Genomic DNA, 144,179 nt, shown 5'->3' on the forward strand with positions numbered 1-144,179 from the left:
GAATAACGTGATGTTTGATAGTAAGAAGGGGCGCCATGCTGAGTGGCTCAGACGGTTGGGGCGCTGGCCTTCTGAACCTAACTTGGTATCTTCGATCCTGGCTGAGTCCGGTGCTATTTGAAGGTGCTAAAATACGTCAGCCTGGCACGTGAAAGAACTCATAGGGACAAAATCCCGTTACCTAGGCGTCTCCGAAAACGGTCAAAAGTAGTTAGTGGGACGTAGAAACAGTATTATTACCATAAGAAATGGGGAGGGCAAAGCTCTGTGTCACCATAGCCTACTGCTATCTGAATAGCACTAAGGGCTCTACTCAGGGCTTAGCGTCGCCATCCGACGGACGAATCACCACCAACAGCGTCAATGCCCCCACTCTACATAAACAGGGTAGACAGGTTCGGGATTGAATCCAGGCTTTTGGCAGGCAATCTAGCCATTAGAAATTGTATTCCACCACCTCTCCTACCGTGCAGGCCAACATTCTGATTTTCGACCAACTGGATTCCAACTGTTTCGGACGATGCTTACCCAACGCGTTAACGCCCACAGTCATCACACACTGCTCGGGCCGCAGACGTATTACACCACTTATGTACGAATATTTTTATGCTTCACATTACAGTTTTCATACCACCACCATTATTTTATATAATGTTATAAGGAGACTGCAATTGAAGGTCTGTGGTCCCCGTTATTTTATCGTTTTTCTTTCTTAGGGCCGGTTCTACCACCTACTGGTAAAGTAGCGTGTAATTTGCCCTCCGCGTAAAAGGATGTTTCCGTCCGACCACTCCCAGGTAGCGCTATCGGCAGCATAAATCGTCGTTACCCGGCGCGTAATTTCTCGGCCACTTCGAGGGCCCGATAAGACTTTACCTGCCGGGCAAGTTCTGAGAGCTGAACATTATTAGCTGTATTTCTGGTGATATGCAACTCAAATTAGCTTAGTATACTGAAAAAAGCAGTATACTGTAACAGTGATCGATATTGTATTGCAGGATTTTGAACATTAATGCTTCCCTTTAGTTGCAACGGTCACACCAGCCTCTCGCATCGGTAGCGCAGGGAACACATTTTATACGTCAAGCTTTCGTAAATAAACTCTAAAAGGATGTAAAATCAAAATCTATTTGGAAATCATTTCAAATGGGCTTTAATTTTCTACTTTTTCAATTTTCGGACACGAGATATATATCACTGTATGTATTCTACCTAACCTAAGCGTTTTCGTAGCGTAGTGGTTAATACGTACGCTTCGTAATACGAAGTGTGGAGGTTCGAGTCTTTATTATGACGAATCTTTTTTATTTCCATTATTAGCGTTGTGTTAATCTGTATGCCTCTTTTCATATGTTCTTATCACAATATTATGTCTACTAGGAAAATTGCTTTATATGTATGCTACCTATAGCAAGTGATGTTATGATTAATAGCATATAGGACTGTCGCCCAGGTAGCAGATTCCCTATTAGTTGTTTACATAGGCTTGTAAATTATTTCGAAGAAATTGGAAGCTATTCCATTCCCGAATTCCTCTTCCTATGAATGGATATTTATCCCGATTAGTTCTTTACATTTACAGTACCTTCCAACTTTATCTTCATAAAGTTAAAAATTAAAATGAAATGCTTTATCAATAAATGGAAGCATCTGGAACTATACGAGGTCACAGAACTAGTTGCAAATAGAGCATCGCGGAGATACTTAATTCACAGAAGCCTGCAGATAGAATGCTCAAAGGCAATAAGTCCGTAAAGAAGATGTGTGTGTATCAGGGGCGTATTCTCCTTGAATGCAAGGCATTCATTGCATGCGTTATGATAACACAAAGAACTGTCTGATGTGCGATTTTAGGTTGTTTCAAGTCGAATATTAACGACTTCATCTCTCAGAAGTTCAAAAGGTCCGCGCAACTGTACTGGTTCCGTTGCTTGACTACGTGTGGTGCTGGTGTAGTCTCGCCGTCTACACCACTCTAGGAAGAAAGAGACAGCGAATGGACGAGTTCAGGAAGAAAGGCATTCAATCTTAAAATTGCATTCGGTGGCAGACGTAGTTCTGAAACCCTCCGAACGATGTCGCTGCAATTGGGAACATGCATCATTTTCAAAAATATATTTTTTGAAAAGTACACCAATGAAATAGTACGTAAACGTGTTGCATTGTGGTATGTTGCCTTGTTTTCTACCATTAAAAAAATATTTAATAGTGCCTTTCCGCAAGGCGAGTGAAACGGCCTCTGACGTAAGCGGCGCGCTGTGACGTCACGATCCAGTATCGCATGCAGCTCTACCAGCCGTTGTGCATCAGCCGTTGCTAAAAGCCGATTGTTTATTATATGTGATCGCGAATAACTTCGAAATGACAGAAGAAAGGTTCAAAACAGCACAGTCAGACAATCTACCATGTGTAGGTGTCATCATTCTTGAAAAATGTGACTTTTGTGGCCGCAGAAATTCGCGAATAACAAGCAAGTTTGTAAGTGGCGTCTTTTATGTACGTGCAATGTACTGTAACCCATAGTATTAGGATAACAACGAACCTGGATAGATATCACATCACTTTCAACATTTCCTTCTAGACTGATTCCCCTATTAAAGAATAACATTACATTTTCGGGCTTTCAGCATTAGTAAAGTAAGAAATCGGATTTCAGCACTAACATAAACATATAGGTAGCATTATAGTACTAGTCCGCTTCTGTGGTGTAGTGGTTAATGTGTGCCACTCCCGGAGGCCCGGTTTCGATTCCCGGCTCTGCCATGAAAGTTGAAAACAAATAGTACGAGAGCTGGAACGGGGTCTACTCAGCCTCGGGAGGTCAACTGAGTAGAAGGGTTTCGAATCCCACCTCACCCATCCTCGAAGTGGTTTTTCGTATTTTCCTACTTCTCCTCCAGGCACCTATGGCCACGGCCGTTTCCTTCCCTCTTCCTTGTCTATCCCTTCCGATCCTCCCATCCTCCAACAAGGCCCCTGTTGAGCATAACAGATGAGACCGCCTGGGCGAGGTAATGGTCCTCCTTACCAGTTTCATCTCCATACTCAAAGTCTCACGTTCCAGGACACTGCCCTTGAGGTGGTAGAGGTGAAATCCCTCGCTGAGTCCGAGAGAAAACCAACCCTGAAGGATAAACTGATTAAGAAAGAAAGAAAGAAAGAAAGAAGGAAAGAAAGAAAGAAAGATCATAGTACTATAGGGCTATAATCTATCATTCCCAAAAAATATATATATTTATGGTTGGGACAACTGGCCTACCCACTTCCGGGGCCCATGAAAGAGAATTAAATATCTTTGTGGAGGGAAAAAGTTAAACATGATAAAGTAAATATGACTTCATTTAGTTTTCACAAGTCGGGCTGAGTGGTTCAGACTGTTGAGGTACTGGCCTTCTGACCCCAACTTGGCAGGTTCGATCCTGGTTCAGTCCGGTGGTAGTTGAAGGTGCCTCGTGTCGGTAGATTTACTGGCACGTAAAAGAACTCCTGCAGGACTAAATTCCTGCACATCGGCGTCTCCGAAAATTGTAGAAGTAGTTAGCGGGGCGTGAAGCCAATAACATTAATTACATTTGGCTTTTAACAAGCTGAGCATATCAGGAAAGAAAAGTGTCCTGGTGACATTTTAGTCGCTCAATACAGGAATGTCTTTGGGTGCTGTGACTTTTACTTTTTTTTTTTTTTTTTTGCTGTTTGCTTTACGTCACACCGTCACATATAGGTCTTATGGCGACGATGGGACAGGAAAGGCCTAGGAATGGGAACAAAGCGGCCGTGGCCCTAGGTACAGCCTCAGTATTTGCCTGGTGTGAAAATGGGAAACCACGGAAAATCATCTTCAGGGTTGCCGGGAGTGGGGTTCAAAACCCACTATCTCCCGGATGCGAGCTCACAGCTGCGCGCTCCTAACCGCACGGCCAACTCGCGCGGTATTTTTACCCTTCGGTTTATTGACTTGGCTTGTATGACCTAAAACTTAGGCTAAATTGGATAATATTTTAAACACTTACATCACTATTTTCACCTGTGTGCAATTATGTTATTTATTTCATTAATATTATGATAATTATTATAATTGAGCAAACTTATGTGACCCCAACAGACAAGCATTGGTTTTGTGTAGAGTTATACATTTGTTAAATTCACGTTGTTTCCTTTCATGATGTACACGCCTATCCTTTGTTACATTATAGAGTATTTAGATATAGCCTACATTTCTTTACCAATTAAGCTCTTCAATAAAGACATACATAACTGTCCCATGCCAAGATAGAATTAGAGCTGTCAAAATGGTTCATAACCCCTTTGATTTATTATCTTGACATGGATCACCCAAAACATAGGTTAGGTTTGGAGAATACTTTAATAATCAGCATTATTTAATGCACTGTTTATTACTTTCATATTCCAAGATGTAATTGAAGCATTTAAATAAAGCATCATACATTAAAATTTAAAGTTTTACCACTAGAACAGCTGACATGGAAAAGTGATTTGAAAATTCAAACAAATTCATCTTACGTTAAAATCTTCAAAAAAGTAAACTGTAGACTTTTCCGATATATCACCAGCATTTTTCCGGCTCGCCAAAATCCATTTCTCCCTAGTTTTAGCGTCTTTGGAACATTTATAAACAATTTGTTTGGTACGGTATGCGATGTGCTATTGCACATCGGAAATCTACACCATTTATAAGTTTTCTGCCTCACTGTCTGCGCAGGATTCATTTTAAGTCTAAAATATACCACTCAGATTATTATCCAATGTATAGACCTCGAATTTAACTATACCAGACACTAACGTAAAGTAGAAATACGCGAAGTGTATCCTGCTTCTCACAGCACACTATGTGTTATTTCGTCTGCTAATTCAGTCAACCTGTACGATGACGTACGATGACGTCAGACCAATGAGATCGCGTACTTGCGTGACGTGACATTTTCGTAGATTTTTATCATGTTTGGAGTTATTATTTGTACATTCTGATCACATTTTTGAATTCTGCATGAAATTTTGAATCAGATTAGCATATTTTTAATTAAAACACTGGACCATGCATGTTCCCTATTGAAACTTGGTCAGAATTTGTCACCCTATATCCGTGCCACCCTCTGCCATCTGTTAGCAACTTGGAGAAATTCGGCATCTTTACAGCGAACGGGACCCACAGATTACCCCCCAGCGAGAACCCAACGTGACGAAACTGACCAATGCAACTGGTGTGACTTACCTCCAGTGCTTGAGTTGTGGCTAACTAGTGAGTTAATTCATTGTATTTTCGGTGTTTTATTATATCTTGCGCAGATGTGGTATTAACGATGGATGAGTCTAAAACGGATATAATTGTAAATCAGTTTGAAATCAGTTTACTGGCCGTTCGTTTGATGAAAAGATTCAGATAGTTAAAGCCGGGAGACCTCAACCTTCCCTCGTAAATTTCTTCCTCTTCTTCTTCTTAATAATCTGCTTACCCTCCATGGTTGGCTTTTCCCTCGGACTCAGTGAGGGATCCCTCCTCTACCTCCTCAAGGGCAGTGTACTGGAGCTTCAGACTCTGGGTCGGGGGATGAAACTGGGGAGGATGACCAGTACCTCGCCTCACCTGCTATATTGAACAGGGGCCTTGCGGGGGATGGGAAGATTGGAAGGGATAGACAAGGAAGAGGGAAGGAAGCGGCCATGGCCTGAAGTTAGGTACCATCCCGGCATTTGCCTGGAGGAGAAGTAGGAAACCACGGAAAACCACTTCGAGGATGGCTGAGGTGGGAATCGAACCCACCTCTACTCAGTTGACCTCCCGAGGCTGAGTGGTCTCCGTTCCAGCCCTCGTACCACTTTTCAAATTTCGTGGCAGAGCCGGGAATCGAACCCGGGCCTCCGGGGGTGGCAGCTAATTACACTAACCACTACACCACAGAGGCGAACCCTCGTAAATTTAAAAACAGAAAACAAGAATTGTGTACGCACGTTCAATCCAGAAACTCACAGTAAAACTGTTTGGCTCGAGTTCACCTACATGTAATTAGGGTGAGTAGAATTGAAATTTACTTAATACGTTGTGTTAACTGCATGGTTACTAGTTGCATGCCTCAGTGGAGATTTCAGGATACGCCACTGGTGTGTATGTACATATATGGAAGCGCGTAAAAGAGAGTTAAGAATAACGGCAGGGAACGAAAATACACTTTAAAATGTAAATTAGAAATACGATGAAAACCTACGTACCTTCTATTACGGAGCGAGCGACTTGACCAGTCTACTACGAGAATACCTTTCAAAAACGCTGCCTTGCATGGAAGGTTATAACTGGCGTAAGAAAATGCAATCTCGAGATTTTAATCCCAATTAGGTATTGATATTGAAGATCATAGATTAAAATCACGAAAGCTTGACATGAATCGTTGTCCATAACTCTTAAGACTCCCCTTATTAGGCTTTTTGGTGATAATCAGCAGACGCAAGCACAGGGAAAAAAGACAATCGAAATGGGTTTCATGCATCTGACGATAGATAGCACCACACTCGAAAGCGAGAAATCACTGAAAATCAGTCTAGCCAACTTCGTATATCGGTGTCTAGCTCCGGGTAGCTACCTAGCGCTTGCGCGGAGGTGGTTGGACGCAAGCCAAAGTACCAGCCGATTTACACTTCCAGGTATTTTACCTCCCGGGCAGCTGCCAGCCACTTTACCAGCAGATGGTAGAACCGGCCCTTAATCTACTTACCCTCCAGGATCTGTTTTCCCTCGGACCCAGCGAAGGATCCCACCTCTACCGCCTCAAGGGCAGTGTCCTGGAACTTCAGACTCTGGGTCGGGGGATACAACTGAGGAGGATGACCAGTACGTCACCCAGGAGGCCCCACCTGCTATGCTGAACAGGGGCCTTCCGGGGGGATGGGAAGATTGGAAGGGATAGAGACAAGGAAGAGGGAAGGAAGCAGCCGTTACCTTAAGTTAGGTACCATCCCGGCATTTACCTGGAGGAGAAGTGGGAAACCACGGAAAACCACTTCCAGGATGGCTGAGGTGGAAATCGAACCCACCTCTACTCAGTTGACCTTCCGAGGCTGAGTGGACCCCGTTCCAGCCCTCGTACCACTTTTCAAATTTCGTGGCAGAGCCGGGAATCGAATCCGGGCCTCCGGGGGTGGCAGGTAATCACACTAACCACTACACCACAGAGGCGGGATCCCCGTTGTTAATGAAAAAAATGCCTGCTGCATAATACTTTTAAGCAACCGGAATCATTTCTTCTAGCGAAATACAATTATTTCGTGCAGTTGACGTTTTAAATCAATCTTTCTTTGATACAAGACAACCCTTGCTGTTCGCTTATGAATTAGAAATCCATCAAAAGAACTCCCTTATATCCAGTTTTCCAAAATTGCAAACTTTTGTTGGAATGCGGCTTCTTAACCTCAGTTTCACATCAACTTTTTTCCTATTAAATCAAAGACTTCAACACATTCTTCCATTGCCTCATTGTCTGAAAAGCCTTTCCCGTGGACAGTCGAGATTTTCTTCTGATGATGCAGAGCAAAGTTCTCTGCGAAACGTAAAGAATTTCACCTTATTTTCTTGATGCGGCATAAGCTCAAACGCCTATATCATGTTTATAAGTAGGCAATGGCAACAACACATTTCATGTACATTTGTCTTTAGGGTAGTGGTGGGTACTTATGTGTCTCACTCACCCAACCTCTTTGACGGTTTGAAATGGGTACTAGTTTATCGCACACGTGTATGTGGGACATTGAACGTGCAGAAAGTCGCCGTGTGCTGGTGATAGGACTACGCTGAATCATTTCAACATTGTGTTGCTGTCCCTGCACAGGTTGTTCAACTACACGTTCAGAAGAAAAATGGGAACTTCAATGAATACCTGTTTGACGCAATGTGCTGAAAACTCTGGTAAACACTCTACAATATGGAATTTGACGACACGGAAAGTGCCGACGGAATTCCTCGACAACAGGCAGCAGCAGTACCGTCTCAGAAAGCGTAAACATCCACCATATCTGCATATACTTCATAAGTGTAGATGTGTGGCATTTCACCCAGCGCGTGTACCAACACAGTTGAGCGACGCTTCTCTCTGATACACTCTCAATCCCTCGCACTAATTCACTCACAACACACTACGGACACCTGCGCATTCAACGGGCTAGTTTAGTGGCAGAAAGACATTCCGTGCAAAGAGGTTGAAATCAATCAATCAATCAATCAATCAGTCAATCAGTCAATCAATCAATCAATCAATCAATCAATCAATCAATCAATCAATCAATCAATCAATCAATCAATCAATCACCGACCTGCATTTAGTGTAGTCGACTGGCTGGCATATTCCCTATCTGTTTTTTACCTAGTTTTTTATTAAATAATTGCAAAGAATTTGAAAATTTATTGATCAGCTCCTTTGGTAAGTTATTCCAATCACTAACTCCTCTTCGTATAAACGAATATTTGCCCCAATTTGTCCTCTTGAATTCGAACTTTTTCTTCATACTGTGATCGTTCCTACTTCTAAAACACCACTCAGACTTATTCGTCTACTTATGCCATTCCACGCCATCCCTCCATTGACAGCTCGGAACATACCACTTAGACGAGAAGCTCGTCTCCTTTCTCCCAAGTCTTCCCAGTCGAACTTTGCATCATTTTTGTAACGCTACTCTTTTGTCGGAAATCACCAGAACAAATCGAGCTGCTTTTCTCTTGATTTTTTCCAGTTGTCGAATGAAGTAATCATGGTGAGGGTCCCATACAGTGGAACCATACTGTAGTTGGGGTCTTACCAAAGACTTACATAACCTCTCCTTTACATCCTTACTACAACCCTTGAATACTATCGTAACTAGGACCCGGATGTTTATGATCTAAACCTGTTAGAAATATGTAAGCATTTATGACCTAATAACGTATTAAAATATGGCAATTAATATGACTTCAAACTTTGTTTGGTAACATGTTCGAAATCTTCAAAATGTTGCTGCTATTTAAATTGATATGATATTGAAAAAAAATCTAGCACATTCAACAAAAATAAGTAATAATATTATTTTTATCATTATACCGTATTTTGAATTTATTTAGTTATTCAATCCAGAAATAATTCCTGACTCTACACAGAATAAATGTCACATTTTAATAGGCGATCATAAAGAATTACAATAGCAAATTACATACATTTTAAATGTTTAAAATAGATCTTCTGTTTTCACGCAACATTGACTTGTAAGGGAAAGGAGACCGGTCAACATCGCAGGATGTTCTTCGATCATATTTGAAATGTGTTAAATCGTTACAGTTCAATTGAGGCTCACTATTCCGTCTCTTTCTATAGAGCTTGCCCTCCTAATTCACATAAATATATATTTCTAAGAAAGATAATTGAAATAAACTACAGACAACAGTTAGGAGATGTGAAAAATCCATCTCCAAGTCTGCAAGCAGGTATGCGAAAATGGAATTTAAAAAAAGATAAATATACGACAATAAATACAAAAATTCACTGGTAAATCTGACCAGAATATAAACAATTACCGGACAACGACAAAACGTTAAAATACCCAAAATATCACTTTATATGACCTGTGGAAGTTACGTAATTTTAGTAAAGTCATGCTTAACTTGTATTTTCCATGGAAATAGTATAAAGAAAAATGACATTTCATAAACATCCCGACCCTAGTGATTACCGTGTGCAGAGATCTATACCCTTTATTTACAATGCCGTTCTTATGCTTACCCCAATGAAGATCTTTTCTTATATTAACACGTAGGTATTTACAAGGAACTTTCATCCCATAAACACGGTGATTAAACCTGAGAGGACTTTTCCTATTAGTGAAACTCACAACCTGACTTTTAAGCCCGTTTGTCAGCAAGAGCTATTTCGTGCTGTAGTAAAACATCAAAGGTGTTGGTTAGGTGAGACACATTCGTGGGCGCGACTAGCCCAAAAACAAATGTGTTACATCTCCGAAACCATTCGGAATAGGGCATACGAAGGGGCTTGCTTCAGATGATCGTTCATCCCTGAATATTGACCAGATAAGAAGATATTTCAGTGACTCCTCTGATAAAGTTGATGTCAGGAAGCGCATCCGGTCGTTAAAGCTCGCTACGATACCCTACATTCATAAATAAAAATTGATTTGTGAAAATTCATTTCAGTTTAAATTTGTTAAGAGAAGGGCAAATAAAATGCTCTTATAGATAAATATCACATTGTTTCTTGTCACGATACAACCCGAATTCAACGAAGAGCTCTTTCTCACTGCAGATGCTTTGTGGGGATATTGAGAAGAGAGGATTTATGAAACATTCACAAAGTGATCGTTTCCTGGAAGTTTTCTAACTGGGAAATAACAAGTATCAACATATTCACGTAATCCCTCAGCCTTTCTCTATAAAGCCTCGCACTCAACACAAGGCAGGGATTAAAACGTATACAATACAGAGTTGCCACAATACACTGTATACTTCAAAAGCACCCAGCACCTTAGAGAATATTCTGAAATATCATAGAGTGTGGTTTGTGGGATGAGCACAGCTAAGAACAGAAAGACGTGGACCACAATTGTGTGACTGTCAGAGGAACCTCTAGCCATCAGTTGTATCTTCAAAATTAATCCTAATCTTTTAGCTGCAGTCGCGGGCGGGTGATGATTAAAATTGCATGGTGAGCCAGATGATATTATAATTGTTTCATATTAAACATTCTTTTATATTTAACATTTATTGTTGCAAATATTGCCATTGCCATAATTCCACACAACACAACATCTGAAACAAATTTCAATAAATAGTTCATGCAAAAAAGCTGTACTCACATGGCTCATTTTCTTCTTCTCCTTCTTCTTCTTCTTCTTTGTATATAAAAATAAATGTTTCTTTGTGTGTCCTTCATAGAATCAAAGCTACTGGAAAAATTTCGCTTCAAATTTCAGTTTATTTTTATTACTTACTTCTTAGATGCGATCGGTAGTTTGGCGTAGGTGGTAAAGTGAAATGAAATGGCGTATGGCTTTTCGTGCCGGGAGTGTCCGAGGTCATGTTCGGCTCACCAGGTGCAGGCCTTCTGATTTGACGCAGTAGGCGTCTTGCACGTCGTGATGAGGATGAAATGATGATGAAGACGATATATACATCCAGTCCCCGTGCCAAGGAAATTAACCAATGATGGTTAAAATTCCCGACCTTGCCGGGAATCGAACCCGCGACCCCTGTAACCAAAGGCTAGCACACTAACCATTTAGCCATGGAGCCGAATGGCATAGGTAGTGAGAGGGAGTGAGAAAGAAAAGTAGGAGAAGGGGAGCAAACCGCAAGACAAGTTTGATCAACGTGTTGCCTAACAAACAGGATGTGAAGATTATGATGTGTTTCTTGAATCTTCTGTAATATAATAATGGCATAAGGGTGAAAAAATAAAATGTCGAAAATGACGGAGATTACCGGTGAATGTGTGTATCTCCCAGCATAGCTCTCAACCAAACCTGAGAGACATATAACGTACTATCTGAAAAAAATTACTATAGTGGCAAGAAGCCACTTGCACCTCTAAGGGAACGGGGTGAAATTTAAAAGTCTGGAAATGACCGATATTAATGGTGAATCCATAGTCATCGGGGTATCTGAAACGAACTGTGACACTCTGGATTCCGTTTAAGTCAAAATTCATTCCCAGTCGGTATGGGGGTTAGTAGGGGTGAAAAGGAACCTCGCGTTTACACGATCCCAGTTGAAGAAACAATTGTTGGCGGCACTTTCCTAATTATTGTAGGACAATCGCTGGCCAGCCCAGTTTAACGAGAACCCGTTCACTTGAGGAAGCTATTGCCACGGCGGTAGACGCTACTTAGCAGATCGTTTAAAAATCTCGCAGAGTTAGCGAATAAGGTCTTTTCTATGACCATATTCGAGCTCTTCAAATCAAGTTTGTTTCCTTCGCAACATTAAAGTGAACCGTTGAAAACTATAAGAATATGTCTCGTATCAGTTGTTATGTAACACTCGTATAAGGTGTCCGAAATTAATTTCGCGTCCGATGACCTTCGATGTTAGGCCCCTTTAAACAACAAGCATCATCATCATCATCATCATCAGAAATTAATTTCATGAATGGTGTAATGATTTCAGTATTTGACATGTTAATTTCCTGTCGTCTTACATGTTACCAAGCAAGTGTAGTACCTTCAGCTATCCACGTTAAGAGGAGTCACGTCTCTAATGGTGGCAGGGAGGGAATTATATGACCTGAGATTGAGTGGCTGTAGAAAGTAATACGGAGAACCGGATCGTGTGCTGTGCCGACGACGTGATGAGAGGAATTCAACGTTTGAAGAAAGGTCGTTCGCTTTATTTAGTATGGAGAAGGGTTAATGAGTGCAGTTTACGACGGTCTTGTACTCAAAGCCTCGACAGTTTCTTATAATAAGGTGCTACACGACTATCATAACGTAGATTAGAAGTACATATGAAATACCTGTTTAAAGTCTGGTCGTTTTTTCTTTTTACTGTCTTGAGTTATGTCCAGTAATACAGTGACATAGTAAGACGGGGGAAGGAACAAGTTTTGATACAAGTATCTGTTATAGCTGGGGGTCATTTATTTATTTATTAGGGCCTTGTCAGTGGCGAAGTTATGGCTGTAGGCCCTCTCTTAGAATTGACCACATTTTGATTACAATCTAAAACCCATAACTACTTCTTCTTTGTCGTTTTGGCCTATTAAGAACCAAGGGGCTCGTATCTTATCGTCAATTGATCCTTCTCTTTCCTCTTCTTCTAGTATTCCTGCATTTTCTGGCTGTGAGCCAGTTTTCCTTCCTCCGTCCACACTGGTCTGCTGGTTCCTGTGTTCTTCCTACTTATAAGTGACGTTGAAAAATTCCCCACTGCATGGCTTGCCGAAACTGTGGGCAGGCATGCGGGATACCGAGTTGTTCCAGATCCGACTTGGCGAAGAGATCCGCTTGTTCGTGGATGACTACGCTCTACGTGCCACAGCGAAGATCCTGTTGGTAAGTCTGCAGGGGTTCATGCCCATAGAAGACCACCCGCCTTTTTCTTATACAAGTAACGGTGTCTTTCTGATGTTTATACAGCTCATCGTTGTGCCTAATTAGGTAGATGTCTCCCTCTTATTTTACGGGTCCCAGTATTCTCCTCAGGATATTCCTTTCTTTGAGTTCTAGCTTCTTGAGGGGTCCTTTCCTGGTCATCGCGAAACACTCAGAGTTGTAGAGAACAGATGGTTTTACTACCGCATTGCGGTGCCTGAGTTTGCGGTTCCTAGACAGGTACTTTGATACGCAGATGCTTCTGCAGCAGTGATAGGTCGTCTCAAACTTGGTGCACCTCGTGTCTATGGCAAGGTTATCACTCTTGTCTCTAAGATATTTGGTGACATTCCGGATGTCGTTGAAGTCCATCTTCAGACTCCATCGTTATGAGGGCTGAAAAGGGTTGAAAAGGGATATGTTCATAACGACCGACCTGAATCCACAGTTTTCGGGGTCGCTAGATTAACAGGTAACAGCCCCAGTGACGGGTGGAATCGTGTACACCATATCTATAGCACGACGCGTAAATACATATAGTTATCACTTTATTTTATTATTTGTCTCAAATGATCAACTACTTTCCAGACAATCTGGGCTGCCACAAGGCAGAAGTTTTACGAGAAATGACACAATATGAAATTAAAACTTAAAAATTAAACACATTAAAATAACTCTAAAATTGAAAATAAAAACCAAACCCCATGGCACTACAGCCCTTGAAGGGCCTTGGCCTACCAAGCGACCGCTTCTCAGCCCGGAGGTTTGCAGATTGCGAGGTGTCGTGTGGTCAGCACGACGAATCATCTAGGGCCGCTATTCTTGGCTTTCTTGACCGGGGCGGCTATCTCACCGTCAGATAGCTCCTCAGTCACGTAGGCTGAGTGGACCTCGAACCACCCCTCAGGTCCAAGTAAAAATCCCTGACCTGGCCGGAATCGTACCCGGGGCCTCCGGGTAAGAGGCAGGCACGCTACCCCTACACCACGGGGCCGGCAAAATTGAAAATAGTTCGTAAAATATTAATCAACACCATAATAAAGTCATCTACAAGAATTCACTTCACACATGCTGTTGCTGTTGTTTTGTTATTGTTTGAGTCAACAGTCCATATACTGGTTTGATGCAGCCCTCCATCAACCCTATCATATCCTAACCTTTTCATTTGTACGTTACTAATGCATCCTACATCTGCTCTAACATGCTTTTCATATTCATACCTTGGTCTACTCCTACCGTTTTCACCCCTACACTTCCCTCAAGAACAAAATGCATACGTGCTGGGTATCTTAAGATGTGTCCTATAATTCTATCCCTTCTTCTCGTCAAATCTAGCCCAATCGATTCCCTCTCACCAATTTGATTCGTGATTCGATCTACCCATCTCACCTTCACCATCTTTCTGTAAGACCACATTTCAAAAGATTCTTTTCTCTTTATTCCTGAACTATTTATCATCCATGTTTCACTTCTGTACAGTGCCACGCTCTAAAATATATTTTTTTTTAAATTTCTATATCAATGTTCGAAGTGAGCAAATTTCTCTTGTCAACAAAGGCCTTCTTTGCTTGCGCTAGTTTGCATTTTACGTTCTCCTTACTTCTGTCACAATTAGTTATTTTACTACCCAAGAAACAATACCCATCTACTTCCTTTTGAGGTGTAATTTCCTAATCTAATACTTCCTGCGTCACCTTACTTCGTTCGAGTGCATTTCATTACTTTTATTTTGGAATTATTTATTTGCAACTCTTACTCCTTACCCAAGACAGCCTCCGTGGCTTAGGCGGCAGCACGCCGGCCTCTCACTAATGGGTTCTGTGGTTTAAATCCCGCTCACTCCATTTGAGATTTGTGCTGGACACAGTGGAGGCGGGACACGTTTTTTCTTCGGGTACTCCGCTTTCCCCTGTCCTCTTTCATTCCAGCAACACTCTCCAATATCACTTCATTTCATCTGTCAGTCATTAATCATTGTCCCAGGGGAGTGCGACAGGCTTCCGTAGCCGGCACAATTCCTATCCTCGCCGCTAGATGGGGGCTTCATTCATTTCGTCCCTGACTCGGTCTACAGAACTTCACTTGACACATAATTAACTGGTAATCTATATCCAAAAAGTTACCCGGGCAATACATGCAGCTGTTTCATATCAAGGTGCGTTATCTTACCAACATACAACAAATGCTGTCCGTGTATAGTTTTCATTTTTCACTCCTCACCCAAGACTCCGTCCATACCATTCAGCAATTTCTCCAGATCATCTGCAGTCTTAGATAAAACAACAATACCATCGGCAAATCTCAGTGTTTTGATTTCCTCTCTTTGGATTGTGATTCCCTTTCGAAATTCCTCTTTGATTTCCTTTACTGCCTGTTCTATAAACATTCACACACAGGCATTATTAAATCGTAAAAGTAAAGATTCAAAAACTACACGGGCAACATTTGTTGTATGTTGGTAAGATAACACACCTTGATTATGAAACAGCTGCATGTATTGGCCGAGTAATTTTTTGGATATATATTACCAGTTAATTATCTGTCAAGTGAAGTTCTGTAGATTTCTTTATTTTGACGTTGACTGCTATTTTATGAAGTATATTTTTTTAAATGTTACAGTTAGTATTAAGATAAGTGAAAATAAATTCATGTCCTCATCCTCATCCATTCAGGAAACCTGTTAGGAATGTGCGGGTTTGACGGGGATTTTTCGATGATACGGACCACTATCCCATTTGTAGTGAACTAAGTATCTCTAGGCCTAGGATAGATAAAGTGAAATTTGTCTGTAGACGGATGAGGGTAGAAAATATCCAGGACGAGGAAATTAGACAGGAGTACATGGATATGATTAGTGAAAAGTTCCAAACAATAGACAGTAAGACAGGTACCAGGTTCAGAATGGGTGGCATACAAGGATGCTGTAGTAGAAACAGCAAAGAAACGTCTGCGAATAACTGTGTATAAAGATGGTCTTGTAAACGTACAAGGAAGGCTTATCAGATATGGCTCCAAACAAAGACTGAAGTAGACAGGGATCTGTACGTGTACAGAAATAAAGAAAATCTATAAATGTATGATGAAATGAAGATAAAATGAATGATTAAATACACTTTTAAACTTGACGGCAATTCATTTCAACGCTCTATTATAGTGAATGAGATTATTTGATCCACGAGAGTGGGAGAGGCCCAACGAACGGAGAACGCGAACAACAGTCAGGGCAATTAAAATTGTGCTGTCGTTACAAGCAATCACCGATGCTCCCCATCAGGCGGCAAAACAAATGACGAGCTATAACCGCCCACATGTGTCGATAGTAATTGACAATCGTAATCACGTCACGCGTTAACAGGGCCCATTAGCTTCGTCCGGGCCATTTCACTCGAGTGTTCAACTTCCTGATGACAACGTACTCAGTTGTTTACGCTCCCTTTAAGTATTATTATTATTATTATTATTATTATTATTATTATTATTATTATTATTATTATTATTATTATTATTATTATTATTATTATTATCTATATAATAAAAGAGTTTGCTAAAAACCGCTCTGGCAAATCACTCCGTCCGTTCTACTGGACCGATTTCCTTCATTTTTGTTTTATTCTCTCCGGAGTTACCTGCCGGTGAATAATGAGACATTGATAGGTCTCTAAGCTCAACCAACTTTGTGTAATCATAAAATCAAATCATTAAATGATCACTCCAATAATTGCAGGAGAAGGCTTACCCTAACCCGCAATACATTCTCTACTTAGCAGGTTGCTAAGCGACTAACACTTCCGATATTCTGATATACGTGATTTTGATCCTTACAAACGTTACTGCGTGCAGCCATGTTTTATTACTACCTGTCAAGCCAGAGAGTATACACTTCCTCTGGTCACGGAAGAGTACTATTCCCTGCTGGGTACTCTTTGATTCTTTAATTTTTCCCAGCTTTCAAATATATTCAACAGATGGCAGAGCGTTCTTAATAACTTACGTACAAACAGACCGCATCATCACATTCCCCTTAGACATTATCTGGGAACACCTGTCGAAGGAGATCGTAGCTACACTAGAAATAGTGAAGACCGTAAAATAATTCTCTGCCTGGCAAAACACGCTCCTTCTAGACTAACCTATGATCTCACAAGACATCCGTTCTATATGGAAGAACTGCGATTAAAATACCATTGTCTTCCACGACACAATAACAACCTTTACATCAAGAACTGCAGGATAAAAGTAGCCAATATCTGGATAGATTTTTACCAGACGGTATGATGACGTCAGAATGGATGAATTCTGACTACAAACTGGGCATATCATACAGCATTTCTTATTAAATGTTCACGAAAATTATTGAAAAGGACAAGAAGAAAAATATGACTACAAGAGGCATAGCAAGACCGGTTCCTGACCTGTTTACAACGAATGGTGCGGAGCAGTACGAGTCCTCTAGTTATTATAATACTCTCAGCTTCGTTTCGGTCGTGTGTGGGCCGAGATATTTCTACAGTTTGCACCCTTGATCTTTAATTTCCTTCATATTATTCCCGTATTCGCTTTCTGTGAGCCTCTTTTCTTTCATCAGTCCACTTCTTGCCTGTTTCCAACTTCGGCTTTTCTCGGAATCCCTGGCATGTTCGAACTTTCTTCTGGAGAGGAACACGTTGCTGGATGTCTTCGTGTGTGATCGTCATTTCTTGAAGGTCTTTTTCAACTTCGGTGAACCAGGCTCCCTTTGTTTTCTTGTTTACAAAGTTGAAAAAGTTCCGCTTGGTCAATATCTGCGAGCTCACACGTGTTATGTGGCCATAAAAATTAATCCTCCATTTCCTAATGGTGTTCGTTATCCTTTCCACATACAGCTACAGTTCAATGTTATGCCATATCCTGTACTCACCAATTTCTGTGATTGGTCCTGGGACCTTTCTCAGAATTTTTCTTCCCTTGGATTCAAACTTTGCAATTAGATCCTTCCTGTTCAATTCTGGATACAGATCCTCTGGACGAACTGACCAATAACGCCTTAGCGTTGATGGACACTTACCTTTTGTTGTAGATATTTCTAGTTAGGTGTTATGCCACTTCTGTCTCGTTGATCCTGGACAAATACACTATAGAAAATACGTACCCCTTCGTGAGATATCTCAAGGTATTGACTGCCAGCGCATCTAGCGGGAGGGCCCTTAAACTGAGTGTAGTTAGTACACGATACACTATGAATTATGCCGAAAGTGTCAGGTTCCAAGTCGTCTTTGGTTAAAAAGTGGTTACATTATTCTCCCTCATTGCACATCGTATAGTAAAATTACTCTAAGTATATCATAAATTATGTTCTGTGACGTTCAGCAAAGATGTGAGTGAAAATTATTTAATATTTAGCCGTAACCACTTATTATCAATTTAGCAAAATAAACAAGGTTTTCAATTCATGCCCATTAATATACCTAAAATTTACAGACATACGTACATTATCGTTGTAAACCGTTATACCTTGCAGCGTTTAGTCTGAAAGCTTCTGTCAATTTACTAAATGTCGCCACAATCCTCGATTTTCAACTAGTGCTGTGGCCTCATTTATTTCTATGCCTCTTATCTTTAAATCGTTAGAAACTGAGTCTAACCATCGTCGTTTTGGTCTCCCTCAACTCGTCTCACCCTCCATAGGTTAACAAAGGTGAAAGCAAAGGTGAAAGATTACAGCCTTTTCTAACCCCTGTAAGTACCCTGAACCAAGAACTCATTCTTCCATCAATTCTCACTGCAGCCCGTTTGTCAACATAAAGACCTTCGATTGATTTTAATTATTTACCCTTAATTCCATAGTTCCCAAATATGGCGAACATCTTTTCCCTCGGCACCCTGTCATATACTTTCTCTAGATCTACTAAACATAAACATAACTCTCTATTCCTTTCGTAGCATTTTTCAGTTACCTGGCGCATACTGAAAATCTGATCCTGACAGCCTCTCTATGGTCTGAAACCACACGGATTTTCATCCAACTTCCTCTCAAAGACTGATCGCACCCTCCCTTCCAAGATGCCAGTGAATACTTTGCCTGGTATACTAATCAATAAGATACCTCGATAGTTGTTGCAATCCTTCCTGTTCCCTTGCTTATAGATAAGTGCAATTACTGCTTTTGTCCAATCTGAAGGTACCTTACCAACACTCCATGCTAATCTTACTACTCTATGAAGCCATTTCATCCTTGTCTTCCCACTATACTTCACCATTTCAGGTCTAATTTCATCTATTCCTGCTGCTTTATGACAACGGAGTTTATTCACCATACTTTCCACTTCGTGAAGCGTAATTTCACCAACATCATTTCCCTCCTCTCCATGAGTTTGGTTGTTCGCAACAACACCAGTAAGATTTCCTTTTACGTTAAGAAGATGTTCAAAATATTCCCTCCACCTCTCCAGTTCTTGCCTAGGATCTATTATGAGTTCACCTAAATTACCCAAAACACTGTTCATTTATCCCCCCCCCCCTTCCTAAGATTCTTTATTACTGTCCAGAAAGGTTTCCCTGCTGCTTGACCTAGCCTTTCCTCGTCCTGGTGATTTTCTATCGTTATTCGTTTGCAGACAGATTTTACTTTCTCTACTCTAGGCCTATAGATACTTAGTTAACTACAGATCAGATTATGGCCAGTTCCATCGAAAAATACCTGTAAAACCCGTACATTCCTAACAGATTTCGTGAATCCGAAGTCGGTTAAGATTTAGTCTGTTATGGATCTGGTAACCCTAGCCTCCCATGTGTAGCGGTGAATAGCCTTATGCTTGAGGAAGGTATTCGTAACTGCCAAACCCATACCAGCACAGAATTCCAGCAAACGCTTCTCATTCCCATTAGCTTCCATATCTTCCCCACATTTACCATTCATCCTTTCGTATCCTTCAGTTCTATTTCCAACTCTCGCATAGAAATCGCCCATTAGCACTATCCTATCTTTGTTGTTGACCTTGACTACGATGTCACTCAATGCTTCATAAAACTTGTCAACTTCATCCTCATCTGCCCCCTCACATGGTGAGTACACTGAGACAATTCTCGTCCTAATTCCTTCAACTGTCAAATCTACCCACATCATTCGCTCATTTACATGCTTAACAAAAACTATGTTGCGTCCAATAGTACTTCTGATAAACAGTTTTACCCCATATTCTTCCCTTCCCTTTTTAACACCCGTCAAGTACACTTTAAATTCTCCTATCTCTTCCTCGTTATCTCCCCTTACACGAATATCACTTATTCCTAGTACATCCAGATGCATCCTCTTTGCTGACTCAGCCAGTTCTACTTTCTTTCTTCCATAAGCTCCAATAATATTGATAGCTCCCCATCGAATTCCATTTCGTTCGCCAAGTTGTTTCCAAAGAGTTCCTCGCCTGTGAAATGGGAGTTGGACACCGTTACTCCCATAGGTCCAAGGCTTGCTTAAAATGTCCTAAGCTCGGTAAATGCATGAAGCAGGATGCTACCCTACTTACACATAGTCCAGGTGAGGATCTCTCCTCTAATGGGTTAGGGACCATCGTTGGATTGTATAGTCCTAGCCGCTTGAGCACAAGGAGGGCCACGACTCAGAATATGTCCGAGATGCCCACTCCCATTCCATAGCAAATGGTATCCCGACTCTCAGGACCACTCCTAGGCCACTCAGCCGTTGCCCATGGTTCACGAACTAGGACGTGACTACTGTAACCCATAGCATGAACCATACCTAAAATTTAAGCCGCCAAAGATATTTTAGAACTTATTTGAGAGTCAAATTAGGCAGCTCATATAACATTTTAGCACTTAAAAATCTGAGATATAGTAATCACAATTGCATGTTTCTGTGGCAGTTGGAATTGCAATGTGTTGTCTGAATATGACGAGAAACGTGTTGGTACAAACACAGGCATCCAGTCTCTAAGTCAGAAGAATTAATTTCGAAGTCCCCGATTCAGCAGGGAATCTAATCCGGAACCTTCTGAACAGAAGGCCTCGACGATGACCATTCAGCCAAGGATTCGGACAAAATGAAACCATTATTTAGTTTCATTTATTCTGATGTTTAAGGCCGGGCCGTCAGGTGCGCCACTGCCAACATGTCTCTCAGTTTAGAACAGGGAAATACGGAAATGTCCAGTATTGTCTACGACGTATTTGTCCTAGATCTCAGGGTTAGGTACTATCCACTCATCTATGTACTTAAACTTTTCTGCTCTTTTGATTTTCCCCCATTCTACAATTAACTCTCCAGGAGCCGGCTCGATATTGGTCATAAACTCCGTTTTTTAAAAGACATTTGGAGGCCAGCGTTTGCTGCTTGGGTTTTATGTTGTTTGATTTGTTTGGCAGAAGTATCTAGGGAATCAGAGAATATCGCAAGATCACGTGCAAAAGCTGGGCACTCTATTATAAGGCCCAGTAGGGGCGCTAAGAAGTTCAACCCCTCCCCCACACAATAATTGAAAATGAGCCCCTTGTTTCTTGATAAGGAAAATTTCAAGTTTATTTCGTAGTAGAAGGTAGTATATTATTTGAATGAACAACAACTATATAATAATAATAATAATAATAATAATAATAATAATAATAATAATAATAATAATAATAATAATAATAATAATAATAATAATAATAATAATAATAATAATAATAATAATAATAATAATAATAATAATAATAATAATAATAATAATAATAATAATAATAACGTCCGCCTCTGTGGTGTAGTGGTTAGTGTGATTAGCCACCCCCGGAAGTACGGGTTCAATTCCCGGCTCTGCCACGAAATTTGAAAAGTGGTACGAGGGCTGGAACGGGGTCCACTCAACCTCGTAAGGTCAACTGAGTAGAGGTGTGTTCGATTCCCACCTCAGCCATCCTGGAAGTGGTTTTCCGTGGTTTCCCACTTCTCCTCCAGGCAAATGCCGGGATGGTACCTAACTTAAGGCCACGGCCGCTTCCGCTTCCTTCCCTCTCCCTTGTCTATCCCTTCCAAACTTCCCATTACCCCGCAAGGCCCCTGTTCAGCATAGCAGGTGAGGCCGCCTGGTCGAGGTACTGGTCATCCTCCCCAGTTGTATCCCCAAACCCAGAGTCTGAAGCTCCAGGACACTGCCCTTGAGGCGGTAGAGGTGGGATCCCTCGCTGAGGCCGAGGGAAAAGCCAACCCTGGAGGGTAAACAGATTAATAATAATAATAATAATAATAATAATAATAATAATAATAATAATAATAATAATAATAATAATAATAATAATAATAATTTGTAGGGGGCTTTTATAGGCACTGATTCTCTTATTCGTAGGTTTCCTTTCAGCTCATATTTTGTTAAGAATTCGTTAAAAAAAAAGTCTCGTATGAGTGCCGTTCCCGGTTTCAATACTTCCCTAGCAATGAGAAGGTGAAAGGCATTTGCAAGACAGCTAACGAGGGATTGGAACGGGCAGTCTCTCGAGTGCATTGATAGACCCAGACGGCACCCAAACGCTCTGACGTAAGTGGGTTGAAGCTGCTAATGTTCTTGTTACCACTTAGTCCAGTTTCGGATATGAGCTCGGCAGTTGAGTGTTGGCATGAAATTCACGTAGTAGGCTACAAGTTTTAGGAAAGTATGCCTTTCCTTACAGAGCAGTGGTGAACTGGGTGAAACTAGCTAGTAGTGGAGTGTATGGGCAGAATGAAACCGGAGAACATGCATCGCCTACGCTTTAAATAAAGTTGATATAGCACTAGAGTTTTTAGGCTTATTGTGCTGTTATATGTATTCATTATTGTGTGTATCTGTGATGAATAGGGAGCGGATTTTTATGTGCTAAAAATGTGAAAAATATTTATTTTTTTATGTGCTGAAAAACTTTAAAATATGTGATAAAAATTGAAATTATTTTCCTTTAAATATCACATAACTAGTCGCGCTCAAGAAGTAAATAATTATAATGTTTTGTATTAGAATATGGTGCTACCAAACGTGCTCCTCCTTAAGGCAAAATGATGTCTGTGTATGGAAACGTGCTGTATGGTATATTAATTTTTGATATGCCAGAGTAGATATTATGAATGGTTATTTTTTAAAGGTAATGTTTTGTTTAAATATGGCAAAAGCAACCTATCATCTTTGAAAAAATAGTACCAGTTCGTACTCACCCATCACACGCTGGAATATTAGTTGCTAGAAGTAGTCTCAGAATTGCAGTGAACAACAAAGGTCATCTCCAAATTGTCCATCACAAATGCATTCCGATTATCTCTAAGGAAGCCTTACACTGCGAAAACGATCGCTCCACATCACAGGAAGTCAGACGAGCATATTTAAAGAGAGAAATGTCACCAACAATAACGCCATCAATTTCGCCAACATGAGCACCCTCTAATACATTAGAAATTTGGCACATTGTTTGAAATCCTCTGTTTTTCCTGAACAAATTTTTATATTTGACCTTTAACAGTCCCTGTACCTGCGAAGCCGGAAGTGAATCTAATTTATTTTCAACAGCGCGCACTTCCTTCACTGTTTCGGACAACAGGTTAGTGGATTTTTCAAGTATGTCTATAGTTTTACACAAGAAGCTTAGATTGGCAAATATAAACGCCAAATCATTTTTCAAAGAGCTGTCTTTTAGTATCTCTTGAAGAATCTCAATTGACGACGCGTCGTTTTTATCTAGCACGTTCACAATGGATGCAAAACTTTCGAAATTGTCTGCGTAGTATACCACAGCGCTAAGCCAGGTACCCCACCGCGTAACAATAGGCAGAGGAGGAAGCGCAAGATCCGGGTTTTTCTCTTTAAAGAGATCGATTCTTGAGGATGCTTTTACGAAGACATTTTTGCCATTAGACACTAATTTATCCACTTGAGGATACTGAACCCGCACAGTTTCACATAACCTGTGTAGAGCATGAACAACGCAAGTTACGTGTATCATTTTCGGAAAGCTCACAGAAAGGCCTTCGGCTTCCTTTTTCTTGTAAGCTGCATTGTCAGTAAGGAAAAGCAATACATGGTCGTATTTTATACATTTTGGCCAAAGTAAGTGCATGGCTTCATTGAATAACCTAGCTACAGTGACATGGTTTGCAGCAAGAATTTCTTTACACGCTAGCAAATAAGAATGTTCGCAAACAGTTTTGTCATTCTTCAACACACCAACTACAACATTTCCTACTTTTCTGCCACTTGAATCAGTGGTTTCGTCAATGCTCACCCACTGTTTTTCGCTATCACATACTGCCCGAAATCTCTGTAAAGTTTCTCCGTAACATTTTGGGAGATAGTTTTTCCTTAATGTGGATTCGTCTGGAGGCTCAAAATTAATGTACTTTGTAGGAAATTTCTCAGTCACGAATTATTTATTTTACCAAGAGGAATGTCGGCGCAAACAAATGTTCTGCACACATCTAAATAATACTGGGAATATTTAGATGGGCCTGCATTTGAAGTAGCTGTTTCAGCTATTAGTAATTGTCACGAACGCACACGCGAAGCAGCCGCAGTATGCTTATTTCTAGACAAATGCTGGATTACTTGAGAACGTTGATCTTCACGGACTGTTTTACCACACGGTTGGCAAAATAAATACTTTTCCATCGGTAGTGAAAATGCTTTTAAATTCCACTACATATTGTTGAAGACGCGACCTTGTACTCTACTTCTCTTTTGGCATTATTTTGCAGGTTACGACACACGCATTTATGGTGAATCACTGTTTCAATAAAAAGAATAGCAGCGGACACTGAAGGAAATATTTCTTATAAATCCATACAAAATCACACGACCACGGGAATGATATATGGACCCGAACAGCTAACTTTACTCTTAGGAGTGATGAAATTCCACTACCTAATGGTGGGGCAATATTCTTCCGAGTCTCCCATGTCGTAACGGAATTACTTCACCTTATCAATCCGTGATTGCCTTTCGCTGATATTCTATAAACCAAACCCGAGAGGGCTGACTCATAAAGAGTTGGAATGACATCATGCAAGGAAACATCTTGTGCAGCAAATCAAATTGCTGTCTAAATGTAACGACGTAGCCAGTGACCAGCAAGTTTTAGAACTTATGGAGGGAAGTCCATAAATAGCCGAAACGTTCAGATACATTATGTTAAATACACTGTTAAAAACAATACCCTAATCGTAAAATGAAAATATGAGCATTGTTTTATAACACAGAAGCATTTTAAATTTTATTGATCAACAAATATTGCCGATTTATGTGCTTATTATAGATTTTCTTAAAATATGTATTTACATTTTAAAAATGTGAAAATATGTGTTTTTATGTGAAATAAGATTCAGTTTTTACACTTGGGGATTCACAATAGGAATAATGAACTTCGTAACTTGTGTTAAAACTTACGCAAAAAAATATGTAATTACATAAAAATCCGCTCCCTAGTGATGAATGCAGATGAAGAGGGATGAAGGACGACAGATAGCCTACTAATATCCATTCCCCGAGAAAGGGGAATTTGCCATTCACCGCTTCCCAATTATTTGCAATCATTTAAGAAAAGGCTAGTAAAACAACAGGTAGGGAATCTGCCAGCTGGGCGACTGCCCTTAATGCATATCAATAGTGATTGATTGATTGATTGATTGATTGATTGATTGATTGATTGATTGATTGATTGATTGATTGATTGATTGATTGATTGATTGATTGATTGATTGATTGATTGATTGATTGATTGATTGATTGATTGATTGATTGATTGATTGATTGATTGATTGATTGATTGATTGATTGATTGATTGAACTTCGTTCACTGTCGTCCTGTAGGTTTTCAAACATTACTAAGAGCACCACTTAGCTGCCTTCTTTTGGATTTGGGGGTTTGAAATGCAGCACGGCCAGACCTTGCACTCACCTCCTGCAACACTACTACTACAGAATGGTTTCATTCCTCACCTGAAGTGGGAGGTGGACCACTTAAACGGTGACGCCGCCTCTCAGGCCGAGAGATTTGTTATGGTGAAGGGGATGGCGTTCATGGCCTGTACTAGGAACTGATTGCGGAGATTACGTGCGAATTCGGGTTTCCGAGGTCAACAGTGTCAATATCGCAGAGAGAATGTTACCACCCGCGTAAACCACCGCACGGAAGGACCACAGGTGTTTAACGAACGGACATCACGTCAGCTCCACAGAACCATACCGGGCGCTCGACGGGCTACTTTGGGTCAGATCACCGCCAGACCGTGCGTCCAACCGATTTCAACGAATTTAAATATACCTCTTGGGGCACACTCAATAATAACTTGTGTAGAAGGCCAATACGCTTTCGTTTTCGAAAAGAAAGAGGTCGAATATCATGACGCAGGATCCGTTTCGTACAAAGTAAAGGTGACAGAACACTAAAAGACGAACAAATTTTACTTAAACATGCCGGGTCCGCAAAGTAATAATTTCCGAAAAATTGATGAATCCCCGATTGCAATGCAACTAGGAAGAAATCCAAATAAAATCATTATAGAATGTTTAACTTTCGCAGATGGCATGGCGTTAATTACAGACTAATTAGATAATGCTCAAGAACAAATACGAGAATACAGAAACAAGCGGCCAAAATAGGATTGCAGATATCATTTGAAAAAACATAATTCATGACAAACATCATTAATGCCCCTCAAAATATCTCAATTAACAATGACATAATTTCTCGGACAGATTGCTTTAAATACCTGACAGAATGGATAACAAACAACACAAAAGAAAAGGTAGCTATAGATATAAGAGTAAAGAAAATGGAAAGGATGTTTCATATGACAAAAAATATATACAATAAGAAATCTCTATCCTGAAACTTGAAATTAAGACATTATCAAACTGTGGCCGGGCCAGAAATTTAATATACAGCACTAATTCGTAAACTTACAAGAATTGGGGGTCTTGAAAAATTAGAAAATGTGGAAAAAGAAGAATTTTGATAAAAATACCGGGACCTATAAGAAACAGCATTGCCTAATTTAGACTACGATCAAACAGAGAGCTATATTTAAAAGCTGAAAACTGGACACATTTATAGAATGAATAACAATAGACTGAGTAAACAAATTTTCAACTTATTGAGCAGTTACAAATCGAAGCCAACCTCGTTCGCTGAAATGAAAACGACATGAAAAACGCTGAAATTAAAATAGATACAATAGAAAAAGACATATTTCAGAGAAGTAACACGAAAAGCAGAATTTCAGGAGAAAAAGAAATTAACAACTGGAAGAAAGTGGACTCGAGAGGAAAAGGAAGAACATTCTGAGAAAATGAAGAACGTTTGGAAACGAAGGAGCTAAATCTAAAGAAAAGTAACCAAAGTTGATTTATCGTACCTCCAAAAGGGTTATTAGAGGAAGAAATAAAACATATTCAAGGAATTACACAAAACAAAATAAAAGTACCTAACGTCTAGCTATCCACTCAAGGCTCGGTGCTGTAGCACTGAGAAAGTCCCTCGTATCACTCGTGTACGGTATTTCCACTTAATAGATTAGTGTGCGTGTTTAAAGTACATTTTTCGCGCAAGCTTGAGCGTGACTTTGAACTATGTCGATGACAGGCGTCGAACTCCGCCTGTCTCGTGTCCCGCAACAATAAAACTTACAGTATAATGGAGATAGAAGCTCTAAGTGAACATGTGACAGCTGACAGCTGTGAATCACGTGAAGAGAGTTAATCGGGAATCCTAGGAAAATGAAGGGATTCTGGGTAACATAATACAGAAGTGGATAGTGAAGGCTCGTCAGATAGCTTTGGAGAGAATAATAAGGCACGTTTCAACTCTCTCTCCACATCATTTTTGTAATTTTAACCACGCTTACATGGGGAATTCAACACGATTTGAATACGCTTTCCGTATCGAAAACCTCATGGAAACGGGACTCAGCTCGTATTGAGTCTCAAAGTTACTCCTACTACAAAGTTGGATCGAACCGTACTCAATACGGATATAGCATCAGGGAAACGCGGAACGAATTGAAATCGATTTGAAAATGCTACAGATGCTCCATTGTAATTTATTTATTATGTGCTTCCTGTGACTTCGTTCCTGTTCCGTTGATTTCAGCTTAGTGCTCCTGATATATTTTACCCTGTGTAGTTTTAGCAGAAATCTGTGGACCGGTATAACGTTATTGCAAATAATACGAGAAAAGGAAATACACAAACTCTTCGACGGAAACTGATTTGCAACAATTATATATATTCAGCACATGAAGCTAGTTTGTGCAAAGCTATCACAATTTTTCCTGAACAGACACTGGTTTGCTCACAAATAACTTGTTTGATTTGAGGTGTGGTCCAAGATGCAGACATATGAACTTAAATGTCGAGGAATTCATCCTGAAGTTGTCTGACCAATCATCTTGTGTAGAATAACGTTGTACTACACCCTCCCACCAGGCCTTACTCCTTTCTTTTGCCCAGTATCACCTTTTCTTCATATGCTCTTTTTGCTTTGCTTTGCTTAGACTGCAACTGCTGCAGGAAGAATGCTGTCTCACTCCGTCGCTCCAATCGTTCATCCTTCCATCTCTCAAATGAATGGATTAAATTTACGAAAACCTGATGCACTACTAGAGGGGCTGCCTGACCAAAGCGGTAAAGGCGTACTCGGTTCGCCCGGAAGGACGTGGGTTCGAATCCCCGTCAGGAAATCGTAAAATTTAAGAAACGGGATTTCCACTTCCGGAGGTGCATATGGCCCTGACGTTCACTCAACCTACACCAAAAATGAGTACCAGGTTATTTCCTGGGGGCAAAGTCGGCCGGGCGTAGAGCTAACCACTCTACCCCATCACGTGCCGAGGTTAACAATGCTGGAAGCCTTTACTTTCCACTCCTCCAAGGGCCTTCATGGCCTGTACGGAGGTGACTTTGCTTTTGATGTACTATTAGGCAAAATACCACAATTTTGGAACTTTTATTGTTTTCGGTGATGTACGGGCTAGAGGCTTTGTATCACGGACTTTAAATTCCTTTGGTAATAATGCACGACGACTTCTTTATTTACTCTACCTTGGTTAGGGTTTGCCGCGGCTGTCGAGCGCTACCTGTCGGATAATTCGCGTACGACCTCGCGCGATCTCGTAACGTACGAGTGCCAAGACTATAGTATTCAAATCGATCTGAATACGAACTGAATCTTAAATGGAAACAGGTAACGTACTGAGTACGGAAAGCGTATTCAAATCGATTTCAATCCCCCATGGAAACGTGGTATTTGTGTTGGATCGACATCTTCGATATCGTCTAGCAAGTTTATTATTGTGTGTTTTTATTGCGTTCAACATCATTTATGCTAATCATAGAATCTTATGGCTGGGGTCTCATATGAAAATTAGCGTTACGGATGTGTAACCCTAGTAGTAGTTACTACTAGGATGTGATGTAAGGTGGGGATGGATGGTCAGACAGTGTCACCTAGCAACCGTGCAGGCTGTGATGTAAGGTGTGGATGGATGGTCAGACAATGTTACCTAGCAACCGTGCAGGCTGTGATGTAAGGTTTGGATGGATGGTCAGACAATGTTACTTAGGAATCGTGCAGCTTGGTGGTCATCTGAAATTAACACCCACTGATGAATGGGCTTGACTGAGTGACATATTTATGATCATTTGATTTTCGAGAAGGGAAAAATATTTTTAACGCTAATTTGGTAAGTGCGGGATAATTCTATATTTTCTCCCAAATTCTAACTCTTTGTTTTCATGTTTCATCAATTTAGATCTATTCCCAATCCTATTCCACGCAACACCAATAAAAATAAACATAACTGTGAAGAACTTTGGCCTCATATTTGATAAGTACTTAAACTTGACGGAGCACAACACGAAAATTTCCCAACGAGTATTTCCTTAGCACTCTATTACAAGTTTACATTGTATCCTTCCACTATATACGAGGAAGTAGGCAATATACAACAATCTGAATACCACACTTAACGCTAATCTTCAGGGGGCTTATAATACAAGTGTCCGTTTTGTATTAAATATGCTCACTTTTCTATTATCTATATATCACCCTGTCTTGAGCAGCTGTCGTGGTTATATCTGGCACTCGGTCTCACTTGTCCACAAAATCCTCCGTAAAAACACACACAAAGTTATCTGACAACTTGTCATCTCCAAACGGTATACCTACAAGGTCAGAAAGCTCTTTTCTGTTGAGATTCCCAATTTACCGCGCGTCAGGTTACTGCAACTCGTTCATACCTGCTACCATACGCTCCTGGAATTCATTTCCGGCTGTAATAGTAGAAATGTATTTAAAAATAGATGTTTTAAATGGTACATATACATAAGAAATTAGTATAAAGTGCAATGTTTCTTCATAATAATTCTCAGAAATTCACTTTTCTGTTATCTATATGTTAAATGAGTTTAATAGAAACAGCTTTGGCAAATCCGTCCATCTGTTCTACTAGACCAATTTGCTTCAATTTCATTTTATTCTCTCCGCAATTACCTTCCGCTGAATTATGAGACATTGATAGGTCTCTAAGTTCAGCCAACTATGAGTAATCATAAAATCAAATCATTAAATGATCACTACAATAATTGCAGGCGAAGGCTTGCCATAACCTGGAATATTATATTCTATACTGAACAGGTTGCTTAAGCGACTATCACTTTCATTAATATGGTATTCTGATATATGTGATTTTCCTCCTTTGTAATATCATTGCATGCAACCATGTTTGATTACTACCCGTCAAGCCTTAGAGTATACACTATGGGAGAATATAATTCTGTGCTATATAGGCTACTCTTAGATTCTCTGACCTTCCCTAGCTTCTAAATGTACTCAACAGATGGCAGAATGGGTGTCTACCTACCCGAACCAGTATTCAGTCACGGTCAATTGTACAGTATGTTGCAGTATTTCGGGCAAGATCGTTTGAAGATGTTAAGATCCAGATACGGCAGAATGGTCGAAGCACACGGAATAAGTATCGAAAGAAGTGTTATAAACTACATTATGAATGAATCAGTTATTATGTAACGGTATTAAATGTGGTGTAGTGGTTAGTGTGATTAGCTGCCACCCCCGGAGGTCCGGGTTCGATTCCCGCCTCTGCCACGAAATTTGAAAAGTGGTACGAGGGCTGGAACGGGGTCCACTCAGCCTCGGGAGGTCAACTGAGTAGAGGTGGGTTCGATTCCCACCTCAGCCATCCTGGAAGTGGTTTTCCGTGGTTTCCTACTTCTCCTCCAGGCGAATGCCGGGATGGTACCTAACTTAAGGCCACGGCCGCTTCCTTCCCTCTTCCTTGCCTATCCCTTCCAATCTTCCCATCCCTCCACAAGGCCCCTGTTCAGCATAGCAGGTGAGGCCGCCTGGGCGAGGTACTGGTCATTCTCCCCAGTTGTATCCCCGACCAAGAGTCTGAAGATTTAGGACACTGCGCTTGAGGCGGTAGAGGTGGGATCCCTCGCTGAGTCCGAGGGAAAAGCCGAACCCAGAGGGTAAACAGATGATGATGATGATGATGATGATGATTAAATGTTCATAAAACTATAGCAAAGGGCAGGCAAAACAGTATGACTAAGACAGACATATCAAGACGAGTTATGGGGCAGCACGAGTCCACTATTAACTATTATTTCAATTTAATTTCATAAATTAATAATTATATATAATTAGGATCCTTAAGACTTTGGATTTTGTACAATGTAGCACATATAATATAGTTTGGCATAGCCTGAGCCACGCCATATAATGAAAATGAAAATGAAAACCTACAACCTGTTTTCCAGTCTGAGACCGGGTCAGGAATGTAATGAATGAAACATATATAGGCTAGTATTACAATGGGGTCGCCATTCCCAAGGTGATTATTAATGACTGATAGATGCAATGAAATGATAATGAAGAGTGTTGCTGGAATGAAACTTGACAGAGAAAACCGGAGTACCCGGAGAAAAACCTGTCCCGCCTCCGCTTTGTCCAGCACAAATCTCACATGGAGTGACCGGGATTTGAACCACGGTATCCAGCGGTGAGACCACGCCATATAAAATAAGTTAATAATAATAATAATAATAATAATAATAATAATAATAATAATAATAATAATAATAATAATAATAATAATAATAATAATAATATTTAAAATGATGTCAGTACTTGCGTGTGATCATTTATTGCTCTGAGATCTTGCATTTTCCAAATGAACTTTAAATTCGCGAGTGACTCATTCAGTTGATGTCACATCGCACGGAAACAAAGTTAATCGTCACTTGTTTTAAACTTTGCAACATGTACCGAAAAGCGAAGTAAAAACTAGATGTGGATAAAGTTTGCACCTGGCCGCTCTTTAAAGTGAGTGTTGCTATAGTAGCAGCGTACTGTATTTCAATACCCTCCACACCGCAGGTGAGGTTGGCCACGCAACAAATGAATCACGTCATGGTACGACTTCTCCCTCCCCTAACTTCGACTTTACGGAATAAAGTTCGCTCTCTACACAGTGCCTACGGCGGTTTGGAAATTACCGCAGCTAAACTCCCACAGTCCACACAGAAATAAGAAATTGCCTTTTTCCTTGAGCCTGGATATCCTCCAGGGACTTGGTTAGACGACTTGGAGATCAACATCTGTCTTATAGGTTGCCGCAGAAATACAATGAACAACTACGGGCTACCTTGTGATTGCTAACTACAACACCATGACTCTAACAACTAACAATGGATCGACAGTTATCATACTGCCGTGTTATGTTGCTCCAGTTGTACGAATACTACTATACATAGACGAATACAGCGTCATCAAAAAACGTGTTTTTTTTTAATTGCTGCTACAAGTTGGATGGATACGCTGACGCGATTGAGATTTTGAAGTGAAAAGGATAGAAGCGAGATTTTTAAACCACTGCTGGTAGTCATTCATATGGCCCTGAGGTTCACTCAGCCTACACCAAAAATGAGTACCAGGTTAATTTCTGGGAGCAAAGGCGGCCGGGCGTAGGGCTAAACACTCTACCCCGTCACGTGCCGAGGTTAACAGTGATGGAAGCCTTTACCTTCCACTCCTCCAAGGGCCTTCATGCCCTATACGGAGGTGACTTTGCAATGCTTTGCTGGTAGTCATTGCCTGATCTTGACGGGTGATGTAAATCTCGCTATGAATAGCGCTTCCGAACGTTTTCTGTGTAGCCATGCCAGTACAATGTGGAATACTTAGTTCGTTTCCCTCATATACATCAAATGGAACGAGAAAGTGGCATCCGTGTTATTTTCATGCCCAATACTATAGTTTTTAACATTGTGTTATGACCTACCAGTCGGTCTCGTCTAATCTAAATCTGATGCCAAAATCTTCTGCTCCAGTGATCACATCTTTCGTTACTCGGTTCATCCAGTTTTTCAAACCTTCAAATCTCCTCCTCTCTTCTACTCCCACAGGCCATGTCTAACAGTCATACAAGACAAATCTAAAAACATTTGCCCTTATCAGTCTCTTCCTTATTTCGAAATGGAGGTTATTAGATATAAACAAACTTTGCTTTAAATTGATAGCATTTTTGGCTTGCATTATGGGGCTAATTATCTCTCGTCTTCGACTGTCCCTATTTATTCTTCTCTTTAAGACTATAATCGCCTCAATAATGTTAATCATACTTGAAGCAACATTTTTTTTTAATGTGAGTTTTCTTTTTCGGCGACCTTGTGTTACCGGCTGTACATTTAAGAAAAGCAATAAAACTTCGTTGATCCGGACTAACTGGGACGAAAGGCAATCCGTATAATCAGGTTGATATGGCTAAGAGGCACAACCAAATCCTTAAATAAGCAAACTTACAGTTTATGAACGTTAAAAATCTATGTTTTGTAACAAAAGTATGTGCATACAAGACTTAACAAGTATAAAAGTTTAATCACATAAAATCACATCGTTTCTTAACAAAGAAATGGCCCAGCGTTTTCGGTTTCAAACACGCGTGGCATTTAAATGAAGCACGGTCACACAGAACGCTTTATTATTAACTACCTGATATAGGGAATTCTAAGTTAGGTAGTGCACACGTTGTGAGTATGATTGTATTAACCCTCCGTCTGGCGCAATTTATCCGAGTGCCAAATGTGGCGCATTGTATCAAATTGATACATTTCACATTAACTCATATTTACAGCTAAAACATAATTTTTATTTGCAATTTACGTTTATAATATAATTCTGGGGGTTATAGATCTTCTTTATTTGATGTTCATATTGTTTAAATAATGAGTCCAAGAAATTATAAAATTAAAGAAAAAATATTGTAAAAGCACGAAATAATATGTAACGAGATCGGGCGCATTGTGTCATTTTGTTACAGCGTAATTTAAAATTTATTTCCTTTCGTTTTTTCTGTCGTTGTTTTGGGTATTTTTGTGATTTATTATTTATGTATTTATTTACATTCAGGAATACAAGTAAAACATTATAAAAATACAACACAATACATAAAAAGCATAATTTTACTGTTATAAGATCATAAAGAACATCTATATATATAAAATAAGAGTTTTGTCTGTAGATTGCTTAGAATTTGAAAATAATGGTATTTCTCTATCGGTCATGTCCACAGTAACAAGGAAATCCACTTTTTAGTTTTCCGTAATGTCTGTCTGTCTGTCTGTCTGTCTGTCTGTCTGTCTGTCTGTCTGTCTGTCTGTCTGTCTGTCTGTCTGTCTGTCTGTCTGTCTGTCTGTCTGTCTGTCTGTACACGCATCACGAGAAAACGGTTGAAGATAATTTAATGAAAAATCGGTATGTGAAGTCGGGGGATGAGCCACTACAATCTAGCCTATAAATTATTTTACTCCCGCTGAGTGGAATGGTAGTTTAGGGGAAGGCCTAAAATTGAATTCCCAAATATTTATTTTATTAGTGGTCCTATTGATAAATACTACATAACTAAAGTTATATAGAATTAAATTTCCGATCATTTATGTCACACATTGTCACTGTACCGGCTTTAATAACACAGATATTCATGAATTTGTATTTTTGTTGCCAAGTCCATATCAATGCCGAGCCAGGAGAAAATGGGTTAACAGAATTGAATGAAAGTCGGTATATAGAGTCGGGGAAAATGAAACTACAGTCTAAGTTATAAACAATTTTATTCGTCCTGTATCAATTGTAGTTTAGGGGAAGGCACCTAAAAATATTTTAAATACCTGTGTTATTGGTCCTGTCGAAACATAACATAACAAAAGTTACAGAGAATACAATTTCCGACCATTTACGTTTTATTCAATTTCACCGTACCGACTATGATAAGAGTGGTATTTCAGAGTCGGAAGAAAACTAAATGTATGTGAAGGCCTACAATACTGAAAGCGCATAACATTGATTAACAATAACATTACATTGACCATTGCTTGTGGTGATGTTCTTTGTCTCTTATGCTGCCGCTCTACTCCGATAGATGGGATTGCTGCTGCGTACCGAGTATAACAGCCTGACTGAATACTGGCGGGAAATAGCTGGTGAGTTAGAAAACTTTCTTCTTTAGCACGTCATTCTTCTGGTACATGCATTTTCTGATATCGTACTGCCGGTAAGTATCTCACTGGTTCATCATAGTATCCAGGCTATTCTCTGACGCGCTATTTTGAATGACCAGTGTGCACTCTTAAGGCAGAGGCTCGCTTAGTAGTAGTAGTAGTCGTAGTAGTAGTATGACCTGGTCTAGAATTACAACTTAGGCATATCCCAAATTATAGCACCACAATTCACTAAATAACTCAAAATTCAACCGTGAAAGACCCGTTTCTTAAAAAGAGCTTCTTCCTCTTCACTTTTATTAAAGTCTACATTCATTTTATTCAAAATTAGTAGTGAAGAGGGGGTTTCTCCTGTCGCATAGATTTTTTCGCCGCCGGTGTAGAGAATTGAGATTTTCCGCCTCATCGGGTACTCCTAAGAAATAGATTAGTAAAAGGGCATAGTTTTTGCCCTGGGACTCTCCGCTATTCGACCCCCCCACCCCCTGAAAAAGACTAAGAGTGTTCACGGATGATGGCTGTCTGCGGCCTGGTCATTCCAGCTCTGGAACTTTGGACTGTTAGATCGGCAGCGTAGTACTGTTCGTTAAAAGTGAGAAAATGTGTGGTTTTTCATTTGATCAAGTATTTCATGTGAGAACATTGCTTTTACTCGCGACATTCCTACTGATGTCATTGTAATGACCTATGTTCATTTCAGTTGGGAAAACCACTAAGACAGTCTTCTTTCCGAGGATGTAAAAAGGCAGGTGGAGAGTGTCTGCCATTATAATGCAATTCCCCAACCTGATAGTGACTGGTGGTAGGCAAGTGGGCCTACCATTACAATGGAAATTCCCTAACGCAGTCTTCAGATGAGAAAAGACGTTTGGTGATTTCTCCGTCGCGTTTCTAGGGTAACGTTAAGATCTATGCAATTTAATACAGTCCTGCTCACAACGTGTACACTATCTAACCTACAGTTCTGTACACAATGAAGAATTCCGTAGCGAAGCACGGGTACATCAGCTAGTAATCAATAGATCCAAAATACGAACGAAGTTACATGACAGCAGAATCAGCAATTACAATATTTAATTGTCTAAAAACACAAAAGTAACACATCAAGGCTGAAAGTGAACAACGTGACAAATACCAAAGTTCTTAGTTCTTAGTCATCCCCTCACTGGGAATTTCTTCAACGTCAGGTTGCTGCATTAAAGGGTAATACATACATACACATGCATACAGCCATAGTGTGTTCTGGGCACACTTTGCAGACCGAGACTTCCCTGTATGCACCTTACCCTTTTTGCGAGCATGTCACCACCAGCCTCACACAGTCCTGTAGCACGTGCTACGTCTTCAGGGCTGTACTCCTGTAGGGCAGTGGCAGCCCGACAGTGCTTTGTAGGTAAGTAAGTACGTAGGCTACGTATGCGTGGCTGGTCATTACCTATGTAAATAACCTAAGCATTTATGCCTGTGATTTTCATCATAGCAAAAAACATTACCATTGGCACCGACGAACGTTCCTGGCTACATTGTATGTAGCAATAAGCTTGTCGACAACGTCTACTGCAGATTTTGTCTGGTTATAAAATGTCATCATGTCTGGCTTGCAGGCTTCTCCACTGTCTTCATCGATCTTGTCATCAAAGTGTTGATATGAGATGACCATTGAATTTTTGTTTCTGCTCTGGACATACGATGTCAGTTGATGGGTAGTTGATGTCTCTCCAAATGCAAACATGATTTAAAACAGAGGTCGATCCTTGCCATTTACAAGTTCTTGGGGTATTGGTATTTTCTTTTTCTTTATAGTTTCGACGTATGATAGATTTCAACTCACTGACTAATTCAAAGTCGGTGAACCAGTTAGCAGTGATATTTCCTCCTGTCTTGCACACGGGTGAAGCTAATCTCTTGATAACATCTCTAGGTTTGTTGCTTATTTGATATGGTCCTTGAGGCTGTTTCCTGCAGTATACTTCAATTTCTCTTCTCACGCTGTCAGTGTAAATTATGTAAAGCGTATTTTGAATTCAGTTAAGTCACAAGCTAAATCATCAGGTAACATCCCAATAGGCTTTATAAAATCATTATTGGCGCTGTCCTACCAATCATTACCCACATTGTAAACTACTGTCTAACCACAGGGACATTTCCAACTGCATGGAAGTATGTTATAGTAACCCCAATATTAAAACAAACAACGACAAATGCGCCATCTGATTACAGGCCTATTTCGATTCTTCCCTCTTTCTCGAAAGTTCTTGAACGAGTTGTACACGAGCAACTAGCAGAATTCTTAACCAGTAATTCTCTTTTTGACCCATTCTAATCTGGCTTCAGAAAGGGACACAGTATTACGACTGCCCTTCTTCGGGTAACAGATGACATAAGACTAAAAATGGACAAACGGCAGGTGACGATACTGACACTTTAGTAGTGCGTTTGACACGGTAAATATAGACATACCGGTACTATTATCCAAGCTCCGCTCTCTGCATATCGGCCCTATATTTTTTAAGTCGTACGTTACAAACCGTCGCCATGTACATAAATCTGATCCAGATCAACGAGGGCCATATAAACGATGTTTTACTGTATTTATTATGCTCTTGTCCACTCCCGCCTGATCTACCTTGCCTCTAGACTGGCCCCATCGAAATCTAACGGGTGGATTTTTAAATCTTGTAGAAGTAAACATATATTTGCAATGATGGATAATAGAAATACTGCATGCCAACGTTAAACCTTGTTTACGAATACAGCATCAACAATGAACGAACTCTCTCCCCCAAGAAATCTCGGTCGTTAACCTGAGCGATAAGGCTTCTCTATACGGAGCCTGTGTAAGGTTAGGTTAGCGTTCGTGGTGACAAGGACAGGTTGACGCCCTAACCTCCAAGTGGAGCCTGCGATTTTAGATTTGCCCACGTAGGTAATGTTATGACGTTATTATGACGTCCTAACCTCATCTAGGGGAGCCCCCCTTCCGCCACTATCCAATTCGCTCGGTATTCCCACACTTCGTTTTTTACCCTTTCTTAATTCATATTATTTTCTCTCAATTTTAACTTTATCCTGTTTTTGGACTCCCGTTCAATATCGTAGAGACTGCGAATGTGGTGCGTTCGCTCAGATTGTCCAGCGCCAAGCAGTGGGACTCACTAGCGGAGTTGGACTTAACTACACCAATACCTTCGTTCGACCGACAGGCCTTTAGTATAGTACTCGTCACGTAAGACTATAGGTCTGCAATTAAAGGCAAATATCACCGTCCTATTCTCCATTTTAATGGCTCATTACTGCTGCCAACTTGGCTATTACATATTGAAATCATGAGACATAAACATCAACAAACTCACCTCATTGTATCAATAATGGAGGTTGCCTTACCCCAGTAAATGATAATAAATGCTCAAACAAGATATTCATAATAAAGTCGGTTTTCAAACCTTGAATTAAGGAAATATCCATTCTCTTTCATCCTCACTTAGGTTAGTGTTACATATTTCTGCCTTTATTTTACTATACACATTACTATAACCGTATTCTTCGATGTTTGCCTCGTGTAAATAATTCAGCTCCCTTCTTGAAACAGGCTATTACTTGTCGGACTTACGCGAAACCACGTTGCAGTACATGTAATACACACAAGCAAATATATTACATGTACAATATGCCGTTAAAACAATAATACACAAAGGCTAAGTCTGCAAACCGTACCAAAGTTTTGACAACACAAGGTTAGCTTAAGTTAGGTTGATAACGAAATTTCCTTCCATTTCAACTGGACTGATTTTCATACAGCAGGTAATGTTTCTTTCCTTTTCGGAGGAGTTCTTACGGACTTTTCTTGCTTTTTGGATATCCTATTTGCATTATATACATACCAATATTGGACGAAATAAGACCGTATTATTCAAGTTCTGAGTTCGTCGTGCATTATTCGAACACGCCACAATTCTACTAGTCTAGTATTAGCCAAACAGATTTACAATCCTACAGAAAAAGTAGATATGCTTTACTTATACCCGCAAATGTAACGCTAGTCATACGGCAGTGGCAGTACGTAAATCTCGCGAATCACAAAAACAAGCATGACTACGTGTAAGATTAACAGTAATTGTAAGGCTAGGTTTACACTAGCAAGTAACTTGTGCAAGTTATTGCAAGGCACTTGCTGCTGGGCTTACACTAGCAAGTAACTTGTGCAAGTTATTGCTGCAAATTCTTGCAAGACACTTGCTGCTGGGCTTACACTAGCAAGTAACTTGTGCAAGTTATTGCTGCAAATTCTTGCAAGGCACTTGCTGCTGGGCTTACACTAGCAAGTAACTTGTGCAAGTTATTGCTGCAAATTCTTGCAAGGCACTTGCTGCTGGGCTTACACTAGCAAGTAACTTGTGCAAATTACTGCTGCAAATTCTTGCAAGACACTTGCTGCTGGGCTTACACTAGCAAGTAACTTGTGCAAGTTATTGCAAGGCACTTGCTGCTAGGCTTACACTAGCAAGTAACTTGTGCAAGTTATTGCAAGGCACTTGCGCTGGGCTTACATTAGCAAGTAACTTGTGCAAGTTATTGCAAGGCACTTGCTGCTGGGCTTACACTAGCAAGTAACTTGTGCAAGTTATTGCAAGGCACTAATAATAATAATAATAATCGTATGGCCTCAGCTACCGTTTGCAGACATTTCGATTTGACGCCATCTGGCTGTCTGCTCGTCAATTTCGACGTTCCGGTTTACTCTGTCTGCCATCTAACGGACCTAGAGTAAACCGGATCTCTCTTGGGCGTCTATGGCTGAGATTTAATTAATTTTGTCGGGTAAATACCAAATGTATCACCAGAGATCTTTTACATGCCGACATCGTACGACATGGAGTGTCGAATGGACATTTCTCCGCCCTTCAAAAATCCGACTACCTCTGCCGGGTTTGAACCCGCTATCTTGGGATCCGGAGGCCGACACTCTACCACGGACCCACAGAGGCACTTGCTGCTGGGCTTACACTAGCAAGTAACTTGTGCAAGTTAGCTGCAAATTCTTGCAAGGCACTTGCTGCTGGGCTTACACTAGCAAGTAACTTGTGCAAGTTATTGCTGCAAATTCTTGCAAGGCACTTGCTGCTGGGCTTACACTAGCAAGTAACTTGTGCAAGTTATTGCAAGGCACTTGCTGCTAGGCTTACACTAGCAAGTAACTTGTGCAAGTTATTGCAAGGCACTTGCGCTGGGCTTACACTAGCAAGTAACTTGTGCAAGTTATTGCAAGGCACTTGCTGCTGGGCTTACACTAGCAAGTAACTTGTGCAAGTTATTGCAAGGCACTTGCTGCTGGGCTTACACTAGCAAGTAACTTGTGCAAGTTATTGCAAGGCACTTGCTGCTGGGCTCACACTAGCAAGTAACTTGTGCAAGTTATTGCAAGGCACTTGCTGCTGGGCTTACACTAGCAAGTAACTTGTGCAAGTTATTGCAAGGCACTTGCTGCTGGGCTTACACTAGCAAGTAACTTGTGCAAGTTATTGCAAGGCACTTGCTGCTGGGCTTACACTAGCAAGTAACTTGTGCAAGTTATTGCATGGCACTTGCGCTGGGCTTACACTAGCAAGTAACTTGTGCAAGTTATTGCAAGGCACTTGCTGCTGGGCTTACACTAGCAAGTAACTTGTGCAAGTTATTGCAAGGCACTTGCTGCTGGGCTTACACTAGCAAGTAACTTGTGCAAGTTATTGCAAGGCACTTGCGCTGGGCTTACATTAGCAAGTAACTTGTGCAAGTTATTGCAAGGCACTTGCTGCTGGGCTTACACTAGCAAGTAACTTGTGCAAGTTATTGCTGCAAATTCTTGCAAGACACTTGCTGCTGGGCTTACACTAGCAAGTAACTTGTGCAAGTTATTGCTGCAAATTCTTGCAAGGCACTTGCTGCTGGGCTTACACTAGCAAGTAACTTGTGCAAGTTATTGCTGCAAATTCTTGCAAGGCACTTGCTGCTGGGCTTACACTAGCAAGTAACTTGTGCAAGTTATTGCTGCAAATTCTTGCAAGACACTTGCTGCTGGGCTTACACTAGCAAGTAACTTGTGCAAGTTATTGCAAGGCACTTGCTGCTGGGCTTACACTAGCAAGTAACTTGTGCAAGTTATTGCAAGGCACTTGCTGCTGGGCTCACACTAGCAAGTAACTTGTGCAAGTTATTGCAAGGCACTTGCTGCTGGGCTTACACTAGCAAGTAACTTGTGCAAGTTATTGCAAGGCACTTGCTGCTGGGCTTACACTAGCAAGTAACTTGTGCAAGTTATTGCAAGGCACTTGCTGCTGGTCTTACACTAGCAAGTAACTTGTGCAAGTTATTGCAAGGCACTTGCGCTGGGCATACACTAGCAAGTAACTTGTGCAAGTTATTGCAAGGCACTTGCTGCTGGGCTTACACTAGCAAGTAACTTGTGCAGGTTATTGCAAGGCACTTGCTGCTGGGCTTACACTAGCAAGTAACTTGTGCAAGTTATTGCAAGGCACTTGCGCTGGGCTTACATTAGCAAGTAACTTGTGCAAGTTATTGCAAGGCACTTGCTGCTGGGCTTACACTAGCAAGTAACTTGTGCAAGTTATTGCTGCAAATTCTTGCAAGACACTTGCTGCTGGGCTTACACTAGCAAGTAACTTGTGCAAGTTATTGCTTCAAATTCTTGCAAGGCACTTGCTGCTGGGCTTACACTAGCAAGTAACTTGTGCAAGTTATTGCTGCAAATTCTTGCAAGGCACTTGCTGCTGGGCTTACACTAGCAATTAACTTGTGCAAGTTATTGCTGCAAATTCTTGCAAGACACTTGCTGCTGGGCTTACACTAGCAAGTAACTTGTGCAAGTTATTGCAAGGCACTTGCTGCTGGGCTTACACTAGCAAGTAACTTGTGCAAGTTATTGCTGCAAATTCTTGCAAGACACTTGCTGCTGGGCTTACACTAGGAAGTAACTTGTGCAAGTTATTGCTGCAAATTTTTGCAAGGCACTTGCTGCTGGGCTTACACTAGCAAGTAACTTGTGCAAGTTATTGCAAGGCACTTGCTGCTGGGCTTACATTAGCAAGTAACTTGTGCAAGTTATTGCAAGGCACTTGCTGCTGGGCTTACACTAGCAAGTAACTTGTGCAAGTTATTGCAAGGCACTTGCTGCTGGGCTTACACTAGCAAGTAACTTGTGCAAGTTATTGCTGCAAATTCTTGCAAGACACTTGCTGCTGGGCTTACATTAGCAAGTAACTTGTGCAAGTTATTGCAAGGCACTTGCTGCTGGGCTTACACTAGCAAGTAACTTGTGCAAGTTATTGCAAGGCACTTGCTGCTGGGCTTACACTAGCAAGTAACTTGTGCAAGTTATTGCAAGGCACTTGCTGCTGGGCTTACACTAGCAAGTAACTTGTGCAAGTTATTGCAAGGCACTTGCTGCTGGGCTTACACTAGCAAGTAACTTGTGCAAGTTATTGCAAGGCACTTGCTGCTGGGCAAGGAAAGTAAGCAACTTACTTGTACAAGTTTCTCACAAGTAACTTGCAGATACTGTGTACATGTGCTTGCAGTGCTATTCAACCTAACTGGCTACATAGAGGCAGATGAGATGTGCTGCAGCTCTCTAAATTTTCATGAATACAGATCAAGAACCATAAGAATATAAAAATAATTGCGCAGGTTAAGCCAGCAAATTTACAATGCACTGATGACAAATGGGTAACATTTCTTTAAATTGGTAATTGCGCTATGAATGCGGTAGTAGTTAATATTAAACGTGCATATTTTCATTCGAATAAGGATTCGTGCAATTTTAACATGTGTGAAATCATGAAATTTAGATTGGCGAATGGTATACCTCTCTCCCTAATGATGTTTAGACCATAATACATCAGAAAGAAGTGGAAATGAGCTACGTGACTAAGGTTTTCTATGATTTTCTTCTACAGATCAAACTCACAATAAACTGGCCCGCCCAGTCGTTACCCATAGTAAGCGAGAAAGAGCTATAAATCTGTTTGGTAAAACACTGATAGAAAATATTATTTCATTTTCTAATTCAACTATTTAAATTTTCTACGTTTTGGAAACTTTAAATTACTTGCATGCGGACTCTCCTTTACGCCGTATGATACTAATTCTGTCTAGGCCTAAAATGTTCCATGCCCGGTACCCAGCATTTTCTTCATCCGGAAAGTCAGCTGCTGCTTCGGTATAGCCGCTTGTGAAAAGTCCTGTCAAAGTGCAGCCACGTTACGCGATAGTTGAAACATTAACTTAATTAGGGACCTGCCCTAACAAATTTCACTTCATCTCGTTAATAAGAGAGGCGTACAACTTCATAAAATCACAACCCAAAGTCCAATGCACAGTATTTTAACAACTCAACATGCAACTACAGTTACAAATATTCTGTAATAGGAAATGAAGGACCCACAACCTCCCTCTCAGATGCATAAAAAGAAGAAAATATAAACAAATAGGCTTGCCTTTGGTAAGGAGTATACAATATCCGAAGTCGTTGCTACGACACTCTCTACGAATGTCATCGCTGAGAAATACGGCCACCGAGACTCGGGCGGTATTCCTGAGGAGCCACGTTTTAATTTTGTAAGTCTCTTCACTTCCTTGAAAAAGTTGTGTTTTCTGATTGTGCCATTTTCACAGTATTTCCTTCGGTGACTTATTAAAGTCCTCCGAAATTGTGCTGAAAGCATTGGATTTCTTTATTTTGTCTCTGAATTCATTGCTGTGAACGTCCCAAACTTCTGGGAAGCTGTCGAGTTTTTGTATCAATTCACTAGTGTCCTTCCTGGACCATTCGCGTTTCTCCTCCATTTCTGGAAAGTAAATTTGAGCATATGTGTGGTGATTGCATTAATGTAACTAAATTTGCCAAATTAAATTACAATACACACATAAACGAATGTGTGAAATGTGATCATCTACTTATCAACTTGAGCCTTCTACTTGCACAAAATAGGATTGGATTATATCGGTACAAGTAACTTGCGGAAGCTCACAAAATGCCCTTCACACTGCTTGCACGACACTGGCTGCAAGATGTTTGTCCAAAAAATTGCTAACCACTGCAAGTCAGCTTGCTGGGGGAATTTAGACTTGCAAGTGGTGCAGTAAGTTGCTCTGTGCAAGTAAATTGCTGGAAAAAATTACTGGGTGGGTGATTGTAGACTGGAATAGGGGAGGGAATCTAAATTGATATTTATGTGCTGTTAAGACATTATGTGTTAATAAATTATAAGAAGTGGGCAATTGAGGCAACTGGACATGAAATTGTACTTATCTCCTGTTAAAGAGGAGCGAAAAAGACAATTGGACATGAATTTAAATGGAATTGTATTGTGTAAAATCTTATAAGTCATGAGTTACGTTCAAAGGAAGGCTGATCAAGGCAGGCACGAGACTCAGCAAAGTAAAGAAATGATAAGGGTGTATCAGCAAGTCCTGTACTGTGAGGTAGGTCGCGGGCAGCCTTGTCGAGATGACTCAGGTCAAGAGCTGCTGTGCTCGTGCACTTGGAACGGAATGTAAATAGATCAAGACTTGTTGATTCTACCAGGGTAGGAGAGGTAGCATTTTATTCGTTGTTCATTCTTTGTTTTGCCGTGTTGTCAGTATCATGCATTGTACATCTTACCTTCGGATAGGAGAATGGTCTTTGTATTTGGTCTGATTGTATTTATTGTTTTAGTTTTTATGAACAGTAGCTTGAAATTTTCCCTAGTTTTGCTTGGGTTTGGAAATGTAATTTTTCTCTGTTGTGGTTGAATAGGTTTGAATACTGTAAGATGTGGAGGAAAATAAATATACTTAAAAAGTAAATTGTTGTAGCTTAAGACGTCTTATCGGCAAGTAGGAACGCTACACTGTATGGTTGGCAACACTGAATCGAACCCATCATCATCATTAGTCGTTGTGCTCATTACTGAGCGTCGTGACCTCATAACTCCATCATTTCCTTGTTGCAACCTTGACAAGATGTCTCCATCCAGAGCGGTTTTCACATTTCGTTAGTATGACCTGAAGTGGTAGCCCAGTGATCTTCTTCGCCTGATCTATCCATCTGCTTGCTGTTCTTCCTCGTGGTCTACTGCCTTCAATTTTGCCTTGTAAAATTACCTTTTCCAAGTTCTCTCCGTCTCGTCTCAAAATGTGGCCAAGGAACTGGAGGTAACGTTCACTCACACGGGAAGATAGACGTTTCTTGATGCAGAGTTCTTCCAGAATGGAAACATTAGTTCTTTTGAATCGAACCCAACAGATAGAAAATAATTATAAATCACTACCTTCAGTACTAACAAGGGAGAAAGAGTAAGATTGTACACTTAGTGTATAAGCTTACTTGCCAGGGAGTATAGTTACACTCCCGTTTGAGTGTTTAGAGATAACTTGTATGGTTTGTTCCGAATAAGTGTTTTCCTGTTCCTGTAAAATTCTGTTCTGTGGACATAACACGGTTTGAAGTAATAACTATATACAGGTTGTCTCTAAGGATTTGTAACAAACGCCCGGTAGTGGTTCCTGGCATCAAAACATGAAAAATTGTCGCTATGAACTTATGTCCCGCAATACTGAGGTACAGGCCTTGTGCATGGCCATTGTCATACTGAGGATTTTGTCGTCCGTTTTGTTCACCTACGGGGTCGCATTAGCAAGAGATTGCATCATGAACCTGCAAAAACCACACACGTGGGCAGTCGAAAATCCCCATGGTACTATTGTCGCTGATCATGAACAGCACTTTGGACGCGATGTGTGGTGTGATATTATCCATTATCAACCCTAGGTTCTTTCCAATACCGTCCCTGTACCAGTACATGGACGCTTTGCTCATGCGCAACACGAAAAGTCCTTTCTAACAGAATCAAAACTCCGTTCATGAATTCGTCCGTGAACTACAGTCAGTGATGGTGGTGGTGACTTTTGTTTTAAGAGGAAGTACAACCAGGTAATCATCCTCTCTGAACAAATTAAGTGGAAAGGAAATTTAAAACAAAATTATTTATTCAACATAGGAATTTCGAAACGAAGTACAAAATAAAACAAAAAAGTGTTGTATTAAGCTGACAAGTTCATTAACGAATCAAAGGGGAACGTAAGTTCCCTGAGTAACTGAACACTTACAGTTTACATGCCCTTGATTAATCCACTGTCTCACATAAAGCGGATGACGAGATCAGCAGTAGTCGCGTCATCAGCTAGTATGCGTTCGAGTGTTTCCTGCAGGCCGAGGCTCCGTCTTAGGCCAGAGAGATCGGAGCACTCTGTGAGGATGTGGGCCACGGTGAAGACGGCACCACAAGAACAAACTGGAGGGTCTTCCCTCTTTAGGAAATAAGAGTGAGTACATCGTCCATAACCTACCCTCAGCCTACAAGATACTACGCGAAGGTCGGAAAGAGAACCGCCACAGGGTAGTTGTCTTCCTAGTTGCTCTCAGCTTGTTGAGAGTTCGGATAGCTAGCCACTCCGATCCCCAAGAGGTTCAATCTAGCTGAGAACAAACGTATTTAGCAGGTACATTCATAGCCCTTGGAGGTAAAACTGCTGCTTCCTTTGCAGCTTCATCCGCAAGTTCGTTTTCCGCAATCCTAACCTGGCTTGGAAGCTACGCAAAAGTGATTCTGGTGACAGCTTCACTTAACTTGGCTAGAATGTTATGAATTAGCTGCACCTGTGAGTTTTTCGAGAAACAGATTTCAATAGACTGCAGAGAACTTAACGAGTCTGTACACATAAGAAAATTGTTTCTTTCGTCACCCAGTGCAAACTGCAGAGCTTCTAAGATGGCATAAAGCTCCGCAGTATACACGCTAAAAACACTATGAAGCGACATCTTCATGCTTATATTATTAGTGATGAAAGAGCAACCAACCTTTTCTCCGGTATTAGAACGGTCCGTGAAGATATGTCTTGCGGCCGGATACTGGTGAACGAAGTCCTGGAAATACCTCCGATAAACGGAGGAATCCGTGTTCATCTTGGGTCCACGGAGTAGATCTAGCTGCATATCCGGTCGCAGAACTAACCATGGAGGTACTTCGTTGAAAGTCCGTTCAAAACAACCACCGATATCCATGTTTCTCAAGACATAAGCTATCAATTCGAAACCCGACCAGCCGTGTGGCATTCGACTGGTCTCAGGCTTTGCAACTAACTCTTCGCATCGATCTCTAAAGGTCGAAAATAGTCCGCGGACTAGACCGTGTACTGAACCGTACTGTACCAGGAAAAGTTGTGGGCAAAGGGCATGAGTAGGACCTCAGGGAGTGGAACTGGGTTTTGGAGCCGATACAGAGAAGGATAGTCTCGCAGAGCGAATAATAGATGGTAAATAATTTTTTTTTCAAAACAATTTATTAATTTCTCACCCTGCGGTATTATTGTTGACTCAAAATTTATATTGAAATTAAATGTTGAAAATAATCTTCTTGAAAAAAAAATGGCATAAATATCATTGGTTTCAAAGTCTTTCATATGTGTGAATTTCCACCTAAAGTCTTTTTAAACCTAAGCACACTTTTATAATGGTAAATGGATATGAGAAATTATTAAAAGTTTTCAGTTCTCAGTTCGTCAATCTCGTTATACAGCACACTTGAAATCCTACAGTCTTTCTACGAGAAATGAAATTGAAATTAAATTTATCACTTTTGAGAAATTATGGAAATTTTCGTTCACACGCGACACTGAAGTTTCACTGTTCAAAATAAATGAAAAAGTTTAGTCAGTTTGTTACTCACTTATGACAAGAACTGTTGTTACCAAATGTCGAAAGATGGACATCTGGAACGTTCCATGTAGAATCAGGATCGGCGATGTTGACGTTCCCGATGAGGTGATGACAGCTGGAACTGTTGAGTTTCGCACACGAAAATTCATTTAGTGCGACGGGTTATCACTTACACTGTTGAACACTATTTATGGCGTATGAAGAATCACAGTCCTTTCTGTACTAAATACTATTTACAGTCGTTATTGAAACGTTCTTAATCACACAGTTCACACTTGAAGAAAAAGAAAAAAAAAAGAAAGCAAGTCGATAAGCACAGTCTGTGAACACAGTCATTAAGTTAGATTTTCTGCTAATCCTGTTATATTAACTCAGAAAAGTTCTTACTTTTTCATTCAAAATATTGATGTGACGTGAATAAAGAAATATAATGCAATACTCGAGAGAAAAAAAAAATAAGTTCTGGTGATTCTTAAGTATTAGGCTCTGTAGAAGTTTAATGTTACTTGACGTTGCCTAAGTCCACACGTAATGAAATAGTTAATATTTGTACTCCAATAAGTTCACTCGTGTTACAGTCTTAAATGTCTTTTTAGGATTATATTGTAATCGCGACGCGACATACTAACTGCAGTGCGACGTCCTTTATCGGCGATAGAATTTCGCGTTCTGGAGATACGACGAAAGTACTTCTACCGTGACTGCGCGAACATACTGTACGCGGGCCGGTCTCTTCACTTTCTCACTCACACAGTTGTCTGCTTGTCCTTGTACGGTATTGTACTGTACTGCACTGGTTTGCGGGCTATCTGGCCTTGACATATATAGATACCAGCGCAGGGAGGGGTGGCAGCTCTCTCTCGGCCATGTGACCGTAATTACGTAATTTCGTTGAGACTTTAAATTGTTATAACTCAACAACCGTTTGATGAATTAATTTGAAATTTACAGGGATTAACTTTTATGATGTTTGCTATAATTCAGCGTTTGTCCCGTTGAAATTGGTTAAGGTGTTAAAAAGCTGTTAAAAGAAAAATTCTTTCGAGAAATATCTCTAGGGGAGGTGAGCTTCGAGCGACAGGTGACGTCACTTGACTCCGCCTAGCGTACTCGTAGGGTCTGGCACATACTGGAACATTCTTTACATGGATGTTCGTACGTCGGTCGGATCTTTAATGCTGGAAATAACATTTCTTTCAATTAATATGGACCAAGACCTAGGCCTTCCTGGTACATCTTCCCCTTGGTTGGACGAAAAGAAAATACGCAGGATTTTCTTTTCCAGGCTTTACTCTTCCTGTGGTACATATTGTTTTAAATTGGCTGAGTTATAAATACCCTCGAAAGTGCCGTCCAATTCTAATACTGCCGTTAGGCTTACGTACTATGGCCACTGGATTCAAGTACTTAGTTACGCAAGGCGAAATTATCCCATCATCTGTCATTTTATGAATTAAGTTACGAACTTCTTCTCGATATTTCTCGGGTACGGGATATGGTTTCTTCTGATAAGGAGACAAGTCATTTACATCAAGATGATATTCATAATCAGCTATCTCTCCAGGCTTATCATCGAATACACATGCAAATTTCTGTAGAACGTCATTTTTAGCCTCCTCCAATTTTAATTTAATTTCCGGGTCTTCAACCACACTGGCTATTGACATTATATAATCCGGATCTATAATGGAGTTCTCATTGAATATGGACTCTGCATCGTCCTCACTTTGGTCACCCTTTCTACTTTCTGCTACGGCTGGCGCAACCTCGCTCACAGCGGGCTTAATAATGTCACCACCGGCTGCTTCAAAACGGGCTCCCTTCTCTTGAACTTTCAGGTCACCTCGTCTTACCAGCTGTAGTTCTACGGAATTATTCTGTAATCTTACGAGGTTGGCATCATAGTCAATGGTTCCTTTGTATTTGATCATAAAATCTGATCCAAGTATTAAGTTGAAGTTAAGACGTGATACTACCAAAAATATGTGTTCGAACATCTGACTGTTAATTTCAAACTCTAAAAATGCCTGGGATTTACATTTAACAATCTTATCAGGAACTATCCCTCTTACTTTAATTTGAGCTGCAGGTAATAACAAAACATTGTTCTGATCTTTAAGCGAGTCTACAAGCTTATCAGAAATTAAAGAAGCTTGCGCTCCAGAATCGATGAGCGTAATCACCTGTAGGTTGCCTGTGCGTACTGTTATGACAGGTAATGAACGTGTAATAATTGGCCTTAGTGTTTGTGCGTCTTCGAATAGTAATTGGGAATCGTCAATATGCCAGTAATTGATAACAGCAGTACAATAATTTGACGTTTCGACCTCACCGTGTTCGGTAGTCAATCTCCCTATTGCGAGATCGGCGTTTTTTTTATAGCGCCTGTTGGGTCAGGATCAGGTGATCTTTGTTCTCTTGGTCCGAATTGACGTTGATATTCCAGGGATGTAGCTCCAGGCTCATCAGGATTACGGTTTCTCTCCCTGATGTATTCCCGTGTGTCCTTCCATCTACTTTCGAGTTCTCGTCGTCTGGCCTCACGGTTTCCTTCAGGAGTGCTTTCGCGCTGTCTCCATGTATTCCTAGGTTGGTAAGGGTGTCTATCCTGATTCCTCTGACGTCTAAAATTCCGGAATCTGGTTGGGTTAGTAGGGCTTAATCTGCCTTCTTCACGTGTTCTGGGTTCCTCTCTCTCCGGCGGTTTTATTTCCGCAGAATTCGTATTTACTTCTCGACTCCTGTTAGTTTTCGGACTAGATTGGGTATTAGCCGTATCTAACCTACGCAAAGTAGCGTCAAAATGCTCCAATGTTCTAATGTTGGCAGCGACTAGTATTTCTTGCACATGAGGCGGATATTGAAGTGTCAGGATCTGAATAAGTTCAATATCTGGCAAAGGTGGATCTAAAAACTGGAGCTTCTTTAATTGCATTAGGCAGTAGTCTGAATATCGGGAAGTATTGACTGAAGTATTGTATTTGCTAGAGTAGAGTTGCATTTTTACAAGGTGCTGTCTTTCTGAATCCCAAAAGCGTTTAAGAAGTGCCTGTTTAAAGTCGTCATAGTTTTTAAAGTTGCTCTTAAAAGCTATGAACCATGATAAGGCTCGTCCTTCTAGAAGTTTGGATACTACTCGAAGTTTCCTATCGTCCTCTACCCTATTTTCCTCCAGGTAATCGTCGACATTTAACAAAAATTCTCGAGCAGTGTATTCATCACGTCCTGAAAATTTGACTGGTTTGTCATCTGGTACTTTAATAAGGGTTGTTGTATTGTGTATTTCCCTCGACGAACCAGGAATTGTGACGTCAGTTGTATGTTCTTTAAGTTTAATTTGATTCATTTCTTCGGACAAATTTTTAATTTTAGAATTAATTGAGGTGTCTAAACTTTTTATTTCATTTCTCAAGTCAGTTTTAATGACTTGTACGTCTTTACAGAAAGCAGCTATCTGGGTATGCGTGCTATCTAGCTGTCCTGTAATACGCTTGTCGAGTTCTCCTTGCGTGCTCTTAATTAATCCTATCTCGCTTCGTAATTTACCCACGTCGCTCTTTAATGCATCTCGCAAGGTTTCCTGCACCTGAGCTAACTTTGCTTGAGTTTGTGAGATGTTACCATGGGATTCTTGAAATTCAGTTCGTAAATCTTTGAGTTCAGTAGAAAATGCTTGAACGGAAGGAAGAACATTTCTAAGATCTTTGTCTAAAGACTTGACGACCTCTGTCTTTATTTCTTCCTTAATAGACTCTAAATTTTCAACAAACTGATCCCGCATGTTTTTCAATGTAGCTTCGACTTGTGCACTAGAATCAGTAAGTTTCTTTTCGAGGCGAGTTCCAGCTTCACGGAATCGTTGCTCGATAAGGGCACTAGATTCAGTGAGTCTTTTGTTAATGACTTTATCCGCTTCAGCAAACTTAGTATCCAAGGTCCTGTCAATTTTAGAAGTTAAGTCTTCAACCTTACTATTTGACTCAGTTAACTGCGCTTGAAGTTGAGTATTTTGTGCCTGCATTTGTTGTTGAAGTTGAGTATTTTGAGCCTGTAGTTGGGAATTAGATTCGATCATTTGAGTCTGCAATTGGTTATTAGACTCTACCATTTGCGTATTAATTCGATCTATTTGCGTGTTCATTTGAGCCTGCATTAGTGTTATCTGGTTATTAGACCTATCAATCTTAGCATTCTGATCATTAATGCTAAGCCTGAGAGCTTCGATTGCTGCAAGTAAGTTATCCATGTTTCCGGAATCTTCGAATAAGTCAAATACAACAAATTCTTTGCAGTCAAATCCTGTGCTCGAGATATAATGACTTGAATCGAACCCTGAATGTTGCGATTATTACAAGTGCATCATTTATTATTATAGCACGGCTTCAAAATCGAGTCCTTGAAATTGCGATGTCATCTATTATTATAGTATGGCTCCAAAATCGTGCCCTTGAAGTTGGGGCGCCATCTATTATTATACTATCCTCTCTGTACCAGGAAAAGTTGTGGGCAAAGGGCATGAGTAGGACCTCAGGGAGTGGAACTGGGTTTTGGAGCCGATACAGAGAAGGATAGTCTCGCAGAGCGAATAATAGATGGTAAATATTTTTTTTCAAAACAATTTATTAATTTCTCACCCTGCGGTATTATTGTTGACTCAAAATTTATATTGAAATTAAATGTTGAAAATAATCTTCTTGAAAAAAAAATGGCATAAATATCATTGGTTTCAAAGTCTTTCATATGTGTGAATTTCCACCTAAAGTCTTTTTAAACCTAAGCACACTTTTATAATGGTAAATGGATATGAGAAATTATTAAAAGTTTTCAGTTCTCAGTTCGTCAATCTCGTTATACAGCACACTTGAAATCCTACAGTCTTTCTACGAGAAATGAAATTGAAATTAAATTTATCACTTTTGAGAAATTATGGAAATTTTCGTTCACACGCGACACTGAAGTTTCACTGTTCAAAATAAATGAAAAAGTTTAGTCAGTTTGTTACTCACTTATGACAAGAACTGTTGTTACCAAATGTCGAAAGATGGACATCTGGAATGTTCCATGTAGAATCAGGATCGGCGATGTTGACGTTCCCGATGAGGTGATGACAGCTGGAACTGTTGAGTTTCGCACACGAAAATTCATTTAGTGCGACGGGTTATCACTTACACTGTTGAACACTATTTATGGCGTATGAAGAATCACAGTCCTTTCTGTACTAAATACTATTTACAGTCGTTATTGAAACGTTCTTAATCACACAGTTCACACTTGAAGAAAAAGAAAAAAAAAAAGAAAGCAAGTCGATAAGCACAGTCTGTGAACACAGTCATTAAGTTAGATTTTCTGCTAATCCTGTTATATTAACTCAGAAAAGTTCTTACTTTTTCATTCAAAATATTGATGTGACGTGAATAAAGAAATATAATGCAATACTCGAGAGAAAAAAAAATAAGTTCTGGTGATTCTTAAGTATTAGGCTCTGTAGAAGTTTAATGTTACTTGACGTTGCCTAAGTCCACACGTAATGAAATAGTTAATATTTGTACTCCAATAAGTTCACTCGTGTTACAGTCTTAAATGTCTTTTTAGGATTATATTGTAATCGCGACGCGACATACTAACTGCAGTGCGACGTCCTTTATCGGCGATAGAATTTCGCGTTCTGGAGATACGACGAAAGTACTTCTACCGTGACTGCGCGAACATACTGTACGCGGGCCGGTCTCTTCACTTTCTCACTCACACAGTTGTCTGCTTGTCCTTGTACGGTATTGTACTGTACTGCACTGGTTTGCGGGCTATCTGGCCTTGACATATATAGATACCAGCGCAGGGAGGGGTGGCAGCTCTCTCTCGGCCATGTGACCGTAATTACGTAATTTCGTTGAGACTTTAAATTGTTATAACTCAACAACCGTTTGATGAATTAATTTGAAATTTACAGGGATTAACTTTTATGATGTTTGCTATAATTCAGCGTTTGTCCCGTTGAAATTGGTTAAGGTGTTAAAAAGCTGTTAAAAGAAAAATTCTTTCGAGAAATATCTCTAGGGGAGGTGAGCTTCGAGCGACAGGTGACGTCACTTGACTCCGCCTAGCGTACTCGTAGGGTCTGGCACATACTGGAACATTCTTTACATGGATGTTCGTACGTCGGTCGGATCTTTAATGCTGGAAATAACATTTCTTTCAATTAATATGGACCAGGACCTAGGCCTTCCTGGTACAGTACATTTCTGTGACATGCGCAGAAAAAATAATAGAGATGGGCTAAACTGTTATTTTCCAATAACGTGTTCCAACATTCCACTTCCACTGAGATAGCACGTTCCAGTAAGATGTTATAAAAATAACATGTTCCAAAACTAACAAAGCATAATGTTACCGAACAAAATTTTTGTTAGAAGGCGCCAGATATTTTGACGGGTGAGTCAATCTGCGCAGTCTGTCTAAGGGGCAGGATTTCTTGAGAATCATTCATGTGCAGTCTATCGCCATGCACCTCTGACCACACAGCCACGTGTAGCGTAGCATACTACGGCGACAGCTGTATAAATTGGGTATGGAAAAGACCGGAAACGCCTTCTCTGATTGCCGCGACGTGTCGGTTTCGATTAATTACTGCCGATAAAAGTGTATCAAACAGAAATAGGACAAAACTGAATCTAGGAAACATTTTATATGTACTCGGGGTTCGCCCTTTTCGCTAGAACTTTCATATTTCTGTACTGAATTGTAGTAAATAAACGCAGTAGATTCAAAAAGACAAAATGTAGACGTACACAAACAATGATAGGCTTTGAACGTCGTTGTGTGTTTGCATTCGAGTTATCGTGAGATCGAACTCCACTGTCGACAGCCCGAAAGAAGGTCTTCCGTGGTTTCCCATTTCTACACCAGGAAAATGCCGGAACAGTATCTTAATTGAGGCCATGTCTGCTTCCGTCCCAATCCTAGCCGTTTCCTATCCGATCTCGCAAAGAGACCTATCTGTGTCGGTGCGACGTAAAGCCAATTAAAAATAATCAAATATAAAATCAGTGAACATAAAATGCATATGGCATGGATTACAAATTGTTATAAATATATTTTATCGTGAAAATCACGTCTCGAAATAACACACAAAACAAATAAATTGCAACAATTAACGAACTTACCGCACAATATGTGTAACCAACTTCTACTATTTCACTAGACAACCGCAATTACAATCACATTCGGTGATCAGTAAATCAAGAAAGAGAAGGCAACACAAAATATCGCACACTTGAACAAGACCATATAGTTTAGGGAAAGAATTTTCAATATGAATGTTACACAGTATACAGATATCTGTTTCCCTGTGACAAGTTGTGATTATTGAGGTGACTGGGTTTCGTCTGTGGATGTGTTGGGTATAAAGCCACTGTCTGTTCCAACATTTTCATTTCTAATTGATGGCATAGTAGGCCCTAATTGATGAAGATTCATCTTCGTTTAAAGAGTGGTGGCGGGGGAGAGGTGGTGAGGGAGCAGTCGTCCCACACTTTGCGGAGAAAACATTACATTTCTATTCCATTTTAGCCACCTGCATCTAGGAATTAAAAAAAGCAATTTGTACAAGCCCTGTTGGCTTATCAGCTAATTCGTTCCTTTATTTTGTTTAATTGTTAACAAGCCCAGGTACTTTTCCTCGCCTGTAATTTTTTCCCCTCCCCCCCCCCCCACTCTGCCACTTCTAATTCCCAATCGCCACAACTATTCGTTATATGACGAGTACCGATATAAATTGAAGAAGCTGAGTTTGAATGGGCTCTCATATTTAGATTGGAATTTTTGAAAATAGTCACTTTGATCACAAATATCATACGAACTGAATGTATTCACTGAAAAGTATATCTTCATATAGGCTTACTTGTGTTCCATATTTTATTGATTATAAATCTGGGCGAAGATCTTTCGAAACGTCACGATTTCACAAAATAACGATACGCTTCAGGAATTACAATGCTGTGGCTGTTACCTGGCCCTAATACTCGGTTGTAGTGGAACAGTGTTCCACAGAGCTAAGGCTGTTATCTGGACAGAATATTCATTGCGATGGAACAGTGTTCCACAGAGCTAATGCTGTTATCTGGACAGAATATTCATTGCGATGGAACAGTGTTCCACAGAGCTAAGGCTGTTATCTGGACAGAATATTCATTGCGATGGAACAGTGCCACAGAGCTAAGGCTGTTATCTCTACAGAATATTCATTGCGATGGAACAGTGTTCCACAGAGCTAAGGCTGTTATCTCGACAGAATATTCATTGCGATGGAACAGTGTTCCACAGAGCTAAGGCTGTTATCTCTACAAAATATTCATTGCGAAGGAACAGTGTTTCACAGAGCTAAGGCTGTTATCTGGACAGAATATTCATTGCGATGGAACAGTGTTCCATATAGATAAGGCTGTTATCTCGACAGAATAGTCATTGCGATGGAACAGTGTTCCACAGAGCTAAGGCTGTTATCTCTACAAAATATTCATTGCGAAGGAACAGTGTTTCACAGAGCTAAGGCTGTTATCTGGACAGAATATTCATTGCGATGGAACAGTGTTCCATATAGATAAGGCTGTTATCTCGACAGAATAGTCATTGCGATGGAACAGTGTTCCATATAGATAAGGCTGTTATCTCGACAGAATATTCATTGCGATGGAACAGTGTTCCACAGAGCTAAGGCGGTTATCTCGACAGAATATTCATTGCGATGGAACAGTGTTCCACAGAGCTAATGCTGTTATCTCGACAGAATATTCATTGCGATGGAACAGTGTTCCACAGAGCTAAGGCGGTTATCTCGACAGAATATTCATTGCGATGGAACAGTGTTCCACAGAGCTAATGCTGTTATCTCGACAGAATATTCATTGCGATGGAACAGTGTTCCGCAGAGCTAAGGCTGTTATCTGTACAGAATATTCATTGCGATGGAACAGTGTTCCGCAGAGCTACGGCTGTTATCTGGACAGAATATTCATTGCGATGGAACAGTGTTCCACAGAGCTAAGGCTGTTATCTCTACAAAATATTCATTGCGAAGGAACAGTGTTTCACAGAGCTAAGGCTGTTATCTCGACAGAATATTCATTGCGATGGAACAGTGTTCCACATAGCTAAGGCTGTTATCTCGACAGAATATTCATTGCGATGGAACAGTGTTCCATATAGCTAAGGCTGTTATCTCGACAGAATATTCATTGCGATGGAACAGTGTTCCACATAGCTAAGGCTGTTATCTCGACAGAATATTCATTGCGATGGAACAGTGTTTCACAGAGCTAAGGCTGTTATCTCGACAGAATATTCATTGCGATGGAACAGTGTTCCATATAGATAAGGCTGTTATCTCGACAGAATATTCATTGCGATGGAACAGTGTTCCATATAGATAAGGCTGTTATCTCGACAGAATAGTCATTGCGATGGAACAGTGTTCCATATAGATAAGGCTGTTATCTCGACAGAATATTCATTGCGATGGAACAGTGTTCCACATAGCTAAGGCTGTTATCTCGACAGAATATTCATTGCGATGGAACAGTGTTCCATATAGCTAAGGCTGTTATCTCGACAGAATATTCATTGCGATGGAACAGTGTTCCACAGAGCTAAGGCTGTTATCTGGACAGAATATTCATTGCGATGGAACAGTGCCACAGAGCTAAGGCTGTTATCTCTACAGAATATTCATTGCGATGGAACAGTGTTCCACAGAGCTAAGGCTGTTATCTCGACAGAATATTCATTGCGATGGAACAGTGTTCCACAGAGCTAAGGCTGTTATCTCTACAAAATATTCATTGCGAAGGAACAGTGTTTCACAGAGCTAAGGCTGTTATCTGGACAGAATATTCATTGCGATGGAACAGTGTTCCATATAGATAAGGCTGTTATCTCGACAGAATAGTCATTGCGATGGAACAGTGTTCCATATAGATAAGGCTGTTATCTCGACAGAATATTCATTGCGATGGAACAGTGTTCCACAGAGCTAAGGCTGTTATCTGGACAGAATATTCATTGCGATGGAACAGTGCCACAGAGCTAAGGCTGTTATCTCTACAGAATATTCATTGCGATGGAACAGTGTTCCACAGAGCTAAGGCTGTTATCTCGACAGAATATTCATTGCGATGGAACAGTGTTCCACAGAGCTAAGGCTGTTATCTCTACAAAATATTCATTGCGAAGGAACAGTGTTCCACAGAGCTAATGCTGTTATCTGGACAGAATATTCATTGCGATGGAACAGTGTTCCACAGAGCTAAGGCTGTTATCTGGACAGAATATTCATTGCGATGGAACAGTGCCACAGAGCTAAGGCTGTTATCTCTACAGAATATTCATTGCGATGGAACAGTGTTCCACAGAGCTAAGGCTGTTATCTCGACAGAATATTCATTGCGATGGAACAGTGTTCCACAGAGCTAAGGCTGTTATCTGGACAGAATATTCATTGCGATGGAACAGTGCCACAGAGCTAAGGCTGTTATCTCTACAGAATATTCATTGCGTTGAAACAGTGTTCCACATAGCTAAGGCTGTTATCTCGACAGAATATTCATTGCGATGGAACAGTGTTCCACAGAGCTAAGGCGGTTATCTCGACAGAATATTCATTGCGATGGAACAGTGTTCCACAGAGCTAATGCTGTTATCTGGACAGAATATTCATTGCGATGGAACAGTGTTCCACAGAGCTAAGGCTGTTATCTGGACAGAATATTCATTGCGATGGAACAGTGCCACAGAGCTAAGGCTGTTATCTCTACAGAATATTCATTGCGATGGAACAGTGTTCCACAGAGCTAAGGCTGTTATCTCGACAGAATATTCATTGCGATGGAACAGTGTTCCACAGAGCTAAGGCTGTTATCTGGACAGAATATTCATTGCGATGGAACAGTGCCACAGAGCTAAGGCTGTTATCTCTACAGAATATTCATTGCGTTGAAACAGTGTTCCACAGAGCTAAGGCTGTTATCTCGACAGAATATTCATTGCGATGGAACAGTGTTCCACATAGCTAAGGCTGTTATCTCGACAGAATATTCATTGCGATGGAACAGTGCCACAGAGCTAAGGCTGTTATCTCTACAGAATATTCATTGCGTTGAAACAGTGTTCCACATAGCTAAGGCTGTTACCTCGACAGAATATTCATTGCGATGGAACAGTGTTCCACATAGCTAAGGCTGTTATCTCGACAGAATATTCATTGCGATGGAACAGTGTTCCATATAGATAAGGCTGTTATCTCGACAGAATAGTCATTGCGATGGAACAGTGTTCCATATAGATAAGGCTGTTATCTCGACAGAATATTCATTGCGATGGAACAGTGTTCCACAGAGCTAAGGCGGTTATCTCGACAGAATATTCATTGCGATGGAACAGTGTTCCACAGAGCTAAGGCTGTTATCTCGACAGAATATTCATTGCGATGGAACAGTGTTCCACAGAGCTAAGGCGGTTATCTCGACAGAATAGTCATTGCGATGGAACAGTGTTCCGCAGAGCTAAGGCTGTTATCTCTACAGAATATTCATTGCGATGGAACAGTGTTCCATATAGATAAGGCTGTTATCTCGACAGAATATTCATTGCGATGGAACAGTGTTCCATATAGATAAGGCTGTTATCTCGACAGAATATTCATTGCGATGGAACAGTGTTTCACAGAGCTAAGGCGGTTATCTCGACAGAATATTCATTGCGATGGAACAGTGTTCCGCAGAGCTAATGCTGTTATCTCGACAGAATATTCATTGCGATGGAACAGTGTTTCACAGAGCTAAGGCGGTTATCTCGACAGAATATTCATTGCGAAGGAACAGTGTTCCGCAGAGCTAAGGCTGTTATCTGTACAGAATAGTCATTGCGATGGAACAGTGTTTCACAGAGCTACGGCTGTTATCTCGACAGAATATTCATTGCGATGGAACAGTGTTCCACAGAGCTAAGGCTGTTATCTCGACAGAATATTCATTGCGATGGAACAGTGTTCCGCAGAGCTAAGGCTGTTATCTGTACAGAATATTCATTGCGATGGAACAGTGTTTCACAGAGCTACGGCTGTTATCTCGACAGAATATTCATTGCGATGGAACAGTGTTCCACAGAGCTAAGGCTGTTATCTCGACAGAATATTCATTGCGATGGAACAGTGTTCCACAGAGCTAAGGCTGTTATCTCGACAGAATATTCATTGCGATGGAACAGTGTTCCGCAGAGCTAAGGCTGTTATCTGTACAGAATATTCATTGCGATGGAACAGTGTTCCGCAGAGCTAAGGCTGTTATCTGTACAGAATATTCATTGCGATGGAACAGTGTTTCACAGAGCTACGGCTGTTATCTCGACAGAATATTCATTGCGATGGAACAGTGTTCCACAGAGCTAAGGCTGTTATCTCTACAGAATATTCATTGCGATGGAACAGTGTTCCACAGAGCTAAGGCTGTTATCTCGACAGAATATTCATTGCGATGGAACAGTGTTCCACAGAGCTAATGCTGTTATCTCGACAGAATATTCATTGCGATGGAACAGTGTTCCACAGAGCTAAGGCTGTTATCTCGACAGAATATTCATTGCGATGGAACAGTGTTCCACAGAGCTAAGGCTGTTATCTCGACAGAATATTCATTGCGATGGAACAGTGTTCCACAGAGCTAAGGCTGTTATCTCGACAGAATATTCATTGCGATGGAACAGTGCCACAGAGCTAAGGCTGTTATCTCTACAGAATATTCATTGCGATGGAATAGTGTTTCACAGAGCTAAGGCTGTTATCTTGCTAGAATATTCATTGCGATGGAACAGTGCCACAGAGCTAAAGCTGTTATCTGTACAGAATATTCATTGCGATGGAACAGTGTTCCACATAGCTAAGGCTGTTATCTCGACAGAATATTCATTGCGATGGAACAGTGTTCCACAGAGCTAAGGCTGTTATCTCGACAGAATATTCATTGCGATGGAACAGTGTTCCACATAGCTAAGGCTGTTATCTCGACAGAATATTCATTGCGATGGAACAGTGTTCCACAGAGCTAAGGCTGTTATCTCGACAGAATATTCATTGCGATGGAACAGTGTTCCACAGAGCTAAGGCTGTTATCTCGACAGAATATTCATTGCGATGGAACAGTGCCACAGAGCTAAGGCTGTTATCTCTACAGAATATTCATTGCGATGGAATAGTGTTTCACAGAGCTAAGGCTGTTATCTTGCTAGAATATTCATTGCGATGGAACAGTGCCACAGAGCTAAAGCTGTTATCTGTACAGAATATTCATTGCGATGGAACAGTGTTCCAGATAGCTAAGGCTGTTATCTCGACAGAATATTCATTGCGATGGAACAGTGTTCCAGATAGCTAAGGCTGTTATCTCGACAGAATATTCATTGCGATGGAACAGTGTTTCACAGAATAAGATGATGAAGCGCAACCTTACTAAATCGAAATGAATTAAAATCAGTAATTATCAAATGACTAATGAAATAATGAAGGGCTGAGGAATAATTGCGACCTGTTACAAATATAACAAGGTTAATTGAGTAATATGTTATTCTGGTACCATGTTAGAAGCCTGGAACACCGTTATCTTAACTGTTACGTTAAATACCGCCAATGTCTACTAAATGCAGTACTTGCCACTTGATGTACGTTTACTTCTTCCTTGCGATACCTTTATCAGATGTTAGGTTATTGAGGTTATTATGGAAAGTGACAACGACATTTTTTACAATCTTCATCCAGTGAATGTTGAGAAGAGTAATATAGGTTTAATAGGGTCTAAATTTAAAAAACGTAATTGTTGATTGCAGAAATATTGCTTTGGTTATTATTTAAATAAAATATTGTGTTATAATTGGGGGCTAAATAACAAGGAGACTTTGGATTGTACTTTCTCCTGCCGTTCATATTTCTGCTTTCATTAGACTGTGTTACTCCAATTCCATGAAGCAAAAAGGTACCCCTCCATGCTAGTTCATAACATGAACGAGAACCCATTCCAACATAATGCAATCGTGCATCAATCCCTACCGGGCCATTCTAATATAATTGGTAATATTAAGGTAGACAGATGCTTTAGCAAAAGAAGCAGTTAAAGATACAGGCCAAACATTTCAAATAGCCATTCCTCACACGCGCTATTTATTCAGCACCGAAGAGCACATAACAAAAAGATGGTCTCCCTCTTGGAAAGAATTACCAAAAAAGGAGAGTAAAACGTTCTAACAAATACAACCAAAACTTCAGACAGCCCCTTGGTTTTTATCACGCATATACTCAAGGAGACACATCACTTCTGCAGTATAATCAAATTAATATTCAATCGCGGCCTAACACATGAATATAAATACCAAATTCCACTTTTCTGACACAGACATATGCTCATGTCAACAGACTATTGGTACCATCAATCACATCTTGTTCCAGTGCCCCTAACTACTCAAATAAAAAAATCCCTAAAACTAATCGACAATAACATTCCACTACCGACAAGTGTCACTTGCCTTATGCACACTCCTACAGAGCCTTCAGCCAAATTCCTAGCCGATTTCCTTGATGAATGTAACATTACAGTATAATTTCATAAATTAACATAATGCTTCCAATATCGTAAAATAATAAATAACACACAACCAAAACATATTCAAGTTTATTCACCTAACCTTTATAAGAAAATAAACATTACTGAATATTCAGGGAATTAAATAGAAGAAACACAATGTTAAATTACAGGCACTAAACTGATGAAATCACACAAAAAGTAAAATGCATTATCAGACTATTAAATATACTTTAATGATCTCCAAGGACTGAAACATTTAGCCAGAATCCTAACGTCATAACAGATATAAGGTTGCCAAAATAACAAAATAAAGTGTGGTTACTGGGTAAAGAGCCAACGCAAAGCCCAATAAACGACTAGAATCAGAAGAAGAAGTGTAACCGATAGGAATTCAAAGCATGCGTATAGAGCAGTACGTGAATGCGCCCAAGTACTGGTAACGAAGTGCATATTGGAAAGAACCTCCTGACAACCGAATGGATCAGTGGAGCTCCTTGAAAGACACTCTAACATGTGCCCCTAGCAAATGGGGTTCCAGAACATTTCAATTAGCAATAGTGACGGGCAGAATCGAATACTTTCCAGGATCGATTACTATACATCCGAGAACATTTAAGAATCGAAACTTGCATTTCGAAACCAAGTTCTCTAATCTTATATTACTCGAGTAACAGAAATGTATGCCTTTGCTGGCAGGACCTAGTGTTTACAGTGCACTATGTCTTCTGGTATAGGCTAGAGCAATTTGTTACTTTCATAGATCTGTCTCTGTCTTATCCTTGGCTTTGACAATATGAAAGTGACTGAGGTATGAGCGATGCCAATCCTTATGCAGTCACTCCCTGCTATGAATGGTGTGAAAATGTTGCTCATAGGGTCGGTTGGTGTATGCATTTTAGTGGGCTTGGCAGACTGATATGTAATAGCAACTCTGGCTCGGTGAGGAAAGCAACGGGAAACTACCTCACTCCTCATTTCCTTAGTACGCCTCGTCAGTGATGCCTAGACCATCTATGACAGCTGATGGCAGAGCTGTTGAGGATCCCACCAGCGGAAGCGCTGACGGACTGAACATACATACAACTGAAATGTACGCAAACTCTGAACATCAATAAGTGTCCAGGAAGCGCTTTCATAAAAGCTAGCCTTGTTCGGTGTATTATTATTTCAACCTGCAGCTATTTTATATAAATTTGATATTACGCCATTGGTTGTTGCCAAATGTGTATTTTCTTTCTCTCAGTCCTTCCCGTAATTATCTTATTAATCTACTCTGCATTCTCATTCATATATTATGTTTATATCACATATCAGTTGTGTTAGCCAACATTTTATTTCGCCGAGAGAGTGGCCTAGTGTGCCGGGGACGAAGCTGTCAAATTTGCATTCGGGAGAGAGTGGGTTCGAATCCCACTGTCGTCAGACCTAAAGATGGTTTCCCGTGGTATCCCATTATCACACCAGGAAAATGGCGGTGCTGTATCTTAATTAAGAATACGACCACTTCCTTCCCACTCCTAGCCCTTTCCTACCCCATCGTCGCCATAAGACACGTGGGTGTCGGTGCGACGTAAAGCAAATTGTGAAAAAATAAAATAAAAAACATGTTGTTTCTCCTTAAAAGAAGTATAAGAGCCCTTGCTGGCAAGATGTACTGTTTACAGTGCACTATTGTTTTCTGGTATGGGCTGGAATAAATTTGTTAATTTCATTGATCTGTCTCAGTCTCATCCTTGACTTTGACAATATGAAAGTGACTGAGGTATGAGCGATGCTAGTAACACTGTTCCTTATGCAGCCAGTCTCTGTTATGTATGGTGTGAAAATATCACTCATAGGGTCAGTTGGTGCATGCATATCAGTGGGCTTGGCAGACTGATATGCTATAGCAACTTCTGACTTGATGAGGAAAGCAGCGGGAAAGTTCCTCACTCCCCTCTTCAGTGACGTCTGGGCTGTTGGTGGAGCTGTGGAGGATCAAACCAGCCTTCCGGCCGAATACTGCTACTACTAAACGTTTTCCTTCCTCCCCTGAAGGGGGAGGCGGGTCTCTCGGACGATGACGCCCTCTCTCAGGCCAGGAGATTTGTTACGGTGAAGGAGATGTGCGCAGAAGGTGAGGGGGAAGGCGACTGTGACCTATACTACGAACTGTCCCGGCATTCGCCTTAGTGCAGGAGAATGGAAAACCACGAAAAAAAATTCTCAGGACAGCCGACAGGTGGGGCCAGGCATGTAGTCCTGCACTGTGCCCCAGACTCGTCTCCCGAATGCAGAGGCGTAGAGCCACGGCAGAGCCGTGTCCAACTTTCCTCTGCTCAGAGTACAGAGCTGTTGGACCAAGGACAAGCCGTGGCCTCTTAAGGGACGAAACCAAAGGGCCGAAACCCACTCTGCATCCACCGACGCCGGCTGAATACCCAACATACAAAGGAAATATAAAGAAAGCAAACAATTGATTGTGAGTGATTTGCTTTCAGATAGTCACCTATAAACATCATTGCAACTTAATATTGGCGTATAAGCTCAATCAGTAAGATTCTATTCAAGAGCTCTCATTCCTCCATCTGATAGAAGCATTTGAATACATCTTAGGTAAATACTCGCATGATGTGCATTGCTTTCTTTATTCCCATTATGAATACAGAGGTAGTTCTGAGTTACGTCCAGAGATGACGCTACTATCCTCACTCTTCTCGGATACTACATAAAGATAGACCAATGTGGTCTCGCTTTGGGATTATCATTAGTGAATACCTCGAGCGGAAGCAAGGCCAACTACAATCACATCAGATCGTAATCCAGAAAAAACATGGCGGACATCGATGTGCGATATGAGAGGTTGAGGGAAAGGTTATGCATGTTTATTCCGACTCACCTAAAGAAAATATCACAAGTCGAACGTCTTGAAATGCAACTCGCTAACTCAAAATATGAGTAATTAAACACCAAAAGTAGCGTTATCGCGTATTGTAAGTCTAAATGAAATTTTAGAGGGGAAAATAACGAAGGAAGAATTATTGTATCAACGTCAGGTTGAAACAGACACAGAATATAAAAATATTTCACATATGAATCTCCGGTCAGCAAATACGATATATAGATGTCAACAAAGAACATTATTGACCTTACATGGAATACTATGTAACACCACCATTAATCACAGCCTATTATGCAAAACACGCAAATAAATTTCTCCAACAAAATTTCAACCCTCCAAAATCCACCTGTATTGTTGAGTAGGTACAAGCGATATTTATATGATACACTTGACCGTCTAAAGCACTCGTCACCTTAAAACTCGCCAGAATTGATGGCATAATTGTATTTTATATAAAAAGTAACATAATCCTCATGTTCACTGACGGGAAACGGGGTTAGGTTTAGTTTATGCATGTTCATTGTAAAACGTTGAAAATTAATTACATCATTCTTGCCCCCCCCCCCCCCCCGTTTAAGATGAATTTAGTCTCTAAATCATAAATCTTGGTCATGATTTTCCGGATCTTCCTGGGACTGATTTAATTTTCTTTGTAGTAAGGTACGTTGGCTGATAGGGCAAATGCTAGGATAGGCATCATTAGTTTTAACTTCGGAAGTTTGCGCGGCACTCGAATTAGATTACCACCTTCTATGAGTATACAATGTCTTCCCTAACAACACATTTGATTCAAAAATGATAAATGCACACACCATTATTAGTCCTATGATTCGGTTCGAAGTTTTATTTAGGAATGCTCTTAACACAATTTTGCCTTAATACTAGGTCTTTTGGAAACGGAAACACTGAAGCTCTTACTTACATCCAGGCACACAGCACATTAAATTATAAAGATAATGCATAGGTAACTAACAATGAAGAAAATACTTTCAGAGAAGAACGCAAGAATCAACATCAACCTAATTGTTGGAATAAATAAGCTCTTTGAGAACAAAACGCTTCTTACGACACTCAAAGAGGATCTACAACCTTCTTAAGACTATAAATAAATATAATGTACGATTAATAATATTCAAATTTCCGTAAATACACTGACTGACAGAGCAAATGCAACACCAAGAAGGAGTGGTCAGAACTTTATGCCAATTGCAGGGTAGACTGACGTCACTGAGGTATGCTCATGATGTGAAATGCGCCGCTGTGCTGCGCACGTAGCGAACGATAAATGGGACACGGCTTTGGCGAATGGCCCACTTCGTACCGTGATTTCTCAGCCGACAGTCATTGTAGAACGTGTTGTCGTGTGCCACAGGACACATGTATAGCTAAGAATGCCAGGCCGCCGTCAACGGAGGCATTTCCAGCAGACAGACGACTTTACGAGGGGTATGGTGATCGGGCTGAGAAGGGCAGGTTGGTCGCTTCGTCAAATCGCAGCCGATACCCATAGGGATGTGTCCACGGTGCAGCGCCTGTGGCGAAGATGGTTGGCGCAGGGACATGTGGCACGTGCGAGGGGTCCAGGCGCAACCCGAGTGACGTCAGCACGCGAGGATCGGCGCATCCGCCGCCAAGCGGTGGCAGCCCCGCACACCACGTCAACCGCCATTCTTCAGCATGTGCAAGACACCCTGGCTATTCCAATATCGACCAGAACAATTTCCCGTCGATTGATTGAAGGAGGCCTGCACTCCCGGCGTCCGCTCAGAAGACTACCATTGACTCCACAGCATAGACGTGCACGCCTGGCATGGTGCCGGGCTAGAGCGACTTGGATGAGGGAATGGCGGAACGTCGTGTTCTCCGATGAGTCACGCTTCTGTTCTGTCAGTGATAGTCACCGCAGACGAGTGTGGCGTCGGCGTGGAGAAAGGTCAAATCCAGCAGTAACTGTGGAGCGCCCTACCGCTAGACAACGCGGCATCATGGTTTGGGGCGCTATTGCGTATGATTCCACGTCACCTCTAGTGCGTACTCAAGGCACGTTAAATGCCCACCGCTACATGCAGCATGTGCTGCGGCCGGTGGCACTCCTGTACCTTCAGGGGCTGCCCAATGCTCTGCTTCAGCAGGATAATGCCCGCCCACACACTGCTCGCATCACCCAACAGGCTCTTCGAGGTGTACAGATGCTTCCGTGGCCAGCGTACTCTCCGGATCTCTCACCAATCGAACACGTGTGGGATCTCATTGGACGCCGTTTGCAAACTCTGCCCCAGCCTCGTACGGACGACCAACTGTGGCAAATGGTTGACAGAGAATGGAGAACCATCCCTCAGGACACCATCCGCACTCTTATTGACTCTGTAGAAACCTCGACGTGTTTCTGCGTGCATCGCCGCTGGCGGTGGTCCTACATCCTACTGAGTCGATGCCGTGTGCATTGTGTAACCTGCATATCGGTTTGAAATAAACATCAATTATTCGTCCGTGCCGTCTCTGTTTTTTTCCCAACTTTCATCCCTTTCGAACCACTCCTTCTTGGTGTTGCATTTGCTCTGTCAGTCAGTGTATTTGGTAACAACACGGCTTACACAAATCAAACAAACGCATGCTAGCACTCCAGCTGCGCCATTATGGACAGTTTCGATAGGTCGGTTAAGGTCTGAGCAAGACCGACTACAATATATCAGACCGTAATATCAAAACCCAGATGGTAGATGTCGTGGGCGCAGTAGCTGCCGACTGATGAAGATTAGGGTAGCACGCAATAACTTCACTTCGACTATAAACCAACTTACGGTTTCAGGAGATGCCAGAATTTAGTCCCGCAGGAGTTCTCTTACCTTCCAGTAAATCTACCGACACTAGGCTGACGTATTTGGGCATCTTCAAATACCACCGGACCGAGCTGGGGTCAAACCCGCCAAGTTGGAGTCAGAAAGGCCAGAGCTTCAACCGTCTGAGCCACTCAGCCCGGCGTCCCATTAAAACACTTGTGTTAATACCACTAAAATAGCTACACAATATCTGGTTCAATCCGCCAGAAATTACGAAAAGTTCACGTACATATTATGCTAACGGTGGTAATTTAACATGATAAATTTAACATCATAGGGAAAATCACTGTTGCACCTATGGAAACGCTTCGCCAACAACTACTCATCACATCTAGAATCACACATATTTTGCTATAATAAATGAACAACCCTACCGCAAAAGGGATATTTTATAACTTTCGCTTTGCCAAATAACGTTTTCGGATTTCACTTCGCTGGATAGATGGAAATACACTATAAAACTGCTGAAATGATATCTGTAACATTATTTTGGATGTTTAAAATAATTTAAGGCGCTATATTCCTCAATTTCTTCACTCTCATGAGAACTGAAACATAACGTGTTGCCTTAGTTTCGAAGAGGTGAACAATTTCTAATGTTCAGCACTTAATGAAAGGGAAGTACACCCAAAATGATTATGCCAGCCCAATGAACGGCCCTGGTGATGTTAAGCCTTCCTTACTGGAAACTCTTAAAACATATGTTGACATATGGTATAGCAGCACTTCCAATAATGATGGAAAACTTAGTAATTAAACGTTCAGACACTAAACATATAATAGGATTTTCCCCATTGAAGGACATGAGTATAAAATCTCTATCGACTCTAAACAATGTTGTCTATAACCTACATGGACATGTACATGGACGAGCTTCAATTCGGTGTACACTGCTTGACTGCTTGATAACAGATATCAACAGTATGAATCGGAAGATATTGGTACAATAAAACCCCTGCGTTACAAACGAAACTAATCCCTGCAAGTCACTATTTCTTCTGTCTAACTGTACAGATTGCTCCATCTGTTACACTATAAGTTTTGTTATACTCCGAGATCCAGCCAAATGTTTCTGCAGGCAAGCACAGATTCTTGCAAAACATAAATCACGCGACACTTTGAAGCACATAAGACACTGAGAGAACATCACCGTATCAATTATCATCTACCCAAATTAATTTCTTTTTCGAGGAATACGAACTGGTCCACCATTTAGAATTCGAAAAAAATGTCTTCCCTAACCTCAGACTTACTCTAAGATGAAATATGCACATTACTGTTTTGTACAAATATTAACGACGTATGTTCTTAATCCACTTCTCTCTTAATGTTTTATTCCTTAGAAAACTAAAGAATAGTTGTATGAGATGCATTGCCATAATTCGATTTAAATTCGGTACACAAAACTATCAAAACAAACACCTCACATGACTGCGCATAATTACAGATTCTAAGTGACCACTGATCCATATTAATACACTCACACACTTATACTCTACAAGGAAACTAATATTTATCGTCAAATTTCTCGAAATTACACCGACTGAATAAGAAAAATAACCAATAGGCTCACCATTTTCGATTGGAAAGAGAATTCCCTAACCACAAATGTTAGTTACACACATACGATAGTTTGGTCTTTGACTTCCAAATTTTCCCAATGAATATTCCTTATCCATTTTTCCCGTACAGATCTATCTTCAGGGAATTTAAAAGCTTCAACAACGGTATAATTCGATCTACAACCACGAACGCAGCAGGAACGACCCATTTTGTGAAATGCTACAGCACGGCAATATAAACACTATTATACACTAAAAATATCATCATATACACTCCTAACAATACACCATACTAATAAACAGTTATAGATTACTCTTTTACCAAATATACAATTTATACTTCGATAACTCGATCAAAATAACACTCTTTAACAAATGTAAACGCAGATAAATGTACCAACCACATGTCTCAAACGTTCGCCCACGAAGGCGCCATTTTCCTCCCAATCTATACTAGCATTAAGGTCTGATATATTGTAGTTAGTCATGGTAGTTGGTCTTGGCGGAAGTATTCGAATACTTTCATCAGGGGCCTATTCCACAAAAGTATGGTCTTGTACATTACAAGTAAATTCTCTAGTACAAATACCAGAGTTTCTGTTCCACAAAAGAATTTTCTACAGTTGTACTTTACTACTCCATACTTACAAATTACCAGTGATTTTTTATAGGTATGTTCCACAAAAGTACTAGTACTTGTAATTTACTAGTGAATTGGGAACTATTCCCTACCAGTGAAAGGACAATAATATATATACTAGTGCTATTTAATTATACTTATTTCAGATACATTTTGATAAATATGTGGTCTAGCAGAAGTGATAGTGATGGTAATGAAAATGAAAACTACCGTCTGTATAGGGAAAGAATAAACTTCCAGTTTAACACTATTTGAATAAAATGAGAGTTTTAGGTTAAGCACAATACAAGTGGAAGTACTTTTGATGGATATTTATCATAGGTTGAAACACCCTACGAACAGAAATAAATCTATCTCTGCTAAACAACAGTTAGGCCTACTACCAACACTGCTTTGGCTAGGAAATTGTGGTCAGTACCATGGTATTGCACATATGCATGGGATATCAAAATCTTCGGTCTGTAGGTCAATACATTCTGTGGTAGCTGCAATAAATGATATAAAATATCCTCAAATTGTTCCTTGACCTGAAAATACTGAACAAACATGTTCCAAGAAGGACATTCCTGGAATCATTAATTCCAAGTAATTCCAATCATTAATTCAACTTTTCCCCTCAAAAGCTCCATGAGCTTTTCCAAATCAAATATTTCCATCCAACCCTTTATTTTGTCTTGTTTTTTCAGACTCTCGCTGAATGCACCGAAATGAATATCTTTCCTTCTTTCTATTTCCTTCAAAATGAATAACTTCTTTTCCTTGACACCATTTTAACAATTCATGCGGAATGTGCAATTTTGTAACAATTAAGTTTGGCGGCTGAATGTCGTCATTAGCGGCATCCGATTCCAAATGACAGACCAAGGTGGGTATGTCAGACTATCGTGGAACATATGCGAGGATCGCGGAAGAACAGAATGGGTGATAATAACAGAGTAATTTCCTATTATCGAAGAAATAAACTGAAAAATAACATTGTAGCATTGGGAAATTCACAGAAATATTAGAGTTCTTTGAATCTTTGCTACATAACTTAACTTAAAATACGATATTAAGGTTAATGAGGCAAGCATAACCTAATTCAACGAAAGGAATATGAAGATAAACAGCTGATTCATGCTATGACGTAGTAGGTTTATTGATACGTTGCCACTTGTAAAACTTGTAACAATTCACTAGTAATATACAGGAGACTATCAGTCGTTTGTGGAACAGAAATGTACAACTCCATACATTACAAGAACCCACACTATTAACTTGTAATGTACAATACCATACTTTTGTGGAATAGGCCCCAGGACTCGAGATATCTCGACGACTTGTAAGAATCGACATCTTCGATATTTTGGTCTCGAATACTTCCATCACTAGATAGCAATAACGCTAGTTTTAACATGGGCAGGAGGTCTATCTGCAATTGCCCGAAAGCGAAGTAACCAGGCACTCAGGGTTCGTCACCTGTCTATACTGTCTTCGTCAACTTCTTCCTCACGTTATTACCTTCTATATATAGCAGGTACAAATGGCCGGTGTTACACTATCAAAGAACTTGGATAACAATTTTGATCAAATATTCGTAATTTGATCAATGTTTGACGCCACATTGTAATCAAAGATATGATATTACACTACATCAAATATCTTGGACAAACTCCGCGGTCTTCTTTCCGAGAAGAAGCTCAATGGGAATTGTGAATAAAATAATGAATTCATTTGATAAGTGAGGACTCGGAATCATATCGGAGATCCATAAGAATGGATACAGACACAATTCAAAAGGTAATTGAGAAAGTTGCTCCATTAGTGGTGAAACGAATTACCAATTTGAGAAATGCCATAAGTTTATAAAAGCGGCTGGTAGTAACTCTTCATTTTCTTGCCACTGGAGCATGTTCAAATATATATATACAATATGTTACACGTATTCCGGGAATTACGATTGAGGATCTGACAAAAATGAACGTTCTCAGGACCCAATATTTGGCTGAACAGATGAAAGTAATTGCTGATATTGTTTTATGTTTGTAATTATAACACTATTGTAACGCTAACTTTCGGTAGACCTAGGCAATAAAAATGTAATTATATCAGCAATTACCTAATATTTTCACCCAACTATTGGGTTCTGAGAACGGACTTTTTTTTTTTTTCATAACGTCAACCGTAATGACCCTTAAACGTTCATTTGCCATATCGCTTTACTTCTTTAATCGCAAATATCTGTTTTATAATGTGTGGACTTCGTTTTTTACTGCAAATCTTTCTCCTCATACAACGCAATAAGCAGCTGCACTCAGCGACGCTCCAGTATAATTATTGGCCAATTTTACCAGGTCATCTTCCACCTTCATCACGATATCTTTGATCAAATATAACAACATGGAGAAACTCGTCAAAGATTAATCCAAGATGGTTCTCATACAAGTTCTTTTATCAAAGACATCGCCCTCCACTATGACTGCGCTAATACGCCTTCTCATTCGCCCAGTCACACATGTAAACGACCGAACACGGCGTAGTTACCAGTTCAGGCGCTTGGAGCGCTGAGAAGCTGGCATTACTCTGGTTAACGAGGCACGCTCAGTGATCATTGCTAATAGTGCTGGAGTAATTTGAGCCTGTGTTTACCTTATTTAGCTTGTTTAGTGGGATTTCGTTTCATGAATTTACTTTCAACGAGTAACGTCATAAATGGCTAAATGTTACTTCAAAACAGATTTTCCCGAAGAATTTCAATTCAAGATCATCGAAACGATATGTTTGCCACAACGAATAAATCCACACTTTCACGCTGCGTAGGAGATATAAACTGCGAGACTGGAATAACACTCTCAGTAAAGGAGCGCCTCTTAGCAGAAAGTCAGTGCCTAAATGAAGAAGAGAGATTGTGATTGTTGGTAGTTCATCGAACAACAGATGTTATATGACAAGAAACTCGACACCTTCTTTCAACAGTAAGACGCTTCATTCCATGTTAAGCGAATAAAAACTAGGTACTCAAGATGACTGTCATGCAAGCGAAAGTAGAAATCGAATTACCCCAGTCAATAACCTTTTCTGTTTTATAATTTCTGCTGTGACTACAAAATAAAGGTTGCAGCATCATTTTCTTGTTTAAGAGGCTTTTAGGCACAGAGCTACATACTTCAATAAAGGAATTCGAAGCTTGCGGTTTTTTCGTGTTGAGCATTGTGAGTGACAATCGTAAGTCTGATGTTAGCAGAATAAGAAGAATGTCTTCTTCAAAACAAATTAAACCGAAGATCTGTTGTCCTGTTGATAGTGAAATACCTCTTCTTGCTTTCGACATATGGCACATTCTGAAAAGTAAGAAATCCCTTACTAAAAAAATGATTTTATCAAGAAACTATATGAGATGCAATCAAATGAAACGGTGAAACCGGTTCATTCTTCTCATATGCAAAAACATCAAGCCGCCTAAGTTTAAGAAAATGAATGTGCTGCGCGCGAAAGATATTTTCGCGACTGAAGTACTAACAGCCCTAGAATATTTAAAAAAGACCATTCGTGTACAGATATGCATGATTTTTTAATGCAGGTATCACTGTCAAATACAAGTTATCGATAAAAAATTGATTCGACATACGTATCAGTAGCACAAATGTAGCAACATTGCAGCCGGACAAGATCCTTGATTTTTTTGACAAGACCAAGGTGTTCAACAGTGCTAATGGACTTGACTTATAAAGGAGATTAGGCTGCAGTACCCATCTAATTTGTCACTGTGGATTTTGAAAATTAATCATGATTTGTATTTAAAGCATAAAAAATCCTGTCTATGAGTGACTATTTAGTGCTTGTGTTACGTGAGTTTCCTCATTTCAGTCGTCCTGAAATCGGACATTCATTGTTACTGAGTGAAGTTATTTGCGAGTGTGCTATTCCTGTATTCTTAAATAACATAGCCACATAAATAACAGAGATCTTTGAAAGATTTGAACGCGAGAACGCGAAACACTTAAACAGAAAATTGTGTGAATATAACTTAATTTTCTACAGTATTTACTACCTGCCGTTAATTTATTTTGTACAGTTTTTCCGCTGCGGAGGGGTACGTTCTTCACTGAATTTCTTTATTAAGGTGTAAGGTATGATTCAAATACTTTTTTTGAGTGATTGGCTATATATTTGAACATAAATATAGTAAACACTTAACGTGTGCTGTAATGAACAGTCGTGTTTCAATGCCAGCGAAGCAGCGCTCGGTGGTAGAAATGGGAACTAGGCCCATATCGCTCATATCGCTGTATTGGGAAGGCGTATTAGCGCAGTCATAGTAGAGGGCGATGTCGAAGATTATCAAATTTCTTTGATCCAAGATATTTGAATCGAAGTTCTTTGATAGTGTAATACTCTCCTGGACTGGCGTTTCGTCTTGCTTGTAGCAAAGCCCCTTACACATGGTAACGTTACCGAAGGCAACAGAAGGTTCCTCATAATACGTATCTTGCCAATATCTACCGCCATCAAATTGTGTGCTAACCCAGTGACCATTTTGTTGGACGTGAATCTTGACAGGCGAGACTATCTTGTGACATGGCATGGGAATGCTGTGGGCTGGATCAGCAGCCATACAGTTGGACGTAGATCAAATGTCACATATATATATTTCGACTTATAACAATTCTTTATCCCCCCTGTAAAAGGATGCTTTGTATAAACCTCTACACGTTGTAAGAGGCTACTAAGAGTGGAATTACCACAGAATCTGTACTCGCTCTCTCGTCTTCTAAGCCCAAAAAACATACCCATGATTCTATGCTTTCTCGTGCAGCGGAGAAATGTACATATACCTTTGACAACACCCTCTCGCGATGCATAGGCCTGCCGAGTCACCTGACCTTAATCCACTGGACTTGTGTCTTTGGGGACACATGAAAAGTGAGATGTACGCTACTGTTAACGACTCAAAGACGTGGATCAGCTTATCAGTAACGCCTGAGCAGGCATCTTTAGGCCGCTTCGCCAGTCCATGTCGAGGCTCCCCATGGAGGACACTTCCAGCATCTCCTGTGATTTGATCAATTTACGTCCCGTAACTTCGTAACAGCTCCTTGTAGATAATATGTTCACAAGGACAAATTTTCTTGATTTTATCTCACAAATCTACGCCCCACGTTTGTACATATACGTATACACAGCCTGCATAAGATTTAAAAAATCGACACCCTTTAACACAACATTCATATTCTTTTAGGGGATACCTGGCTGAGGAGGTAAAGGCATGCTTAGTTCACCCGGAAGGACGTGGGTGCGATTCCCCGTCAGGTGGCCGGTCGTAGAGCTAACCACTCTACCCCATCAAGTGCCGAGGTTATGGATTGTGGAAGCCTTTACCTTCCGCCCCTCGAAGGGTTTTCATGGCCTGTACGGAGTTGTCTTTGCTTTTTATTTTTGTTTTTCCAACCTTTTTTATGAATGAGGCAGCACATGAGGTAAAATAGTATTTTATAACCATTAATGTTAATACTGCAATACACGTGTTCAGTTCTCACTGCAGTCCGCTGGGTTTTCCCTCTCCATATTAAAAAGGTCATCCCAGCTGTCATCATCATCATCCTCAGTGTCCTCATCCTCGTACACTTCTTCATCAGTGCTGTCATCAGTTAACTCTCCAGTGTAGTAGAGGAAGGCGTTGGGAATGACCTTCTCTCGCAAAGTGTGCCCCACTCTGAAGTCGTTGTGGAATATCTCCAACGTGTCGGGGTCGTCACTGTCGCGCGGTGGCGAGAAGAAGTTGAAGAAGGAGTCCAGTTTGAGAGTCTTGGTGACGGTTCCTCGCTGACCGCCTTTCTTCCTTTTCTTGATGGCCCTCTCCGTTACGTTCCTGCCCTCGTTCCAGGAGATGTGGCATCCTCTGCAGCCGACGATGGCCGGTTTATCGAAGAAGAACGGGTCTCGAGGGTCTAGTTCATACACCATCTCGTAGTCCTTGGTGAGGATTGAGTTGGTGAAGTAGCTGTTGGGCGAGAAGTAGAAGAGTATCGTGAAACCCTTCGTCTCCTTGTCTTTGTGATCCATGTTGTAGACGATCCTCAAGTCGAGCAAATGCGACAGGATAGGTTCATCATGCTCTTCCACCATGTTGTCGAGAATATGAACATTCTTGAACACCGTTAGCCAGAAGTCTGGAATTCCTCTTGTTGAGATCTTACTCATTATTTGGGCATTATTTTCTATCAAATTGCCACTTTTTGTACCTTTATCCTCAACTTTACTTTCTTCTTTAATTTTATCTCGATCTTTACAATTAACCTCATCTTCCTTTACCCTGAGCGCTATGGCCTGATCTTCGTCTTCTCTACAGTTTTCTGTTTCTTCCTTGTCCTTGCTCACGGGGGGCATACTGTCTTGCATTAAGGTTTGTGGTTCGTCTTCCTTTTCGTGTTCTGTTCCCTTCTTGTCCTTGCTGCCCCGCCGCATACTATCCTCCGCCAAGGTCTGAGGTTCTTCTTCCTTCATGTGTTCTGTTCCCTTCTTGTCCTTGCTGCCCCGCCGCATACTATCCTCCGCCAAGGTCTGAGGTTCTTCTTCCTTCTTGTGTTCTGTTACCTTCTTGTCCTTGCTTCCCCGCCGCATACTATCCTCCGCCAACGTCTGAGGTTCTTCTTCCTTCTTGTGTTTTGTTCCCTTCTTGTCCTTGCTGCCCCGCCGCATACTATCCTCCGCTAAGGTCTGAGGTTCTTCTTCCTTCTTGTGTTCTGTTCCCTTCTTGTCCTTGCTGCCCCGCCGCATACTATCCTCCGCCAAGGTCTGAGGTTCTTCTTCCTTCTTGTGTTCTGTTCCCTTCTTGTCCTTGCTGCCCCGCCGCATACTATCCTCCGCCAAGGTCTGAGGTTCTTCTTCCTTCTTGTGTTCTGTTCCCTTCTTGTCCTTGCTGCCCCGCCGCATACTATCCTCCGCCAAGGTCTGAGGTTCTTCTTCCTTCTTGTGTTCTGTTCCCTTCTTGTCCTTGCTGCCCCGCCGCATACTATCCTCCGCCAAGGTCTGAGGTTCTTCTTTCTTCTTGTGTTCTGTTCCCTTCTTGTCCTTGCTGCCCCGCCGCATACTATCCTCCGCCATGGTCTGAGGTTCTTCTGCCTTGATGTGTTCTGTTCCCTTCTCGTCCTCGCTGCTGTGTCGCATACTATTATCCATTATGGTTTGAGGATCTTCTTCCTTCGTGTTTCCTTTTACCTTCTTGTCCTCGCTGGCCGGAAGGAAGCCCTCCTCCGCCAAGGTTTGAGCTTTGACTTCCTTTTTTGGCCTTCCGCTGGGCCACATACTGTCGGGAAGCACCGCCTCCCAGTTGCAATCCCGGTCCGTAGGCTCATACGCTCCCGTGATGATATCCGCTCGCTGCTGGTAAAAGTGTTCGTAGTTTGGTTGGAAGCGACCCTGTTCGTACCCGATCGCCTCCTGAACAAGTGCGTCTAGTTGAACCATCCATAGCTGGACCTGAAATGTAGAGAAGGACTACAAATATTACTCTGTTCTGCAGGACTTGTCTACCCACAACATCTGGAAATTTCCCACAATATTAAGTGGCCAGCATATCTCCCACCACGGTGAGTATTGCCAGAGACACAACGCCGAATGTATGATGGAGGGAAATAGAGTAGGATGACACAAACACTGGCTAGACACAGAAATCTCTGAACGCATAGTAGAGGAAAAGTTACTGGGTCTCATCGTGACGGAGGGCAGTAGCGATCTACGGTTAGCAAACTGGGGCGTAAGAGAAATTACCCCACACCTGTTTGATCCTGGAATACCACAGAAACGTCTGGATGTGATTTAAGAGGACAGTCTGGAGATAACAAAGTCCACAAGCTATTGCAAGGAACGGTGACCAGTGAATAAGAAGAAGTAGAAGCTACCAGAACTGTCACCACCTGCCCCAATGTATAGCAGCCATGTTGCTCAGTAAGCCAGTCAAGATAAGTCTGGAGTCATATAAGCATTGAATTTGGGGTGTAAGGTTGGCACCCCCTTCCTCTGTCAGATTGGCACACCTGCACCTGTAGCTACCTAGTTTTTAAAATCACAAACCAGAGCACAGGGCACGCACCCAAGTGGCATGACAGCTGTCAAACTTAGCCAGGTCCACGTTTCAAATCGCTCGCGCCCAGAATTTAAAATTCCCGCGGTTGTGACATCGCACGCCAGACAGCCAATCAGCGCTTGATCTAAATGCAACTCAGCCCCCCTCCCCCCGTTCTGGTAGGCTGTCACTATTTTAACGGCCTCAGGGTTTTGAGGGTTCAGTATACTTATTTATTAGAAATAAAAGACAAATATTATGTGGATAATACATTTCGTTTCATTTCTTTTATTTCTTTATCATTCTCTTTTCTTGTTTCAATTCCTTCTTCAAGTCCTTCTGGGGACTTGGGTTCGGATTTTCTGAAGCTTAATCTTAAAAATAACAAGAACACCTTTACACACACACACACACACACACACACACACACACACACACACACACTTCCTTTCACCTGTATTGATTAGATAAGCACACACGTTTTTGCCGAATCCTAAACATTTCTATCTTTTCCGTTATTCTATACAACTGAGCACGATGTATTAACAACGGCAGCTAACCTCCAACTGAGCCTGCGACCCATCACAGCGCCATCTGATAACAGAGTATGGGTGTGACGTCAAATATTTAGCACAAATTTTGCCATATTTCGAAGCGCTGTTTCATGAAAACTATGTTTGATAATTTCATTGTTTTTGCAACAGGTAGCCTCCTCCTTTTTATGTAAATTGATTTAAATATTCTCGGCGATATACGCGTTCTACCCGAACACTAAAAGCGTTTTAAAATATTTTCCTTCCATGTGACTGCTGTCAAGGAGTGTGATTCTACGTCAAATAAGAAGCCACGTTTCTCTTTACAAAAATTGAATGATCATAAATATGTCTCCCGGTCATGGCCATCCATCAACGGCTGCTAATGTCAGATGGCAATGTCGTGATCCTGAGGATTGCGCAGGCTGAGGACTTGGGTTTGTATTTTCGGGAGCTTAATCTTAAAAATAACAAGAGCACCTTTACACACACACACACTCTCATTTAACCTCTATTGATTAGATAAGTACACACTATACATTTACAAATTGTACAATTGAGGAACCTGAAATTCTTTGTACAGATACACTTATACTCCTTGCTCAAAGTCTCTCTCAAAGTTCTTGACTATCCAGTTCAATTGCATTCTATAATACAAGACGATCGTTCCATACAGTTGGTAGTTACTTAGATTTTGATTGAAGATTTCTTCAATCTTCTGCATTGTCTTCTTTTTTGACTTCTTCTCTGCGCCCACGATAACGTAGCCGCGTTGAGTGATGCGATGTTTAGTTCAAATGGATGTGTAGCTCCGGGATTCGAACACAACACCTTCAAACACTGTCGTCGAACAGAATAGTCTATCTCTCAAACAGTTCTGACTACTAGGTTACGTTTTCTGATAGGTCAGGCTCGAATTGACACGCGGCCTTCCTGACATACAGTTCGATGGTCGTGTCGTTGCAACTAGCAACCAGCTAACTATGCTGTTCACAGCGATTTCCTCGCAGTCTCGCGTAACACTTTACGATCTCTAGACCTTTTTGCCCAGCCGTATTTAAATGATTCTGCGGGTCACTGACACGTACATAACCTACAAATTCTGTACTACTCTGGGTCACAGCCACACACACGTTACTTGAAATGAAGCTGGACAGTTTCTCTCCCTCGGTGGCGTACAGCTACACACATGTTGTTCGCACGGCAGTCGGAGAGATTCTCTCTCTGTGGCGCTCAGCCACACACACACGTTGCTTTCACGGTAGCTGGCCAGGTTCCTCCTGAACTGTCGAAGTATCATTCTCTATATTTCCTGTTCGAAGCTTCTCGAAGCCTTTCCCCTCTACGTCTGTAAAAGTAAGACGTTGTTAAGTCTGATTCGTTCATGAGTCCTTCCCATTAACTGACAGCGGAGTATCATGGAATTCAATCGAACAATTGGTTTCTTACTGCGTCAACAACCTACGCGGCATTTGCTTCTATTCGCTTCTAGAAACACTTACAGAACTTTCTTTTGAGTTTTCCGTTTTACTCTGACGCCGTGGAGCTGACTATTGCACAACACTACACATACTGACTTGAGTTGCACCAGCTTGCTTAAAATAGAACTTCTATGAAGTCTTATGTTTTGACTTTGTAAAATTATCATTCAACATTTGAAACACTGTAACTTCTTGCCACTGTTACATGATCATAAAAACTCTAGAACAATACTCAACATACTTAGTCTCAGAGGTCGCAGATTCGAGACTCGCTCGAGTCCGTTTGCTCGGCACTGAGACATGAAAGAGAGCGCGTTGCGACACGCGTTCGTGACACATCCCTTGCCAGGGAAGAAATGTTTGCGTCGACTTTATGCGAACATTTCTGTCCACTTTCCTCAACCATTTATGTTACACTGTGTGGTAACACTTGCTCACCGTGTGGAGTACCTTTTGATTTATAGTCTCATTTTCTCATGGGATCTCGTACTACGGGTTGTGTGCACTGTATCACCAGTGACTATCTCTGAGGACTCATCTGAGATTTCCCTTTCGTGAATACTTGCTCGACTCTCTACTGGTCGAGGTCTTTCAAAATATACTACCAAATCATCATATTATGACTTTGCTTTTAAATGATTTTCATTTACTATATTCTGTTTAAAACAATTTTTGTGCAACATCCAGTAGTATGATTCCAGTATTTTTATTATATGTTCCATTTAAACATGGGCAACATTTGCAACAGATAAACATGATTAAAATGGCTACTATATTCACTTTTTTTTGCTATTTGCTTTACGTCGCACCGACACAGATATGTCTTATGGCGACGATGGGATGGGAAAGGCCTAGGAATGGGAAGGAAGCGGCCGTGGCCTTAATTAAGGTACAGCCCCAGCATTTACCTGGTGTGAAAATGGGAGACCACGGAAAACCATCTTCAGGGCTGCCGACAGTGGGGTTCGAACCCACTATCTCCCGATTACTGGATACTGGCTGCACTTAAGTGACTGCAGCTATCGAGCTCGGTACTATAGTTACTGTCGTCCAAATAATTAACTTACATACTCTGAGACTTGAATTGATATCATCAACCGTCAACTCTTTCTCTTTATTCCTGATTAAGGTCTCCACTTCCTCTACCTTTCTACCAGCATGTTTTAAATCATCTACATTTGCTAGGAGATTATGCAGAGCATTTTCTTTAAATCTTGTAATCCGATTTTAGAATTTAGATATTCACAACAGTAATTCTCAAGAAGTATACTGGGAACTATATCCTTCCCATAAGTAGTATTAACATTATTAATAGTTTTATTCTTAGTGTTCAACCCATAAACTGTACAAGGCTCATAAAACATCATATATCTGTACCATTTAATAATACATCATTAGTTTCTTGACAGGCAACTGTTACCTTTACTGGTTTAGGAGCTAAATATAAATACTTATTTGTGTCTATAGGTAACCATATTAACTATTTACAACTTTCGGGTATTGAATTAACACTTTTATAGAACATAATTACACATTTTCTATTCCACGAACCATTTTCATTATGAATTCTGATTTACACACTCTAGACATTTTAGTGACAATTTTACAATTGTTTATTTGGTTTCTACTTGGATAGTTATAGAATTGTTGTTCAGAGTCTATGAGCACTAAGTTTTTTCTATTTGTACACTTACAAATTTATCATTTTGATCTCTAACTGTAGCAGGAAAAGGAAGCAGTTCATACATTTTTATTATTACTGAGCGCACATTGACACAATGTACACGAGCATATCTTTGTTAACAAATGCTGTAGATATTTATTTGTCAGTCGGATGGAGACGTAAAGCACTGAGCAGACCTCTCAATGTTATTCGACAGGAGAAGGTTATGTGCTATTACCGGGGTTTACTCTCTGCCTTCCTACTAACATATATCATGTCATTTATTTCATATTATTATCCTCCCTGGTGAGGTTGACGTCAGGAAGGGCATCCGGTTATAAAAAGTCGATCTTAACACATTCATCTCACCACAAACCCAACACCGTAGAGAAACGGGACAAGGAACGGACACATTAGGTTATTACGTCATGCACGCTTAGCCAGCAGTCCGCATTTCAAATCGCCCACGCTGTGACGTCACAGCTCTGTCACACCTCCAAGGGGAGACGGGCATAGAGCCTGTGTGTGAAGTTAGGTTACCGTTCGTACCCAAGGTTAGATTAGCATACGTGTTAATCACTCCTACAAGACACCTCACCAGTTCGGCTTCTCCAAGGGGAGCCCGTAAATGGCCTGTCGGGGGTTAGGTTGGCGTTCCTCGTAGTGAGGTTAGGTTAACATGCCATCATGGAGTCATAACCTCAACTACCTGTCACCTAACCGGCTGGACTCCACTACGGGGAGCCTATGGGTGTGAGGTTAGGTTAGCGTTCGGGTGAAAAGTTATGTTAACACGTCATAATGACGTCTTACCTCACCTGCAGGTCGAACTAACCGATTTGTGGCTCCTCTATGGGTGCCCGATCGATTCGGCTCCTCCAAAGGGGTCCGTGACTTTTCCGACTCTGGTGCTCCAAGGAGGTCCCGTTCTATTCAGCTCCTCCAAAATGGCCCGTGAGGTTAGCATTGCCCTCGTACGAACGGGTATGACGTCATAACCTCAACTATTGGTCAGAAACACTCCAGGTTGGCCCGTGAGGTTGGCATTGCCCTGGTACGTATGCGTATGACGTCATAACCTCACCTAGGAGTCAAAAGCACCAACTAGGCCCCTCCAATAGAGTCTGTGAGGTTGGGCTTGCTCTCGTACGCAAGGTTATGACGTTATTCTGCGTTGAATGGTCTGGAACCTACCATAGCCTTACCATTCAACTAGGGGGCAATGGCCGGTCACTCAGCACCCATTGTTTTAGAACATACATTGCTCATACTACTAGTATAAAAAGAGGAATTAGATATACGCATTTTTATAAGTGTAACAAAAAACAAACAGCAAGAGTGAAACAAACTTCATATATAGTCTACAATAACAAAGAAGTGTATCCACGAAATACTAACGTACCTTGCAGGTAGTTTGATATTTAACCTAATATTTGCTTACTAATGATGAATAAATTAATTGAAAATAACTTCTCCAACAACCGTTCTAGTTTGTCTTCTGGAATACTGTATAAAACGGGAGCACCATTAACAAGGAGTAAATGGGGAATTTTCACTTCAGAAGAATGTGTATATTGCATTATGTACTATATTATTTATAATTTATTGGCACTGTAAATGTTTATAGATTTTTATGCATGAATAAATCAGATATGCACATCAGTAAATCATACGAGTTTGAATTATGGTTTTTCATTAAGTCAATAAAAAGTGTTGTATATTTGGTTTAAAATCTCAACTCAAAGAAGTTACAACTGATCTATAGGCAAAGTTAGTACAGAATATAACTTCATATCCGACTTCCATGATATCTTTTTACAAGTATTAATCCTCATGGACAGAATGTTTTCAAATAGTTTCTTGTTTATCCGCCGGTCAGTTCTTTCTGTTTCCCAGAAGTTTACTTTTCATGCCTTATGGGATTTCTAAAATAACCGATTCAATTATTAAAAGGAGTGAACAGCACTGGCCAGAGAGTCACTAAACTCAGTGTATCACGTGGAGGGGCAGAGGATATAAGAGACAAGTGTAGTTAGACGTTAGTCTGGTAGTGTAGTGTAGTTCAATTATGGTAGAGAGAGACCCCTCAAAACAAGTAAATGGAAAATTGAAGCTTTGTTTGAACTTTTATACCATGCTATTATGCTGCGATTAGCTCATGTACATTAGAATGTCGAGCGCGCGTCCTGACGGATTACGTAGGTTACTGATGGGAAAATAAAACACGTCATTATAACTTCTAACAAGAAACTCCTGATGAATCCCAAGTATTATGATTTCGACGTATCACTTTCCCTCAGCGTACACCTTCCTATGTTGAGGCCATTTATAATGTCAGGTTTTGGATCATATTGTTCCTCGCCTTAAGTTTTCCACCAGGGCTTTCCATCTGCATATCCGGGAGCTATTCCCAGTTATTTTTTCCTTTTTTTTAGATTTGCTTTACGTCGCACTGTCACACATAGGTCTTATGGCAACGACGGGATAGCAAAGCACTAGGAGTGGGAAGGAAGCAGCCGTGGCCTTAATTAAGGTACAGCCCCAGCATTTGCCTGGTGTGAAAATGGGAAACCACGGAAAAACATCTTCAGGGCTGCCGGCAGTGGGATTCGAACCCACTATCTCCCGAATACTGGATACTGGCCGCACTTACGCAACTCACAGCAGCCTCTGGTGTTGTAGGAACCTTAGAATGCACACGTATAAGAATACATTGAATGCTGTGAAATAACAGTCCGTTCTTTCATTTTTCAAGCACACTTGCATACTTTCAAATTAAATCTATAACAACATTTGTCTCTCATTCATCATAATAACGATTTTGTTGCCTCTTAGTTGATATGTTTACGTCTTATCAGTCTCCGCTAACCACAACCTATAATAACATCCACCATGTGTGACAAAATACTATTCGATCATACCGCTTTACGTAAAGAAACAAAAGTCAATCACTGCCAAACGCGTTCAGAAATCTCATGCAAACATGTTAATTTGTCTTTAACAATTGTTTAGTAACAAATTTTGGAAATTAATGAAAAACATGAAAACCTACAACCTGTTTTCCAGTTAGCGACAGGGTCAGGGATGGAATGAATGAAGCCCCATCTAGCGGCGAGGATAGGAATTGTGCCGGCTGCCGAAACTCGTGGCACTCCCCTGGGATAATGATTAATGACTGACAGATGAAATGAAATGATAGTGGAGAGTGTTTCTGGAACGAAAGGTGACAGAGAAAACCGGAGTACCCGGATAAAAACCAGTCCCGCATCCGCTTTGTCCAGCACAAATCTCACATGAAGTGACCGGGATTTGAACCACGGAACCCAGCGGTGAGAGGCCGACGCCCTACCGCCTGGGCCATGGAGGCTGTTAAATGTTAGAAATGTGTTCGTGAAAATTTTAACCGAGGGGTTAAGTTAGTAACAATTGTTAGCTAACATTTGTTAAATAAAATTTAACACGGCATTGATGAAACCGAGCCTAAAGGTCGTAAACGTTTGGAATGACCAACAGCAGAAATGAAATGAAATGGCGTATGGATTTTAGTGCCGGTAGTGTCAGAGGACAAGTTCGACACGCCAGGTGCAGGTGTTTTGATTTGACTCGACTCCCGTAGGCGACCCGCGCGTCGTGATGAGGATGAAATGATGATGAAGACGACACATACACCTAGTCCCCGTGTAGGCGAAGTTTTCCAATTATGGTTAAAATTTCTGATCCTGCTGGGAATCGAACCCGGGACCCCTGTGATCAAAGGCCAGCACGCTAACCATTTAGCCATGGATCCGTACATCAACAGCAGAAATCAGTACTAAAGTCGATTCTGCAAAGTAATAAAAGAACAATGTTGTTGTTACCGTTTCCTAAAAAACTAAAACTAAAAACCGGCCAATACTATAGTACGGGTTTCCTTGCTGGGGAGATGAACACCTAGCAGAAAGACTAATTGCTCAACGCTGTCGTTAAAATACTGCCAGGTCACTGCTCCGCATAACAGCTCACTGTAAACAAATATATATTCCTTTTCCAAGAACCTTCACATCAACCCTTTCAACCGCTTACAACTGAACTACCATTCCACTCAGAGAGGTCGCGCTGCCTCCCTTTCCCCTGCATTTCCAACAACAGCTGGTTATCAAAGCGGCTTTCTCATTCGTTCAGCTCGGCTTGGCTGTGGAAGATCTCACATGACGGGAAAAAGTTTGCGAAGAGGTAAAGAGATTGTATATTTAACGAAACCTGTACGTAACGTAATTTTCTACTTGTGTGAATGTTCAGTGTGCGTGGGATGGCGGATGAAAGTTTATGTAATCCCTAGTGCGTGAGGCTGTACGTGGGTGTGAGTGCGTAGGCCTAGCTGGAGTAAATGTGGGGCTAAGGTCGGTAGATGCAGAGTGAGTTGTTGTCCCATATGCTCTGTACTCTGACCGGCCAACCGAGCAGAGGAAAGTTGGCCACGGCTCTACCGTCGTACCGTGGCTCCACGCCTCTGCATTCGGGAGACAGGTCTGGGGCACAGTGCCGGACTACACGCCTGGCCCCACCTGTCGGCTGTCCTGAGAATGGTTTTCCGTGGTTTTCCATTCTACTGCACTAAGGCGAATGCCGGGACAGTTCGTAGTATAGGTCACGGCCGCCCACCCCCTCACCTTCTCCGCACATCTCCTTCACCGTAACAACTCTCCCGGCCTGAGAGACGGCGTAACCGTCTAAGAGGCCCGCCTCCCCCTTCAGGGGAGGAATGAAAACGTTTCGTAGTAGTAGTGTGGAGTTATACTTGTGTGTACGTAGAATGATTTGAATGTACAAGATATCGTGTTAATATTATGTAAGCCGGGCTGAGTGGCTCAGATGGTTGAGGCGCTGGCCTTCTGATCCCAACTTGGCAGGTTCGATCCTGGCTCAGTCCGATGGTATTTGAAGGTGCTCAAATACGGCAGCCTCATGTCGGTAGATTTACTGGCACGTAAAAAGAACTCCTGCGGGAATAAATTCCGGCATCTTGGCGTCTCCGAAAACCGTAAAAGAGTAGTTAGTGGGACGTAAAGCAAGTAACATTATTATTAATATTACGTAAATATTGTAATTACACTATGTAGCTGTAATTGTATTTATTTTATCTATATAAATAAACTTGTAACGACCGTGTGTCTGTACATTGACTATTTTGGCAAAATTTACCTACAGTTATCGGTTTCTGGTGTAATAATGACCATCTGCATAATTTTTGCTTTGGTGTCTGTTTGTCATTTTGTTTGTTTGTTTGTTTGTTTGTTTGTTTGTTTGTTTGTTTGTTTGTTTGTTTGTTTGTTTGTTTGTTTGTTTGTTTGTTTGTTTGTTTGTTTGTTTGTTTGTTTGTTTGTTTGTATGAGTTCTTATAACTTGAAAACTACTGGATATATTTTAACCAAACTTGATATTTAGAATCCACCTATACCTGGGTAGGTTTTAGGGTCGATATTATTTCTTATTCTTCTTAATCTGTTTACCCTCCAGGGTTGCTTTTTCCCTCGGACTCATTGAGGCATCCCACCTCTACTGCCTAAAGGGCAGTGTCCTGGAGGATGAGACATTGATTTGGGGGATACAACCGGAGAGAATGACCAGTACATTGCCCAGGCGGCCTCACCTACTGTACTGAACAGAGGCCTTGTGGGGAATGGGAAAATTGGAAGGGATACAAAGGAAGAGGGAAGGAAGCGGACGTGGCCTTAAGTTAGGTACCATTCCGGCATTTGCCTGGAGAAGTAGGAAACCACTTCGAGGATGGCAGAGGTACGAATCGAATCACCTCTACTCAACCTCAACCTCCCGAGGCTGAGTGGGCCCCGTTACAGCCCTCGTACCTCTTTTAAAATTTCGTGGCAGAGCCGGAAATCGAACCTGTACTTCCTGGCGTGGCAGTTAATCACACTAACCACTACACCACAGAGGCAGACCAATATTATTTCTAAATCCCTAAGTTTACTGGGGGTTTATTCGAAACCAGAACCATGATTTTCCACTCTCGCAAAATATACACATCCAAAAGTAATGGAAATCTACCATCCTCAATGGAAATCAATTTCTAAAACTTTTTTCTCATGTGAATCATTTCGATAAGAGGATTAATAAGGGAGATATCATGAATGGTCGGTTTTTCAGGCTAAGTTCAGCGAATCAGTGGTAGAGTGTTGGCCTCCGGATCCCAAGAGAGCGGATTCGAACGCGGCAGAGTTAGTCGGATTTTCGGCATGTAAAAGATCTCTGGTGACACATTTGGTGTTTGCCCGACAAAATTAATTAAAATCTCAGCCATAGACTCCCAAGAGTGTTTCGGTTTACTCGGACTGCCATCCAGTGAGCCTAGAGTAAAACAGAACGTCGAAATTGACGAGCAGACAGCCAGATGGCGTCAAATTGAAATGTCTGCACACGGTAGCTGAGGCCATACGATGATGACGATTATTATTATTATTATTATTATTATTATTATTATTATTATTATTATTATTATTATTATTATTATAGCCCAAATGTGTTTTACGTGGAGCAGATTACTTATCCATCTATACAGATAAAATCGTAACGGCGGTGTGTCTTTACATTGACTATTTTGGCGAAATTTCCGTACAAATATCGATTTAAAGGTTAATAATGATCATCTACATATTTTTTGCCTTTAGTTTTCTGAAAGTCCTAATTTAAACCGCCCTCCCCCAAAATCAAAAATGCGTAACAATCTGCCAGACGAGCTAGAAAATTGAAATTTGGCAAAATGATACGTTTTAGCCTGTAACCGACGGAAAACTTCCAAATTATTTAAATTTTTAACTTTTTATACCCGAAGAATATCGAAATATCTAGGCAATTTTAATGACAGTGCAGACCTTCGTTTCGGGGTATTTCGTGGCTAAACGATAAGTCCTATCACAAAACGGATGGTAAATCTCGATTCAAAGTGGAGTGATCTACAACCGTGGCCCTATGACATTTTGTCGTACCTCTCTCCCTTATACGTTAGATTTGGCTGCATTTCTAGATTGTACGTACATTTTACGAGTTTTACATTTATACTTCATTGTTTTTAACATTTATAAGTAAGATAGAGTCATCAGATTTGGTACGCACATTATACGACCAATGGCTATACGAGAACCAAATTTCATGTTTCTAGCTTACACGTAAGTATGCAAAAATAATGTAAAGTGTTAGAAATATACCCAAATTTCACACTATTCAAATTTTCGAACTCAATCTAAACCATAAATATTGGAGATATGAGAAAATGTTTCAGGACCAAACATGATATAAACAGTTTACGAGCAGTAAATCTCGAAATGGTCTGCACTTATAAACGTGCCCATGCTTATGTGTCATCTAAATAATTAAAATCGTGACGACCGTGTGCCTGTACATTGACTATTTTGGCGAAATTTCCCTACAGTTATCAGTTTCAGGTGTAATAATAACCATCTACATATTTTTTTTGCTTTGGTGTATGTTTGTCGGTTTGTTGATTTGTCTGTTTGTCTGTTTGTTTGTTTGTATGTCTGAGTTTTTATAACTTATAAACTACTGGATATATTTATACCAAAGTTGATATTTACAGTAATAATGACCATCTGCATATTCGTTACCTTTAGTTTCCTGAAAGTCCTCATTTTTATCCCCTCCCCCAAAATCAAGATTGCGGCACAATCTGCCAGACGAGCTAAAAAATTGATTGGCAAAATTATACGTTTTAGCCTGTAATCGACGGAAAAATTCCAAGATATTTAAATTTTCACTTTTTATCCTCAAATAACATCGAAATATCGAGGCAATTCTAATGACGGTGCAGACCTTCGTTTCGAGATACTTCGTGGCTAAATGGTAAGTCCTATCACAAAACGGATGGCACAATCTCCGTTTAAATTGGAGTGATCTACAGCTTTGGTCCTATGACGTTTTGTCGTATCTCTACCCCTTATATGTTAAATATGTCTTTATTTCTCAATTGTAAATTTTGCACATTTTATACGAATAATTCATACCTTGAATCACGTATAGGAAAAATAGAATAATGAAATTCTACACGATCATTAGTCCACTTAGTAGCCATATGTGAGCCAAATGCTATGTTTGTACCTGTCACATATTTATACGAAAAGTAATGCACTGTTAGACAATCTTACCTAAATTTCACCCTATTCACCGTTTCTAACGCAATCTGACCCATGAACAGATGAGATACGAGAAAATATCATAGGAGCAGCCATTTAGACCGCTAAATATGGCGTCTTATTGTACAATCCTTAGTCGATATGACGTATCGTTTAGCAGCAGTTAATCTGTAAATGAAGGTCTGCAATATTTTAAACATGCATATACTTTTGTATGGCGATATATATATACTGGTGTCGATTTGTAGCGATCAAGAAAGGGTGTGTTTGCTCTTGTAATCAGTACTCCTTAAATCGACTTTGACTGGCAGTAGGCATGGAGTCCTTTTCCAACTTCTGTGTAAGTGGCATTAGTAAGAAGGGCCCCGCCATTGTAAAGAATAATTCCCTTCTCTATTTCACTTGCAGAAGGCAAGGAAAAGTGCAATTTTGTTCAAACCTCCCCTACCCGATTGTGTTTGGCTGTGGGCAAGTGTGCCCACCATTATGAAAAAATGCACCTGTCTAAAATGTGACTGGCATTAGGCATAGTGGCCTGCTATTTTAATGGAAACTCACCAACTCGATGTGACTGGCAGTAAGCTGGCTGGCATTAGGAAAAGGGGCTTGTCGTTATAATGATAACATCACAAATCAATTTTGACTGGCACTACGGAAGTTTCCCGCCATTATAACAAACACTCCTCAACTGTAATCTGTCTGGAAGTAGTAAAGGGGGTCTGTGATTGTAACGAAAACTTTCCAAATCGATTGTGAGCCCGCATTAGGTAATGGGACCTGCCATTATAATGTAAACTCCCCAACACCATTTTGAATGGCAGTAGGCAAGTGAGTCTGCCCTTATCATCATAACTCCGCAATTCACACTTTACATTGCAAACAACGTATGGGGACCACCCCATGCTGTTTATCAGATAACGCTAAGAGGCATGCAATTTAAAAAATCTTATGCACTGCATGTACAGTAATTTACTTCGATATCCGTACACAATGCAGAATACCGTAGGGAACACGGGAACATTTGCTAGTACTGTAATACTAAGCTATGCCCTTTGTCCATTTGCTAGATTTTTTCTATCATTGGTTTTGTTGCTCCCCCTAGCGGGTAGAACTTGAACTAACTTATTAAGAATTTGTATTGCGACGGATGGTAAACCTTTAGTTTTTGTAGATTTTTTTTTTCATGTATCAAAGTTGTCAACACTCCTACTACTTCCTTAGTCATTAACAAATCAGGATTTTTTGGAATATTTCCTCTAGCCATATAAAATTGGAGGTGTCTACAGGCATCCAACCTATTTGTACAGAGTTCTGGAAATTTCTCCTCGGAGATGTTATAAAAGTTGGGCGTTTTAAGGCCGTATTGTCATCTTCATCGACTCAGTTGATCGTGTTCGGCGAGTGTTAAGGAGGCAGAGACCGCAGATCGGCTTTAAGAATGCCCAGCAAGCAAGGTAATGACAGAATTTTCTTAATACGTGATAGCTCCGGCAGATAACTTGAGGGGAAGTTTTCAAACCTCTTTCTTTTTATGTAAAAGTTCTATTCAATAGTTTAAATGTAGATTTTCGGCAAGTCTGAGGACTCTGCTCAAATCCCGGCGAGGAAACGTGTAAAATAAGGGAACAAAGTGTGATTACACTTTGTTGATTGCTATTCAAGTTGGTATGGAGTGACTAAAATTTTCTAAACATCTAAATTCTTAAACATTTTTGGCATTTAATATTTCTCGTTTAGTCACCCCTCTGTAGAAAAGGCTTAACCTCTGCGACTTCGGGCCACAAGCCCACTCAGGGTTTCAAGAATTTTTCTAAAAGGAGTGCTAATATTTCGTCTACTAGGTTTTTGTTCATGGCCGATTATGTTAAACCCTTTCTTTCTTTCTTTCTTTCTTTCTTTCTTTCTTTCTTTCTTTCTTTCTTTATTTATTTATTTATTTATTTATTTATTTGATTAAGGCCATTTAGAATGGGCACTCATTGCCCCTATTTAAATTGTAATTGTTTATAGTCCAGTGTGTAACGAACTATTGAGCAGAAGTGACTGTAAAGTTTGTCAGGCATTATTCTGTAAGAAACGTGTGCCTCTGAGAGGCTGGACTGTATTAACTTTTGGAGCTCAGACTCCTAGGCCGTGTAAATTAGTGGAGCAAACCTGCTCTTATAAGTAGTGTACCTGTTCGGGGCTACAATGCTCATCCCCTTGTATATTATCACGTTGATAATTCTCTCTAATCTTGGCACCTGATTGTTGTTGTAAGAGCTGACGAGATCATTAGTGTATTGTTGTTGTTTATTCAGATTTTTTATCTATCAAATTTCAAACTCCACAAAAAGGGTAGGAATTAAATACAATTTCAAAATTTAGTGCTTTTACTTATGCTCTGGTCATTTCCTTGTCCGCCCATTCACCCCGCCATCTTCGTACACCTTCTTGTAAACCCATTCATCCCGCCATCTTCGTACACCTCCTTGTACGCCCATTCACCCCGCCATCTTCGTACACGTCCTTGTCCGCCCATTCACCCCACCATCTTCGTACACCTCTGCGTTCCATGATATTCCCGTAATAAATAAGAAAGGACTCTACACTACAAAGAGCATACAGACTCACTTGGAACCTATATCATAAAAAATACATACCCCGGAATGCAAAATTAAGGCATTACAACACTGTAGTCAAGCTGAAACACCGGCCATTGGGGGAACATCGTTCATTAAAGATGTAAAAAACAATAAAAATCTTATGGAAAATTTTTGGACCGGTCTGTACAGGGGGAATCTGGATGATAAAGAAATCACTGACCTGTACCAACACTCAGAGAAAATCTCAGACACATTTAGGAAAAAAACGTTTGAATTTTTACGGACATATTCTCAGAATGAATAATCATGAATTATGAACCTTGCCCTATCAATGAAAGTAAAAAAAAAGACAATTGGCTGCTCGTAGTTGGAAAAGATCTTCAGGAAATAGTCATCACAGATCTAAGTTCAGAAAAGTAGTAGACAATCACCGCTTTACTCGCCATCCAAGCACTAGCACCAATAAAACCTAGTCAGAAGACAAGAAAAAATGTATACGAGAGGAAAGCCATTTCAAGGCGAGCTAAACTCAGACACTACAATACAGTGATCAAAGCAGTGTGTGTATGTTAGTGAATGCCTCCGAACGACAGGAATGTCGGGACTAAGAGCAGCCGAGAAATTGGAGAGAAAATTCCTCCGCAAGATAATGGGTGGAAAAATCGTGGATACGAGGATACCAAGAAAGTGAAAGATTGACTGAGTCAATGAAGAAAAGAAGAGTCAAATGTTATGAACATCTGTTTAGAATATATGCGTAAAGGCTGACAAAGGAGATTTTTAAAAATCTAAAACAGTTTCCGACAAATGGTTCAGGGAGTTAAGAGAGGAGCTTCAACTGTCGAAATTAAATCAGGAACACATCCTGAACTGAACAGAGTATGGATGAGTGATCGACAGCTTCAGAGGCTTCCATGACGAACAGAAAATGCTAGCTAGTGGTTTTACGTCGCACCGACACAGATAGGTCTTACGGCGACTAGGGTATAGGAAAGGGCTAGGAGTTGGAAGGAAGCGGTCATGGTCTTAATTAAGGTACAGCCCCAGCATTTGCCAGGTGTGAAAATGTGAAACCACCGCTGCCGACAGTAGGATTTGAACCCACTATCTCCCGGATGCAAGCTCACAGCCACGCGCCCCTGACTGCACGGCCAACTCACCCGGTGAACAGAAACTGAACGGGGGATGGACAGAGAAAAGAAGACAGGCTGCCAGAGAATGAATGTAAAGATTTTGGGCTGCAAAGAAGACTTCCAGTAATGCGTGATTGTTGCATAACGTGGTCTCAGTAAACGAATATAATAATAATAATAATAATAATAATAATAATAATAATAATAATAATAATAATAATAAAGCATACACAATTATCCTGAACAGAAATTACGACACTACAACACAGTTGTCAAACCAGAAGCCCTTTATGCATCAGAAACTCTGATTATTGGTGGCAGATAACAAAAAAAAAACATCGAAAAGCAAGAAAGAAAAATTCTCAGGGAAATTCTAGGACCTATATGCGAAAATGGTATTTGGATGAAAGGAAATCACGGGAAATCTATCAACTAACAGAAATAATCACAGACACCATTAGAAAAAGAAGGTTAAAATTCTATGGTCACCTGATCAGGATGGAAAACAATAGGCTAACGAAGAAAATACTAAATCTCGCAGTATCTCTAAAAAATCACAACTGACTTACAAAAGTAAACAAAGATCTTCAGGAAATTGGTATAAATGAAGAAATATTGCAGGACCGAACAAAATTCAGAAATCTCCTAAACAAACACAAATTTGCTGATCAACCTAAAAGACGAGCTACAAGATGGACGGAAGAACGAAAAACACAGCGAAAGGATGAAGAGATTTTGGGAAGACAAGAAGAAACGTTGTGTTGAATAAGTTTACACGCGCTCCTTAGTTGGCCATAACGATAGAGCAGGGCCTCTCAGGGTTTCCCTCTTCCTCACTTGCTCCATAGCGCTCCAAATCCGAGCCGAGCTTAGCCGAGTAGCCCAGAGACGAAGCGTTGGTCCGAGCCTAGTCGAGCGGGACCGATGCACTGTGCACAGGAACTCTGCGCCGCTGTTTGCACGCGTGAGATTTTGGGCGTTTGAGAGGCCCTGCGATAGAGAGTGGCGTGTGTTCTGTAAGCACGGAGAAGGGATCCCATATTAAACCTGGCTGTCTGCCACTTATCTGTACGCTGCAGAATTGACTGAATACTCTAGCGAAATAAATTTGTACTGGTTGCAGAGTTTTGTGTTATTGCGTTTAGTTCAGTTTGACTTACGTTTCCTGTTAGCTTCTCTGGTCTGTCGTTACTGATATTTTATTTAATGAAGTTTACACAAAGAAAATACTTATCAACAGATTATGCCTGATTTCAGATTTACCCCATTCACACTTCGTTACTTTGCCACAAGCACCAATCCCTCATACAACGTCGACTCAAAAAACACAACTACACTGCAGTGCTCTCAGCCCAGCAGCCTCTTATCAAACAAGCCTGCTATCCGAATCGGAATTCTTAACAGTAATCAGAACACAGGACGAACCCAGTCCCCTTGTAATATTTTATTTTACATTACGTGGCAAATACATTTCTGTTTAATTGCCATCGTATTGAAACATTTCTGTGGTGTTTCGTCAGAACATGTTATCTCCAAAAATGCTGTTTTGAGATATAAGCATCTTTGTTTTCAATTTTAATTTAAAAATCAGAAATCTGGTGCAGATGCAAATGCAAATGAAAATATTATGCATTAGCATGTTTTTAGTTATATTAATATGCTTAGGTTTTTACATAGTTTCTAAATGGAAATAATTAAAAAGAAATGGTGTTGCGTCTTTTGTGTTGGCAATTCTCCTGCCGCATTTCATTTTGTTATTTTCACAGTTGGCAACACGCTGCCGCGTCTTTTATTATCTTCGTCCGACAGAACATGGCGACCGGCAGCAGTAGACGCATTTTGGTGTATCTGCACATTTTTCTTTGTACATATACGTAAATATGTGCTGTTCAGAATAAATATTTAAATCACCTACTGAGTGATGTGTTGTGTCTGCTTATGTATGGCAGCCTGAACCTCCATTTGACTTGCACCAACTTCTATTTGTGCACCTACAGTACGGAAATGAATTTTGTTATGTGCTTCTGATATGCTGATTCGTCGGTCGCAACAAATGGAGTTTTCATGGTCTGACCAAATTATGTTGCTCATAATCAGAACATGTTATCTGCATATTTATTTATCTTGTTAATACAAACTAACCTGTTGTAAATCATGTACAAGTGCAAATCAATAAAATGTGGAATGTTTAAGAAGCTCACATGCTTCATAACTTTTAAGAATTGTACAGTATGCTCAACTGAAAGACGTCCGCCCCCGCAGTTTAACGTTTAGCATTATTAGGTGCCGTCATCAGGGGCCCGGGTTCGATTCCCGTTATTGCAGGAGATGTACCTAGGAGAATAATGGACTCGGTTATGGAGGGTAAGTGAAGTAAAGGGAGACCAAGACGACGTTGGTTAGACTCAGTTTCTAACGATTTAAAGATAAGAGATATAGAACTAAACGAGGCTTCAGAACTAGACACAAACACACAATATTGATGGTGGTTCGTAAGTTCACACAGGCTTTTTTTTTTTTTTTTTTTTTTTTTTTTTTTTTTTTTTTTTTTTTTTGCAAGTAGCTTTACGTCGCACCGACACAGATAGGTCTTATGTCGACGACGGGAGGAAAGGGCTAGGAGTGGGAAGGAAGCGATCTTCGTCTTAATTAAGCTACAGTCCCAGTATTTGCCTGGTGTGAAGATGGGAAAACACGGAAAACCATCTCCAGGGCTACCGACATTACGGTTCGAAGCCACTATCTCCCGAATGAAAGCTCACAGCTGCGCGACCCTAACCCCACGGCCACTTGCCACAGAGGCTTCCATACTGAACGCTGAAAGGCATAATATAATATAATATAATATAATATAATATAATATAATATAATATAATATAATATAATATAATATAATATAATATAATATAATATAATATAATATAATATAATGAATGTGTATGTATGTATTTGCATGTGTGCACTAAGGTGTGTCCTATCATTTTATCTATTCTCTCGGTCATGTTTCGCCAAATCTTTCTCTCTTTACCAGTTCGATTAAGTACCTCTTAATTCGTGATTCCATCTGTCCAGCATTATTCTGTCCCAGCAAGGGGATGCCAATGAATGAATATGACAAAGAGATGTAGTTAGATAGAAATGAAAAGGTTGGGATGAAGCATTGCATCAAACCTGCCTATAGTTCACAACATAACATGTCCCCTACCATATGAAACTTCACAAATGCCCACTGCCGTACATTACACACTTCTCTCCTGTGTTGATGTTGTGTGACAAACAAATTAAATACAAACAAACTCTTCAATTTTTTTACGTAACCAACACAGCGCTGTTTCCACGTGTAACTCTAGCGGCTGTGATGCTGCGCTGCTTCTCCCCCTTTCGATTAATATTATTATTTTAAGGAGAGGTGGAATGCCGTATGTTACAGAACTGTTACAATTGCCAAAACTTTGTCCATGCATCTCATTTCTCCTTACTTTTTAAGTATTTTAAGTGTTTTAATACGAAGGGGAACACTAAGTCCCCGACAAAAAGGAAAAAGCCATATTAAGTTAAAATCCTAGACCTGATCGGAATCGAACCGGGACCCTCAGAGGTGATACGCTGAATATTCAGCCAAGGAGGTTTAATCTCCTCACCAAGGACCCATAAAATTACCAAGTCTTGAATAGTCTTCTTTGACACAGGTCGTGATCGTGATGGCCTGTTGCATCCTGACAACTCCTAGACATTTCCAGGATCGGAATGATTGACGTCTAAACATGGATATGTTTCTGATCTACATAGAATTGTAACCATGACAACTAGTATTCGTCTATGTGTACTATATCAGAAGCGCCATCTTCTCACTATGCGCTTTCTTTCTGTAACTAAGAGCTTGAGAAAATCTCGTATCGAGTGAATCCCTTTCTACTCTTCAGACCAGAATGAAAATCCTTGGACTGGTCGGAAAACGAACCCAGGGCCTTGGAATAAGACGAAACCAGGCTAATCCAGGCTGAGTGGCTCAGACGGTTGAGGCGCTGGCCTTCTGACACCAACTTGGCAGGTTCGATACTGGCTCAGTTCGGTAGTATGTGAAGGTAATCAGATACGTCAGCCTGGTGTCGGTAGGTTTACTGGCACCTTAAAGAACTCATGTGAGACTGAATTCCGGCACCTTGGTGTCTCCAAAAACGTAAAATCAGTTAGTGGGACGTGAAGTCAATAACATTATACATAAACATACATCCCATTATAGACCGTTATGTCTTTCACAGTCTGCAGACCTCTGTAACTAGTGCTGTGGCCTCATTTAGTTCTGTATCTCTTCTTAGTGATGGGACAATCAAATACTTTTAATAATCGAATAACCTCCATCCGATTATTTAAACAATCGAATACATAATCGAATAAGGTGTATGAAATCTTATTCACTTGTATCGCAAAGAATATTCGGATATGTCATGAATCAATTTTTCTATTAAAAGTGTCGGACGCATAATCGATTGGAATAAGCGTATAGATGTACTCTTATAAAAATGGAAATACGTCTTTTTCCAAACGTATTTCCAAATGTTGAAACTAAATGAGTGAATTAACTGTCTTAATAACATCACTTTTCATTTAATTATTTCGAAAGCATTCACAATTCAATTTGCTCATTCATTCGATGAATAATCGAATGAATAATCGAAAAAACAATCGAAAGAGAAATATAATCGAATAATCGAATAAAATTAAATAATCGAATAAGCTATTATTTTGCATTCGATTATCCCATCACAACCTCTTAAATTAAAATCGTTAGAAACCGAGTCAAACCATAGTAGTGTTGGTCTACCTCTACTTCTCTTACCCTCCATAACTGAATCCATTATTATCCTACGTAACCTATCCACCTCCATTCGCCTCACATGACCCCACCACCGAAGCCGGTTGATCCGTACAGCTTCATACATCGAGTTCATTCCTAAATTAGCCTTTATCTCCTCATTACGAGTACTTCCTGCCATTGTTCCCACCTCTTTGTATCAGCAATCATTCTCGCTGCTTTCATGTCGTTTACTTATAACTTCCGAATAGGATATCCTGAGTCAACGCTGTTTCCCTCCCGTAAAGCAAAGTTGGTCTGGAAACAGACCGATGTCAAGATAGTTTAGTCCGGGAGCTGACTTCCTTCTTACAGAACATTGTTGAGCGCAACTACGAAATCACTGCATTAGTTTTACTGGACATTGATTCAATCTCACTTATTATATTACCATCCTGGGAGAACACACAACAAAAATACTTGAAATTATCTACCTGTTCCAGCTTTATATCACCAATCTGACATTCAGTACTGTTGAATTTCTTACCTACTGACATCAATTTAGTCTTCGAAAGGCTAATTTTCATACACATTAATTGCACCTATTTTCAAGTTCAATATTATACTAGAGGCTTTCGGAACAATCTGCCATTAAGACCAAGTCGTCAGCATAGGCCAGGCTGCTTACTACATTTCCACCTAACTGAATCTTTACTTGCCACTTCATACCTTTCAGCAGATGATCCATGTAAACTACGAACAGCAAAGGTGAAAGATTACAGCCTTGTCTAACCTCTGTAAGTACCCTGAATCAAAAACTCGTTCTACCATCAAATCTCACTGAAGCCCAATTGCCAACATAAATGCGTTTGATTGATTTTAATAATCTACCCTTTATCCCATAGTTCCCCAGTATGGCGAACATCTTTTCCCTCGGTACCCTCTCATATGCTTTCCCTAGATCTACATAACTGTCCATTCCTCTCGTAGCATTTTTCAATTACCTGGAGCATACTGAAAATCTGATCCTGACAGCCTCTCTGTGGTCTGAAACCACACTGGTTTTCATCCATCTTCCTCTCATCCACTGATCGCACCCTCCCTTCCAAGATGCCAGTGAATACTTTTCCTGGTATACTAATCAATGAGATACCTCGATAGTTGTTGCAATCCTTCCTGTCCCCTTGCTTATAGATAGGTGCAATTACTGCTTTTTACAACCTGAAGGTACCTTACCAATACTCCATGCTAATCCTATTACTCAATCAAGCCATTTCATCGCTGCCTTCCCACTACACTTCACTATTTCAGGTCTAATGTCACCTCTTCCTGCTGCTTTATGATAATGGAATTTATTTACCACCTTTTCCACTTTCTCAAGCGTAATTTCACCGACATCATTTTCCTCCTCCCCATGACCTCCATTGTTCGCCCAGCAGTTTCCCTTCAAGAATGTTAGTTATGAAAGTGTTGTGTTTGATGACATGTCCAAGAAAATTTAATTTCCTGTTTTCCATGTCCTTTAATAATCTTCCCTCTTCTTTAACTTCCCCTGAAACTTCCAGGTTGATTTTTCTTTCCGTCCAGCTCGTTCTGGTCATTTTCCGCCGTATCCACATTTCAGCAACTTCAAGTCGATTCCTTTCTAATTTACCCAGATTCCAACTCTCACTTCTATACTACAGTGTACTCCATTCAAATAACTTTGCAAAGGATTTTCTGACATCTGAATTCATGTGTGTGCTGGTTAAAATGTTTTTCTTAATCACAAATGCCTGTTTTGTCAGTGCTATTCTTCACTTAACTTCCAGGAAGTATCTATTATCCTCTGTTAAAATACTACCAAGTTAACAGAATTGCTTCACCTGATCAATTCTGACGTCATCAATTTTATATGGGTTTTAATTTCTTCCGTATTTTTCCTTACTACCATTACTTTCGTTTTCCGTTTTTTTACTTTTAATTTCCATAGTTTAAGAGTGTCTGAGAGTACTTGCAGCATTCTGTTCATTTCTTTTTTCAGTTCTCAGTTATTACGATGTCATCTGCAAATCTGATACAATGTTTCCTTTCACCATTGACTTTCATTCCCTTTGTCTTTTCCTTCATGATCTGAATAGTGTCTTCAAGGAACATAATAAATAAATACTGTGATAACGGACAACCCTGTCTAACAACTTTTGTAATCCTGGCCTTTTCGTCTACGTGATTGATGATTAATTTTGTGCTTTGGTACAGTTACAGTCGCTTAATCATTCGTCTATCCTTCCAGTCCAGTCCTATTTTCCTCATAGTTCCATGTAGCGGAGAAAATGCTTCACTGCGATATTTTTTCATTTGCTAATGGATGTGAGACAAGCCGCTCCTCTTTACAGTAGACGTTATAGTCAAGCACGGGGACACTGATGTGCGTTAGACAGCACAGATATGACGAGAAACAAAACTGACACACTGAAAGGGAAGCTGCAGGATTTGTTCTAGGTGATTTCAGACAAAACCGGCCCTGCGGGGTAGGGGATGCCCCTGGTTCGATTCCCGGCCAGATCAGGGATTTTTACCTGAATCTGTGGGCTGGTTCGAGGTCCACTCAGTGTACGTGATTACCAGGGCCCGGATGTTTATGACCTAAAAATGTTAGAAATATCCAAGAATTTATGACTTAAAATTGTATTAAAATATGACTTAAATTTTTTCGTCACATTTTTGAAATTTTTAAATTCTTGCCGCTGTTTTAATTAATATTGAATTGAAAATGTACTTTTGAAATCTAGTACATTCAATAGTAATAATAAATAAGTAATAATATTAATTATTATATTTTGAATTTATTTTAATTTCTCATTCCAGAGGTAACTCTGGACTCTGCACAGAATGCAATAAATGTTACATTTGGATGAGCGATCAGAAAGAATTGCAATAGCAAATTATATATATATTAAAGTTTTCAAATAGGAACCATCTTCTATTTCCACGCAACATTGATTTGAAAGCGGAAAAATACTGCTCAAGGTCTCAGGATGTTACTGGGCCATATTTGAAGTACGTCAGATCTTTAGAGTTCAATTGAGGCTCAATATTCTGTCGCTTTATATGCATCTGTCTCTTTCTATACAGCTTATTCTCCTGATTCACGTAAATATATATTTCTAAGAAAGATAATAATTGTTACAAATTACAAAGATAGATAACTGTAAGAAATTACAGACGACAATTAGGAGATGTGAAAAATCCGTCTTCGAGACGACTGAAAGCAGATATGCCAAAATGGAATAAAAAGATTAAAATATGACAAAAATACGAAAATTCACGCGGAAATACGACCATAATATGAACAATTACCGGAAAATAACAAAAACGTTCAAAGAGCCGAAATATGATTTTCTTTGAGCCATGAAAATTGCATAATTTTAGTCACCTTAGACAAATTCTTTCTTAAATTTTATTTTCCATGCAAAGAATATAAAGAAATAAAATATATCCTGCCATAAACATCCGGGCCCTAGCGATTACAATTGAGGAGCTATCTGATTGTGAGATAGAGGACCTGATCTAGAAAGCCAAGAATAACGGTTGAGGGGATTCGTCGTGCTGACCTCACGATACCTCACTATCTGCAGGCCTTCAGGCTGAGCAGCGGTTGCTTCGTAGGCCATGGCCCTTCGAGGCTTCTGCGCCATGTGGGTGATTTCAGACAAAAGGGCAGAGTTATGGAAATAATGTGAACTTTGGGCTGAGAAGAGGGCTGTTGGTGGAGAGTGATGGCTTGGAATGAGATTAGTAGATGAATAAGCTTGAGTGGGGGAGCCTCTGTGGCTCAGACGGCAGCGCGTCGGCCTCTCACCGCTGGATACCGTGGTTCAAATCCCGGTCATTCCATGTGAGATTTGTGCTGGACAAAGCGGAGGCGGGACAGGTTTTTCTCCGGGTACTCCGGTTTTCCCTGTCATCTTTCATTCCAGCAACACTCTCCATTCTCATTTCGTAGCATCTATCATTCATTAATATATCACTTTGGGAGTGGCGACCCCATCGTAATAATAGCCTATATATGATTCATTCATTACATCCCTGACCCGGTCAATGACTGGAAAACAGGTTGTAGGTTTTCATTTTCATTTTCAAGCTTGAGTGGAGTTCTAAAAATCTCGAAAGATCATATAATATGAAGAAAATATTGAAATTCAATAGGATAATGTATGTATGTATGTTTTTTTCTTTGCTAGTTGCTGTACGTCGCACCGACACAGATAGGTCTTATGGCGACGATGGGACAGGGAAGGGCTAGGAGTAGGAAGGAAGCGGCCGTGGCCTTAATTAAGGTACAGCCTGGTGTGAAAATGGGAAACCACGGAAAACCATTTTCAGGGCTGCCGACAGTGGGGTTCGAACCTACTATCTCCCGAATACTGGATACTGGCCGCACTTAAACGACTGCAGCTATCGAGCTCGGTATGTATGTATGGATGGATGGATGGATGGATGGATGGATGGATGGATGGATGGATGGATGGATGTAGCACGATAGTGTTAGTAGCATCGCTCATACCTCAGTCACTGTCCGACTCGTTGGCTGAATAGTCAGCGTACTGGCCTTCGATTCAGAGGATCCCGGGTTCGATTCCCGGCCGGGTCGGTGATTTTAACCTTCATTGGTTAATTCCAGTGGCCCGGGGGCTGGGTGTTTGTGCTGTCCCCAACATCCCTGCAACTCACACACCACACATAACACTATCCTCCACGACAATAACACGCACTTACCTACATGTGGCAGATGCCGCCCACCCTCATCGGAGGGTCTGCCTTACAAGGGCTGCACCCAGCTAGAAATAGCGACACGAAATTATTATTGTACCTCAGTCACTTTCACATTGTCAAAGTCAATCATCATCATCATCGGCTCTCTGCCTATCAGCAGGTTTTCGCTTGCATTTTCAAAGCTGATCTGTCTTCTGCCATCATTTTAGTCCTCCATTAGCATCCATTAATTTTCAGACTGTCCATCATCTGATACCTCTTTCTTCCTCTCAACCTTCTCTCTGCAACTTTTCTTTCGTAAACAGTGACCTAACCAATTCTTCTTTCTTTTGAATGGTTTCCACTATTGCCGTCCGCTCTTCACCTGCTATCTCCAATACTGCGTCATTCCTTAATTTGTCTTGCCAGTTGACCTCCGTTTTGCTCCCTACCCACATTTCAAACTATTTCAATCTTCTTTCTTCCTCTCTTCTCAAGTCCAAGTCTCAGACCCATAAAGAGCAACTCTCCGTACAAATCACTTAAGGTCCATATTCAGTGACCCACTCTTCAGTATGTATGTATGCTTGCTTGTCCATTGCAATCCTGCTCTTCACCTCAACTAAACAACGTAGATCACTTCTGATTGTGCTTCCTAAATATCTGAGTGCAGATACTTGTTCTATTTCTCCACCTGAGAGAACTATCTTTGCTGTTACACCCTTCTTTTTACTCAAGATCATAACCTTAGACTTCTTTCTGTTAATGAAATGAACAACATTGCTCTAACCCATACTATATCTCATTACACGTTAAGGAAACAGTATTGCCCTCATGGGCCTACAAAGAGTGAACACCCCCTCCCTGTGGCAGTCAGAATTTTGTCTTGATTAACGGATATTACACTGCATTTTGTAATGTATAATGAAAGATAGATAAGAAGGATGAGGCATATTTGCTCGTGAGTTTTTAAGATAACTCCATAACACTTCCTTTTTCATGAATACATTTGTAAGGAGGAAGCACAATGGCGGGAACAGCCATTGCTTCGTTGCCTTCCTTCATTTTTCTTCTGTGTTGTTCCGGCACGAGGCTCGTGTACTCCCTCACTCTGTGAACCGCTGTCAGCTCACTCCTGTAGAAAAGTTATCTACAGCATTTATTTGTTCCGTGCGTGTTTTTAGGCTTTAAATCGGCACGTAATTGTCTTGTGTTGAGAGAGAGTTATACGATAAGCCTACGTGTGTGATTTATTTAACATTAATACTGTGATGTTTTTAGAGTCATCTGCAGTATTCATTTCTTGCGTCTGTTTTCTAGCATTTATTGCCTGGAGAAATTTATTAAATGCAATTAAGTGCATCCCTCACCCCTCGAGCCCACAAACATCATTTGTATATTTTCTCTCTCAAATTGCCTTACACTTCAATGCTGAGATCTTTTATGTACCGTAGTTTACCTCTGATTCTGTACAAATCAAAAACAGCCCCTGTAAACCCTCCTTCCTCTCTAGTTCATAAAATTAATTTGTAGCTTACTTTCTTCCGCTTTTTGTCTTGAACTTAAATTCTGAATTTCACAAATTTATACGCCACGGTTTCCCCGTGATGGTGTTGAGCAGAGCCGTCGATATGGAAACACTCTTTTCGTAAGAGCAATACTGATTTCTTAACATGGAATGATCGATAGAGGACATAGTGCACTGTAAACACTAGGTCTTGTCAGCAAAGGAACAGTTACCTCATATGAACAATTTTAATGTTGTTACCATTAGAGCTTCACGGCCCGTGCTTATAGATATGATATAGGCTTTTTGGGCTTATGCCGTGTCAAGAAAACATGATCTGCGTCTTCAGAAGAACATCTCGACTGTTCAAAAGGATAATAATAATGTTATTTCCATTACGTCCCACTAACTAATTTCACGGTTTTCGGAGACGCCTAGGTGCCGAAATTTTGTGCCAGTAAATCTACCGACATGAGGCTGACCAAATACCACCGGACTGAACCAGGATCGAACCTACCAAGTTGGGGTCAGAAGGCCAGCGCCTCAGCCGTCTGAGCCACTCAGCCCGGCTCTTCAAAAGAAAGACTTCTCCAAGAATGAAAGACGTCAGTAATAGAGGACTTAAGTGCTACGTTCATTCGTCACCAGATGGGTCACCGTACGCGGTACAGCGCCAGGACTCGAAGCGGAAGCTGACGGCACTATCAGAATCAGTCTGAAAGGGGATCGCATAACAGGCCCACACACATTATGAAAGTATGATTCTGACACAAGCCTGGAATGAAACATCTGGTGATGAGGAACGTACGAATTTGGAAAACACCGAAACGAAATGACAATAGTGAAGGGACAGGGAAGGGAACTACCTACGTAAATCCTTAATGGCTGGCAACCAGGTATTACTTAATTGATAATCAGTGTCGTTGTTGAAATTGTTAGGATGTCTTCGTATTTCCACAGCCTTCCGTTTAATCCTGGACCTGTAATGTCTAGTGTGGGTAAGAGCTCGAGCATCTTGGAACATGATATCCTTACCCAACGACAGGGCGTGCTCAGCTATTGCCGATTTGTCTGGCTGATTTAAACGAATATTTCGTTCATGTTGCTTGATACCAGTACCAATGGACCGGCCTGTTTGGCCAATATATACCTTGCCGCAAGTACGGGGAATTTTGTATACCTCAAGATGCAAAAGTGGGGACAATTTATCCTTGGTTTTATGTAGACTGTGAACAATTTTAGTAGCGATGACGGTGTTTGCGGAAGACCTTTTATTTATTGTTATTGTGTTTACGCCCCTCTAACTACTTTTACGGTCTTCGGAGGTGCCTGAATTTAGTTCCGCAGAAGTTCTCTTATGTGCCAGTAAATCTACTGACACGAGGCTGACATATTTCAGCACCTTCAAATACCACCGGACTGAGCCAGTATCGAACGTGCCAAGTTGAAGATCAGAAGGCCACCGCTCTAACATCCGAGCTACTCAGCCCGGCTCTTTCATATATTAATGATTTTTCGTTCCTCATTTGTGTTATTAGAGTACGGTTTCCCAGTTGTACTTCCTAAAAATGGTGTAGGTAAATTGAGGAGAGTTTCATCTGGGTTTTGTAAATTGCTCAATTACCTCAAAAAGCAATTACGTAAATTGTTCCTAATAGATTGGTAATTCGGGGTGTGTGTTGATTGCTGATTGTTCAGGGGATTATTACATCGACGCAAGCAATGCTTTCCCACCTTGTATATGGAAACAAGTACCCAGGAATGTGTGTACAACAAGAAACGTCTGTGAACATTTACACGCTAGCTAAAGACATCCCCATCATTTCTGCTAATCTCTGTACTAAAATAATACAAATTTTATGCCTACATAAACGTCAGAAGCACTACGATATCTTCAATCAACACGCATTTGCATGAAGGAGCTATACCAACTGAATGGGCCCCTGTGTATAAAGGAAAGGTTGCTAGACACAAAGCTAAAAATTACAGGCCAGTCAGTTTGACATGCATTGCATATAATTTTTGGGAAAGCATTCTTTCTTATTATATTAGACATGTTTGCTAAATAAATAACTGGTTCGATAGAAGGCAGTTCGGGTTAAAGAAAGGTTATTCCACTGAAACTCAACTTTTAGGATTCTAGCAAGTTATAGAAGATATCTTGGATTCAGGAGGTCAAATGGACTGTATTGCGATCTACCTGTCTAAGGCATTTGATACGGTAGATCATAGGAGATTACTGGCAAAAATGGGTACAATCGGACTAGAAAAATAGTGACTGAATGGGTGGCTATATTTCTAGGAAATAGAACTCAGAGAATTAGAGTAGATGAAGATTTATCTTACCCTGTAATAATTTAGAGGAGAGTTCCCGAAGTTGGACCGTTGCCTAATTTGGACCTCTCATCATATTTCGCTATGTGTTAGTAATTTTCAAGCTCTGCTCTACTGGTGAGAAATGTTCTCAAGGATGCGTGACCCAGCGATGAGTCGGCTGTAGTCTCTGAAGCAGGAATAGTTACAGTTATTGTGGTTCCTTCGTTTGTGTTATAAATGTTGTGCTGCAAATCATAAGCTGCTGTATACAGTGCTAGTAAGTATACCAATTATCTACATTATAGTTTTGCTATTATTTGTTATTTTACGTCGCACCGACACAGATAGGTCTTATTGGCGACGATGGGGCAGGAAAGGCCTAGGAATGGGAAGGAAGCGGCCGTGGCCTTAATTAAGTTACAGCCCCAGCATTTGCCTGGTGCGAAAATGGAAAACCACGGAAAAGCATTTTCAGGAGTGCCGATAGTGGGATTCGGACCCACTATCTCCCGGATGCAACGCGCTCCTAACCGCATGGCCAACTCGCCCGGTTATTATATTTTTAAGGATCCTTCATTAGTTAATACCTGAACATCATAAAACTAGTGTTTAATATTTTATGTTCGTCTATCATTATATTTTCTTATATGGCGTCGTGTTGCCAAAGTTGGACCACTGCGTGTTTCCTAAATTAGATCGGTCCATTTTAAGAAACCATTATAAAAAATCATATTTTGTTGCACTTTTACAGTAAGTAATAGCTAGGGGTTATCTTTTCAGGTTTAAATGATGGCCAAGAGGGGAATGTACGGGAAATGGACAGAAGATGATTTGAAGACCACCGTGGCAATGGACTCAACGGGTGAGCCCGCGTATATGGAGTCCCTAAAGCTTCATTAAAGGGACATGCTGACAGTAAAAAATCGTACTCAAATGAAGTTAAATCTTTCGGAAGACAATGATTGTTTTCGGCTGAAATGACAGAAAATTATCTCTGACCACCTCGTCTTATTTGAAGAAATATTTTTCAGGTTTACTATGAACGATGTTTGTAAACTTACATTCGAATTAGCAGAGAAATACGAATTACCTCATAGTTTCAACAGAGAGGAAAATTGGTGTTATTCCTTTATTTGACGAAATCCACACCTTTCCCTCCGTCAGCCAGGAGCATCAGTAGGCCGAGATAAGGGGTTTAAAAGGGATAATGTCAAAAATTTCTTCGACCTTCTTATGAAAAATTGTCGATGAGAAAGGAATTACAGCTGACAATGTATTCAACGTCGACGGATCTGGCTTTAGAACGGTGCAAAAAAGACAACAAAACGGCCAGCACCAAGTGGGATCCATCACAACACTGCAGTTGTTTGTGCTATCAATGCGACTGTATACTTTATCCCACCAATGACCATATTCAAGCGTAAGAGGAAGCAGCAAGAACTTAAAATTGGTGCACCACAAGGTAGCGTGTTTGAAATCTCCGACACTGATTACAGAAATTCTGAGTTGTTTCCTTCCTGGCTCAATCATTTCACAAACCATGTGAACTGTAGCAAGGACTCACCTGTGCTCCTGCTACATGACGGTCGCACAAAACTCAGCCGAAATCTAGAGGTTGTTGAGTACGCTCGTGATAATGGTATTATTATTATGTTGCAGTTACCTGAGTATACCAGCCACAGACTTCACCACTTGATGTTTCGTTTCTTGCACCTCTTCAAACTTATTTCATTCAAGTCCAGGACAAATGGTTACGTGAAAATATAGGACAAACTGTAAATCATTTACAGATATCTGGACTTTTGAAAGAAGCCTATGGCCGAGCAGCAACAGTTGGGATAGCGGACAGTGCCTTCCGCTCAGCATGAATTTGGCCTGTGAATTGGAATATGTTCTCTGATCATCATTTTTCACCAGCATATCGCTTGAAAGCTGATGAGAATTTGATAGAGCAGGTTACTTCTACAAACAATAGGCCTAGTACGGAGGAGTCTTCTCAAGAGACATTTCAAGTGATGACGATTGCACGACACCTGCAAAGCAATTCAAGAAGATTGTAAAGAAGGTGTCAACCTTTCCAAGTGCAGTCAAGAAGCATGCTCTTCGAAGTAGAGGAAGACCACAGACTGCCACTGTACTAACGAGTAGCCCTTATAAGCAACAATCAGAACAATCGAAAGATCAGTTAAAGAAAAAAAACCTTGCTAATAGAGCGTTATTTCCCGAGGAACAAAAGGAAAATGAGAGTATCGGTAGGGCTAATTCGAGCTGGTTTTATGTTTGGTGTAAGAAGACAAAGGAAAATGATATGATTCAATGTATGTAGATTATGGTTTCACACCCGGTGTGCCAGTGTGAAGCCCAGCATAAAGAAATATTTCTGTTCAGACTGCAAACAGACGTCATAACTTCTTCTTCTTCTTAATCTGTTTACCCTCCAGGGTCGGTTCTTCCCTCGGACTCAGCGAGGGATCTCACCTCTAGCGCTTCAAGGGCAGTGTCCTGGAGCTTCAGACTCCGGGTCGGGGAATACAACTGGGGAGAATGACCAGTAACTCGCCCAGGCGGCCTCACCTGCTATGCTGAACAGGGGCCTTGTGGAGGATTGGAAGATTGGAAGGGATAGACAAGGAATAAGGAAGGAAGCGGTCGTGGCCCTATGTTAGGTACCTTCCCGGCATTTGCCTAGAGGAGAAGTTGGAAACCACGGAAAAACACTTCCAGGATGGCTGAGGTGGGAATCGAACTCACCTCTACTCATTTGACCTCCCGAGGCTGAGTGGACCCTGTTCCAGCCCTCGTACCACTTTTCAAATTTCGTGGCAGAGCCGGGAATCGAACCCGGGCCTCCAGGGGTGGCAGCTAATCACACTAACCACTACACCACAGACGGGGCTATCATACCTTGCCATTCTTAATCTCAGCCTATAGATAGGATTAGTACGCCTATTTCGGTGTGCCTTTTTCTTCATTATTTCTTTGTTTACCCACAATTTTACCATGTGGTCCAACTTAAGCAACTGGTTTCCTAATTCGGACCACTTGACGAATGTGTATAACATGTACAGTAGATTATTGTATATTATATTTTACTTCAATGAAAAACATAATAAAGACGTACGGTAACTAAATATAAAAGTGATCCAATATAGGCAACCTTCCCCTAAGAGAGGACTTCCTCAAGGCAGTATTATTGGAACTTTATGTTTTCTTATATATACCGAGTGGTACAGCTGCCCCTATTTACTCAGTTTTATGCCACCCGCAGATTATAAATCCTGTATCACAGAAAGTTCATGTACAGGGAATATTGTGGCTGAATGATCAAAAGTAATGCTGATATAACACTGGCGAACGCCTGTCCGTGATAGCCGAGTGTGCTCGAAGTTACAGGAGGAAAACGGTGCTCGTTAGTCGGAAGTTTGAGTCCGATATAGGACGATTATTTTATTTCGTTGTTGAATGTTCGTGAGAGTCGCGTTGTTGAAGACAAATCTAAATCATGGTCAGTTCTCATGTTGCAGGTGCTCGGTTATGTTCATTTCTAAGCAGCTCTTAAAAGAGCTATTTGCAGTAAAATAAGCTATGACCGACAGAGGTGCAATGGGCTTATGGCCATTCTATTAATGAAGAAAATGATCAAAATGACCACCTCCTTCATTAATGCAAATCTGAGCACGGTAGAGGTGAGTCATTCTTGCTTGCTGCAGCTGGAACCTGCCTGCATTTTGCTCTAAAGATTTCTACGTTCTGTTTCATGTGCCCTACACATGAAGTCCAGTCGTTCTTCGAGTCGAACGTGTGCAGTTGTTTGGTTGAATGGGTTTGTCATAATGCCGATAATAAGTGCAGTGCGCTTCATTCGTTGTAGCCGTTTGCCATATAAAAATCGCGTGTATTTTTTTCTTTCTGGAGTATGCTTTATTTCTAAAGGTGAAAAATGACTTTTGAGACTTAAGTAAGTTAAACCTTAATTACGAATGCCTTAAGAGTAAAACAATAAAAATGAAAACCTCGTAGCTAGATTCGAACTCTGAATCCGTCAGAAAAATCACATGCTGGCTGCGAATTGTACCATGTAGGCACTCCAGGTGACGAAGAGTAGGACTCGTATCTCTGTACTATTCGAACAATCTACGCTATCGCTTCGAAACTGATATTGTATGTTAAAAGTTCTGAACTCGAATGTGTAGATAGGTTTACCTTGCTGCAAACACCACAGCGTGCTAAAGAAACATGTCTCTCTTAATCACAGAGAGTTGCAACCATTCCGTACGAGTAGAATATGTACCTATTACTTGGTTAAATGAGTCAAGCATTATGTTTCCGCTGGTATTCACAATGAATTTTCCCGTAGTCGGTGCTTACGTGGCGATAATTATTAGTTCTGTTTGTTATAACTTCCTTAGAAGAATATCTCAGGGTAGAGAAAAGTCATGTCTTCGTAAAGGATGCCTAGAAGAGTACGAAATGAAAATTTAAGAAGGCATGACTCTATAACGCTTCGAACACTAACTTCTCCATATAGCTTATCCAGGACCGAGCTCGATAGCTGCTGTCGCTTAAGTGCGGCCAGTATCCAGTAATCGGGAGATAGTGGGTTCGAGCCCCACTGTAGGTAGCCCTGAAGATGGTTTTCCGTGGTTTCCCATTTTCACACCAGGCAAATGCCGGGGCTGTACCTTAATTAAGGCCACGGCCGCTTCCTTCCAATTCCTAGGCCTTTCCTATCCCATCATCGCCGTAAGACACATCTGTGCGACGTAAAGCAAATAGCAACAAAAAAAGAAGCTTACCCAGGTACATCTAACATGCCTAATGCCGCACAGCTACTTCCTGCTCGAAGGTCTACATCTTACAACTCTGTATTCACGAGGAGAGCGAAAGTTCTCCCTTCGTAAATTTACTGATGTGTTACAGCCTTATGGTCCACTTTTATGACTTCATTGAACGCTAATAACGGTAGTAATTACATGGTGTAAGCTATCACATCTGCTGTACGGCATTTGCGTGCCATAGATTATAATATACTGTGAAAAACGCGTTTCTATCAATTTCGATGTGATGAGACTATACAAAATTGTAGTGAATTGACATGTCTGTAACTGGTCGTTACCTATCACGTTTTCTTTGATACCGTGACCACCATTTATGTCAAAAGAAAATGGCCTCTTGAACCAGTCAGGTGCGCAATTCTCTACCGACAGCTAAGGGAGTGGCTATAGTTTGTACAGTACAGTAACATTTCGTAAAAATGACTGGAGTATTGGACTCCACTCTACATAAAATAGTACGGTGTTTTTGAGATGAGGCTCAATTACTGCCCCTTGTACCGTTTTTGCGTTGTGTGGGGAAGTCTATATCGGACTAACTGCACATAAAGTAGCTGTAAGATGTTGCGCATGATAGGACTAAGAGATACTTAATTTCTAGGTAGTTACATATTTTTGGGAAAAGGGGGACAGCTGTACCACCCGGTATAAACAACATCAATAAAGATCTTGAATCAGAGATACGGCTTTTTACGGATGATGTTATTCTGTACAGAGTAATAAATAAGTTACAAGATTGCGAGCAACTGCAAAAGGACCTCGACAAAGTTCTGAGACGGACGGTAGGCAATGGTATGATGATAAACGGGTTTAAAAGCCAGATTGGGTGTTTCACAAAGGGGAAAAAATCCTGTCGTGTTTAATTACTGCGTTTATTGGGTAAAAGTTCCTTATGGGGATCACTATAAGTAGGCTACATAAGTGTTAATATAAGGAAAGATCTTCATAAATGGATAAAGGGTACATATCTCTGCACATGGTTATGAGGATATTTACGGGTTGGAGTAAGGATTTAAAGGAGAGGGCATGTAAGTCTCTGGTAGGACCCAAACTAGAGTAAGGTTCTAGTGTAGGACCCTCACCAGGATTACTTGCTGGAAAAACTCCAAATAAAAGCAGCTCGATTGGTTCTGGGTGATTTCCGACGAAAGAGTAGTGTTAAAAAAATGTTACAAAGTTTGGGCTGGGAAAACTTGGGAGAAAGGAAACGAGCTTCTCGACTAAGTGGTATGTTCCGAGCTGTCCATGGAGAGATGGCGTGGAATGACTTTAGAGTCGGGTTGAGTGGCTCAGACGGTGGCCTTCTGACCCCAACTTGGCAGGTTCAATTCCGGCTCAGTCCGGTGCTATTTGAAAGTGCTGAAATACGTCAGCCTCGTGTCGATAGATTTACAGGCACGTAAAACAACTCCTGCGGGACAGTATTCCGGCACCTTGACGTCTCCGAAAACCGTAAAAGTAGTTAGTGGGACGTAAAGCAAATAACATTATTATTAATGGTTTTAGTAGACGAATAAATTTGAATGGTGTCGTCAAAAGTAGGAAAGATACAATATGAAGATAAAGCTGGAATTCAGAAGGAGAAATTGGGGCAAATATTCGTTTATAGGAAGGGGGAGTTAGGGATTGGAATAACTTACCAAGGGAAATGTTCAATAAATTTGCATACTTTGCAATCATTTAAGAAAAGTCTAGGAAAAAAACAACAGATAGGGACTCGGCCACCTGAGTGACTGCCCTAAACACAGATCTGTAGTGACTGATTGACTGAATCAGTCTGCAAGCTTATGTGAATTAATTAAATGTCTCCCCAATCTTCTATTTCTTAATAGCTCAGTGGCATTCTTTAATTCAACTGCTTTGCATGTTCAACCCTTGTCCAGTTCATCTACGGAGTCGGGCATGAAGTGAGATGAGTCTTCGCAGCAATTTTTACGACACGATGCCCTTCCTGGCGTCAGGCTTTTCAGAGGAGGAAATGAGATGAAATGAATGACATGATATGTGATAGAAGGGAGGGAGGGCGGTGAAACCAGGTAACGGCACATGGCCTACTCCTCTCTAAGGGCACCAAATGATCCTTTTAAGGCCTAATGTCTCCATCCGATGGATGAATGAGCATAATAGCCTCATATAGCCTCACAACAAACGAGCACTGCAGAGAGGTTTAGCACTGAATACAAGCTTTTCGCACGCAATGTAGTAATTAGAAATTGTATACCATCACCTCTCCTAACCTGCCGGCCAACATTCTGATGGTGAACAGTTTTTCAACGAATGGGGCTCGAACCGGCTAACCACGGCGTTGACGCCTGAACGAACATGACCACCACGTGGGCTTCTTTACTTCCATACCTGTGGTCTCCTATCCTCCTCCATTCGCCTCATATGACCCCATCATCGGAGCCGGTTAATGCATACAACTCCATCCATCGAGTTCATTCCTAACTTAGCCTTTATCTCCTTATTACGAGTACCCTCCTTCCACACACGTACTCAATCCATCCAGTTTTCACTCCCGTAAAGCAAAGTTGTTCTGAAAACAGACCGATATAAGATAGTTTCGTGCGGGAGCTGACTTCCTTCTTACAGAACAGTGTTGATCGCAACTGCAAGCTCACGACGTTAGCTTCACTGCACTTTGATTCTATCTCACTTACTATATTACCATCCTGGAAGAACGCACATCCTGAATCCTTTAAATTATCTGCCTATTCTAGCTCTGAGATACTGATACATGACTTGGCACTAATAATGAGTAATAATTTTCCTTCCTTCAGTGAAGCTCTTGACCTCGCATTATTGTTTACAAGACACGATGTTTGAGATCTGCCACAGACATAGCTATAGAGATAGATACTTCACAGTTGTGTCGATGAATAACATCAGCGAGGAGCAAAATTCAAAAGCAGAAAGGCAGATGTCACCAGATGTCGTGTTGAATATTCCCCACCATGTATGTGGATACACTAAGGGTTAAACTGAAGGTAGTTATTTATTCTTATTTTCAAACTGTTGGGTTTGAATCAGTGTCACTAACAGTTTAGGGACCCACTTGCCGATATCACTTCGTGCAGTTACTGTTAATTTTGCAGGTTGGCGCTATGTAGTCAAGATTTTTTGCGTGACTTGTCAGACTGCCGTGTTGTGAAAATCACTAGTGTTACGTTTGCGAGCATAAGTATATTTTTTTGGTAGGATTGTAAATCTATTTGGAGAACACCAGGCAAGTAGAATTGTGGCATGTTTGAATAATGCATGTGTGAAATAACGAACGGAGCATTTTATTAATACGGTTTCATTTCGTCCAGTTCTTTCGTATACAATTCAATTAGGATGTCGAAGAAGTAAAAATAAATCTCAAAAACTGCTCCGAAAAGAAAAGGAACGTTACCTCCTATATTCTATGATAAGTTTTTGACCTAATGGGAAAGTCGAAATGGAAGAAATCTTCGTTATCAACCTAACATAACTTAACCTTGTCTTGGCACGACTTTGGTATCGTTTGCAGACTGAGCCTTTGTGTATTCTTCTTTGCTTACAACATAAGGACATGTAATATATTTGATTGTGCGTATTATTACAGCGTGGTTTCGCTTCAGTCAGACAAGTAATAACCAATTCAAGAAGGCAGCTGTATTATTATTTACACCTGGCAAACACGGAAGAATATGGTTATAGTAATTCGTATACCAAAATAACGGCAGAAACATTTAATTGAGTGATGATGAGAGAATGTGTATTTCCTTAATTCCTCATAGAGCTTCAAAACCGACTTAGTTAAGAAATCTTGATTGATTATTTACTTGGGTAAGGGAATCTCCATTTACATTGAGGTTAGTTTGTTGATGGTTATGTCTGGTGATTTGAATATGTAAATAGTCAAGTTGGCAGCACGTGGGTAACACGAGAGTAGGTGGCGATGTTCGCTTTTCAGTGTATTGCCTTACGTCTCGAGCACTATACTGGAGAAGGGATTCAACATGTTTGTCCGTAGTAACTCAGGTACAAATCTCCAAACCGTGCAGGTATGTACTTAGGAATTAAAAGGTTGAACCACTAGGAAAAAAGTGTCAATTTCCCTTTTAGAAAGTCAAATGAACATAAATGTCTTTCAATAAATTGAACTCAAATTGATAACGAATAACTTATTAGCATCTAACGAATTTGGAGTCTACACATGTAGGACTCAGGGAAATTGACTCAGGGCCTAGGAAACTACTACGAATGAAATAATCAGTTGTCTGGCGTATGTTGAGATGAGGCCTCTTAGATAAAAGAGCCTTCTATATGTCTTTCAGTCATGGCCATCCATCAAAACTTGACATCACAGCCTGCAAGATCACATCGACCATATGTACTATAACGCCCCGTTAGATAAAATGTCTCTCAGTCCTGACCATCCACCAATAGTTTCACAGCACAGTCATCAAGATCGCAACGAACATCTGTGCTCTAACGCCTCTCTTTGTCAAAATGTTTCTCAGTCATGGCCATCCATCAATACTTCACATCACAGCCTGCTAGCTCACATCGACCATCTGTACTCTAACACCCCTTTTTGAACAAATGTCTGTCAGTCATGGCCATCCATCAATACTTCACATCACAGCCTACAAGATCACATCGAACATATTTACTCTAACGCATCTCTTTGATAAAATGTTTCTCAGTCATGGCCATCCATCAATACTTCACATCACAGCCTGCTAGCTCACATCGACCATCTGTACTCTAACACCCCTTTTTGAACAAATGTCTCTCAGTCATGGCCATCCATCAATACTTCATATCACAGCCTACAAGATCACATCGAACATATTTACTCTAACGCCTCTCTTTGATAAAATGTTTCTCAGTCATGGCCATCCATCAATACTTCACATCACAGCCTACAAGATCACATCGAACATATTTACTCTAACGCCTCTCTTTGATAAAATGTTTCTCAGTCATGGCCATCCATCAATACTTCACATCACAGCCTACAAGATCACATCGACCATCTGTACTCTACCACCCCTTTTTCAAAAAATATCTGTCAGTCATGGCCATCCATAAATACTTCACATCACAGCCTGCAAGATCGCATCGACCATCTGTATTCTAGTGCTCCGCTTTGATAATATGTCTCTTAGTGATGGCCATCCAAGAATACTTCACATCACAGCCTGAACGGTTGCTAGGTAACAAGGCGTCACAAATTTTGTACTGCTAAGTTCGTAACACAAATTTTTAGATGACACCCAGTCATAAGACATATTTATGTCAAAAATAAATCTAATACTTTCGGATTTGGGAGAGATCAACAGTTGGCCAAGGTAGGCCGGATATGAAAGATGAACATGAACACCCTGTCACAGGTGAGAAGAATGTTGTTCTAAGCTGAAGTCCCTGTTTCGCCAATCCGCGTCCCCTGGATTTCACTTTTTAGACAATATGTCTTACGACAACTACGCGATAACGTGGATGTACACTGCCTGGCAAAATAAGTGAAGCACACAGGGTGAGAGGAATGAAGCTTCACGTATTGCGAGGGTATGTGATGATATATTAGTGATTACAAAATCGAGATTTATTTAGAAAGAACTTAGAAGTATGAGCCCAATTATCAGTTCTACCGTGTCTGGCCTGGATCCATTCACTGATTTGCTTGGAAATAAAGCCGTTTTATTCTCTCCTGAGGCAAGTTGGCCCACAACTGTTCTAACTGGACCTTAATATCCTAGATTCTGACGTCCGAGCTGGTCCAACACATGTTCTATCGGGGACAGATCTGGAGATCTTGCAGGCCACGGGAATACCTCAACATCACGCAGACAGTTCGTAGAGATACGTGCCTTGTGTGGACGAGCATTGTCCTGTTGAAAAGTGGCACCAGGATACTGTCGAATGAGTGGTAACACATGAGGACGCAGGATGTCCGTGACGTACAGTTGTGTCATCAGAGTTCTCCCTCAATCACTACCAGCCGTGACTTGAAGTCATACCCCATGGCTCTCCACGCCATGATGCCAGAAGTAACACCACTGTGCTTCTCCAAAACATTGGAAGAATGGGACATCTCCCCAGGTCAACGATGGTCATGCGGGGCAGTGCTGAACCGCGATTCATCGCTGAACACAATGCGTCGCCATTCATCAGCAGGCGGTCACGGTGCCTCTCCAAACGCAACCGTTTATGTTGTGGTGTTACCGGCAGCGTACATATGGGCCGGTAACTCCCTAGTCCAGCCACTAGTCACCGACCAATGGTGCGGGAGTCCATTACTTGTTCTCGGTTGGCAGGCGTAGAAGTGATGTGCTTGGTGCACAGTACGGTGGTGGTCAGATGTGGTCGATCGGAACCTTGACGACGAGAATGCCTGCCCTCACGTTCCCATGCAGTCCAACATCCGGTCACTGCAACATGCGAACAATGAGGCCCCTTTCAGACTCCGTCTCAAACAAGTACGCGGTATCTGGTTGTCCTTCACAGTAATCACGCAACATCTGACACTGTTCAAGCCTCGAATATACCCTACCAGGCCTGGTAACAACACTGAACACGAACAACACTAATACACACTGGTGGCCGTAATACCTGAGGAATCTTGGTATATTATGTGACAAACATCTGTCCTGGTCTGCCCAAACTATATCTGTGTGTAGAAAAAAATATACGGAACGCTACACTGTTTCAGTAATTTCAAGTTCACTTTCCCCTTTAAACTAAATAAAATTCTTGTTGAATCATTCGCGTTACCTCATTTTGATTATTGCGATATAGTTTACAACGACATAGGAATAGAATGGCGAAGGAAATTACAGCGTGATCAGAATTCTTGTGTAATATTTATCTGTGGACTTCGTTACGCTTACCATGACGCAGTCGTTCACACAGCTGGGGTGGCTTCGCCTGCAAGAACGACGCACACTTCATACTCTTTGCTTTTTGCACAATATTTTTAAAAGTTCTCAACCAGCCTATCTCCATGATCACATTGTACTCCTCTCCACAGACCACAACAAAAATACCCGAACATGCAGCACCATATGTTTATCCCTTCCGGTACACAGAACAAAAATCTACACTGTTACCGCAGCCCGACGTCACCAGCATGTCCAGCAGCTCAGCTTTTAAACATGCATGTGTCGAAATACTAGATAATCATGCATGAACCATCAAGTTTTGATCTGAAAACACCTCCGCCTATCTCCTCTTCATCATTATTTCCCTCTTCCTTTCACATGTCTTCTTCATCTAACTAATCCTACTCTTCACCTCTCTATTGAAGGCGATATCTCCGTATATTGTAGAAATTTATATATTTTCGAAACTTTCTCAAGTAGTATTTATAGTACTCATTATTCATATATTTTAATGTACTCTACGTACGATATATATTATATAGATGATAAGATTTGTTTTACGTGTGATTTCTTTTATTAATATTATTACTGTTATTATTGTTAATATTGTTCTCATATTATTGTGATCGGTAGTTGTTATTAAGAGTGTTCTAGGTTAAGACGGGTTAAGTGTAAGAAAGGGAGTACATCCCTAATTTTGCCAGAATAAATATAAATTATTATTATTTGCTAATGGCTTTACGTCGCACCGACATAGATAGGTCATATGGCGACGATGGGATAGGAAAGGACTAGGAGTTGGAAAGAAGTGGCCGTGGCCTTAATGAAGGTACAGCCCCAGCATTTTCCTGGTATGAAAATGGGTAACCACGGAAAACCACCTTCAGGGCTGCCGACAGTGGGATTTGAACCTACTATCTCCCGGATGCAAGCTCACAGCTGCACGCTCCTAACCGCACGGTCAACTCGCCCGGTATTATTATTATTATTATTATTATTATTATTATTATTATTATTATTATTATTATTATTATTATTAATAGAGAATCGCGACTCTAATCATTTACACGCCCAGCGATAGTATGTACGTGTACGAAGTTACATTGACGTCCGACCATTTCTTCTGGGTGTTTCACCGCCACACATGGAAAAAGGGGATGTCGATGATCACTGATAAATGACACCAAGAAATACAAGTACTATCATTTTATTTCACGCTAAACTTCTTCATCACCACCGCCTTCAATCTCAGTGATGTAGTACGCATCGAGATCGTCGTGGTCCCAGATCTCCCCGGTGTAAAAGAGGAGGGGGCTGGGGTTGACACCGTCCCACAAGTAATGCGCCACCTGACAGTCCTTCCTCAGGATCTGCAAAGACTCGTCATCCAGATCGTTGGGATTCTCTGGGATCAAAGGCGGAGAGAAGAAGTCAAAGAAGGATTTGACTTTGACGATCTTCGTGATGGTTCTTTTGGTACCTCGCCGTTTGTGTGTTTGTTTCTTGATGATCTGCAGGACGGTGACGTTCTGCCCGTCCTTCCAGTTGATTCTGCATCCCCGACAGCCCGTCATCTTGGGGCCGTGGAACATGAAGGGATCGTGATTGTGCCACCTCAGTATCAGGTCGTAGTCCTTAGTGAGGACTTTGTTGGTGAAGTATTGGTTGGGGGAGAAATGGAACTCGAGGGTGAAGCCCATTGGTTTGTCTAGCTCGTGGTACACTGTTCTTATGTCTATGAGGTGAGACAACACGGGCTTGTCATGCTCCTCCACCAGATCACGTAATATCTCTACGTTCATGAAGATAGTAAGCCAGAAATCTGGTATTCCTCTTAGTTCTTCTGAGCTTGTTTCCTCCAACGACTCTGCTTTGGCATCGTTTTTCTCTTTATCTAACTTGTGAAATTTTCTCTTCGGATCCTCTCTGGTTTCTTCTTTCCCAACATCTGCTAATCCAACGGGCTCCTTTGCTTCCTTTACTTCTCCTATTTTGGGTACTTCATCATTAGTTATTTTATCTTCCTTCATCTCCTCCTTAGCACCAGTAGCTTTAGCCATTTCTTCTTTTCCACCCTCTGCTACCCCTATGGGTTCTTTTTCTTCCTTTACTTCTTCTATTTTGGATACCTCCTCATTAGTTCTTTTTTCTTCAGTTATCTCCTCACCTTCTTCTAAACCAGAAGGCTCATTCGCTTCCTTCTTTTCTACTATTTTAGATATTTCATCATTACTTCTCGTTTCTTCCATCATTCCTTCCTTTCTACTCTCTGCTAATTCAGTATGTTTATCTACTTCCTTTTCTTCTGTTATTATACATGTTTCATCGTTTATGCTGCTGACTTCGATTTTCCCTTGCTCTTCATCCTTTACTGTTCCATTGCCTGCGTTCAGTTCTTCGTGTTTTCCTGGTTTCTTAGATACATCCTCCACCGGTGTTTTGTCAATGTCGTGCCTACCAGCTTCAGCCACATCACCGGGCAGGCTGTAGTCACCCGTCATGTTGTCAGGAAACTCGTCGTCCCACACACAGTCCCGCTCCGTGGGCTCGTAGGCGCCCGAGATGATGTCTGCCCGTCGCTGGTAAAACTCATCGTACAAGTTGTGACACTTGGCCAGCACGTTGTACACTTCTTTGTAGAACTCGCCGTCCAGGATCACCATCCGCAGCTGAATCTGAAAGTGAAAACAGGCCCTTCAGTTCCGTCATCCTCCTTTTGGCTTCCGTTATTTCCACCTGAAGTTTCATCTCCCCCGCTGGAATTACCTTCACTATTCCAGTGTCTTGTCCTGACCAGCAATGACTACACAGAGCGCGCCAAGAAAACATCCTCATTTTAGGCCCGTTTTCACCACAGTTACTTCTGCAGAATTCCAAAATTTGGATAAGACTCATTACTGTATTTACGACAGAAATTATTAGATCGGTTTATCAAAACAAATCCTTCGTTTCAATCTGAATTTGAACCTTACATTTACCATACTGATGTACGAGCAACAAAATGACTACGTGCTGCCGCCATTAATGAAAAGTAAACAAGTTTTAAGTATGTTCGGTGTTTTGGTAAGGACGTTCGTATCACCATTTTTAGCGCCTGGAAGGTATGTATAGCTACTTAACGGCGTGAACGGACAAGTTGCCGGCTTAACTCCTAGCCAGTCCATTGCAAGGACCATATGTTATCGCTGCTGTAGAGCGGGTTGTGGAATCTCGAAGCTGAATGGATTACAACGCGAAAGGACGTACGTCCCCACCAGAAAGTTTATCAAAAACCACGTCCACTATTGACCACACAAACGAGGAAAGAATCCTGATATGACGTTCCAAGAGCAAGAATTGTGTTTGAATTTGGTGACCGAAAACATTAACATCATAGAGAAAAAGAAAACACATTATAGCCTACACATTGCATACTTCACTCAAAAAGGGCAATATTCCAGAATTCTTAATTAAATATGGTAGCTTCCCGACCATATACACGAAACTGCACTTTTTAAGAAAATGAAACCAATTTTTCCTTCTCGAAAAGCAAAATGATTATAAATATGTCTCCCGGTCGTGGCCATCGACCATAGGTAACATTCCAAAATAAAGTAAGTGCCAATGTTACCTTCTTGTACCGTACCTAATATCTATTTTTCTGTGTGTTGTCGGCGGCGACACGGGCAATAAATTGTGATTTTTTCATGTTTTCTTCCTTCGTCTCCCCTTAATTCACCACAATCACACAGAAATATCTTGGTCAGAAAATGCCACTTAAATAAGTTGTCCATTTTTCTTGCAATTTCAGCTCGCAGTCTATTCAGGGCCTTCCAGATTGGCCAGTTCTCGGTGTGGCAAGGAGGTAGAGATTCCTTCGGTTGCATCCGTTCAGCCAAATTACTAGTTCTCTCCTTCCACGTGGCAACTTGTGATTTTGCATCTGTTCCTTGTAATGGTTGAGTAGTTGTTAGGAAGCTCTTTCCCGATTTTAGTCTCCTTTCAACAGGGTGATATCCATAGAGTGGGTGTGAGGTCATAGTAGATGATGTTCTCCTTTCATTGTTGGCAGCCGCTTCTCTTCTGATATCATATGGAGCAGTCGCAGACAGATCGTTCACTTTATTGATGGGAGTCTGCCTCAACCTGAAATAATCCTGCAACTTTATTTTAAAGCAACATCAACCTGTTTTTCTTGGGCTGACTTATACCACACACGACAGGCATATTCTCCTGCTGAATAGCATAAGGCCAGTACTGTTGCTCTTAACGTTTGGTGATGGGTGCCCCAGTTATTCCCTGCCAGTTTACGGAGGAGGCAGTTCATCGAAGAGATGATCTTCTGCTTTAACTTACGGCACTGCTCCTTGTAGGTAGGTGTACGGTCCAAGGTGACCTCTAGATATCTAGCATTGAAGCAGTGAATCAATAAAGCACTCAATACTTCAAGTTTCCGATTAGCTTGCATATGTTTCAGGTGGAAGTCACATACCTGAGTATTACTACTGTTGAGTATGACTTGGTTTCGTAGTGAGTACCAAGCTGTTCTAGAGCACAACATCAAACTGTTCTGATTGAGCAACAAGAGCAAGTTAGTCAGCGTAAATGAAGCTTTTGCACCCTTGAGGTTGTGGTTTATCATTGGTGTTTACATTTAATAAAATGGGTGACAAATTACTTCCCTGGGGCAATCCATTATTCTGAATTCTCCAGTGACTGCGATTTCCTTGGAAGTCTACAAAAAGCCGATGATCCTGTAAAATTGTGTCTATCATGATCGTGAACCAATAATTGTTAGTAATATCACATAATTTATGCAACAGGGTTATGTGGTTTACGGTGACGTATTGCGCCCTGGTGGGGGTGTGATAAGCGTCATGCAATTATAATTAGTTATGGAGGAATATATATTTCATTTTCAGAAGCAAGAAGATCGTACTGTACATACAGTAAGAACAGGCCAGGCCGAGATGGCAGGTTTCACCATACCACAGACTGTTGTCTCCATTGAGATAACAAAAACAATGAACAGCAGAATTAGAATTCTCAGAAATCGTGACGAGGGGGAAAGAGAAAGGTACGAGTTGTTGACTAGTTGCGGAAGGTTTTCATAGCCCCGAGCAGAATAGGTAGTGACAAGAGCCCAGAGAGCCGGGTGCAAATTTCTGAGAAATGATGGCCGGGTATCTCCATGTAACTAGCGGGAGTTGAACGCGGGGTTGGCACTGGAAGAAAAAAATATGAGCCTTCCCGGTCACGTGGTTTAGGTGGACCAATGGAAAAATTCACTTGACCAAAGCAAGGCGACAACTTCGTATTGTAAGAAGCACTAGCGAGGCTAACTCCGTGGATTAAACTGATAGAAGGAAGTGAATTATCAATTCAGAATAAAGTGGAATTTAGGAGCCTTACTATACCATAAAACTTATAAAAAGTTAATAATTGCGGGAGATTGCATGGTGTAATTCTGAGAATTCATGGACGCTATTCGTTGATTGGCTGAAGGCAAAGGAAGCCACAAAAGAGCGCGAAATCCCGAGCCGGGATACGGCAGCTAAATTCGCGAATATATCCATTACCAGCGAACGATAATAGTTGAGAATTGGTATAGAGCATTTGAGAACATAATTACATCATTGGATCATATATTAAAGCCACGGGCCAAACCGCAAAGTGTCGTATGAAGATATCGGGACTGCGCGTCCCAAGATGAACTCCGGTGAACTCGGAAGAGAGGGGATACAAGTATGAGGTTTGGACAAGGACTCACAACTACTTCTGACAAAGTGTTCGGGCGGTCACCACGCCAGTGGTGCGTAACTACTTTTGACAAAGCGTTCGAGCGGTCACCACGCCAGGGGTGCGTGACAACTTCTGATATTTTGTTCGAGCCGTGATTACGCCAGAGGTGCGAGCGTGTACTTACTCGTGGAGTAGGGTTCGAAGTATTATATTGTTACATAGTACAGTGATTCATGACCTGATATAGCTCATATTACAGTCTTGAGCAGTATACTAGTATGAAGTGTTTCAAATAGACAGGACTCAGTAAAGCATAACTTACGGAGTGTGAGATTCTACCAACAGATTAGGAAGTGCGTTACATGAGAACGGTCACGAGTGTTTATGTCACCTAGTAAACAGTCGATTCTAAACTGATACCTGGTCAGCTACACGAACGTGAGACGGGAAATTCAAGTGCGCGCACGGGCCGTTGTAAAGGGAATCCCGAGGTATCCCATGTTCCTAGTGTCCGGGAAAGGAATGAAGAATGTATATCTACATTAAGTGGGCTAGATACAAGGCCGAGAGTGTAAAATTTGTGAGTAGAATTTAGGGTGGAAATTATTCCAAAGTGCAACAGTTAATTTATTTGTTTTTATTCAAAATGTGTAAAGTTGAAAAGGGTCAAGGATTAATTCTTCAAGCTGGCATGAATACCAGTGGAATGCAGGGCTAAAGACTGGACGGGGCCTGTGCTTCTCGTCCGGTTTTAGCAGACTACAATGGCAGAGATGAGTAACCTTTTAAAATATTAGTAGATTGCTATCGTTAGGGGGAGGAAATCATATTATTTTATCATGGTAACTTGATTGTGAAACGAGCCGTTTCCGGCTCGTATAAATTCAAAGATAGATAGACAAAGGGACAAATTAATATGTACATGATTAGATCGAGCACTCATCATAATTTTGATTATTAAATAGAGTATAGTTGGGTTGAGTTGTTCATTCAAGTGCTTGAGTTGTTTGATATGATAAGGAGCACGTTTCACGTACGGATAATGTTAATATTCATTTAGGAGTGCTTCCAAAGTGTTTTTCCGTTATCGGAACTTGTATAGATATTAAGGCATGTTGTTAAGGTAATCCAGAGGTAGGATTGCCAAGTGATTTAAATTGTTCTGGGACGGAATGAAGTCCATTCATTTGTTTGTAAATATCGCGAAGTTCGCCAGTGGACAAAATAATAATAATCTGTACAAGTGTCGAAGTAGTACATTAAAATTTGGTAATGTGTAAAGGCGTGTTTAATAATAATTTTTGAGAATAAAGGCACGGGCCTAGTTGGATAGAATGATTGCAAATTAAAGTAATTTAAATGTGGAGATCACATATGCCGTGAATAATTATAATTTGGGCAGTGAATCCGGTTTAACACTAATTTTTTGATTTAACGTTTTGGACTCCATAATAATCATAAATAAATTTGGTAGAAACGAGATAGGCACTTTTATAATATGGTCACGCTATGTCTGAGATCCAAAGGGATTTGAGCCACAGGTTGAGATTTGGAGTTTTATGGGACAGAAATCCGGCCCGAAATGAAAGTGAATTGTACTGATGTTGATGAAGAAATAGATGGATCTTAAGGCCCACATAGAGGTTGTATTTATATGCCGGTGTCTCGAGTGGCAGAATAGAGTCCACACACCGAGGGTTAATTAGTGAAAATGTCTTGAAGAGTTCCAATGGACAAATGGACTTCAAAATGGAAAAGGAAGGAATAATTTAATACTTGCACAGATTGGAGGTATTTGCCCAACTGCGAGGTGTTATGGGATTTGAGCATTGTCTTAGGAGCATATGGGCTCCATGAATTAACGACAGTACGAAAATAAGGTTGCGGGTTCGAACACTATTATGTCCCGACTGATGTGAATTCGGATCTTGGTGATTTCTGTTTGGGAGAGAACGTATGTGACTAAAAAGACGGGGAATAAAAATAAATATTCTCGAAAGAATAATAATACTATTAATAATAATAATAATATTCCAAGTAAATTATATCTGGATTGATTAGTGCCAAAATAAATCGGAATTGTAAAAGGGGTTATGCGTTAAACATATTAAGAGTGGACTACCGTGTAACAGGCGAAATTAATTTTTTTAAATTAATAATAATAATAATAATAATAAATATATATTTTAAAAAATCTACTTTTTTTGAAGAAGAATTTACTTTTTTATATTTTGGACATAATAATGGTGTTGGGAGTTGAAATGAAAAATTTGAGATTTTTAACTAATAATAATAATAATGAGAATATTTGAAGGAGGAGAGGAAGCATAATCAAAGAAACTACTTTTATTTATTTCAGATGAAAATAAAAATCGCGAAAAGTTGAAATATTATTCCGAGGATGATTACGGGTTACGATAATCATGATCTCCACAAATAATAATAATAATAATAATAATAATAATAATAATAATAATAATAATAATAATAATAATAATATTTAATAAAATATGTTTTTATTTTATTTATTTTTCTTATTATTTCGGATGCGGATGATGGATGAGACTAGGGAAGTCAGCTGGCGAATTAACGTAATAATGTCAATTGGTTGTAAATAATAAGTTAAGTTAATATGTGTAAAATGAAGGCAAATCCCTACATCTGGACCATTAGGTTAGAGTCCCTTTGTCGTATTCCTTCAACTAACGATTAGCATATCTTGGTTAGGAACCCGGAGAGAGTTTGTAGTTTCCCGGGTTGGTCTCATCTCAATCAAAGTGGAGGCGATAACATGGTCCATGTGATCGCGCCTACTTAGCCAACAGGTAATTGGTCCATGATCAAATATGGTCATGGTGTTAACGAAGGTAAATCTGATACCTTCAGATATCAACGGTTCTACCACCCAAATGGAAGGGTGGTCAAAAGTGATAAATATTATGTAATCATTTTTCAGGAATAATTTGCCAAATTACCGGCAAATCAAGGGTCAACAGATTTTGTTGTGCGTAAAAATTATTTTGTTTACTTAAATAAAATGGTCCTTTAGCATTTGCAAGGAAACAGTTCCAGGTTCTTGTTCTTGTAGAATAGTAAACCCTTGGTGACCGTTTAAATATCCGTCCCCATCCCTAGGATGGAGCCTTCATAATTTCCCTTTGATCTGAATATATATAATATGTGTGTTTTATGATGAGCCTTAAAGATAAAGATTAGAGTGTCCCGTTCAACCCTGTAGTACTGATTGGATGGCGCCCTTACATTTAGTTTGAGATCTTATATCTCAAAATATTTTTTTAAATTGTTTATTTGTTGCGATGGATTCGGACCGTAACACTCCCTGAGATAAATGCTGGTTGGGACTCAGGCTTTGAGCGGGTACAGTATGCAGCAGGTAGATCAACAAAGGCTACACCTGTGATTCCTTTCCTTTCAAAACCATCTTCAGTGAACTGAGTAAATTGTAGGACCTGAGAAATACAGCTTTTTCCTGGTCTGAATACAGTTTGCTGAGTAAACAGAAGAGGGTCAACTACAATATTTAAACTATTCAAGATCATTCTCTCTAGGATCTTATAGAGGTGGCAATGAAATTATATTGGTCCAAAACTCTCCGGGTCATTTGGTTCTTTACCAGGCTTCAAAATAGCAATTACTCGAGCCTTGGGATCTTGAAGGATGAAAGGCAGTGAATGTAAAGGTTTATAAGCCAAATTTTCGTGACATTACCAAATTGTTTAATTTCTTCAACACATCTATCTTCCAATCCTGCTGCCTTACCATTCTTACATGTACAGACAGCTGTTTATAATCCATGAACGTCAAACGGTCCAGTGGACGCATAAGTGACATGTATTATGAACACTCCCCCACCCCATTACATCTCGATTGGCCTGCGAAAGCATCTGACTTGAAGCCCACTCAAAGTCTGTGGGAGATCTTGGAACTGCGCGTAAACCACCGACATTAGCATCCCCGAAATTTGGTGGTATTACTCTATAAAATCCTCAGCGAGTGGCTTAAACTGGATGCTATGTACATGCACAACATTGTGGACTCAATTCCCAACCGAATCCAGGCGATTATCAAGTCCAGAGGCGGAGTTACACGATATAAAACGATGCTCGTAACGATTTCTCCAGGGATGACTATTTTTTTGTCCGGTGACCTTATATATACACGGTATATCATTTTGGCACTATCACAACATTATATTGCACTATTTCAGAACACTCCTTAAACTTTTGTCATCATAAAAGTCTATACAGTACTGCACAACACAGAGTTTTTTACCACAGATGAAACCAAGAAACTTGTTTCCTCTTCTTTCTAATCGTGTCTTTCTGAATGCAGTCCTGAGTTCACTATATTAGCTCAAGAAGAGTGGAAGAGTTATATGCAATGGCAAATTGCTTTACGTCACAAAAGCACTGTGAGCCTCTTCGTGGATTGGGATCTTGTTTTCATCTTCATCTTCTTGCTCTGTTCCCTCTTCCTCCGTCTCCTCCCCTTTCTTGGTCTTTCTAACTGCTAGAAGGGCTGATTCAAAAATGTGGTCTGTCGTAAATTGTTCATCACTTCGAATGAATTTCTCTGCCTCTCAGAGAAGTTTCTTTTTATTTACACAAGTTGGATATTACCGTTGCATTTTTAAACACTTCATTCGTTCCATCATTCATATTGTCATTCTTCTCAAACACGTGCGTCATTTTGTACAAACGATGACAATGATCATACCAGAAACAAAAATGTACAAATACTGTACGTAGTACTACATCAGTTCCTAATGGGCCAGAAACCAGCAAACGTAATTTGGCAAGTTTTCCTTCGTAAACAGGACCATGAGGGCTTGGAATAAATTACCTGCAGCAGACTTTGATATATTTCTTTCCGGTATCAAATCGTTTAAGAAGATCATAAGTGCTAGTGTAAATTGGAAAGCAAACGTTTCAAACAACGGACACTGAATTTGTATATGATGGTGCTGAATTTAGAATGTTAAACTAGTAGTATTTCTTGTAGGATTCTCTTTCCATTCAATTGCTTGTTGTACTCTTCTTTTTGTGATTGTTGTTTTGGAGTAGTTATGTTTTAACTTCAATTTATTATCACTTGTAGTGTTAATCTTGTAGTCAGCTCAACCTATAGTACTGTAAGCTGTAATGTTAAGCACTGGAAATGCTAAATAGTGCGTGAATTTATACATGATGATGCTGAATTTTGAATGTTAAACTGGTAGTATTTCTTTAATATATTATTCTTTCTGTGGAATTACTTGTTGTACCTCTGTTGTTGTAGCTGTTGTTGGATATTATGTTTTTACTTCACTTTACTATCACACTATTGTAAGTGACCATTGCCAACGGGATATTACCCAATTGCGATATATTTAATAATAATAATAATAATAATAATAATAATAATAATAATAATAATAATAATAATAATAATAATAATTTCCGCTATCTACAAGTAGATTTTGAAGAATTCTATATTTTTCTTTCCATTTCTGCGTTGAGGATATTCTGCATTATACAGAATTAAGAACATTATAACGCCTTAAGGTTCGCCGAGATCGAGAAAGTATTCCGTAATGGACAAGTCTCCGCTCTGAGCACGTCTTACTGTACTTTAAAAACACCGTATAAATGTTACAAATCCATAACAGTATTATGAAGAACGTAGCCCTTGCAAACTTTAAGGGATCTTTTGCAATACTCAGCCATTACCTACATCAACAATAACTTCTCTCATTGCAAGCTACAAGAGGTGGCAATAAGCTTAAGTGGAGCTTTAAGAAGTGGAAAAGATTGGAATTCAAGAGGACAAGTTAGGTAAAATATTCATTTATAGGGCCAGGAGTAAGGAATGGGATTATTTTTTTAAACAAAATGTTCGATAAATTTCCAAGTTCGTTGAAAACATTTAAGGAAAGGAACAATTGACAGGGTTTCTGCCACCTCAGCGATAACAGGGATCGTCAGGTGAGGAATTTTTTTTTTCGAGTGTCCTTACACGGGGCCTAACATATGTTCATTCTGGGGCTCTCTAGGATCAAACAATGGTGGGTTTTAATTGTCCTCTTTTTTGCATTTATCGGCTTTTTATGGCTTATTGGTCCTTTTTTTTAGCATTTTTTCAGATCTTAATGGATTCTTTTGCAACATCGCCTTCTTTCGACTTTATGTTTACTGCCCGTTCATCATTAGTTCGTCCACATATCTTAAACATCTTCAGTCTTTTTTTAATGATATTTTTTCCTGGCGTCGACCTCTGAAGATCTTTTGCCACTATCTTTAGTCTTACTAATAAAAAATCCTTATACAGTTGTTTGACACTTGTATAGTTATGTATTTAATAAACCCTGTATAACCGTTGCTTATTTTTCTTACTAATAAACGTGCTATACGCATCGTATTACTATACTGCACGTATACACTCGTTCGAAGCTGTAGGAATCACTTCCTGTAGTTCACCGATATATTCCTTCACGTTCATGTTCGCTTTTGCTGGTTAACTCTATCTGTACATAAATCAGAATCTCGTCTGTTGAAATAGTTGAACATCCAGTTATGTACAGAATTTCAAGCCGCATCTAATGCCGTTAAAAATAATGTTTCAAGGTAATCGAGTGTGTAAATATTAATATAATGGAAAGTCACGTCAAATGAAAAATCCTCATGGCATGGAATCTATCATGTCATAACTCCCATTTCATCTTCATTATATTTGTAACTTTTTCACTGATGGTAATGAAATATTTCGGCTCAACGTAAATAAATTTGATTTTAAATTTGAATGATAAAAATCATGATGTGTCTTTACTTACAGTAATGTTCAGAAATTGGTATGCGCAAGCACTAAAAGTCAGTCGCTGCCCAATGTCTTTACTATTAACTTTACACCGGGGGAGGGGGGGGGTGTCAAAGTGAGGCAAATGGTCTTCGGATATGAAAGTTATTTTTAAAATAAACCTCAACTCTTTATCTAACTTAGTTCTTAATTCATGACAGGAAGAACGTATCGTTTGTTTAGGTTTCACACCTGACACTGTTGGCTGGCCGATTTGCCAGTAGGGATCTCCCAAACAGTGCGTAAATAAATTTTCACATAGACGTACGCACTGCAGTGTTCATTTTATCAGTAGTACTGATAAAATAAAAATGAGCGATAAGTGAATTCTTGAGGTCAAGTGTATCGTGTTTGTGAAGTCTGTGTAATTTGCGAGTGCGTGCAAGTGTGTGTGGGTTGTTAGTTCAAAGAACAAAGGTAAAAGGGTGCACAATGTGTCCTCAAATTAAGAAGAGACTTTCCGTAGTAATAATTGTCACTGATAATAATTACTAACCTCTTTCCGCGCTCATGTCCGTAGTGCTGTGAGAACTTGTAGTTCGCAAGATATAAAGCCACCTCAAGTATCTTTCATTAAGTCATTTCCGACTGTGTTAAGGAAAATTCGAGCAAACTCCTTCGTAAATTGATATTTAATGTTAAAACTTCCGTCGTCTAAGAGAAATGGATCGCTCCACCTCTTACGAACATTTCCAGCCTCCATAACCTCAAAATGTTCTGTCTTCTACTGTATGTTAAAAAATCGCGAATCTCATCAACGTTGTTTTCCGTTCTTTCAATGTGTGCTCAATGGATGAGTCTACTACAATAAACGGATCACTCATTTCTTTTCCGTCATCCGCTGCTATACAACCCTTATACAAGGGTCCAGGTCTGTATAAGTAATTAAGTGAATAACTATAACAGGTGTATACACAGGAGGCTTATACACAGTTTATTAGTAACAAATTGCTCTTAAACGGTGTATAAACCTTATATAAAAGTTATACATCGTTTATTAGTAAAACTGCTTCTCTCTAGTAAATAAATAAATATGAATTAATGAACGTAGGTTCTCATGGCTCATTGCATTAACATAAATAAATAAATGTGCTAACTGGATTAAAGCCACTATATGTGTTTATTTATTAAAGCCGAGCTTTCCGCGCTAAACTGCATTGGCCTTCATCACGACATGAGAATTCTTTAGATATAGGAAAGCGACTGAAGATGCGTTTAAAAGTTAGGCAAAACATGTCTCGCAATTAGATATTGTAATACTATGTATGTAATTAACAAAATGATGTAAGGTGTGGTAAGGGTGTATTCTGCCCGCAGACTTGTGCCTGAGCCCGAGTTTACGTACGGTAGGGTGGCCAGTTCCTTTATGCTCCTCCATTCCCTTACCCCCTCCCCAACAACGCGTGGCAACCCATCCAAATCTTAACCACGCCCAATGGTGCTTAACTTCGGAGATCTCACGGGATCCGGTGTTTCAACACGGCTACGGCCGTTGGCTAAAATGACATAAAGAACTGAAAATATAGACTCTTAAGGAACAGGCTTTCTTACAAATATTTTATTCCTTTATTAAATATATAATTAAAATTAAAATTATGAATAATTTTGGATCGCATTTTAACGTTCCTTTTGCCAGTTTTAGTTTTTTTTTTATGTTTTCAGGTCTTAAGTCTTTCTTAGTCGATTTCTAGGTCTTCAACTTTTGAGCGGTGGTCATAAGCCATTGGGTGATCTATGTTGTTGCTTGAGTCATCAGTCCGCAGACTGGTTTGATACAGCTCTCCATGTCACCCTATCATGTGCTAACCTTTTCATTCTACGTAACTACTACACCCTACATCTTCTGTAATCTGTTTATCACATTCTTATCTTGCTCTACGCCTACCGTTCTTACCACCTGCACTTCCCTAAAAAACGAACTGAACAAATCCTGTGTGTCTTAAGAGGTGCCCTGTCTTTTCTGTTTTTTGCTATTTGCTTTACGTCGCTCCGACACGGATAGGTCTCATGGCGACGATGGGATAGAAAAGGTCTAGGAACTGGAAGGAAGCGGCCGTGGCCTTAATAAAGGTACAGCCCCGGCATTTGCCTGATGTGAAAATGGGTAACCACGGAAAACCAACTTCAGGGCTGCCGACAATGGGGCTCGAACCCTCTATCTCCCGATTACTGGACACTGGCCGTACTTAAGCGACTGCAGCTATCGATCTCGGTTGCTATAATTCTATCTCTTCTTCTGGTCACGTTCAGCCAAATCCATCCCCTCTGAACTATTTGATTATCTCTCCATAAGTGATTCCATCTACCCATCTCACCTTCAACATTCTTCTCTAACACCACATTTCGAAAGCTTCTATTCTCTTTCTTTGTGACTAGTTATCGTTCACCTTTCAATTCCATACAATGCCACGCTCCAGACGAAAGTGTCCAAAAGCATCTAGTTCCCATATCAGTGTTCGAGGTGAACGTTTTTTTTTCTTAAGGAAGGCCTTCCTTGTTTGTACTAGTCTGCATTTTTTTGTCCTCCTTATTTCTACAATCATTACTTATTTTACTACCCAAGTAACAATATGCATGTACTTCCTTTATGACTTCATTTCCTACTCTAATATTTCATGCATCACCCAACTTTGTTCAAACGTAGTCCGTTACTTTTGTTTTGGACTTATTTACTTTCATCTTGTATTCCTTCTTCAAGACTTTGTCCATAACATTCAGCAATTTCTCCAGATCTTTTGCAGAGTCAGATAAAATAACAATATCATCTATATCGAGCACAAACCATAGACACAACAGCACAAACTTATGAAACTCTACTAGTAGAGGCGCAATTTTGTAGGAGAATACTCCCCGCTACTCGTACCTTTCTCAGAGCTCTCAGTCGACGCTGCACGTCCGGCGGAAAGCTGCTTTCCTTCTCCACAACCTTCTGGAACCAGGCCGGCTGACCAGGCGCCTCGTCCATTCTCTGAGCCAGCTTGCAGCACGTGACCAAACGAGTGTGTGGTAACTATGGTGATGTAACAATTACTGTACAAAAATGTAAAGACAAGACTCGACAAGTGAACCTTCACAGTAGCAGGTAGCAGTGCATATAGCAGACTAGCTGTAGTACCCATCATAACATGTGCATGATTAATAATTAGAACTTAACGGTCGTTACGTAAAGGAACCGTATCCATTCAATTTCATTATATTTTTTGTTATAAATGGAACATAATAGTTGCTTTCACGTAAATTAAGGGTGAAATTAGTCTTAACCCTCCAGTGGTCTTGTGGATTAGTATTTTTTTTAAAGTTAATTTAGAGTCACTTTAACCCTAAGGTCTTATCGTGACTTCTGCCTGTAGAATTTACATTAAATTACAGTAGAGTGAAGAATGAAAGGAATATAAAAGATTTTGGTATTTTAAACTGAACAGTAAAAGTTTTGAATACAGACCAGTGTCTTTGAAAAAGTTGATAATTTGTTTGCACAGTGAAGGAGATGAGAGTGTCCCCTTAATATCCTTAGGTATAGCGTGGTACTGGCACCATTTGTCATACAGTGAACAGTTTGTAATGATGTGCTTCACAGTCAACACACTATTGCATGTTCTACAGATGGGAGGCAATTTCTTCTCAAGGAAGTAGCTGTGACTTATCTTGGAGTGGCCTATCCGTATTCTAGATATTAGGACTTGATCTTGCCTGTGAAGGTTGTGAAGATAGTGTTGTACTGTAGATTCCGTTGTTACTTCATGGAGTTTGCTGTTTGAAGTTTGAAGCCATTTTATCTACCACTGTTGGTGTAACTTCGTTTTAGCATAGGCAATAATGTCAGTGTGACGGGTAGCTATTATTAGATCGCCTAGCGGGAGGTGTGTAGCGTCTTTAGCTGCCTGATCAGCAATTCATAGCCTTGAATACCTCTATGTGAGGGTATCCACACAAAGATGACTTGTTTGCCTTCTTTCATGATGTTGTTAAACAACAGATGTATTTCTTGTACAAGGATGTGTTTCGATGATGGACTTTCTATTGCGTTTAATGCACTTTTTAATCAGAAAAAATGATGAAGTTATTGCAGGTGCTGGTTTTCAAAATATATAGCATAGCCTGCTTTATTGCGTACAGCTCATTAGAGAAGACTGTATAGTAGTCAGGCAATTGGTATAGCATGGTACATTCAGGATATATAATCCCACATCCATTTCCTTCCTCACATTTTGATCCATCAGTATAGATTGCAGTGTGCCTTAGGTATTTATTAGAAATTTCAATAAATAATTAATGGTAGTGAGACCTGTCAATTTCATCTTTGACACTGTAATTTATTTCAAAGTTAATTGTTGGAAGGGTAATAGTCCATGGTGGGACATTAAGAGAGTTGTCTGCGAGGAGTATTGGAGGGATATTTAAATATAATTCTTCAAGGAACTTGGCTATTCTGACAGTGAAGGGCTGTGGTTGTGATCCTGATTTAATGTGTGTACCTTCTTGGTGCTTGTTAGGAAAAGCATACAATTTAATTCTTGATTCACGCATAGTTGCTACCTTGAGCGCGTAATTCAAACTTAGTTGTCTACGTCTAATTGTGAGTGATGGTTCATTTACTTCTATTTGAATGCTGGCTACTGGACTGGTACGGAAGGCTCCTAGAGCAAGCATTCCTACGAAACTAGGCACGGAATATCATTTGACAAGACCAAGATCCTAGCAGCTATCCCTTGAAATCTGGAAAGGAAAATCCGCGAGGCTATCGAAATCAAGAAACATCCGAACAACATAAATTTAGAAGAAGGATACAAAATCAGTAATTATTGGATGCCTATCATTCATAGTTTAAGACATACAGACCACAACATAAACACACGGGCCGCAACCCCATTACATAACAGCGCGGGCAAGCCCCCACTACCTGGCTGTGACATATATTTTCCAGAAGCCTCGCGAGACAGCCAGGGCTTACGTCAGCCAGAAAGGCTAGGATATAAAAGGCCAAGATCAAGGCCACTCTAGTAGTGTAATTTCTGCCTAGGAGACTGATTACCTCGGATCGAGTAGGGGTATTTCAGTCGCCTTGACAAAAAATACTGCAATGTATTCGAAACGTCGGCAAACTGTACGAAAGCCGGTGCTGACAGGTGTGAAAACTACCGCACTATTAGTTTAGTATCTCATGCCTGCAAAATTTTAACACGTATTATTTACAGAAGAATGGAAAAACAAGTTGAAGCTGAGTTGGGAGAAGATCAATTTGGCTTCAGAAGAAATGTAGGAACACGTGAAGCAATCCTGACTTTACGTCTGATCTTAGAGGATCGAATCAAGAAGGACAAGCCCACGTACATGGCATTCGTAGATCTAGAAAAGGCATTCGATAATGTTGATTGGACCAGGCTATTTATGATTCTGAAGATGATAGGGATCAGATACCGAGAACGAAGGATTATCTACAACCTGTATAAAAATCAGTCTGCAGTGATAAGAATCGAGGGCTTTGAAAAAGAAGCAGCAATCCAGAAAGGAGTGAGGCAAGGCTGCAGTTTGTCCCCTCTCCTTTTCAATGTTTACATAGAACAGGCAGTAAAGGAAATCAAAGAGAAATTTGGAATGGGAATCACAGTCCAAGGAGAGGAAATCAAAACCTTGAGATTTGCCGATGATATTGTTATTTTATCTGAGACTGCAGAAGATCTCGAGAAGTTGCTGAATGGTATGGATGAAGTCTTAGGTAAGGAGTACAAGATGAAAATAAATAAGTCCAAAACAAAAGTAATGGAGTGCAGTCGAACGAAGGCAGGTGATGTAGGAAATATTAGATTAGGAAACGAAGTCTTAAAGGAAGTAGATGAATATTGTTACTTGGGTAGTAAAATAACTAACGATGGCAGAAGTAAGGAGGACTTAATTTTTTCAATATATGACATTGGTCATTGGTCGCTAAGGGGGTGAAAAGGGGGGTAAAATTTTAAAATAATAATAATAATGTTATTTGTTTTACGTCCCACTAACTACTTTTTAAGGTCTTCGGAGACGCCGAGGTGCCGGAATTTAGTCCCGCAGGAGTTCTTTTACGTGCCAGTAAATCTACCGACACGAGGCTGTCGTATTTGAGCACCTTCAAATACCACCGGACTGAGCCAGGATCGAACCTGCCAAGTTGGGGTTAGAAGGCCAGCGCCTTAACCGTCTGAGCCACTCAGCCCGGCGGGTAAAATTTTAAAAATAGTGTATCTATATCTCAAAACTTTAAAAAGTTACAAATGTAAAAATTGGTACTTAGAATCTTCTTTCAAAATAAGGATACACGTATTTTATTGTTTTCTGAAAACCCCAATAGGAGGGGTGAAAAAGGGTGAAAATGAGGAAAAATGGGTTGAATGCCTTCAATCAGGATACCGGTACTTATATCTCAGAAACTGAAGATATTACAGACCTGAAAATTGGTACTTTTGATCTCTTTTAAAAATAAAGAAACACGTATTTTTTTGTTTTTGGAAAATCCAATTAATGGGAGGGTGAAAGGGGGGTGAATTTTTAAAATGAGTGAATCTATATCTCCAAACATTTAAAGTTTGCAGATGTAAAAACTGGTATTTAGAATCTTCAATAAAAATAAAGAAACACGTATATTTTTTGTTTTCGGAAAATCGCAATAGGAGGAGTGAAAAGGGGTGGAAAAAGGGTTGAATGCCTTTAATGAGGCTACTTATATCTCAGAAACTGAAGATATTACAGACCTGAAAATTGGTACTTTTGATCTCTTTTAAAAAGAAAGAAACACGTATTTTTTTGTTTCTGGAAAATCCAATTAAGGGAGGGGTGAAAAGGGGGTAATATTTTAAAATGAGTGTATCTATATCTTAAAACTTTTAAAGGTTATAGATGTGAAAGTTGGTATTTAGAATCTCCTTTATAAATAAAGAAACACGTATATTTTATTTTCGGAAAATCCTAATAGGAAGGGTGGAAAAGGTTGAAGAAGGGGTCGAATGCCTTTCATGAGTCTACTTATATTTCAGAACCTGTAGATATTACAGACCTGAAAATTGGTGTTTGGGATCTCCTTTAAAAAAGAAACACGTATTTTTTTGTTTGTGGAAAATCCAATTAATGGGGGGGGGGTGAAATGGGGGTGATGTTTTATAATTTGTGTATCTCTATCTCAAAACTTTTAAAGTTTATAGGTGTAAAAATTGGTATTTAGAATCTCCTTTAAAAATAAAGAAACAAGTATTCTTTTGTTTTCGGAAAATCCCAATAGGAAGGGTGTAAGAGGGTGAATAATGGGTTGAATGCCTTTAACGAGGCTACTTATATTTCAGAACCTGAAGATATTACAGACCTGAAAATTGGTATTTGGGATCTACTTTAAAAGTAAAGAGACACGTATTTTTCGTTTTTGGAATATCCAAATATTGGGGGGTGAAAACGGGGGGTGAATTTTTTAAAATGAGTGTGTCTACATCTTAAAACTTTAAAATTTACAGATGTAAAAATTGGTAGTTAGAATCTCCGCTAAAAATAAAGGAACACGTATTATTTTGTTTCCTGTAAATCCCAATAGAAGGGGTGTAAAAGGGTGAAAAATGGGTTGAATGCCTTTAATGAGGATACATATATGTCAGAAACGAAAGATATTACAGAACTGAAAATTTGTATATGGTATCTCCTTTAAAAATAAAGAAACACGTATTTTTTAGTTTTTGGAAAATCCGAATAATGGCGGTTAAACAGTTGTGACAAATTGGGGTGAATTTTTTGAAAGACTATATCTACAGAATATCTTGGAAACGTAAAATGTTACAGACGTAAAAAGTGGGTGTTTGGAATCTCCTGTAAATGTAAAGAAACATAGGTTATTTGTTTTTGGAAACTCCACTTAAGGGGAACTCAAAAGGGGTGAAATTTAAAAATGAGAATTTTTACAGTATACCGTATCTAAAAAACTTAACATGTTACAGAAGTAAAAAATGGTATTTTTTATCTCTATTAAACATAAAGAAACGTGTATTTTTAGTTTTCGGAAATATCACTTGGGAGGAGGGGGGGGGGTAAAAGTGACTGAAAATGGTGTTGAATTCTTTTAATTAGGCTACTGATATATCAAAGATGAAGATGTTACAGACGTGAATTTTGATATTTTCAATCTGTTTTAAAAGTAAAGAAATACGCATTCTCTTAAAATCCAATGAAGCGGGAGGGGGGGCTGAAAGTATTGAAAAATTAATTGGCTTTATTGTATGAGAATACATACATGTAATAAAAACTAAAGTGGTTACAGACGTGAAAATTCGTATTTGGATCTCCTTTAAAAACAAAGAAAAACGCGTTTTGGGCGGGAAACCATCTTGGAGGGTGGGGGTGTAAATGAGAGGAATTCCTTTCATGAGGACACATAAATCAAAAACTGAAGAAGTTAGAGTCATGACAATGGGTATTTAGAAGATCCTTTACCATTAAAGAAAAAAGTATTTTTTGCGGGAAAGTTCACTGCGGGGGGGGGGGGGAGTAGTGTGAAATGAAGTGAAAAAAGTAAATTACTTTTATGGGGATACTTATATATCAAAACTGAAGGTAATAGACGTGAACATTGGTGTTTGGAATCTCCCTTAAACATAAAGAAACAAGCCTTCTTTTAATTTTTTTGGGGGGGGGGGGGTAATCGGTAAATAAACTTAACGGCGGTGGGGTGTAGAAGGAGGTGAGATCAATTGATTTTACTGTTATTAATGTTCTTATAAGGATCCTCCGTTGCTCAGGCGGCACCGTGCCGGCCTCTCACTGCTGGGTTCCGTGGTTCAAATCCCGGTCACTCCATGTGACATTCGTGCTTTACAAAACGGAGGCGGGACAGGTTTTTCTCCGGATACTCCGGTTTTCCCTGTCATCAGCCATTCCAGCAACATATAATAATAATAATAATAATAATAATAATAATAATAATAATGTTCCGGACCGTCGTCAAATGTGCAGACCGCGCTGGTAACGGCTCCTGGACGGGTAATGACTAAGAATGCAGTCCGGCCGCGGGTTCAGTGCCGCCAAGGCACCCAATATGACACCACTCCGGATCTCCTGAAGGATTTTCTCCATATTAAAAATGATTAAAGGAAAAGATGGCAAAGATTTACGGACCCAACTGACCAGGAGGAATACCTGAGCCTAGCCCGGGAAGTACGAAATCGATTACTGGAAAGGAAGATTAAAAAATGGGAGGAAACGTGCTGTAAAATAATAGAAAACGAGTCAGATCGCGAATTTCGGCGGATTATGTATCTAAAACAATAAGCATTCAAATATAAATTTCAGTATAATACCGTAGCGAAGCACGGGTATCTTGCTAGTATTCAATAACTTCAATAGAAAGTTGAAGTATTCTACTTCAGCTTTTAGGTCCTTAGTAAAAAAATACACCACAGGGATTTTAAAATGAGAAGCAAGTCCAACGAACACAAAACACAGAAGTTTTGTTGCAATCACTATTTCTGGGCTTGAATTAAATATTTTTCCAGTCCACTCAGTGACACAAGTCCCCGTACTTCATCAGCTGCTTTGCAGTAAAGCGCGTCGGGTTGAATAGCCATCTCATCTACGATAGTCGAGCCAAATGTATTTATTCCCTCGGTGGATTTTGCTTCTCCGTGCAGTAACTTTACTATCAAGCTTGAAACCATTACACCAGTAGTGCTTCCAACATAACGTTTGATAGTAGACTTAGAAGTCAAGCTTCGTATAAATCTGTAACCTGCCGGGAACTTACTTTGCCAGATAATGCAATAGCTGACAGTTATATCGCTCTACCTGGGCATTTATTTTTTTGTAAAAATACTTTAAGCTGTTCTTTTAGAAACTTTGCCTTTAAATCTCCTTCAGCACTCGAAGCCTCAACTGCGTCTATATTATAATCGAGCATTTCTTTCTCTAGCCTACTGACTTGTTTTTTGAGTTGCTGTTGGTAACGCTTCAGTGCAGATATCTTCTGCCTTGTATGTCGAAGTGACCTACGCAGTGTTTGTAATGTCTTATTCCGCGAGTTTTTATGTCGCACATGTAACTTTGTTTGTGTATACACATTTTTCTTGGCTAAATCACCACCACTTGAGATATCAGTTGGGGGGGGGGGGGCGGGGGTGCGTCATCAGGAGCACAAGAATTATTCGGAAAAGAACCAGCATTGGGAGATGTTCTGGGTGGCAATGAGAGTTTAATGTTCTTACTTGGCGGGTAATCACTAAAGACGCTCGGCACCGCATCAGGCTTTAACCGCTTTAGCTTTAGTACAGGTTTGTAGTCACATTCCATAAAGTGATTATTGCACACGACGGAGTGGTCACTATGGTTCCATAACTTATCCTTTGTACCACCTACACAATAAAATAAGGAAATTATTATCATCAGAACAGGAGCAATAATAATAAGTAACCTAATTTTTGCTGTCACATGGTCTGCGTGTTTACTTTACCATACCTTGTCTGCTTATTGCTTTAATCCATAATTCCTTAGTTGGCTCTTGGCAAGCGGATTCATTGAAACTAGTTCCAGGAACTTTATTTCCAGAGCCTTGTTTACAAAACGGCACGCAACAGTACACCATTGTAATAAAATTGACGTATTTTTAACAATACGACGTCACCAGTAAGCATACAACGTGTAGAAATACCGCCAACCGAGATGTTCATGTGAGGTTGAATTGCAGCGCCTCTAGCGGCAAATATAGCATCCACGGGGCTGACAGCTATGAGTGGATATTGGGCAGGCCTTGTATTCCTTGTAGACTAAGGTCCCACTAACATCTTTTACTGTTTTCAGAGACGCCGAGGTACCGGAATTTAGTCCCGCAGGAGTTCTTTTACAGCATGAATTCAGGGCGAGGGATATTGAACGTCAGGCATCTGGAAAATGCCCAGAGATAAAGCGTTCGTTACTGAAGGCTTCTCGCCGCAAATCTTTCACACCTGGCGACCGACGTGAAGTGTTGCCACATTTTGCATGAAAATAACGGTGTGGTCGCAGTTACGTTCTTGTAAAGTTGGAATCAAATGTTACACAAGGAGGTCCCTCACTGTACAACTAACAGGTCCACGAGGGGTCATCATCTCAAAGAAAAACGGACCAAGAAAGAGGGAGTCACGTAAGCTGAAGGCATGGTTGTTCCAGCAACAACCAAGGGACTTACACAAAGCAGTTCCACCGTAAGAACTTTCTGACGTCATAATTACAAAAAAATTGCACGTTCTGGCTGGTTGCAGTACCATATTTTCACCTGGTGGTAACACTTGGAACTAATACGTTTTGTGGCATAATTCACCAGCGCATTACTTAGTTAACCTGTCTACGAGATTTCAGGCTCCTACACCCCGTGCTGTGCTACGCTGAACACTGTCAGTTTAACTGTGGACACCCGGTATTATGTTTCTTGAGGGCTCACGCAATTTGGTATGATAGTTTTCCAATGAATGGTATGCTGCGGTAATGCACATCTCGCTTTTGGTGTTCACTTCCTTGCATTGATTTTTAACTATTTATAAACAATTAATTGACAGGCACGGACAAGTCTTAAACAAAACATGCTTATGTTTAAGATTATAGTCTTTTCCTTATTAGTGGTTGAATGTTGCACTGAGATATTAAAGGTTTTTCTGTGATGTAAGGATGAGAAAGTGCCAGGATTGGATAGGTAGTGGTCGTGGCCTTAAACAGTCTCAGCATTTGCTTAGTGTGAACATGGGAAACCATTCACAGGACTGCGGATGGTGGGAATCGAACCCACCATCTTCCGAATGCAAACTTACAGCTTACCCTAACCACAGGGCCAACTGGCTCGCTACTATCGTAAGATGAGAGAGAATACATGTCAGAGTTCTGGACACTGTTAACCCATGGAGATCAATCCTCCCAACAATCTGTAACCTTCCTTTCGCGGCCACATAATGCGCCATTCTTATTGAATGAGAATTGTGCCAGAAGAAAAACATCCACCAGGAAGACCTAGAAATACCTTTCTCAAACAAATTCGAAATGACATCGAGAATTACATATGGATAACTGAAACTACGGAGTGGCCGAGATCTGTATTCAGCAGACGCCTCGGTTCGCTGCCCTGATAATGGACTTCCTTGGTTTCCT

Source organism: Anabrus simplex, chromosome 1, assembly GCF_040414725.1.
Source record: "Anabrus simplex isolate iqAnaSimp1 chromosome 1, ASM4041472v1, whole genome shotgun sequence".
Classification (NCBI taxonomy): domain Eukaryota; kingdom Metazoa; phylum Arthropoda; class Insecta; order Orthoptera; family Tettigoniidae; genus Anabrus; species Anabrus simplex.